We start from the raw sequence: 131,912 nt of genomic DNA on the forward strand, positions 1-131,912 counted from the left end.
GAAAACTCAATATTATAAAGATTAATTCTCCCCACATTGATCTATAGATTATACATAATCCTTATCAAAATCTCAACGTTTCTTAACAATTTTGACAAGCTGATTCTAAATTTATATGAAAATGTGAAGGGCTAGTAATAGCCAAGATACTGGCTTATATTGGAAGCTCTGGTCTATGAGATGATCTACTTCTTAGTCACTCAAGATGTAATTTTTAAAAAGTTAGAATGAAAGAAAAACTAGCAGAATGCTACACAGTTTTTAGTCAAGAAATGCCTGTTTGGCAATATAGCAGCTTTTAGTTCACTGCCAGAGCAAGGAAACTCACTCATTAGCTTTAAGGCGGATGGGATAATTGCCTAAAATATCAAGGATTTATTCAAGAAACATTTGTTAAGGACATATTATGTGTTACTCTACCTAAATGAAAACAATTTCTCTACTCACCACGCTTCTGACACTAAATGTGTGGGATTTCCACACCAAGCAATTCTTCAAGTCTTTGCAGACACCACTTACGTGTCCTGCAATTTAATTCAGTTCTGACACTAACTGCCTGGACTTAATGCTGACTCCACAGATTAAGGGCTCAGTCCCACAAGACTGACTTCCATTTCAGATACCATTTGCAAGTCTGGGCGTTCCATACTTGACTGGCTATAGATAACAGGTTCCCACAACCCCCTGCTCAGGTTAGATAATTTGCTAAAATGATCACGGAAATATAAACCAAAATTAATTTTAGACTGTAATAAAGAGTAAAAAAGCATTTATTTGAGCAAAAAGAGCTGTAGCCCAGGAGATACAGATGCAGCTAGAAACCTAAATTGTGCTCTGCCAAGACAATTTATAGAGGAAGTTCCTGCCTAGGTTCCCAATTAGGACTATTTTATGTAAATGAGGTATCCAAATTAGTTCTGGTTGGTCTGAATCATACAGTCCTGATTGATCAGCATTATGTGTCCTAACTGGTCATTCTGGACCAGTTCTGATTGGACTGGGCAGGTCTTAGTCCATTGGTCAGTCTGAGGTTCTTACCAGTATACAAAGTATGTGAAAAGCCTCTGTCAGTGAATGGCTGCTAGGCACTTATTATTTATAAAATTTGGGCCCTTGGTTGATCATGGGAAGTCCATCTCAGCAGATAAATTCCTTCTTGGAATTCACATCAAATGAATCTTTCTTCTTGGGGTCCACAGAACTCATGGAAGCACTTTATCTATAAAGGACATTACAAAGTATACAAAATAAACAGCCAGGTGAAATGTGAGGCCTGGAAGGATCCCAAGCTCTTGTCCCCATGTAGTTTGGGGTATGTCACCTTTCCGGCATGGAGATGTGTTCACTAATCTGAAAGCTCTCCAAATTCATTTGTTTAAGGTTTTATGGAGATTCTATTACATAGATATGATTGATTAAGCCCTTACCAATTGAGGATCAGTCAGTCCAGAGTTTGGGAAATGGGGCTAAAAGTTCCAACTCTCTGATGAGGTGGTTGGTTCCTTTGGCAACCAACTTCCAATCCAAAGCTATCTAGGTACTCAGTAACTTAAACTTGTGTGGTTGAAAACAGCTTATTATGCATAACAAAAGATGCTCTTCTTACTCTTATCCTCACGAAAAGACAAGTGTTTTAGGAGTTCTGTGCAAGGAGCCTAGAACAAAGTCTAAATATATATATTTCTTATTATAGCACAATATCACATTGGTGAGTGCAGCAATGATTTTCAGCATCTTGGTGTTCCAGCATCCCTGTGCTCTGCTATGTTTAAATATGATGAAAGATTTACAGAAAAATATTTGAAGTTATTTCCTCATATTCTCCAAACTAATTAAAGGTCAGTTTTTTTCAACATTTGGAAATATTTGCACAAAAATTATCTTAGAACTCCAGATCATCATTATATTTAAAAATTGCTTTTAAAAAATCAAATAATGTTATTTCATGACCAATGTTTCATGATTAAACTTCTGTCTAATAAATAGAGAACAAACTGATGATTGCCAGATGGAAGGAGGTTGGGGGGGCTGGGTGAAAAGGTGAAAGTATTAAGTACAAATTAGTAGTTACAAAACAGTCAAGAGAATAGGCAGTACTGTTGTGTTTCCAGTGACTACCCAGGGCCTGGCCCATGGTAGGCATTCAATAAATGTGTTGAATGAATGAATACAGCATACATGCATATTTTCTGTACAAGTGCCTATATACAATGTGTAAATCTCTGTGTGTAGTTATATTTTGTGCGTGTGTGGCAGGGGAAGATAAAAATATTTGGTTAGGGTCAAAACAGCTATCAGGGACTACTTTAATGACTTCTAACTACCAATATAGGATTCATTCAGAAAAACATGTGGAAAATTAACATTTGTACAGAAGGGAAGAGAGCACATGGATATTTTCTGTAGTGGGTTGAATGGCAGTTTCCCCCAAATATATGCTAACCTCCAGAACCTATAAATGTAAACTTATTTGGAAAAAAGGTCTTTGAAGATATGATTAAGTTAAGGATCTCGCTGTAAGATCATTCTGAATTATCTTGATGTTCCCAGGATCCTGCTAGAAATTCAATGACAGATTTCCTTACAAGAGAGAGAAGGAGGCAATGTGACCCCAGTGGCAGAAATTGGAGAATGCAGTCAAGGAAACCAAGAAATGCCAGAAGAAGCTGATAGAGGCAAGAAAGGATTCTCCCTTTCTCGAAACTGCAGAAGGAGCACAGCCCTGCTGATACTTTGATTTCCAATTTCTGACTTACAGAACAATAAGAGAATAAATTCCTGTTGGATTATGCTACCTGGTTTGTGGTAATTTGTTATGGCAGCCACAGGAAACTAATGTACTTGTCATCAGACGTTCAAGAACTCATGGCCAATTTGTTCAGGGCTGTATGTGTCCTGTGGGTATGCACCTTCTCCATTCCACCTTGACTGCCAGCCCAGGGTTGTTTCCAACAGCATAGCAAATATTTGCAAGGAGCAGAGCAAACAGGCAAACCTGGCTAGGAGAGCTCGGCCCAGTCCACTGTTTTAGAACCCTTCAGATTTGCTAGGCCTCTGGAAATATTCTGGAAATAATGCCTCTGGCGCACTCCCCTCCCCCTTGGATCATCCAGGGCCACCAGGAAATAAGGAGGTAAGAACAGCCTTGTTTCCTGACAACTGGTCCTTCTCCAAAGCATGATCCTGGAGAAGAGCCAGAACTACTGGGCAAGCCCTGTGTTGCCTGGTGGCACTGAAGGGACATGGGGTACCTACCATCCACAACTCAGTGAGCTACAGCTCGACTCCCTGCATAGCATTCAGATTGCCTTCTCTGTTCTCTGCACAGTTTTCTGTGCCAGTTGCTTTTCATTTTCTGCCCTACCTGGCTCTATGATCTCCAGCACCTCAGCCTCTAGGCACAGGACAGCTCTACTTTCCTTGAATGACTAGCAAGCACAGCAGTGCCACGCAGGAATCATTATCAGAAAGGGAATATGATATTTCCACAGTCTCTGAAATAATAAGTAATTTCAACAGATTACTTATAAGTTACAAAGGGAAAAATGGTCACTTCACAGTGAAGAAAACTGGTGAACACTGCCTTAAACAGATTATCAAAATTAACATCATCAATAATGGGACAAACTGATTTTGTGTGCCTCCTGCTGTGATATACTGAGAAAGGCACAATATCACTTCTGGGACATTACAGCCCCCAAATGTATTACCTTAGACAGAAGACAAATTCAAGATGAAGGCTATTTTACAAATAACTAGTGTGCCTCAAGAATAAAAGACAAAGATTGAGGAACTATTCCAGATTAAAATAGACTGAAGTGACATGATATAACAACTAAATGCAACATACAGATTCAAAGGAATAAATAGCTGTAAAAGACATAATTGGTACAACTGGGGAAATTTGAATATAGACTATATTACATAATAGTATATCAAGGTTAAATTTTCTTCATTGGATCATTGTATAAGAGAGTGTCCTTGCTTTTAGGTGATACCAATGAGGTATTTAGGGGTAAAAGAACACAAGACATGATGTCTGTAATATATTCTCAAATGGTTCAATAACAATAATGATAATTATATATCTATATCTATCTATCTATCTATCTATCTATCTATCTATCTATCTATCCAGCTATCATCTATCTACATATCTATTGAGAGGGAGAGATTAAGCAAATGTTAATAATTGGTGAATCAATAGTTGGACACTTGGTAAAAGGTTACAAAGGAAGTAGCTGGCTCCTTAAGTGGCTAGAATTAAAGGTTTATATTCTTAACTTAATAGGGAAAAGGGAAGAAGAGGTTTTAGGCTTCTATGAGCAGTAAAGTGTGGTAAGTTAAGTATATGTGGCAAACTAATGGAAGATAAGGGTTATTTAGTGGTGATAAGGTGATAAGAGTTATCCTCAAGTTGTTCTCCTCTTACTGATTAGAGGGGGCACTTTTGTGTTCCCTGGCGACCCTAAGAATGAGTGATGCCCACAATGTCCTGTCCTCAAAAACCCTGCCCACCTCCCCTAGATTCTTGCCTATGGTTTTTTTTATGGAGTCAGTTCATCTCATATTTGGTCTTCCTCTTTTTCTGCTGCCTTCTATTTTTCCCAACATCATTGTCTTTTCCAAAGAACCCTGATTTTTTGTGATGGGCTCAAAGTAGGATAACTTCAGTTTTGTCATTTTTGCCTCCAGTGATATTTTGGGCTTAATATGCTCTAGGATCCACTTGTTTATCTTTCTGGTGGCCCAAGGTATCCACAGAATCCTCTTACAACACCATATTTCAAATGAATCAATTTTTCTTCCTAACAGCCTTCTTTACTGTCCAACTTTCCCTTCAGTACATAGTAATTGGGAATACGAGGATATGGATGATCTTAGCTCTGGTCGCTAATGACACACATCTTTGCTCTTGGTGATCTTCTCTGATTCTTCCTTTGCTGCCCTTCCAAGTCTCTGCCTTCTCTTCTAGGCTGCCGTCTGCATTTGAATTGATTGAACCAAGGTAAACAAAATCTTTTAACAATTTTAATGTCTTCATTGTCTATTATAAAGTTGGGTATTTCTTCCGTAGTCATGATTTTTGTCTTTTTGATGTTCAAAGGCAGTCTTGCTTTGTCACTTTTTTCTTTCACTTTCATCAGAAATGATTTCAAATCATTGCTGCTTTCTGCCAGTAAGATGTTGTTATCGGCATCTCTTAAATTATTGATATTTCTTCCATCAATTTTCACTCCTCTTTCCTCTAAGTCTAGCCCTTTACAAATGGAAATTTATTTTACAAAAAGGAAATTAATGCTTTGCTTCAGGCAGAAAAGAGGACAAAGAATTCCTGTGTTTTCTGTTTCTTAATTGCCTTCAACTCAAAATAATCCTTATGCCACAGTGGCATATTTTGAGGCAGCATATTCTGATCCCTTTCATATGTAATTAAATATCAGGCTCTACATTAAAATATAAACCCATCTGTGCACCAGAGACTGACTTGTTCACTGCTTGTCTTCAGAGCCTACAACAGTGTTGGGCTCAGGACATTGTGCTGGAGTCCTCTAGATCCTGCTGGGAGTAGCAGATCATTCATAGAAGCTGCCTGCCCTGGGAAAGGGACCAGTAAGGGTGGCAAGAAGCTCATAGTCTTTGCAGTCTCTTTGCAGTCTTTCTCTCCCTTCCCAGGGAGGGAAACCAAGCCCCAGGAGAAAATGGCCCTTTTGACCAGGTCACAGGGGCCTAAGGAAGCCCTGTCCAAGAGGTGTAGTGCAGAATAAGTCACTAGGCTTGGCAGCTGTTCCTAGTCTGCACTGGTATCACTAGTCAGCATCTGTGGGCAGAGAAGAGCTGGCTGCTTCCAAGAATATCTCCCACCTCTGTCCTTCCACTTACCTGTAGGTCAGAAGAGAGGCAGACACCTCTATCAACTCCAGCCCATACTCAAAAGCACCCAGCATTACTAGTGTAACCCAAAGCTCTTAACCTGGATCTCTGACTCAGTGGTTCTCAAATCCAGCAGAGAAGTAGAATTTATCTGGGATCTTTTTTAAAAAAATGAAGTATAGCAAACATACAGAAAAGTACACGTGTGTGAATAGTGCGATGAATTTTCACAAAATGAACAAGTCAGGTAATTCCCAGGTCAGGAAACAGAATATCATGAAATAGCCTCTCTTAAGTCTCTTTTGTGCTACTTCCTAGTTAGTCACTACTCCCATCCCCGTTTCCCAGAGCTTCTACCTCATAAAACTAACAAGAAGCCTGGCATTTATTTTGCAAAGCTGTACAGGTGGTTTATAGGCATAGCTAGGTTTGGAAACCACTCCTGGAAGTCATTTGATCTCTTGTCACACATGGAACTAGGGGATGCTTTGCTCCTCGTCTTTGGCTCAGTACCAGTAGCTGTCTGGCTGGCTTTACCCATGGAGCAGTGGGCATTTCCTGTATCAGGGGGTCTGCAGAGCATGTGGGTGGCAGCTCCTGGGCTCAGGAAGCCCAGTTGGTTGTTTACAGTTTGGGCATGTGGCCCTCCCTCCCTGGCAGGAGTCGCATGAAGAGGTATTTTTGGAAGGTGCAGAAATTCTGTGTAACCATTTGGAAAATGCCTGCTCATAGGCTGGGCTGGATTCTCATTTTAAAATGATGATGTGGCTGAGGGGCCTGACCTAGCCAGTTTTCCTGGATCTAGGGGTGAGGAAAGTGAGGAGGTATGCTCATTTTTTTTTCTTTTTCTTTAAGTTGTATCACCATTTTCTTTTTGTCTCAAATTCCTCTATCCCACAAGTTTCAAGAGAATTGTGAAGTTGTCTCCTGCAGCTCATTGGCTCTTTGGTGCTTTTTGCAGGTAAGTGTTTTATATTATCCCAAGTCAGCCAGGGCTTTTGGGTCACTTTAAGTCAAGTGAAAGTTCACCCTCAATTCCCCATGAAGGAACTTTGGCTCTGGAATTCCCTCTTCTCTTCCCTGTGTCCCTCTCTGCTTTGCCCTATTGGCCATCACTGATAGCTGCAGCTTTTACTAATCCATTCATTCACCCATCCATTCATTCAATTAGCACCTGTGCTTGGAACAAGACAGAGGGGCAGCAAACAAACCATCTTCTGTCATCACCATTTCTGCCTTTACCCTTAAGAACTCCCTTTGTCCTCACTTCTTCCCACAGCCATGTTTGTGCTCTCTAAAAGGTCTCTGCTTCTGCACTTGCATTGCAAAGATATCCTGTCCTTTCTTTTTTCTGTGTCCAAAACCCTTATTCCTGACCCTCATTTCCAACTCTTTTGGGCTGGGGTAGAGACTAAAAAAGTGAGATCTTGCATTGCTCTCTTCTCCAATTTTCCATTTCTGAGGGCCCCAATCCCACCTCCCACCTCTGCACTATCCTCTCTATATGCCAGATTCAAGAATGGAAATGCCATGAAGGAAGATCTGCAACTTTTGTCCTTCCAAAAATCAAATCAAAGCCCACACCTGCCCCCACCCCCAAGAAATAAAAGTGCTGTGCTGTCTCTTCAGTTCTCCTCAAAGTCTGAATGTTCCTAGGTGTGTCGCACAAACATTTTCCTTCTAGGGGGTGAGATTACTGTAGTAAGGGGTCCTCATTTACCTTTGGGTGAGCCTTCTTCCTGGGAGATGAATCCCTGAGGCAGAAGCTGTACAAAGACTGGCTTGGAGGACAGCGACTTCTGGGCTCTCAATGGGGTGTCAGCACTTGTCCATTTCCCTTCTTTTCTTGGGCCTGCTGGCGTTGTCTAGGCTGTTTGGAAGAAACAATCTCTGAGCCTTTAGAATTTCCTATTGGTCAGGGGGCAAAGCTGTCTATACTCTCAGGTGAGGTTATCTGAGTCTGAGCTATCACCTGGAAAAGGTGAGGCTGAGAGGGAATAATAGATGTGAAGTGTTCAGAATATATGTAATCAATATGAAGCTTATTAAATTACACAGAGAAATAGGAATGTCATGTGAACTAGATGTCCATATAGGCTTAAACAGTGAGTTTTCCAGGAGAGAGTTCCTTTTTTAAAAAAAAGTTATGAATTTATTCACTTTTTTTCATTTTGAATAGGTAATCCAAGCACATGGCATAAAATTCCAAAGAGTATACAGTGAAAAATAAATCTCTTTTCTACTCCTGTGCCCAAGTCCCTCAGTTTCCCTCCCAGAAACAACCACTGTTGTCAGTTTACTGTGCATCTTTCTGGAGATCGTCTCTGAAAACACAAGCATGTGTGTGCATGCGTGCGTACTTAAAAACACAATGGACATATTATGCAGGCTGTTTTTAACTTTGTTTTCTTCACTTAAGAGTATATTTTTGAGTCTTTTTTCTTATTAGTTCTGTGAGGAAGGAAAAAATTTCTCTCCCCTCTTAGTTCTTTTGACTGGTGTAATAATCAAATTGACATGAGACAGATTAACAGGAGAAAATAACCAAATTTTACATATATATGTGCCAGGATTCTATAAGAACATGGGGCCTGAGGACAAATTGAGCAGTTGAGACTTATTTGCCATCTTGAGTTAAGGGGTGGGGCCTCAAAGGGGAGGAAGGATTCAAATGTTTGGTAAACAAATGTTTGCTGGACCACCTTTAACAATGGGACACAGAGAGGACCTTGATCAAAGGTCCTTCCCTGTTTATTACATACTAGTTCATATTAAAATACAATTATCTATGATGATAGCTCTTTTCCTGGAGCAGATCTTCTATCTAAATTCTTTTAGGCAGTTGGGAGAAAAGTTGAAGATTCTTTTTGAGTCTTTGGTTAAAAATAACCAACTTAAAATAATATCCAAAAAAAGGCATATTTGAGGCGGCAAAACTCTGCTCCCCCTCACACTCTATGAGTTGAGGGTAGATTTGGAAAGCAGAAAAGTTTTGTTCCCAAAAGACCCTGAGCTTTGCTTCAGATCGAGCTTCTGGCTGCTTGTTACGGTGTGGCCCCAGGGCCACCTGAAGCTATCATGCTAATGGAAACATCCTGCCATGTGACAGGTAGGGAGCCAATTTCCCTGCCAGATTTCACTGAAGGCATGTGTGTCTCCTGTTCTTACACTCATCTAGAATCTTTCTCAGAATTTAATATGTGAGATACAAATGCTGTCTCCATCCCCCCAACCCAGCAACTCATTTCTTTTGTGAAGTCTTTTGTGTAGGTAAGTAAAGTAGTTTTTGGGCGTGTGGAGGTCATCTCAGAGAGCTATTTTTTTTTCCGGTTTGTGAAGAGGATGGCAGGAGCTGTTTTTATGGGATTAATGTCCAATGGTGCTGACAGTGGCTTCAGCTTACTCAGGTCATGGTGAGCTCTTTTCTTAAAGGGGTCTGGAATGCAGAGGTGGAACGGGACGTAGCCTTTAACATTAAAAGCTGGTTAAATGACTTTGGAGCTATCTATAATCGTCTTGTAGAGTGCTATCTCCTTCCTTCCCTTTCTCTTTGTTCTCAACTTGCTGACCTCACTCAGTTTCTTTCGATCAGCTTTGTAATCCTACTGCCCCATTTCTACCACCCCAAAGCATGTTGGGTCAAATCATTTTCATTTGACTTAATGTTCCAAAGAAAAATATGGTGGATGTTTCTTTAAATTACCTCAGATCAAATTGCTTAAAAGAGTTTGCTAACTGAATAAAGAAAAAAATCAATTTAGATATACTGAACCCTTAGAGAAGCACTATAGCTAAGGGCTTTCAGAGGTTTGCTATCTCATTTGATCTTTTTTAAAAATAACAGCTTTATTGAGATATAATTCATATACCACAAAATTCACCTAAAATACACAATTCAATGATTTCTAGCATAGTCATACAATTGTGCAACCAGCACCACAATCGATTTTAGAACATTTTCATCAACCACCCCAAAAGAAATCCCATACCCAATAGCTATCACTTCCCATTTTCCCTCAATCTCCTCAGCCTAAGGCATCCACTAATCTACTCTTTGTCTATATGGATTTGCCTACTCTGGACATTTCACATAAATGAACTCATACAATATGTGGTCTTTTGTGACTAGCTTCTTTCACTTAGCATAATATTTTCAAGATTCATTCATGTTGTAACATGTGTCAAAACTTTATTCCTTTTTGTGAATGGATAGTATTTCATTGTATGGATATGCCTCATTTTGTTTAATCAGTTGATAAACATCTGGTTTGTTTCCATTCTATTGTCTCTTATGAATAACGCTGCTATGAACATTGGTGTACAAGGTTTTGTGTGGACCTCATTTGATTTTTACAGTAACTCCCTAAGGTACATATTCTATAGACCCCATTCTTTAGATAACAAAAATCTTTTCAGGACGGTTGACAGCGATTTTGAACATAGGTGTTGGATTCGTAAATGGATGCTTTCTCCAATCTGTGTTCAGAGTTGAAATAATTGCTTTGATAGAGACTGGTATGAATATGCCTGTAGGGAGTACCAACCTTAAAAATAAAATTGTTATTTTACCAGCAATACAGGCGTATTCAGGAATAATAGAAAGTCCACTGAAGGACAGCAAGAGTTCAGGGTGGTGATAGCTGCTCATTGGCTGCGTTGTTGCTGAGTAAGAAGAAAATCTTCCTCTTGTTGGGGTAGTAAAGTAGCATCTTCCTGATGGGAACCCCTTAGCTTCCTCTCGGAGTCTGCAAGGTGCAGTGATTTGTGTCTGAGCTCGTCTCCTTCGAGGCTTCCCAACTTCATTATAAATGAGGTTTCCTTTATTCGTTTTCACAGAAATAATTGTAAATGTGAAGTTGATTTTCAGTTGTGATATTTCAGCCCTCTCCCCATCGGCTCCCTTCCCTCTTTACCGTATTCTTTCCTAGTTTTCACTTCTCTTTCAGGTATCAGTTCTCCTCCCCTGTAGTAGGGGCAGTATTCACGCTTTTGTGTGCAATGGAATATTGTTTGACTTTGATTTTTGCATTTGTGAGTTATCTCCATTAAGACGAAAGTTCCTCCGCCAGTAGCGTGCACAGAGGTTGGTACTTGAGGTAGTGGACAAGCGCGCGAGGGCGGGGTGGGGGGGAGGGAGGAATGTTCCTGGAAAAGCTCTTTTTCTTGCCCTTTCCCAGGGTTTCATGGATGAAGGCAACCCACGTGAAGGGTTGGGGCTGCGCGGGAACTGCAACTTGCGCACGGCTCCTCGGCAGCCGGGCTAGGCACACGGTTGTTCGAGTAACAACCAACACAGGCGGGTGGCGCCCCGGGAGTCTCAAGGAGGAGCGCGCAAACACAGGGACGCGGGGGCACACGCTCGGCCCTGACGTATGACGGACCCCCGCCCCTCAGCGCCTTTGGGACAGGGCGCAATTCCGAACCCGCCTCCCTCGGTGTAGCCCGTGGAACCCACGAATCAGAGAGACCGACACATCGCCCGGCCGGGCGCCAGGCAGCCAATCGCCGTACGCGTGTGATTCCGCGCCCGCCTGGGAAGCTGGCAGCAGTCGCTGAGTCGGCGACAGCGGGAGTCGCTGCTGAGGCGGCTGCGGGCGTGGGTTGCGTCGGCGCTGCTCCGCGTGGCCAGGCTGGGCTGGCAGCTGCTGGCGCCTGGCGGTGAGGGCGGGCTCCTGGGACGAGCAGAATGGCCCCCACCTAGGGCGGTGGGAGAGGTGGCTGAGCCCAGGATGCTGGGGAGGCGGCGCGGCAGCTCCTCACTCATCCCAGGTAAGAGGGGAGCCGCGCTTGCCGCGGCTCGGCTTGGAACACCAGCTGGCTCCGCTGTCCGTCCGCCGCCGTCCACCTGGCTTCGAGCCCCAGCAGGCTCCATCCTGGCATCCCTTGGTCCCATGTCGCCTCCTGCTGGCATTTCTCCCGGTCCGCCCCGGGCCAGTAGTCCAGCCCCGCCCCCCAAGCGCGGACCTCCACGTTGTGGCATGGTCGGCTGCTGCATGCACCCCCACTTCCCCGAGCGTCAGCGTTTCCGGGTCTCTGGCTTCGCTAGGGTCTGCCTCCCGCCCCTTACCCGCCTCTTTTCTTCTTTTTCGCGGCGCTGACACCGCGTCCCAGCCCCTGCAGTCTTTTCGGGCGCCTTCCGGGGAGTAAACCCCAACCCTCCGGGATCGGATTTTTGTCCTCACCTCTACCTGGGCTTCGCTTCCGCAGGCTTACTACTATCGCTGCCCCTTATACCATGTACTCTACATTTCATCCTCCTACCCCCACGTTCCCTGAGTCTTGCCCATTTGCTCCCAGATGCCTTCCTTTTCCAACTCACCTCTTCTCCCTTCGCTTTAATCGACCACAGTCCCTAACACTTCTTCCTTTCTTGTACACCTAACCCTTCAGACACTTTCTCTCCTGTATGCCAGACCTATAGTTTTGACATCTTAATTCGTCTTTAACATGTAAAGTGCCTTGCCATGAGTGTGGCACACAGTAGGCCTGGCACATGGTGGATGTTCACACGTTAGTCTTTTAGACCTCCTTCCAGAGGAGGTCTGGTATCCAAAGTGGTGTGTAAAATGGCAGGACGAATTAGTAACTTCAAGTGTGATAAAGAGATTAGATTGTCAGTTATTTATTCACTGCATTTATACAGAGGACTGAATAAATCTTTGTGTTATGTATTTTATGTTTTACCATATTTTATATGTATTGTTTTATATTAATTGGCTTTGTAAAGGAGCCTTAGCTTTGCAATTTAATTACCCCCTTTTTCCCCTCTCCCCATCCACGTTTACTGAACCTTTTTTTTTAAGGGGAAGAGCCGGAACCTACTATGAGCATTGTATGTAAGAAGTGTTTAATGTGTTTATCTCTCAGCTGGATAGTCCAGTCCTGCAGTGAATTTTCATCCTTTAGGAGTCTGGTGGAATCAAGTTTGGATTTCTTAGAATCAACTGAAGGGAACAAAAAATGCTTAGGAGGGACAGTTCTGACATCCTCTAAGAGTAATCACCATCCCCCCTCCCTCCACTTCAACACCCACACTTTCTGGCTATCAGAGGAAATAGCTACAGTCCATTTTTCCAAAGAGTAATATAAATTTGGCTTTTAAAAATAATAAAAGCAATGTTATTGGCTTCAAGCTATTCTTGCCACATTCATTATGATGGTCTCCAAGCCGGGATGAATCAAACAGTTGGCTTTTTTCTGCTCCTGGGATCTCCAGAGCAGGCTGGAGAAAATCATGTAACTGAACTGTTGCTGTTCTAAACTTCTGGATGGCAAATTTACTCTCACATGCTTTGACTTACTCTGGTTCCTCTTACGCACTAAAACCTAAATGGTTGCTTATAGATATTTACCATTCTTCTCTAACTCTGTCCTACTCAACTTTTCTCCATTGCTTATTTTGCTTCCTACTTCACAGAAGAAATCGGGCATCAGCCCTGAACTCTTAAGGGTCTGTCATTTTTCTCTATTCCTGTTCCTATCTGATTTCTGGTCTTTTTTCAGAGGAACAGTGGTCCTCATTTCTGAGGTTAACATCTGATCTCCCTCTACATTCTAACTTTTTTCTCAGCTTTGCATACGCACTCAGGTTTCTACCATCCAAAACAAACAAAAAAACCTTCCCTGGTACTTCATTTTTTTCCCCTGGATTAATGTGGTGTTCCTTAGGGTTTTACTTTTGGTTCTTTTCTCTATTCACTCTAATTTCCTTTCTAATTACACTTCCTTTCATGGCTTCAAATAGCACCTTTATATTTATGGTTTTCAAAGATGTGTATCCAGTCCCCATTTTTCTTGAACTTTAGGTCTTAGGCGTTCCTTATTTTCATCTGCTAAGTGGATAAATATAGTTGGATACTTGGTACTTCAAGCTTAGTTATTTTTTCCTTTCCCTTCCCTCAGTCATAGCCCCCTCAAGCATATATACTAACACTCCTATTTTAAGGTCTTCACTCTGGAAACCTTAGAATCTTCTCTCCTGACATTAAGTCCATCATAGATCCTATTGTTTATACCTGAAATTCTTTTCTTTCTCTCCTCAGAAGATTGGCTGAGGCCTTGGCCATGTTTTGCCTGAACAGAGTCAGAGTCAGTCATTTTTAACCTAGGCATTACTTTAAAACCACCTTGGGAGAGTTTAAAGAGTAAGGATGAGGGGCTCAAGTCATCAGCAGAGATTCTGAATCAGTTGGTCTAGTGTCAGGCCAGACCCTATCATTTAAAAAATGCTTCCCATGTGACGGTAATATGCAGCTAGGGCTGAGAGCTTGGTTGAAAGCACAAAGAGGAAGTGGTAAAACTCTAAGGAATTATAATATTTAACTCATCCTTTAAAAATCAAAGTAAATGTCACTTTTGTTGGCATGGTTAGTTGCCTACTTTCCTGGTACTTTGTATGTGTACCTTATTAAAGTACATGTACCTATTAAAGTATTTATCACATTTTATTTATATTATTTCTCATGGGTCCATTTTTCTTAAGATTAAGAGTTAGAGGTCAGGGACCATGCCTAAAGGTAAACTACTGTTTCTTCGACACTACACACAACAGTTCTGACACCAGATGTGTGGATTTTCCCCTCACATTAAGCAGTTCTCCAACTCTTCAGACACCAACTGGGTTTCCTACAATTTAACTCAATTATGACATTAACTACCTAGAGTGAGTACAGACCTCACAGATCAAGGAACTCAGGCTCACAGAACTCAGAAAAGCTCTTTACTTATCATTACCCATTTATTATAAAGACTATAACTCAGTAACAGCCAAATGGAAGAGATGCAGAGGACAAGATATGTAGAAGGGGCCTGGAGCTTCCAGGCCTTCTCTGGGCGTGCCACCCTCCCAGCATCTAAATTTGTTCACCATCCTGGAAGCACTCCAAACCCTTAGGGTTTTTATAAAAGCTTTATTACACAGGCCTAATTGATTAAATCATTGACCACTGGTAATTGACTTAATCTACAGCCCCTTTGTCCTTCTCTGAGGTCAGGGGTTGGTTTCTTTGCCATCCAGCCCCCTTCCTCCAAGATACGGTTTAAAGGAGCTTATTTTTAACAAGACACTTCTCCCATCCCTATCAAGAAATCCCAAGGGTTATAGGAGCTCTGTACATCAGGAATGAAGACCTAATATATATTCTATAATTTTTATTATATCACAATATCACAATGCTTTATCTTTTTGTCACAGCCATGCACAGTACTTAGTATATTTTAGAAACTGAATAAAAATTGGTTGAATTAATCAGTTTGGTAAATAATGTAAAACATCTTGAATTCATGTTTTTGGAAGGTGACCAGCTGTTTCTTGGGTAGCTGCTTAATAGTTCACTCATATTTTCATGGTTGGTCTTGCCTCTTGAGTGTTTAACCCATTTACATTTAATATAATTACCAGTACATTAGGATTCGCATTTGCCATTTTGTTATTTGTTTTCTATATGTCTTTATGTTTTCTTAGTTTATTCCTCCATTATTGCCTTCTTTTGTAATAGACGTTTCCTAGTATATATTTTAATTAGCTTATTTCTTTTATCATGACTTTTCTTTATTTTCCTGGTGATTACAATTAATATCTTAAAATAATTTACTTCAGATTAATGCCAACTTAATTTCAATAGTATGCAGAAACTTTATTTTAATAGAATTCTGTTCATTTCCCCTTCTTTTTGTAAATCAAATTATGTATTTTATGTTAAAAATCCACTGACAGTTTTAAAATTATTGCTTAATGCAATTGTCTTTTAATTCAGATAGAAACAAAAGAGTTACAAAGAAAAATGTTTATACCATCTTTTGTTTTTATCTATGTAGTTATCTTTATTGGTGCTGTTTATTTCTTTATGTAGATTTTGTATACTGACCAGTGTCTTTTCATTTTCATGTCTTAAGGACCCCCTTTGTTCTTGTACAACATCTCTTCCAGTGATGAATTTTCTCAGTTTTGTTAACTAGGGATGTCTTAATTTGTCTTTCATTTAAAATATTATTTTTTAATTTTATTTTTTCAACCACAGTTGTCATTCAGTATTATTTTCTATTAGTTTCAAATGTACAGTACAGTGGTTGGACATTTGTATAATTTCAGAAGTGATCCCCGATTAGTCTAGTACCCACCTGGCACCATAGTAGTTATTACAGTATTGACTGTATTCCCTATGTTGCACTTTACATCCCTGTGACTATTTGTAACTATCAATTGTACTTCTTATTCCCTTAAATTTTTTCAACCAGCTTCCCAATTCCCCACTCCCATCTGGCAGCCATCAGTTTCTTCTCTGTATCTATGAGGCTGTTTTTGTTTTGTTTATTCATTTATTTTATTCTTTAGATTCCACATATAAGTGAAATCATATGGTATTTGTCTTTCTTTGTCAGACTTATTTCTCTTAGCGTAATACTCTCTAGGTCCATCCATGATGTTGCAAATGGTAAGATTTCATTCTTTTGTACAGCCAAGTAATATTCCACTGTATTTATGTACCACATCTTCCTTATCCATTTGTCCATGGATGGACAGTTAGGTTGCTTTCACATCTTGGCTACTACTCGTATTGCTGCAGCGAACATAGGGATGCATATATCTTCAAATTAGTGCTTTGGATTTCTTCAGATAAATTCCAAGAAGTGGAATTGCCGAGTCATATTTTTAATTTTTTAAGTAAACTACATACTGTTTTCCATAGCGACTGCACCAGTTTGTAGTCTCACCAACAATGCACCAGGGTTCTTTTTTCTCCACATCCTCGCCAACACGTGGTGTTTGTTGATTTATTGATGACAGCCATTCTGATGGGTGTGAGGTGATTTCTCATTGTGGTTTTAATTTGTATTTCTCTGATAATTCGTGACATTGAGCATCTTTTAATATGTCCATTGGCCACCTGTACATCCTCTTTGGAGAAATGTCTATCCATTTTTTAATTGGATTTTTTTGGGGGGTGTTGTATGAGTTCTTTATAAGTTTTGGATATTAACTCCTTATCAGATGTATCTGGCAGATTTCTTCTCCCATTCAGTAGGTCACCTTTTCGTTTTGTTGATGGTTTCCTTTGCTGTGCAAAAACGTTTTAGTTTGATGTAGTCCTATTCGTTTATTTTTTCTTTTGTTTCCCTTGCCTGAGAAGATATATCAAGGAAAATGTGACTAAGAGCGATGCTAAAGAGTTTCCTGCCCATGTTTTCTAGGAGTTTTATGGTTTGGGGTTCTGTATTTAAGTATTTAATCCATTTTGAGTCTATTCTTATATCTGGTGTAAGAAGGTGGTCCAGTTTTGTTTTTTTTTTTGTATGTATCTGTCCAGTTTTCCCAACACCACTTATTGAATAGACTGTCTTTACCCCATTGTATATTCTTGCCTCCTTTATCATAGGTTAATTGACTATATAAGTGTGGGTTTATTTCTGGGCTCTCTGTTCTATACCACTGATCTATGTGTCTGTTTTTATGCCAATACCATGCTGTTTTGATTACTCTAGCCTTGAAGTACAGTTTGATATCAGGTAACGCAATACCTCCAACTTTGTTCTTTCTCAGTATTGCTTTGGCTCTTTGGGAGTGTTTCGGAGTTACATATAAATTTTAGGATCATTTGCTCTAGTTCTGTGAAAAACGCCGTTAGTACTTTGATAGGAATTGCATTGAATCTATAGAATGCTTTGGGTGGTATGGACATTTTAACAATGTTAATTCTTCCTGTCCATGGGCAGGGTATATGCTTCCATTTATTTGTATTGTCTTCATTTTTTTGTTCAGTGCCTTATAATTTTCTGAGTACAGATCTTTTACGTTCTGGTTTAAATTTATTCCTTGATACAATTGTAAATGATGTTGTTTTCTTAATTTCTCATTCTGACAGTTCATTATTGGTATATAAAAATTCATCTGATTTCTGAATATTAATTTTATATCCTGTGACTTTATTGAATTCATTTACTAGTTCCAGCAGTTTTTTGGTGGAATCTTTAGTGTTCTCTGTATATAGTATTACGCCATCTGCAAATAATGACAGTTTTACGTCTTCCTTTCCAATTTGGATGCCTTTTATTTCTTTTTCTTGTCTGCTGTGACTGGGACTTGTGATACAATGTTGAATAAAAGAGGTGAAAGTGGACATCCTTGTTTTGTTTCTGATGTTAAAGAGAAGACTTTTAGCTTTTTACTGTTGAGTATGATGTTAGTTATGAGTTTGTCCTATACAGCCTTTGTTATGTTGAGGTATGTTCTCTCTGTTTCCACTTAGCTGAGAGTTTTTATCATATATGGGTGCTGGATTTTGTCAGATGCTTTTTTTGCACCTATGACCATATGATTTTTATCCTTCATTTTGTTTTTGTGGTGTGTCACATTAATTGATTTGTGGATATAGAACCAACCATGCATTCCAGGAGTAAATCCCATTTGATCATAGTACATGATCTTTTAAATGTGTTGCTGAAATCAGTTTGCTATTATATTACTGAGGAATTTTGCATCTGTGTTCATCATGGAAACTGGCTTACAATTTTCTTTTTTTGTAGTGTCTTTGTCAGGTTTTGGTATCAGAGTAATGCCAGCCTTGTAAAATGAGTTTCAGAGCCTTTTCTCTTCAATTTTTGGAATGGTTTGAGAAGGATAGGTGTTCATTCTTTTTGCAATGTTTGGTAAAGTTCATCTGTGAAGCCATCTGGTTCAGGCCTTTTGTTTGCTGGTAGTTTTTTGATTACTGATTTGATTTCGTTAGTAGTTATCAGTCTCTTCAGATATTCAGTTTTTTCCAGATTCAACCTCGGAAGATTATCTATTTCTAGGAATGTATTCGTTTCTTCCAGGATGTCCAATTTGTTGGCATTTAGTTGTAGTATTTCCTTATAATCCTTTCTATTTCTGTGGTGCGAGTTGTCACTTCTTTCTCATTTTTATTAATTTGTTTTGTATCACTTTTTTTCTCTCATGTAATAGTATTAATATGTTTCTTGGATTTTAGTGCATCAACATAGGCCCTTCCTGTGTAGTATATTCTTTTTCTGCATTTACACAGCTTTTAGTTTAATGAAATAGTGTCAAATTGGCATATCTTTTTACTTTCTCATTCAAAAGCCCTCTATTCCTCTGGTTCTGATAGAAATCTGAAATTCAGAACAGGTGTTCTTACTTTAGAATTGTATTAACAACCTTAATTTATAAAAGCAATGTTATTTCCATGACTTGAATTTATGAAACTGGCAAAACTTAACTCCTATCATTCTGTCAGGAACCGAATCTTATGAGAGTCTATAAAATATGAAGATAACTTTAGTTAATTATATAAAAAATTCTTCGTTCGGACTTCTTCAAAACAAAAGAAACAAAAACAAAAGAAAAATAGAAACAAAAATTATAATTAATATTATTATCTCTCAGAAGTACTACTTGATTTTCTTATTATGCATTATTGTTGTTGTTGTTGCTTTGGCATACATGGTTAAATGCTGTCTTAGCTTTGTGGGCCTGATTCCCTTATTCTGAAATCCAAGCCTCATATCAGCAAATATTTCTTCAGCTTCTCTGGGGAAGGAAAACTTATGTCATTTCTATTTCCCTCTCTCTTTTGAGGTAAATGTCTTAACTTATTTCTCTTTTCTTTTTTTTTTTGATAATTTTTTATTTTTCAATTACAGTTGGCATACAATATTATATTAGTTTCAGGTGTACTATATAGTGATTAGACATTTATATAACTTATGAAATGATCACCCTGATAAATCTAGTACCGATCCAACACCATACAATTATTACAATATTATCAACTATATTCCTTGTGTACTTTACATACCCATGACTATTTTATAGCTACCGATTTGTACTTATTAATCTCCTCCTCTTTTTAACCCACCTTCTCCACGTCCCTCCCATCTGTCAGCTCTCAAAATATTCCCTGTATCTATGAGTTTGTTTCTGTTTATTTTGATCTTTAGATTCCACATTTTAAGTGAAATCACATGGCATTTGTTTTTCTCTGCCTGACTTACTCCACTTAGCACAATACTTTCTAGGTCCATCTATGTCGTTACAGGTGGCAAGATTTTATTCTTTTTTATGGCTGAATAATATTTCATTGTATATATGTATCACCTCTTCTTTATCCATTCATCCATTGATGGACATCCAGGTTGCCTCCATATCTTGACTATTGTAAATAATGCTGCAATGATCATATGGACTCACATATCCCTTTAAAGTAGTGTTTTGGATTTGTTCAGATAAATACTGAGAGGTGGGATTATTGGGTCCCTCTTTGTCTCATGTTTTAAAGTCTGTTTTGACTTTTTGTTTGTCTCCATTTTCATGAAATATTGTTTTCCATCTCTTTGCTTTCAGTCTGTGTGTCTTTTGATACAAAGTGGCTCTCTTGTAGTCAGCATATTTAAGGGTTTTGTTTTCATAACCATTCACTACCCTGTCTTTTGATTGGAGCATTTAATCCATTTATATCTAAAGTAATTGTTGATAGATATGTACTTATTGCCATCTTATCATATGTATTTTTTATCTTTTATCTTTTTCCTTCTTAAAGAAGAAGTCTCTTTAACATTTCTTGTAACACTGGGCTGGTGGTGATGAACTCCTTTAGCTTTTTCTTGTCTGAGAAATTCTTTACTGTCCTTTGATTTTATTATTATTATTATTATTATTTTAGATTTTTTCCATCTTTTTAAAAATATAATAGACAGTTAATCTCTTGTATTTACATTGTATAATTCAATGAGTTTTTTTCAATTATAGTTGGCATACAATGATATACCAGTTTCAGTTGTATAGCATAGTGATCAGAAATCCACATAACTCCAAAAGTGATCACCCCACTAAATCTAGTACCCTTCTTCCCCCTTACATATTTATTACATTATTAACCATCTTCCCCATGCTACACTCTACATCTCCATGTCTATTGTGCATCTATCCATTTGTACTTCTTAATCCCTTTGCCTTTTTTGTCCCTCCAACCGCCCCCATCTAGTATCCCTTTAAATATTCTCTGTATCCATGAGTTTATTTCCACTTTTGTTGTTGTTGTTGATTTTGTTCTTTAGATTCCTCATATAAGTGAAATCATGCGATATTTGTCTTTCTCTATCTGACCCATTTCATTCAACTCTAGATCTCTCAAGGCAATATCTTTTTTCATCCCCTTCCTTTTAGTCTATGTGTCTCTTTTAATCTGAAATGAGTCTCTTCTAGGCAACATATGTAGGAGTCTTGTTTTCTTATTTTTTCAATCACCCTATCTTTTGATTGGAGCACTTAATTCTTTTCCATTTGAGGTACTCGTGGATAGGAATGTAATTATCACCATTCTTTATTCCTGTTTTTGATACATGTTTTTTTCTTAAAGAAGTTCCTCCAGCATTTCCTATAATACTGGCTTGTTGAAGACAAATTCCTTTAGCTCATTTTTTGTCTGGGAAGCTCTTTATCTGTCCTTCAACTCTAAATGATAGCTTTTCTGGATAAAGTATTCTTGGTTGTAGATCCTGGGTTTTCATCATGTCGAATATTTTGTGCCAAGGCCTTCTGTCCTGCATAGTTTCTTTTGAGAAATCAGCTGCAAGTCGTATGGATGCTCCCTTGTAGGTAACTAACTGCTTTTCTCTTGCTGCTTTTAAGATTTTCTCTTTGTATTTAAACTTTGGCATTTTAAGTATGATGTGTCTTGGTGTGGGCCTCTTTGGGTTCCTGATTTTTAGGACTCTCTGAGCTTCCTGGGATCTTGTATATTTCCTCCACCAGGTTAGGGAAGTTTTCCATCATTATTTCTTAAAATAGCTTTTCTACATCTTGTTTTTATTGTTTTTTTTTTTTTTTTTCTGGTACCCCTATGACACAAATGTTTTTACACTTAATTTTGTCCTAAAGACTCCTTGAAGTGTTATTATATTCTTGGCTTCTTTTTTTTGTTGTTGTTCTGATTGGGTGACCTTGGCTTCCCCATCCTCTATATTGATGGTTCAATCTTCTTCTTTATTCACTCTATTGGTTCCCTCTAATATATTCTTCATCTCAGATAATGTGTTCTTCATCTCTGACTGGTTTCCTTTTATAATTTCCATTTCCATTTTTATGTTTTTAATTTCTTTGTTAAAGTTCTCACCGAGTTCATCTACATTTCCCCTAAGTTCATTGAGCATCTTTATAACCAGTGTTTTGAACTCTGCATCTGTTGGATTGCTTGATTCATTATTCCTGGATCTCTGCTCTGTTCTCATATGGTTTCTGCTTCTTTGTCTTCCCATTTTTGGTGCCTTTTGTGTCTGTTTCTATGTACTAAGCAAAGCTCCTAAGTCTCCTGGTCTTATTAGCATGGCTTTGTGTAGTAGGTGTTCAGTGGCAGAATCCTGAAAGGGGTTCATCTGCAGGCCAAGTCTCTGCTAAGCAAGGAGCACTGGCCTCACCAAGGAAACAACTGGATGTGGCTTGGGTGGGGCTGTGAGTCGGGGGAGGCGGAGTTTCAGGGAATCTTCTGGGTAGAGCAGCCTCTAATAGCCAGTTTGGTGACGTCTCAGCTATGGCAGCTCTGTGTCTGCACACTGGGAAGGGGAAGGGTCCGTCAGGTACCATGGATACTGCCGGCACTTCTGCCCGGGAGAGATCCTTGCCCCTGGCCCTTGCTCCGAAAACTCAGTGTCTCTTTTTAAGTCACTGGTTCCCCACCAATAGAGCTGACCTGGCACTGATGCTCAGAGTGAGCAGGTATGTCCCCACAAAAGTCTGCTCGCAGACACAGCCCCTTTAAGACATGTCTGTAGTTGCTGGCTACCGCTGCTGCAGCCTGTGTCCCACTCAGCGGCTCTGGACCAGGCAACGTCATGTCTTCCGCCCCATCCTATCTTCTGCTGTTGCAGGTTGGTAATTATTTCTCTCCCTAGTTGTAGTGCTTATGTTCGTCTAGATCCCAGGCTTTGCTTGCTGTTTGCTCCATGTTTCTGTCACAACTTTGATTTGGTCGCAAGAGGAATGAACAAAGCCTCTATCACCTACACAATTTTTTTCCCAGCTGATTAATCTCTTGCAGCTTTAAAGAGTTTCTCTTTGTAACCTTTGGCATTTAATTATGATGTGTCTTGGTGTGGGCCTCTTTGGGTTCATCTTGTGTGGGATTCTGCGCATCCTGGACTTGTATGTCTATTTTTGCCAGAGTAGGGAAGTTTTCTATTATTCTTCAAATGGGTTTCAGTTTCTTACTCTCTACTTCTCCTAGTATTTCTGTGATGTGAATGTTGTTACGCTTATGTTTCAGAGGCCCCTTAAGCTCTCTTTATTTTTTTGGATTCTTTTTTCTTTTTGCTGTTCTGATTGGGTGTTTTCTGCTACCTTGTCTCACAAATTGCTGATTCAGTCCTCTGCTTTATTTAATCTATTGTTGATTCCCTGTAATATATTCTTCATTTCAGTCATTGCATTCTTCTTTTTTTTTCTATTTCCATTTTTATGTTTTCTGATTCTTTGTTAAAGTTCTCACTGAATTCCCTTACACTGCTCCTAAGTTCATTGAACATCCTTATAACCAGTGTTTTGAACTCTAGGCTTTGGTGCCTGCCCAGTCTTCCATTTGGGTGTGTTGTCCTAGGATGTGGCCCTGGGTTGTCCTCTGGCTTGGTCTGAAGTCAGCCCTAGGATTCCCAGCACAGGGCGTTCTCGAGGGGCCCTGCCATAGGTCAAGTTCAGCCACAGCCTGTGCCCTGCCCAGGGCCACCTGGCATGAGCCACCAATTAATTCGTACATGGCTACCACTCATGCTGAGCTTGGAGGTGCCTTGAGAGGCTGAGTTGCAAACCAAGGCCAGCTGTTGTTAATTCCAGGCTTGGGGCTGCTCAGCAAGAGGTACAGGGCATGCTGAGGCCAGATGCTGCTTGTTTTTTTTTTTTTAACCTTTTTCAAACTCTCTGCAGTATGATCATGACAGGCCATTTGTATGGAAATGCCAGGGGAAGGTCGGCTTGGGTGGGCCTGAGAGTTGGGTGGGCCATGGTCTTAGGGAATCACCAGGGTGGGGTGACCAGTGTTAGCCAGATTGATGGAGACTCAGATTAGCAGCCGCCTGTGTCTGCATACTTGGTTGGGAAGATCCCAACAAAGGAACAGTGGCCTCCACCAGCACTTCTCTCTGGGGGAAAGTGGCCCCTCCAGTCCTCGCCCTAAGTCATATAATTCAGTTCCTCCCCATATATCCCTGGCACTCTTTGAGCCTCTGCCCCAGCACCACAGCCCAGAGCGAGTGAGTCTGTCAACGAGTAAGTCCATGCATGGGTTCTTGAAGAGGAATGTCAAGGATAGTGCCTGGGACCTCTGCAGCCCTCTGCCCCACCCAGTTACAGTCTGCCGATTTTCACATCCATATTTTGTGGAGACTTCTTTTCCCTGCCCTGGAACCCCAGCGTTGTATTGGGACCCCTTGCTCCTCTGGGAGGGACCTCCACAGCCGAAATATCGCTCCCAATTTTCAACCACCACATGCAAGTGTGGGATCATGTCTCTGTTCCTCCTACCAGTCTCAAAGTGGCCCCTTCTGTGTGTCCTTAGTTGTAGGACTTCTGTTCACCTAGACTTCAGGTGATTTTCAATGAAGATTGTTCTGTAGTTTAGTTGTAATTTCGATATGGTCATGAGAGGAAGCAAACACAATGTCTACCTACTCAGCCATCTTACCTATTCCGTTCACCTGTATGCTTGTTTTTATCCCAGAACTACATTGTCTTCACTATTGTAGCTTTGTAATAAGTTTTGAAATTGGGAATTAAGTCCTCCAACACTTCTTTTTCAAGATGGTTTTGGCCAGAGTGAGATATAGAATTAAATGACTCCTTAGAATAGGGATAGGGTTTGTTTGTTAAAATCTTTAAATAAGCCACATCCGATTGCATCGTCCATAAATTTCATATCCCTAACCCAGCCCACAAGACTTATGATCTTATCCCTGACCATCTTTCTAGTTTCATTGCTCACCCACTTTCCCTCTTGCTCACCGCCTTGCTGTGATCCTTAACCCTTTTCCCACTTAGAAAAAAAAAAAAAAACAGCTTGCTGCCAGTGTTAATTTAACATCACGCATAGGAATGCTATGTTTTCTAGAAGTTGACATTTTCAGCGATCGAGAATTACTATATTTTGTAAATGGAAATACCACTACTAAAAACAGAATGCTATAAATAGAATGATGCCATTTGTTTCTAAAGACTATCAATATACTAGAGCAATGCGAAAATAATAAAAGTGAAATATTTTGTGACAAGCTTTGGGAGTAAGGTTAGGGCTATAATCCGAGAGTTATCTTGAGGTAAATGCTGCAGCTGCAAGCGCTGCTGGTGAGTATTCTCGAGATAAAGAGGAAGTGGTTTAAAAGTTTTAAAATGCCTTCCTGTTGCAGGGCTTTTGCTTTTGCATTTGCGTAGAATGCTCCTCTCTTTACTCTTTACCTATTTCCTACTCAGTCTTCTCATCTTTACCTAGATGTCACTTTTAAAGAAAAGCTATTCCTATTATTTTTAAAATAATGGGTTTTTCCCCCCCGCTTAAAAAAGTAACACATGTTCACTATAACAAATTTGAAAGATAAGGAAGGGAGCTACGAGGAAACCGGAGGATAAGCATTTAATGTTATAGAGGCGTCTAATGCCAGGTTGTTATTTGTTCCTTTGGTCCTTATTTTATTTTTTTTCTGTTTGGAAGCCTGCAGAACTAGTTTCCTCACATTTGAAATCAAAGGATATTTGAAATATGAAATTACTAGGATGTGTCCAGATTGAGATTGCTGTCATTTGTTTTGCTTGAGAAGTTATATTAGACTGTAGAGTAGTGTCTTTTTTTCCAGTTCAAGAATGTTTCTTCTTTTGTAAAATAGTTGTCGTTTTTTCGAACAAAACATTGCCATTCTAAGGTTGAATCTCGAGTCTCCATTGTCAATATTACTCTTTTTCTCATCATTGTTTTCTTCCCTTTTTTAAGATGAATATTGATATAACATCTTAAGTGTGTCTTCTATATCATGGATACAGCTTTCTGCATAGATATTTCAATGCTATATTGTTACCAATGTTCTTAATGCTTTTTTTTTGTAGTCTATTAAGTTGATCTTTTAATCTTAACCTATTCTCACTTTGTGGTTCTTTGTTGCAGCTTTATATAATACAGTGCCGGGCACAATAATATGTGTTCAAATATGTGACTAAAGGAGTGATTATGTTAGAAAACAGAATCCAGATCTTGGTTGGTGTAGACTATCAAAATGTTTTTCTAGGAATGTATTCTTTAAAAAACTAACAGCTGTACTGAGGTGTAACTTATATATCATAAAACTTACCCACCGTAAGGGTACAATTCACTGCTTTTTTAATAGATGTTACAGTTTTGTAACTATCACAGAAGTCCAGGTTTAGAAAATTTTCATTACCGCAAAAAATCCCCTCATGCCTGTTTGCCATTAAATTCTTGCTTCCACCTTCTGCTTTCTGTCTCCTCAAATTTGCCTTGTGTGGACATTTCATATAAATGTATGTTGATGTAGCTGCTCAGATAAACACACACACACACACACACACACACACACACACACACACACACACACACACAATTTTTTTTAGTTTTAAGCATGGCTTTCTACTGGTTTCCCCGCATCTGTGTAGTTGAGGTCAGTGGTTATACTTAAACATCTTGAGCCAGTATATTTATTACTCCAAATTGAGTGAACTCCCTTTGGTCAAAAGCCACCAGTCCTCATAGTTTGTCTTGCCTTGCCCTGCCCTGCAGAACCTTTCTCTCTGCTGAGTGGGTAGATGGTGAATTAGAATGCCAGAGACTCTCACTGTTCTTACTCAGCATTTAGCAATTTTTCAAACATAAATGCTTCTCAGGTTGTATTCCTTTGGTGGAGTTCCAGAGGGCTGAAAGGGTTTGTTTATTAATTTCATCCCACTTTACAATTGGTTTTTGGGGAGAACTGCTTACCTTCTCACTAGCCCATAGCTAGACATCCTGCCTCTCAGAATGTATTCCTTTGGTCAATTCCTTAGGTGTACTTAGTATTAGTCAGTGTGTGTGTGTGTGTGTGTGTGTGTGTGTGTCTCATCTTCCATTTTTTTTTTAATATAAGAAAGAGAGTTTTTAAGAAATTGGTTCATGTGATTCTGGTGCTGGCAATTCTAAAATTCATAGAACAGTCTGGCAGGTAAGAGTTGATGTTAGCCTTGATTCTGAATTCTGCAGGGCAGCAGGCTGGATACTCAGGCAGGGTTTCTGTGCTGCAGTCATTAGGAGAATTCCTGTTCTTCAGGAAAACTGTCTTACTTTTATGGATTTCAGTAGTTGGATGAGGCCCACCTGTATTATGGATGGTAATCTGTTTTATTCAAAGTCTGTTGATTTGTTAATCATATCTAAAAAATACCTCCACAGCAATATATGGACTGGTGTTTGACCAAACTATCACACTTGCCCCCTGAGGATTCAGGGTAAATTTTTTGAGTCTAGGTGTAATCTGATTGCTGTCTGCTTCGTGAGATGTATCCTTGTTCTGGCTAAACTAGCAGTTCCGAAGTATGAATATTTTACATATATATATATATAGTATGTATGTTTTACATGTCTACATCTGTGGTCATAGTGTATCTTCAGCTCAGAATGCTCTGTGTATTCAGATCTTATCTGTCCTTCTTAAGGCAAGATCACAGACACACATGTACAATTTTCTTTGCATCCTGTATACCAACTCTCCTGAACTACTTCTAGTTACCTAATTATGCTGTGCTTTGTTATGCCATTATGCTTTTGCACACAAGTTCCTATTGCTTAGATTACCCATTTCTCTTATTTTTTTCATAAGGCTTTTTATAGCTTCCTCAGCTAGACCTATTTGTTTCTTTTCATTATACTTTTATTGTCATTGCATATCTGTCTGTCCATGAGACTTTGTTTCCTGAGAGCATCACTGCTGTCCTTTTCAAAGTTTATCCTCAGCAAATCCCAAGTACCAGGCCTGTAGTACCTAAATAAATAATTTGTGGGATGAAATAACTGAATATGTGTTAAAGATTTAGAAGTTTTATATTTATTCTCTAATTTCTTTTTATAGTAGAATGTGGAGAGAATGACTTCTTGGGGATAAAGCACATCTGAATACCAGAGATGAGCCATGGGTTAGACTCCAAATGTACTTGGACACACTAAATATTTGCTTGACTCACTAATAGAAATCGTTTTATTTAATTTTCCATTTTTTGCGTAACTTCAGAATTGTTATATTAAAAGCTGTTTCTGATTGAAAATGATTTATTTTTGTTTGTATTTGTGCATATTTGTTTTCTAAGAGTGCTTCATATTTTTTCTAGCTAAAATGTTCGTGGTAACTGATGACTAATTTGTAAAGAATCTTAATGTGATGATAAAATAACTTTTTCTTTTTCCTATTAGATGTTGATCATCTTTCTGAAGTAAAATCTCCATGGCCTGAACATTTTCTGGAAATTATTTTGAGCAAAATATCTGTTTAATAAAAAGGTAACCACATCAAGATGGTTGGAAAACTGAAGCAGAACTTACTATTGGCATGTCTGGTGATTAGTTCTGTGACTGTATTTTACTTGGGCCAACATGCCATGGAATGCCATCACCGAATTGAGGAACGTAGCCAGCCCTTCAAATTGGAGAGCACAAAGACCACTGTGCGAACTGGCCTGGACGTCAAAGCCAACAAAACCTTTGCCTATCACAAGGATATGCCTTTAATTTTTATTGGAGGTGTGCCTCGGAGTGGGACCACACTCATGAGGGCCATGTTAGATGCACATCCAGATATTCGCTGTGGAGAGGAAACCAGGGTCATTCCCCGAATCCTGGCCCTGAAGCAGATGTGGTCACGGTCTAGTAAAGAGAAAATACGCTTGGATGAGGCTGGTGTCACTGATGAAGTGCTGGATTCTGCCATGCAAGCTTTCTTACTAGAAATCATTGTTAAGCATGGGGAACTAGCCCCTTATTTATGTAATAAAGACCCTTTTGCCCTGAAATCCTTAACTTACCTTGCTAGGTTATTTCCCAATGCCAAATTTCTCTTGATGGTCCGAGATGGCCGAGCATCAGTACATTCAATGATTTCTCGAAAAGTTACTATAGCTGGGTTTGACCTGAACAGCTATAGGGACTGTTTGACCAAGTGGAATCGTGCCATAGAGACCATGTATAACCAGTGTATGGAGGTTGGCTATAAAAAATGCATGTTAGTTCACTATGAGCAACTTGTCTTACATCCTGAACGGTGGATGAGAACACTTTTAAAGTTCCTCCATATTCCGTGGAACCACTCAGTATTACACCATGAAGAGTTGATTGGGAAAGCTGGGGGCGTATCTCTGTCAAAGTGAGTAGATGTTATGTTTTTTATATTGACCCTATATTTAGCTAATAATGATGTGTGTGTGTGTGTATATATGTATATGTATATGTTTATGTGTATATATGTGTGTATATGTATATACATACACACATATATATACACATATATAAACTATAGACCTTTTCTGGAAAATATATAGCTTCTTCAGTGAGTTTTTAAAAAATTCTCTAGCCAGTTCATTATGAATTCTTTTATTTATTTAATTCATTTGTTTATTTATGAATTGTGGTTATTTTAATTTATTTAATAGAGGCAAACCCAATTTATAGCAGTGAAAGACCTTTTTCACAGACCTTGGGCTTTAATACCTATCATTGACTTTTAGTGGCTCTGATTTCTAATTTCTAGATATTTTTGTTAGTAAGGATAGTTGGCTTTTGTGTAGATTAAGGCTAACATGAGGAAAAGCATCTACCATGTTGGTGAGAAGCAATGAATTCCAAACATTTAGGAATTTTTAGTGATAGAGAAGAATAAAGATAAAATTACCTAACCCAGTCTCTTCATTTTAGAGGTAAGAAGACTGAGTCAGAAAGGTCAAAATGATTTACTCAAATTTAGATGCAAGGCCAAAACTAGAATCCATGCCTTGGTCTCAGTGGGTTTGTCCTTTTTTTCCATAGCATTTTATTACATATAGTGCTGCTTTTGTCATCTGCTGGATACATCTTTTGATTTTTACAACGGGCTAGGGAATCTCAGAAATTTAGAAACAATCCATCATCCATACAAGAAGTTCCGTAAGTTCAAATACTTCTAAAACCTTTCCATTTCCCGCCCCCTTTCTCATGAAATGATGACTAGAGTGCTCTGACTCAATCTGACAACCTGACTTGATGACTTAGATATATCTAGAATGAGAATGTAAAAATGGAGACTACTGTTAAAATTCAGGTAGCATCTCCTCATGAAGAGAAGTTGGTTATAATAATTTTTTTTAATTTTTTCCAGGAGCATGGAAGAGGGAATGCAGTTAGCATTAATATGATGTCTAAGTGGAGGCCCAGGGGAGGGAGGGAGCAATTGGGGGGATCGTTTTATGAACGTTACAGATGTCTAACCAATGTACTGTATACTTGAAACTAATTTAAATAAATAAATTTTAAAAAAAGTAATTTATACCCCTGATTTAAAACAAAAGAAAGAAAAAAGAAAAGAAAAAGTAATGTATTTCCCTTGTATATCCTGCTTGCTCCTTCTAAGGAATGTCTTCTTGATTTTTTTTCCCAGTGTATAGAACTTGTACAGTAAATATTGATTCATCATGTAGATAATTTGAACAGAACAGCTATCTTTTTGTACCTAGCTTTTGGTTATTGATTACAAATTATTAGGTATCCTCGTTCCAGTGACTCTAGGTTATTTTTATTGATTCAAAGAATTACAGCTTAGCTACTGTCATTACAGTTTTTTTTTTCCAGATAATAGACCATAACTAATTTCTAATCACCTGTATTCTTAGGTAAGCATTTCACTTTGTGTGCTTGTATGTTGACCCAGAGATTCTGAAGCTAGTTTCTTCTGTTAATATAAAATAATCCCGTTAGACCTTCCGGTCTTTCCACATAGGGATTAAAGAGATTTGTTCAAGTTAAGTTTTAGTGGAAACCAGGAGTTCATTTTGCATATATACTTACTATGTTTAAGGCAAACGTGAAGACTGAGGAAACACATAGAAATTTCGAATTAATGGATTTTAGAAGAGAAAGAGACTTTAGCATTTAGTATATGGAATAGACACCCAGTGATGTTCTATGCTTTGTCAAGAATCGCACATGGAAGAACCATGACTCGAACTTCTAATACTTATTCCAAGACTCTTGCCACTATGAGTTTTTAAAAATTAAGATATAACATATGTAGTAAATGCGCGTATATTCAATGTACAATTTGATGAATGTTTACATCTGTATACATTTTTGTAATCACCATCCATATCAAAATATAGAAAATTACCAGCACTCTTTTATGTTCCTTCATAGTCAATATTTTCCTCAACCCAGAAGTAAGCATAATCTAACCTCTATCACTGCTGCGATAGAGGTTAGATATAAAGTTCACAAACAATCAGTCTTGCTTGTTTTTTTTCACATAAATGCAATTATTTCTATTTATTATTTTGTGTCTGGCTGTTTTCATTTAACATGAAATTCACCTATAATATTGTAAATAGTAGTAGCTCATTCTTTTTCACTACTGTATTTTTTAAAACAATATAATTTATTCATTGATGGACATTTGATGTTTCCAGTTTGGAGATATTATGGGTAAAGTTGTTAAGAATAATTTTGTACATTGCTTTTGGTGTACATAAGTATTAATTTCATAAGTATCATAAGATGTTATGTATATCTGTATCTATTTATATATTTAACAGGTACTTTTTGTTTTCCAGATTGTCTGTATCATTCACGTATGGCTGTATCATTCATGTATGGCTGTACCATTCATGTATGGTGATACTTTACATGAATGTGTTCTAGTTGCTTCGTAATCTTTGTCAACACTTGGTATTGTCAGTCTTTTTAATTTTACTGGGGTATGAGTATTTTTTTTAACTTAAAAACAAAATAAAACAATAGCATCTGAACTCCTTTTTGAAACAAAGTTTTATCCAGAATTCCAGTATAAAATTGATAAGAGCAGAGCTATTTTGACTGAGGCAGGTCTAATCTAGACTGTGTTGCCTCTTTTAAGACTGAGTCCTTGTTCTCAAGAAGAGCTAATTGGGGGAAAAGGCAGAAACATATAAAATTATTCCATAAGTAAGTACCAAGTTATAAATATTCCATGTTAGTTCAGAGTCATGACCATGAGGAATTCATAGCCCAGAGTTGATCATCTTGTGTGCTTTTGCTTTCCTATAAACATTTTCATTCTAGGAAAATTTTTTAAAGTAAGTAATTTAATACTATTTTAGTATTATTTAGTACTAAAATACTGATAATATTTAGGCAGCCTTGAAGGTTTGAAAATGTTACCAGGTGGTTCAGGAATATATGCAGTTGTTTCAGATAGCGATAAGGAAGGCAAGGAAGGCCTTCACAGTTCCTGCCTTGTTAACTATGAGAGTTAAGCTTTCCTTTGCTTTGCTTAGGAATTTCCAGTTGTTTTCAGTCAGGTTGGCATCTCTTGCCTTTGTGGTCAGTTCTAGTTACAGAAAAATAATAGGTGTAGAGTAAAGACCTGTGAGCATACAGGTGATTCTTCTGTGAAAGAATTTCATAGAAGTAAACATACTTTCATTCTGGTGTGGTCTAGGGAGTTTTCCTTTAGAGATTAGTGTATATAAACCAAGCTTTTTAAAACTGAAAATGAAAACAAAATATTTAATGAGTGGGAAAAGGGATGAAAACAGTTTGCTTTGGCTGACTGATAATTTAGCTTTAGTTCTACAGGTAGGTACAACTATAGAATTTTAATTAATTAATTAATTAATTAATTGTTTTAGGCAAGGCAACCTTTGGTTGACCTCACAGATTGCAAGGACCTTGTTGGCTCACAATCCCTTATTTATTTTATTTTATTTTATTTTATTTATTTTATTTTTTATGCCTACAGTACCTGGTCTTCCTAGGTGGTCTCCCATCCAAATACTAACCAGGCCCAACCCTGCTTAGCTTCCGAGATCAGACGGGATCGGGCTCGTTCACGGTAGCATGGCCGTAGACTTAGAATTTTAGATATACTATTTATCCTTGATGTTTTTAGGTAGTCGTTTCAAGTCTAATAGTAGTGCTAGTTTTCCCAATGACTGGCCTTATAACTTTGATGTTTTGAATACCATGTTCTGTTTTTATAAATTATTCAGCCATTCTGTTCAACTTCATATTAAACCAAGCCATAGTCTTGACTAATGGCTCCAAAAAAATAATATAGAACTCACTGATCTAATTCTTCCAAACTAATAGAGAGTAGGAAAAAATTGAGGCATTTAAAAATCTGTTTTTGCTTTTATCTTTCAAGAAATGTTTGAATAGAAATGGGGGGAGTACATTTTAAGGAAAATACTTATGTAAATAGATGTGTTCCAACAGAATCCTCCAAGTGACTGAATATGGAAGAGGATCTTCTTGATCAGTGAATCATAAGTACTGCTAAGGCCTGCTCCTCAAATATTTTGAGTAGGAGATAGAAGTAAAGTTTTAAGTTATTTACATTGATCTTTTCTCACGAACTTTGGAATTTTTGTGGAATTTCGGTCATCTCTATCTGGGAATATTCAGGAAGTTACTAGAGTGTACAGAGTTGTTTCTGATGTTAAACTCATTAAGACACTATAAAATTACCTGAAACAAATAAAAATCATCAATAACAATAACAAAAAATCCCATCTAAGTATACTCAAGGATGAGTGAAATAAAAAAGTAACCTAGGATCAGTCAACAAGTTTACTAGGTCAACAGAGCAAAGCCAGAGGAACAGTGTAATATTAACACTTAAACAGAACAAGTACAAGAATTACAATAAAATTCGGAGAAGTTATCTAGTCTTAGAGCAGAAAAAGTATATACAACTATTAAGCAGAAATAGGTTAGAATGAAAAATATAATAGTACTAAGTGCAAGAGAATAAGAACATAACTGACTCTAAAGCTTCTAGTAAACAGAAAAAAAAACTAGAAATCAACTCTGTAGTAAAGAAAGATTAAATAGGTGAAAATAATGCAAAAAAATTTTTAGAAATTGAGATACTTTTGAGGAGGTACAAAGAATAGTTAATTTATTAAATTTAGAATATTAATTTTTTTTAGTTTTCAAAATGAAGTTTATTTTGGAAATTACATTTTTTATAATATCTTACAGGCTTAACAGAAAGAACAAAATATCCACTTGAAAATTTTCTGATATTTAAGAATAACAAGAATATTATGAGCAAGTTTAGACAAAGACAGGCTATGTTTGTGCAAATTATGATCACTTCTACAGTATGTAAAGTTAATAGTATGCAAATTAGGATTACCTGTGCTCTATTAGCTCGGATTAAAATATCCCAGAAGAATTTTATAAATATTACTTTTTTTTCCATAAAATTATCAAAGAACAAGCCTGCTTACTTTAGATTACTTATCCTTTGTGAAGGCAATAAACCAATCTTTATAAATCTAGATGTTAATCAAATTCTACCTAAGAAGAATGCTTTTGGAGTTGTGGAAATCACTGTGCTACTTTTGTAGGTCAAATCGAAGAGATTAGTTGACATCTCTTAGCTGGAGAAGGGTAATTGAATAAATAAGTAATAGACAGCAAAACAGGTTGCAAAAGGAAAATAGAGGAAAAATTATATTTCAAAATATGCCAGTGAAGAATGAGAAGCAGAACAAGAATGTAAGTTAATAAAGCACAATTTGTACTGTTCTTGAAGAATATGGCAATTGAGAGAGAAAAAAAATGGCATAGATGACAGAGGCTCTATTCATCTCTCTGGCGACTAAATCCAAGTTGTGATGGAAACAAGGAGCAGCAGCAAGGAAAAATCACCTGGAATCTAGATGAACAAGCCATACAACTACAGAGAAATCTAAGAAAGCATCCTGCAATGGCAGATGGTAGGATGGGGCAAGGATCTGGGGCTGCCCAGTTTCGAGCGGCTGAGTGAGATGGAGGCTGTGGCAGTGGCAGTGGCAGATGCCTCTTAAAGGAGCCACGACCGTGAGTGGATTTCGCGGTGGTGGACTTGCTTGCTCTGAGCACCGGTGCCGATTCAGCTGTGTGCAGGGAGCACCAGGGACTTACAGGGAGACATTGTTGGTGTGAGGGCCAAGGAGAGACTGGCTCTGTACAGAAGTGTTGGCGGTATCCATTGTTCCCTGTTGAGCCCTCCCCCTCACAGTGTGCAGACAGAGTGCCCCTATAGCCGTGACATCATCAAACTGGATAACAGAGGTCGCTACGCCCAGAGAATTCCCTGAAACCCTGTCTACCCCAACTCGGTCTCCATCCAAGCCACATCAGGTGTATCCTCAGCGAGTTAGGTGCTCCTTGCTCACACTGGTGGAGGCAGCTGGCCTCAGTTTCTGATGTGGCCTTTTGAGGCAACTATAAGCATAGCATCTGTGGATTGCTTGCTGAATCAACAGGTGGCCCTGGAGGGGCAGAGGCTTGGGCTAAATTTGGCCTGCAGCTGAACCCCTCTCAGGACTGTGACACTGGACACCTACTTCACAAATCCACACTAATAAGACCAGGAGACTTAGGAGCTTTGCTTAGTACATAGAAACAGACACAGAAAGGCAGCCAAAATAGGAAGACAAAGAAGCAGAAACCATAGAACAGAACAGAACAGAGATCCAGATATAATGGAGTCAAGAATTCTAACAGATGCAGAGTTCAAAACGCTAGTTATAAAGATGCTTAATGAACTTTTGGGAAATGTAGAGAATGCCAATAAAGAGATAAAAATGGAAATGTGAATTATAAAAGGGAACCAGTCAGAAATGAACACATTATCTGAGATGAGAAGTATATTAAATGGAATAAACAAAGGAATAAACAAAGTGAATAAAGAAGAGGCTCACATACTCTATCTACAGGGCAGGAAAGCCAATCAGGACACTCAAACAGAATGGGAAGAAAAAAGATGCCAAGACTATAAAAATAATTTAAGGAGATATGGGACACTATTAAGGCTCCAAATATTTGTCTGATCGGTGTAAGTGAAGAAAATCAAGATATTGAACAGCTATTTGAATAAATAATGATGGAAAACTTTCCTAACCTGGTGAAGGAAATGTACATAAAACCCCAGGATGCCCACAGAATTCCAAAAAATCAGGGATCCAAAGAGGCCCACACCAGGACACATCATAATTAAAATGTCAAAAGTTAAATACAAAAAAAAATATTAAAAGCAGCAAGAGAAAAACAGATAGTTACCTATAAGGGAACACCCATAAGACTGACAGCTGACTTCTCAAAAGAAATTTTGCAGGACAGAAGGGCTTGAGCAAAAAATATTCAACAGGATGAAGACCCAGGATATACAACCAAGAATAATTTATACAGCAAAGCTATCAGTTAGGGTTGAAGGACAGATAAAGAGCTTCCCAGACAAAAATAAACTAAAGGAATTTATCACCACCAAGCCAGAATTACGGGAAATGTTGGAAGGACTTCTTTAAGAAGAAAAAACATTTATCAATAACTGGAAATAAAGAATGGCAACAACTACATTCCTGTCAATAAATACCTTAAATGGAAAAGAATTAAGTGCTCTAACCAAAAGATAGAGTGACTGAAAGGATAAGAAAACAAGACCCCTACGTATGAAAAGGAAGGAAATGGAAAAAGATACTGCTTTGAACCTAGAAGGTATTAAGTTGGACAGAGAAAGATAAACACTATATGATTTCACTTATATGTGGAATTTAAGGAATAAAAAGAATGAACTAATCAAAAACAGACTCAAATATAGAGGATAATTTGGTGATGGACAGAGGGGAAGGGAGTTTGTGGGGCTGGGAGAATGTGGTGAAAGCTTAAAGAAGTACTAATTAGTAGCTGATGGATGGTCCCAGGGATGGGGAGCATGGCATAGGGAATGCAATTAGCGTTAATATAGGCTAGGTGGAGGGTCAGGGGAGGGAGGGAGCAATTGCGGGGATCATTTACTATATAGATATCTAATCAATGTACTATATACTTGAAACTAATTAAAATTTTTTAAAAAGTTAAGAATATGGCAATTGATGGCAAAAAGTAGAAGTTGGATATTAGATCATTTATTAATTTAGATTAGATGTCTTTGCAAAAAATAAAGATCCAAAATAACAATGGCTTTAGACAAAATAGTGGCTGTTATATGTAAGAAGGTAGACCAAGGCAGGTTTGGAAGCTCTGCGGTCATCTAGCATTTAGGCTCCTTCAGCTTTTGGCTTCATCACCTCAATGGTCCAAGTTGGAGTTCCAGTCATATCGTCTGTGTCCTAAGTGGCAGGGTGAGGATAGGGTGAGCACATAAGGAGCATTTTGACTTTCTTAGGACATTTCCAAGTAGGCCTTCTTGCATTCCACTGGCCGTAACTTAGTTTTATGGCTGTATATAAAAAGGTGAGGAACATAGTCTTTATCCCAAGTGACCATGTGCCCAGCTGAGAAATGGTGTTCTTTTAACTAAGAAGACTAGGTTGGATATTAGGATAGGCAGATAGCAGTCTGTGCTACTTTACTAAGTACCTACTGTGTGCCAGGAACAGTGTTAAGGTCTTTGCCTGAAAGGTACACATGATTTAATGGAAGATGCAGATTTGTGTATAGTTATATACTGCATAATGACGTTTTGGTCAGCGATAGACCGTTTATATATATGACCATGGTCTCATAAAGTTATAATTGACCTGAAAAATTCCTATTGCCTCATGATGTTGTAGCTGTCATAACGTCATTACAGTGTGTTTGTGTTTTAAGATAAGCATTATTACGAAAGAGATGAAAGTTGAAAAAATTAAAAAGTTTGTAAAATAAAAATGTTACAGTAAACTAAGTTTATTATTAAAGAAAGAAAAATATTTTTTTATAAATTTAGTATAACCTAAGTGTACAATGTTTATAAAGTCTACTGGAATGTAATGCTCTAGGCTTTCACATTTACTCATCACTCAGATTCACCTAGAGCAACTTCTAGTCCTGCAAGCTCTATTCATGGTAAGTGCCCTGTACAGTTGTACTATTTTTAATCTTTTATGCCATAGTTTACTGTACCTTTTTTATGATTAGACACATTTAGATGCACAAATACTTACCATTATAATTGCCTACAGTATTCAGCGCAGTAACATGCAATATGGTAAAGGTTTGTAGTCTAGGAGCAATAGGCTATGCCACATAGTTTAGGAGTGTAGTAGTCTCTAGCATCTAGGTTTGTGAAAGTGTACTCTATGATGTTCTCACAATGACAAAATCGTCTAACTTATCCCTATCATTAAGTGATGCATGACTGTATAATACAATGCTAAGTACTATTGGAAACCAAGAAGAGGTACCGAATCTAGTTTGGGGTCTTCAGGAAAACCTTCCTGGATGATGTGGTACCAAAATAAGAAATAAAGCAATGTTTGTCAACTTTGGCACTGTTTCCATTTGGGGCCAGATAATTCTTTGTTGTGGGGCTGTCTTGGACATTGTGGGATGTTTAGCACATCCCTGACCTAACTCATAGATGCTAGCAACAACCCCCACTCCAAGCTGTGACAACCAAAAATGTTTCTTGACATTGCCAAATGCCCCCTGGTGGGGAAAATCTCCTCCCCACTCTGTTGAGAACCATTACTCTAAAGGATGAATACTACAACAGATAAAGGGAAGAGCATTCAGTTTTGACTTACAGGATATTGTACTCCTTGGTTGACCCATATTGGAGTGCTGTAGTTCTTCCTTGACTTCCAGAATGTTGTTCTCTTCTTCAGCCAAATGAGTCATCAAGAGATACTACCCTCCTGGGAGCAGCCTGTCCTACAAGTGTCCAAACAGAAGAGTCCCCCTCCTGGAGGACTTCTTATGGCATGACTCCTGGCCCAACCTAAAGGCACAAAAGGACCTAGGGAACAACTGTTTTGCCTGACCTGTGGACCCTACCTTCCCACTATGTAATGGAGTCACCCAAGCTCAGTCCCACGTGGGCCCAGAATGTGGCATTTGTTTCTCATAGCTTCATATATTTTTTAAAACATAAAGTGAAATGAAACAAAACTAGGCGGTAATCATTTGGAAGTTACAATGTGGACAGATTTACAAAGATGAGAAACGTGGTATTTATGAGGAATTGTAGGCACTTTGGGGTTGCTAGAGAGTGGCAAATAAGATGAGAAGGTTGATAGGGCCAGGCTTTAGAAGGCCTTATATTTTATGCTAAAGACTTTGAATTTTATCATGTAGACCAGTTGCTTCAAAGTCCTCTTATTAGTGGGATGCTCCTTTCAAATGAAATCTCATAAGGAACCTTGATATCTGAAGTATGTAGAAGTGGGGTGGCTCTGGTTGAGGAAACATTTAATTTTGCTTGGATTTAACAAAACTGAAATCAAACTCATGGAATTGTAAAACTGCTATTTTATTTTCAAAGGAGAAAAATTGATGATAACATCCTCTAGATATACTAGTCAAGATGGCGTAGAAGGTAGAGGCTGTGCACGTGTCCTCTAGTGACCACACCAGAAATATAACAAAACTACAGAGCAACCAGCACATGGAGTTGCTTGAGGTCTAGCTGATTAAAAGCCCTGCAATTAGGGACAAATATAACAGGTCACCTCAAACCAATAGAAGAGGCGGAGAGGCAAAATGGCCTGGTCCCACAACCTCATGTGACCATCAAGAATCAGGAGGGCTGTCTTGGCTGCAGAGCCCCCTCCCGCTCCTGAGGAGCTAGGATTCCTGACTGCACACTGGGCTCCCCAGACCACGGTTCCAGCGGCAGAAAGAGAAGTCCCCACAACCTCGGGCTGTGAAAACCAGCGGAGGCTGTGGCTGAATGAGACAGAGGGCTGTGGGAGTCGCACACACTCCTCTTAAAGGGCCGGAGCCCAGACAGACTCGCTTGCTCTGGGCTCCAGTGCTGGGGCAGCTGCCTGAGGGGTGCAAGGGACATATGGGGCACGGGGGTGGGGGCGTGTGCTGAGTTGTTGAGTTGTCAGGCTTCAGGGCAAGGACTGGAGGGGTAGCTTTCTCCCAGACATAAGTATAGGCAGAAGCCATTATTCCTTTGTTGAGCCCTCTGCCCTCCAGTCTGCAGATGCAGGCACCACCATATCTGAGTTGCCATCAATCTAGATAACACAGGTCATTCTACCCAGGGGATTCACTTGTGGATCCACTCAAGCTACTTCCAGTGGTTTATTCCATACAAATGGACTGTCGTGGATCCTGCTGTAAACTTTCATAAAATCTCTCAAAGGCTCACAAAACTTAAAGAAGCAGCACCTGGCCTCATTGTGCCCTGTACCTCTTGCTGAGCAGTCCCAAGCCCCACATTACTGGAACTGGCCTTGATTTCTGACTTGACCCCTTGAGACACCTATAAGCCCAGCATGGGTGGCAGCCATATGTGGATTGCTTGGTGACACCAAGTGGCTCTGAAGGTGCACAAGCTGTGGCTGAACTTGGCCTGTGCTGGACCCCTCCCAGAACTGTGCCACAGGGCCCCACAGCACACCTACTATACAAAGCCACTCTACTAAGACAGTGAGATGTAGGAGCCCTAACTAATACATAGAAATAGACACAGGGAAGCAGCCAAAATGAGACAAAGATGCATGTCTCACACGAAAGAACAGAACAAAGCTCCAGAAAAAGAATTCAACAAAATGGACAGAAGCATGATTGCCTAGTTCAAAACACTGGTTATAAGGATGCTCAAGGAACTTAGGGAAAAAGTAGATGAACTCAGAACTTTAACAAAGAGATAAAAAACATAAAAAATGGAGATGGAAAACAAATAGAGAACCAGTTATAAATTAAGAATACAGTATCTGAGATGAAGGGTAAATTAGAAGGAATCAACAGAGTGGATAAAACAGAATTGAATCATCAACATAGGGGATGGGGTAGCGGAGAACACCCAATCAGAACAGCAACAAGAAAAAAGAATCTAAAAAAATGAAGATAGTTTAAGGGACAACATCAAGCATAACAACATTCACATCATAGGAGTACCAGAAGGAGAAGTTGAGAGAGCAGGAACTGAAAACTTATTTGAAGAAATAATGACTGAAAACATTCCCCAAACTGGAGAAGGAAATAGACATACAAGTCCAGGAAGCGTGGAGAGTCCCAAACAAGATGAACCCAAAGAGACCCACACCAAGACATGTCATAATTAAAATGCCAAAGGTTAAATTCAAAGAGAGAATCTTAAAAGCAGCAAGAGAAAAGCAATTAATTACCTCAAGGGAGTTCCCATAAGACAGAAACTTTGCAGGCCAGAAGGGACTGGCATGAATATTCAAAGTGATGAAAAGCAAGGACCTATAACCAAGATTACTCTACCCAGCAAAACTATCAATCATTTAGAATTGAAGGACAAAGAACTTCCAAGACAAGAAAAAGCTACAGGAGCTAATTACCAAGCCATTGTTACAGGAAAGTTGGAGAGACTTCTTTAAGAAGAAGAAAAAATATGTATAAAAAATATGAATAAAGAATAGAAATAACTGCATATCTATCAGTAAGTACTTCCAATGGAAAAGAATTAAGTTCACCAGTCAAAATGATGCCTGAATGGATAAGAAAACAAGATCCTTACATATGCTGCCTACAAGAGACTCACTTCAGATTAAAAGACACACACAGATGGAAAGTAAAGGGATGAGAAAAGATATTTCATGATGGAAATAGAAGGTATTGTGCTGAGTAGAATAAGTCAGAGAAAGACAAATGCTGTATGATTTCATGTACCTGGGGCATCTAAAGAACAAAATAAACAAAACACAGAAACAAACTCAGATGCAGAGAATGTTTTGAGAGTTACCAGAAGTGAAGGGGTTTAGGGGAAGGGATTAAGAAGTACAAATTGGTAGTTACAAAATAGTCATGGAGATATAAAGTACAGCATAAGGAACATAGCCGATAATATTCTAATATCTCTGTACAGAGGGGTATTAGATTTATTGGGGATGATCACTTTGTGAGTTATATAGATGTCTAATCACTATGTTGTATAACAAACTGATAGAATATTGTATGCCAACTATAACTGAAAAATGAAAAATATTTTTAAAAATCCTCTAAAATTTATAGAAATTATTTTAAAATTTAAAGAGTTGAGATTAAAATAATTTTTTAAAACATTTAAGTTTATAGGCATAGGTTTGACCTTTTGGGGGTATACAGTGTTACCTAAAAAGCCAAAAGTGAAAGGCAACAAGTATTTATTTGAGATCAAAGGATTGCAATCCAGGAGAACAGATTGAGGCAGAAACCCAAATTGTGTCCTGATTTCAGTGTTAAAGCAAAGAGTTTTATGAGAAAAAGGAAGGGAAATACATGAATAGTAGAAAGAAATTTCCATTGGTGCCAGCAAGCTAAGTTACTCTTTAACTATACAGAGCTGGTTACTGATTCTAAAGACTGTCCATAGTCATCAGTAGTTGTAGTCACGGTGTCTGCTTTCCTCTTAATTTCACAAACAGTTATTTGGAAGACAGTATTACTTTTGCCCAGTCCACAGGTTATTTTGCCCAGTTTAGACATTCCAGGATTTAAGGAGTAAGAGGTACAAGGCAGTGCCTCTGCAATGACCAGTCTGGCTCCTTTTTAAAATATCTCCACATTTTTTCCTCAGAAACTTAGAAGATCCTTCTGACAAAAAAAAAAGAAAAAAGTTTTTAAAAAGGTTTAAAGTGCGAAACTATTTAGAAATGTTTTTCTAAGATAAAGCATAGAGCAAATTTGATCTGTAAGTAAAATAACCTATAAAATTGATTAATTGCTGTCAAAGAAAAACCAAGCACATCATAGCTAGTGCCTCTCTAGATACTATGGTCCTCTTCCTCTTCTGAATTCGGAGTATCATGGTTCTTTCCTTCTTCTAAATTACATGACTAATGAAGGATGATTTCATTATTTTTGAAAACACTATTATATTTCATGATTGCTCAAAATCATCTCTCAAATATCAGCCATACATCAGAATCACCTGAAGGACATTTTAAAAGACCCAGCCTTTTTGATTCAGATCTGGGTAAGGTAGGCCCAAGAATTTGCATTTGTAACAGGTTCCTGTGTGATGCTGATGTTCCTGGTCTAGAATTTCACTTTGAGTACCACCACTCAAAATCATGCCTTGTCTTAAGTTTGTTTCATATGCAGACTGTGACTTTTTTGCCCCTTACTCTCTGGACTCTAACCACACTGAAGTAATTGTATGTACTAAAATATTCCACACTGTTCATTGTGTCAGCTCTTTTACATATATTGCTCTCTTTGCCTGCAGTACCTTTCTCTCACTTCTTCATCTGTCCAACTCAAGTTGTATTTCAGTATCCAGCTCAGGTCTTCCTTCCCTAAGGAAAATTTCCCTGAGACCTCCTGTGGTCTGGGATGCACTTCCTATGCTTTCAGGAAATGACTTGACAAATGGAGAAGCATTCAGACTTTGAATCCTGTTAGACCTGTGTTCAAAACCTTTCATTGACACTAACTGGCTTTGTAACATTGGATAAACTGCTGTCTCTCTCTGTCTCCATGTTTTTATCTATAAAATGGAGAAGATGGTAATGATGATGATGTCATCCAACATTTATTGAACATTTGTGTGCCAGGCACTGTGTTAAGCTCTTTACATGCATAATTTTATTTAGTTTTCATATTTACCCTTTTACACTTATACATAAGTACTTTAAAAACCTCTATTTAGCTATAATCAACAGGACAGGTAATAACAAATGTTGGAGAGGATGCGGAGAAAAAGGAACCCTCATACTCTGCTGGTGAGACTGCAAATTGGTACTGCCACTATGGAAAACAGTATGGAGACTCCTCAAAAAACTAAGAATTGATCTACCATATGATCCAGCAATCCCTCTACTGCGTATTTACCCCAAAGACTTGAAAACCCATATCCAAAAAGGTATTCGTACACCGATGATCATAGTAGCATTATTCACAGTGGCCAGGTCGTGGAAGCAACCAAAGTGTCCTATGATAGATGATTGGCTAAAGAAGCTGTGGTACATATATACAATGGAATATTAGCCATAAGAAGAGATGAAATACTGCTGTTTGCAACAACATGGATGGACCTCGAGATAATCATGCTAAGTGAAATAAGCCAGACAGAAAAAGTTGTAAATCACGTGATGTCACTTATATGTGGGGTATAAACCTAAAAGCAACAAATAAACAGGACAAACAGAGACTCATAGACATGGACTATAGACCAGTAATTACCAAAGGGTAGGGAGTGGGAGAGGACGGGGTAAGAGGACGGTTAATGCGGGTCAAATATAGGGGAGTAGAGGGAGGGTGAAGTGGATAAAGGGGATCAAATATATGGTTGAAGGAAACTGGACTTTGGATGGTAAACACACAATAGAATATACAGATGTCAAATTATAATATACACCTGAAAATTATATAATTGTATTAACCAATGTTACCCCAATAAACTTAATTAAAAATTTTTTTTTTAAAAAAACCCTCTATTTTATAGATGAAGGACTGTACCTCTCAGATCAAGGAGCTTGTCCTCAGTCCCACAGTTGGAATGTGGTAGAGCTAGGATATTGGCTCACATATTTCTCTCTGTTCTTAACCCCTATGTTATATTTACTTTTCAGGGCTTACAAATATTAAATAATATAATGAATGTGAAAGTGCCTAAACACAGCCTTTAGAGTTGAATATAAGACATAGGTTCAAATTTTACCTCTATCCTTTATTTTATATGATTTTGGGTGAGTTACTCGATTTTGTCTATTCTTATTTACCTCATTCTCCCTCTTAGTTTTCTTATCCTGGAAATCAGGATGGTATTTATATCCATTAAGAATGATAATAGTACCTACTTCATGGAGTTATTGTGAAGATTAAATTAGATTGACTAAAGATTTAGCCCAGTGCCTGGCATTAGTAAGTGGTCAAAAATGTTGTCTATTATCTTTATTATTATTAGGATGATAATAATAGCATTCATTGGGAATGGTGATGAGTATTTATGGAATTGTTGTGAGGGTTAAATTAAAATTATTATAAAGCCCTTAGCATAGCATCTATCAAAATGATACTTGTTATTAGTATATTAATAAATGTTTACGTTCTGTCAAAAAAAATGCGTGTGAAACAACTACCATAGTAAGTGCTTCATAGGCTTTTGTTAATGTTATCACATACTTTCCTATAAGCTTGTTTAGGGTAGAGGTAGTCTTAACCCATGAAATGTTTGTGAACTAATGAAGCAAAATGGGCACCCGATTTTAATAACTTTAGTAGAGAAACTGACATGGCAGTTTGGGAATTTTAGAATTACAGTAGCACTATATGTGATACTACTCTATGGTCATCCTTGATCTTTTATTGTCATATTTTTCCTGTTTTTATTTGTTTAGTTCTCCTGTTTATGAACTTTACATAAATGGGATCATAGTCTGAGTTTTCTTCCATCAGTTGTATTTTTTTTTCTTTTGCTTAACATTATTTTGAGATTTATCTGTTTTGAGGTGTATAGCTATCATCAATTTGTTTTTATTGCCACAATACTGTTCTGTGGTATAATATAGCTTATTTATGCATTTATACTGTTGATGAACATTTGGGTAGTTTTTGGTTTGGGACTATGTACATTTTTTAAGTTGTCCCCTTCAAGAATTTCTCTAAGATACACACTTAGGAATAGAATGCTGGATCATGGGCGATAAGTGTATTCAAGCTTCACTAGATAATGCCAAATTGGTTTCCAAAGAGTTTACAGTAGTTTACACTGCCACTATCAGTATAAAACTTTCCCAGGATCCATATCCTCACCAGCCTGGCTTTTTTATTTTCACTGTTATTATTTTATGTTTATTTTCCAGTACATATATGTATGTATTTTTAAATGTATATGTACATCCACATCAAATCTTTAGATAGTGAAATTGGAATTACTTAGTGTATAGAACTACAGTGCATTTTACAAACTTCTTATTTAATAATCCAGCCTGGCTTTTTAATTTTTCCAATCGAGTAAGAGTAAATGGTAACTTGTGATTTTAATTTGCAGTTCTCTGATTAATGAGTTTAAGCACCTTGTATTTTCATTGGCCATTTGTGGTTCTCATATGTGAAATGTCTGTTTATGACTTTTGCCCATTTTTTCTGATTGGTATGGTTTTCTTTTTGATAGCCTTTATCTGATATATATGTTAGAAATTGCTCATTAGCTTGTCTTTTAACTTTCTTTATAGTCTCTTTTGATAAATGTAAAATTTAAACTTGTTGCATTTAACAATCTTTATGGTTTGAACTTTTTGTGTTTTGTAAAGAATTTCTTCCTTATAAAAATAGTCTCCTATATTTTTTTTCCAAAACTTAAACATTTTTCCTTTCACATTAATCAATCTGGGATTTATCAATCAGTGTGAAAAAAATTTTTAATGTGAAGTACAGATCCATTTCCAGTTTTTTTTTTTCCCATATAGATGACCAGTTTCCCAGAACCCTTTATGGAATAGTTGCTTTTTCCCTAGTAATGTGCAGTACCAGCAAGGTTAAATATTGTTTCCATATGTGCATTATTTTGCTAATAAGATCTTTCTCTTTAGTTCCACTCTATTTTAATTACTATAGTTTTACAAAATGTCTTAATATCTAATAGGGCATGCCCTCTGCTTAGTTCTTCTGTAGGAATGTCTTGGCTATTTTTAGCCTTTTATTCCTCCATATAAGTCATACTTAAATTTATATTGATTCTATAGATCATTTCGAGAAGGATAGCCATTATTATGATATTAAGCCTTCCTATCTATAACGCAATATGCTTCTCCATTTATTTAGATATTCAGTGTATTTTTATATTTTATAATGTTCTTCATAAAAGACTTGTATTTCTTTTGAATAATTTATTATTAAGTACTTTTTTGTTGTTAAAGTAAATAATGTATGTTGTTTTTAAATTTTGTTATTTGCTGTCATTTAGAAATACAAATGACTTGTATATTTGTATCCTGCAGTTTTCCTAATGTATTGTGGTTTTGCCTGGGTTAGGACTTCTAATAACAAGCAACCTTGTTTTAAAGCAGTGGTTCTCAGTGAGGATGGGTTTGCTCCCTGGGGGACATTTGGCAATGTCTGGAAATATTTTTGGTTGTCAAAACAGGGGGATGGTGGCACTACTGGCATCTAATGGGTAGAGAACAGGGATGCTGCTAAACATTCTGCAATGCACTGGACAACCCCCACAACAAAGAAGCTATCCAGCCTAAACTGTTAGTAGTGCCAAGGTTGAGAAGCCATTAAATGTTTTTTTTTTTTATTGGAGAAATTTCAAATACAAAAAATATAATGGTATACAGAACCGCCATGTATGACCACATACAATTACCAATGTAGGCCAACATTTTTTCATTTAGCTCTCTCTCTCCTCCCACTTCTGAATTATTTTAAAACAAATCCAAAATATATCATTTATTTTTATAAAATATAAATAATTTATTTTATTAAAGTAGACAACAGTCAAATCAGGCATTTACTTAAAAAAAGAAAAAACATTTTGATTGTAATCTGCCTAAAGCTTCTTTTCCCTAATAAAGTACTTTTTAAAAATGTTATTAGTTCCTGTGAAGACATATTCAATGAATAAAATGGTTAAGATTTTGGTTTCCTAGTCAGATAGATCTGGTTTGAATCCCAGCTCTGCTATTCATAAGTAATATGAGTCTAGACAAGTCATTTCGTTGCTTTGAGTCTTGGTTTATTTTTTATTAAAAGGTTGTATTTAAGAAAGAAAATCTGGAGCCATTCTTATGAAGGGTACAGATGAACAGCCAGATGAAGAAGTACCTAGGGTGGGATCCAGAAGGGCCCCAAGGGCAGGAGCTTATGGCCTTGTGAAACTGGGCTGCTCCACCTTTCTGGTATGTGGATATGTTTACCAACCCAGAAGCTCCTCAAAATGTAGTGACCTAAAACAGCAAACATTTATCATATCATAGTTTCTGTGGGTTAGGATGGGCATGGCTTAGCTGAGTCTTCTGGCTCAGACTCTCACAAGGCTGCAATCAAGGTTTAACTGGTAAGGGACAGTTTCCCAGCTCATGTGGTTTTTGTTAGGATTCAGTCCCTCATGGGTGTTGGGTGAAGGACCTCACTTTCTTGCCACAAAGCTTTCTATATATGGCTATTCACAATATGGCAGCTGACTTCATCAGAGCAAGCAAACTCTTCTCTGGGAAGAGCCAGATAAAGTTAGCAAGATGGAAGTCACATCTTTTGTAACTTAATCTTGGAAGTGATATCCTATCACTTTTGTCATATTCATTAGAAGCAAGTTCCTAGGTCTAGCCACAATCAAGGAGTGGGGGTTACACAAAGGAATACCAGGAGTTGGGAATCATCGGATGCCATTTTAGAAGCAGTCTGTCTTCTGGCTGCCAATGACTCATTTTCCTTGTATATACAAAATACATTTCTCCCATGCCCAGGTCCCCTCTCATCCCATTGCAAGATTAAAGTCTAGCATCTCACCATCTAAATCAGGTCTAGTTGTGGAGGAGGCTTCTCTGGGTGTAGTTCCATTTATATATAGGTCCTTGAATATAATTGCTCTCATTCTGAATATCTGTGACACTTAAAGGTACAAGTTGTGTTTCTACAGCCCCCCACCCCAGTTTATAATGTGGAACAGGCATAGGGTAATAGATATTCCTGTTTAAAATGGGGGAAAATAGGAAGCGCAAAGGTTTCACTGGTCCATATCAATTCTGAAATAACTCTGGGAAGATGTTAGACATTTGATTAGATTTCAATCAAATAGAATTGATTCTAGAAATTAATCTCCTTGAATCTCAGCTCTATCCTCTGGGCTCTTAGGTTCTTCTTCCTTTTTTTTCATGAAAGATAGCACCTATTTCATAGATATTTGGTTTTATCAGTCTACTGCCAAATGAATTTTTGGAATCCAGTGCGTCTTTTTATTTCGTGCTATTTCTATCACTTTCAGTCCAAATTGGCAGTGTTGCTGCTAATAAACTTTTCTCAAAAACTTTGTTGGTCCTCTAAAATTTCATTGGGATTCATCCCATTGGATAATAGTTATACCCACAAATCTCTTTGAGATAAATCCTTTGCTTTGGGGTTCCTGCCGAAATGGCTAAAGAACAATTTACTTAAGCTTCCTAGAGGCCTGTAACTCAGGAGTCCCAGGCCTGGAACTTAGACCTGGGTTTGGATATTCTGGAAGAACCACCAGGAGGACCAGACGGGTGAGAAATCCCTTTTATTACTCACAAAGCAGGGAAGCTTTAGCAGGGGCTGGTTGAAACTGCAGGAATAAAGCTGCTGACCGAAAGCAAGCAGTCTTTTATGTACATAAGGAGAGGGATGGGTAATCTCATTGGGGAAGCAGCTGCCTCCTCAGATGGATGAGATCAAGATGTGCTGCTTAGTTACAGGAGCAGATAACGTCCATGCGAGCAGCAGAAAACATACTTGGCAGCAGGCACTGCTGAAAGCTCTTTGTGTTCTGCCTTGCTTGGCTGCTGGTCAGGCAGCCGTCAGTCTTCTGAGTATGTGAAGGGGCTGTGTTCTGAGTTAACCCTACAAGGCCTTATTGTACAATCAAGAGGACCTGTGAGGCACACTCTTAATTTTTTTAAAGGACTCTTTGTATGACAGAATCATTGGGAGCTATTATAGAAGCAGCGTACCATAGCGATTAAATTGTATCTAATTGAAATAATCATATGATGTTTTTTCTCCCTTAAGCTACTATAGTAAGTTACATTAATAGATTTTTGAATGTCGATTTAACCTTGAATTTCTGGAAAAAAACTTCAGCTGATAATTAGTGTGAGATTTGATATGCTAACTTTTGGTTTAAGACTTTTATATCTATTTCAAATAAAAATAAAAGTTGTAACTTTTATTTTTCTTACAATCTATGTCTGGTTTTGTTGTATAGTTATGCTAGCCTTACAAATTACTTGGAGAATGTTTCCTCCTATTCTGCACATCATTTGATTGTCTTTTCCTCAATATTGGGTCACATTTTCTTGGTTTTCTATATTTGAGTAATTTAGGGAATTATGTTTTGAGTCTCTGAGTCCTGTTACAATCCTAATGATTTTTTTGTTTTGGTAGGCGGTTAAGCTGATTAGGTTTTAAACCACAAGTTTGTCTCACCCTCTGTGAAGCGTTTCCAGTATAAGTTCAGTTTTCAGACTTTGCTATGCTGCTTTGGGTTTTTCTCATCCACACACCGTTTATGAGTTTGGAGTTTTGGTGGCAGTTTATTTTATAGCTTAATTCTCAAAGCTTTTGCTGTGCTTCCTTCAGTCTCTCCCAGGTGTGAGCTAGAAGTTGTGCTAATGCATGTGCAAAATTGTGGGATATTTTCTCTGGCTTTCTCTTTCTTTGAATTCCATCAACACTCTCTGGCTCCCAGAGGCTACTTTTCTTGTTTTTTTGACCAGAGGATGGGTTACCCTCAGAGTTTTAGGTGCCTGTACTGTCATTATGCATTTCGGCATGACTGGTACCCCATCAACACAAAGAGGTGAGAAAAAACTGTAAAAAATAAATGAGGATGTTTCCTGTAGTCTTTAGACCCTAGTGGTCCCTTGTCCCAGTTCTTTTTTGCCTGAAAGATGGAGGTTTAATTTTTGCTGCTCACATTTGTGTATATTACGTACTTAAGGATTCTTTTATTCCAAGGATTTTCACGTTTCTAAGTTTTATTTGAAAATGTCTTTAAATTTTGGAAGATAATTTTTGTTCTATTCAATTTGGGTTGGTAGTAATTTTCTCTTAGTGTTTTGAAGATAATCCACTGTTCCCTAGTTGCAGTTGTTGCTCTTGAAAAATCTATCAGTCTAATTGTGAGTAGTTTTTTTTTTAAAGCCATTTTCCATTTTAAGATCTCATCATCTTTTGTGTTCTGTTTTTACTACCATATTTTGTGAATAGATATGGATTTCTGTTTTGATTTATCTAGCTTGGTAAATTGCCGCGGTCCAGCCACGACAGGATCCAGGGGGCCCCAAAGGTGGGCAAGGCGTTGGCGCGGGAGACAGTCGACTACACAACTCAGAGGCGGTGTGACACTGTTCCGTTTTATTGTGATTTGAGTACAACTTTTATACTTTTTATTTTGGCATTTGATTATACTTTGTAGTTAAGGTAACAGGGAGTTAAATTTCTGTGGTTAGGCGAAGCAGAAAAATCTTATAGAGTATGTTATTATTAATGTTCATGATTAACTAGTACATTTTTCTCTCAATCATTAGAACAGAACTACCTGAAGGAACAATCTAAACTTTAATTCTTATATCTATTACGTAAGATACAGTTTGATTTAAGTAAAGGTGATAGATAGATGTATTCATAACAGCAAACATTGGCTTGTGGGCAGACATTGTTCTTCTTTCTGCCTGAAGAAATCTTTTAAATGCTATTTGATTTATGCTATATCTAAAGTTCAAGCTGAACCTTTCTCATAGCTGTTCAAAAGTTTCCTTGGTGCAGTAATGAGGAAAATATTTATAAAAATCAGTTTTACAAAGCTGCTTTCATAAGCTAAGTTTCTGTTCCTTTGTTTTTTAAGCACCAAGGAGATCCTGACCTAGCCAGCCTTTCTATGAAACTTAAACTAGTATAAGGCACATGAATTCTATCTTTATTCACTATATGTATACTATCTTTATTATAAGCTCCTGTATAAGGCAAAGGAAGATCAGGTAATCTTTTCCTACTATTAGCCCCCCTAGGTGGATACCAGAGTTTTCTATTTATCCACTAGGCCACAAAAGGAGGCCCTTCCATTGTAGGCACAGGCTTATGAGTAAATTTCTTATCCTTTACTAATTTTTCTACTAACTGCGTGGGAACAGGAGTATAAACTGGTTCCAGTAATTCAGCTTGTTATAATTTATTCATAATATCTTTAAGAGGTGCATCAAAAGGAATTTCCCTTAATAATTGTTCAAATAAAGGGTTTACACATTCTGGACACGTCAGGGTGACTAGAGCTGATTCCATACGCGGGGAATTTACTATGTTTTCCTCAGAGCCAATTTTGAGGAAATCCATTTGTATAGCGTTTACACTTACTAGAATTTGTGCTACCCAAATTCCCCCTATTAAGAGGATCGTTTCTAAGAAACCAATTATCCCTAAACACATGCCACGTCCTCGTTCTTGACGATGCATTCCTTGAAGCCTCTGTCCCCAAATCCGGACCTTGTCACGCGTAGGGTAGAAAGAGGACGCGGCAATAAATGTTCTTTTTGCAAATATGGGACTTTTAAACAATTTCAATTTCTTTAAAAGATAAAAGGCTATTTAAGTTATTTCTTCTTGAGTGAGCTTTGTGTCTTTCAAGGAACTTGTTCATTTCTTCTAAATTGTTGAATCTATAAAATTGTTCATAATATTTCCTTACCAACATTTTCATACCTGTAGAATCTGTAGTATTCTGTAGGACCACCTCTTATTCCTGAAATTGGTAATTTCTCCTTGGATTTTGTTGAACTTTTTGGATCTGTGGGTTTTACAGTTTCTATAAAATGTGGAAAAACTTGTACAAATATGTTTTATCTTCTTCTCTTTCTCCTCTTCTTTGGAAACTCCAATTACAAATCATGAGACCAAAGTTGTTCCAGAGCTCACTGACACTCTTTTTATTTTTAGTAATAGACTTTGTTTTTGCTAGCAGTTTTATGTTCACAGTAAAGTACAGGGAGTTTCCAATCTAAGCCCACACTAGCACAGCCTCTTCTACTATCAAAACCCCAAACCAGATTGGTACATTTGTTAGAGTTGATGAACCATCACTGATACATCATTATCATTCAAAGTCCATAGTTTACATTAGGGTTCCCTCTTGGTCATGTTCATTCTACAAGTTTTGACAAATGTGTACTGTGCCATTATGTAAATGTTACTCCTTTTGTAGTTGTCCCACATTTCTTGGATATTCTATTCCATTTTTCAGTCTTTTTTTCTTGCTTTTCAATTTTAGAAGTTTCTATTGACATATCCTCAAGCTCAGAGATTCTTTCCTCAGCTGTGTTCAGTATACTAAAGAACCCATCAAAAGTATTCTTCATTTCTAGCATTCTTGATTTCTTCATTTCTAGCATTCTTCATTCTTGATTTCTAGCATTTCTTTCTCATTCTTTCCTAGAATTTTCATCTCTCTGCTTACAGTATCCATCTGTTCTAACATATGTTTTTCCATTAGAACTCTTAACATATTAATCATAATATGTTATGAATTCCTGGTCTGATAATTCCAACATCCCTACCATATCCGAGTCTGGTTCTAATGCTTGCTCTATCTCTTCAAGCTGTTTTTTGCCTTTTAGTATGCCTTGTAATTTTTTTGTTGAAAGCTGTGCGTAATGTATTAGGTAAAAGGAATTCTGGTAAATAGGCCTTTAGTAATAAGATGTGAGAGGAGGGAAAGCATTCTATAGTCTTAGAAGTAGGTCTCAGTCTTTTCATGAGCCCGTGACCCTCAGCTATGAACTTCACAGGTACCTCAGTTTCTTGCCCCCATCTTACATTGGAGAGGACGGCTGGAGGGGACTCAAGTTGAGTATTTCTCTTCTCCTCAGGTCAGCTAGGCTGTGATAAAACCCCAATATGTTCAGTTGATTTTTCAGTAAATTAGTTTCTTTTGAGGGTAGGCCTTGCTAACAAGAACAAAGTTGCACATTTCAAAAAGGTTAGTTTTCCCCTATCTGTGATGGAAGAAGGAGAGAATTTTTCTCCACTTATCACAGTAAGAACCTGGTAGTGCTCCAGATGGTAAAACTCACAGAAGTTTTTAGCTCATAGACTTGTCCACTCTGAGCCTTCAGCAACTTGTCAATTATGGGTCAGGTTTTCCTATCCTAGCACTGCTTTCCCTGGTTTCTGCTGGTGGGTTTCTGCTCAGGTTAAGCTATGATTTCTCGCTATCTGCCTGTCTCTCCAATTTGGGAGATAGTTTGCTTTGTGACCTCGCTTGATGAATCTAAGAAGAGTTGTTGATTTTTCAGTTTTTTCGGGATGGAGTGGTGACTTCTAAGCTCCTTTTATGTTGGACTAGAAATGGACATCCTCTTTTTATTAAAAAATTTCTTTCTTTGTTTCATTCTGGATGGTTTTATTGGCTTTGTCTTTAAGTTCACCTTATCTTTCGAAATATATCTAATCTACCATTAATCCTTTGTGCTGTATTTTTCAACTCAGAATTTTTATCTTTCAAAGTTTGATTGGGTCTTTTATATCTTCCATGTTCTACTAAGTGTGTTTTTTTCACACTACCAAGCATTTCTCAAATTCTTAGAGGACACTGACCAGGTGTCCCACAAATGTAACTCAATTCTGATACTATCTACCTGAAGAATGTCAGCTCCCACAAGGTTAAGGACTCAGTCCCACTGGAACCACATGACTGCCCCTGCTTCAGATGCCAATCGCAAGTCTAAGTTGTTACCTGTGCTTCTGACTGACTATAAATTGGAGGTTCCCACAACCCGCTTCTTGGTTCCATTAATTTGTTAAGAGCCACTCATAAAACTCAAGAAACAAGTTTACTTATCCTTTGTTTACTAAAGGATACAAATGAGCACTCAGGTGAAGAGATACATAGGGTACGGTCTAGAAGGATCTTGAAAACAGTAGCTTCTGTCCTGTGGAGTTTGGGGTGTGCCATTCTCCAGACATGTGCAGGGATTCACCAACTTGGATGTTCTCTAAACCCTGTCCTTTTGGGTTTTTATGAAGGCTTCATTATGTAGGTGTGATTAATTAAACCATTGGCCATTGGTGATCGAATTCAATCTCCAGCTCCTCTCCCCTTCTAGGAAGAGATTGAAAGTTCTAAACCTCAGATCACATGATTGGTTTCCCTGGCAACCAGCCCCTATCCTTAGGTTACCTAGGGTCTTTCAAAAGTCACCTTATTAGCATAAGGAAAGATACCATTATTCTTCTCAGTACTTAAGAAATTTCAAGTGTTTTAGGAACTCTGTTCCAGAAATGGGGGACAAAGACCAAATATATGTTTATTATAAATCACAACATTACACATATCTATACTTGTATGACTGTGTTCCATAAACATATTGAATAAGTGTTTTAATGTGTTTATCTGTTATTACTCTAACAGAAATGATGTTCCACTGGTCTCATAGGTTATGTACGCTTTTTCCCCCCTATTCTTCAGATTAGATAATGAATAGACATTTCTACTCTTTGAATGGAGAGATGTTGGTCAAAGGGCAGAAAATTTCACTTATGTAGGATGAATAAGTTCTTGAGATCTAATGATCTAATGTACATGGTGACTATAGTTAATAATATTATATTGTATACTTCGAATTTGCTGAGAGTAGATCTTAAGTGTTCTCACTTCACACAAAAAAGGTGGTGTATATGTTTATTAGCTTTATTGTAGTTATCATTTCAGTGTTCTGTATATGTAAATATCATGTTATATACCTTAAAAACACACGTTTAAAAAATAAAAATAAAACAAAGTATGAGAATAATATCTCACCAAATGGAAAATATCAATAAAGAGATAAAACAATAATAACTAGATAGAAATTCTGGAGTTGAAAAGTACAGTAACCGAAATGAAAAATTCACTCGTTGGGTTCAAGAGGAGATTTGAACTGAAAGAAGAAAGAAAGGAAATAAACTTGTAGATAGGTTAGTTGCTGAGAAACAGAAAAAAAAAAAAGCATACAAAACCTCTGAGACCTGCGGGACATCATCAGGTATACCAAAGTACACATAATGGGAATTCTACTAGTAGAGGAGGTACTGAATAGAGCAGAAAGAGTATTTGAAGAAGTTATGGTTGAAAACACCAATTTTAATGAAAAACATATCTACATACCTCAGAAGTTCAGTGAACTTGAAGTATGACAAAACCATACAGATCCACATCTAGACACATCATAATCAAACTGTAGAAAAACAAAGAGAATCTTAAAAGCAGCAAGAGCGAAGGACATACGACATACAAGGGACCCTTACTAAGAGTAACAACTGTCTTTTTCACTGGAAACCATGGATTTCCGAAGGCAGCACAGGATGGCATATTCATGCTGCTAAAAGGAAAAAAAACTCAACTAAGACTTCTATCTCTGCCAAAACTGTCCTTTGAATAAGAAGGAGAAATGAGGTGATCTTTATAAACAAAATTGAGAGAATTTGTCAGCAGCCTCCAACCTGCCTCCAAAAGATGCTAAAGGGAGTCCTTCAGGCTGAAATGAAAGAACACTAGATTCTAATCTGTATAAGATTTTTTTTTTTAATGGGTAAAGCCAACTATATAAGTTGACTCAACACTAGCCTGCCTGGTCCCTAGAAAAAGGAAGGCTTCCAAAGATCACTTGCTTCAAGAAGGCAAGGATAGAGCCACACTTCTCTCCACTTTTTAGGAGTCCTGCTCCTTTTCTTCATTCAGTTTGTGATTTTTGATTACATTAATGGGGTAATCTTTTCACCATTCTAATTCTAAGTAAATTAATAAGTAGGCTTAATATTATTAGTCAACAGGAAATGCAAATTAATACCATAATGAGATACCCCTACATATCCACCAGAATGGTTAATATTAAGTGGCTAGACAATATGTAGTATTGGCAGGGATATAAGCAAGTGGAACTCTTAATGTTGGTGGGAGTATAAACTAATGTAACCACTTGGGAAAACTACTTATAGCTACTTAGCAAAACATATGTATACCTTATGACTCATCAAATACACACCTGAGTATATATGCAACAGAAAGAAGTTATACACTTAAAGAAATTATACCAAAGACTTACAAAAATATTTATAGCAGCACTATTCGTAATAATTGCCCAAAGCTGGAAACGAATCCAAATGCCCATCAACAGGGAATAGATAATGTGGCATATTCATACAATGGAGATACTATTCAGCAATAAAAATGGAACAAACTGCTGATACATACAATATGGTTGTATCTTACAAATACTATTCTTTGCATAAAAAGCCAGACACAAATGAGTGTATAACTAAGTTTCCATTCATATGAAGCTCAAAAATAGGTAAAACTGATCTATGTAGTAGTTAGAATAGCGGTTATCTTTAGACTACTGACTGAGATGCAACACAAAGGAGCCATTTTGGAAGCTAGGGGTTTTCTCTGTCTTGTTCTGGGTGGTGGTTACATGGGTGTATATATAAAATTTTGAGTTAACCACTTTAAAATTGCTGTTCTCGAGGTTCTGTTTGTATTCCATATTATGACGGTTAAGATCCTGAAGAAATATTAAAGATTAAAATTATTTGTCTTTGAGAGAAAATCATAAACCTAGGTCTAATGATGAATTTGCTGGTTGGCCTATTTAGTTTTAGGTAATATTTGAATACTTGGTCACATATGTTATTTTTGAAGTTAAAAATGGGATAAGGGCAAGTATCACCAACATATAACTTTTGAGAAATGAATTGCCAGTGTTTTTACAGCTACTTGGAGGCCATAAAAAAGAAATGAAATCTGTTCTTGCAAAGAATGCAACACTGGCCAAACACCAAGATGTTACACAGAGAAAATAAAACAAGCAGAGACAAAACCACAACAGAGCTGCTTTAACCCAGAATGTTCAAGGAACTAAAGAATAAGGACTGAGATATGACCAGGGCACAGGGGAGAGGAAGATTAATCAGGGAAGGAGAGATATTTTTCTTGACCTTGTGTAACAATCTAAGGCTTGAAAAGCTTATTTTTATCTGAAGAATCAGAAACAGATTTCTCCAGTTTATTCATTTAGTCAATAAATATTTATTGAGCTCCTGTTATGTGCCTAGCACCATTGTAGGCACTTGGGATACAGTAGTGAACAAAACAGACAAAAATTTCTGCTTTTATGGAATACATATTGAGGATAGGAGTGGGGCAGGAATGTATATGCACGTTATATATGTTGCAATGAGTTTACATTAGCTGCTTTTCTTGTTTAGCCATAGTTTAGCCTTCAACTACACATACTTTCTGGAACCTCCAGTTTAATGCTGCTAGTGAAGCCCCAGTACTCTTTCTAATGAGACATTCCTCAGTACTTTAATAATAAAATCTCCTTGCAAATGAATCAGGATTGATCTGTCTTGATAAGTGGTAAGAAGAGAATAAGAAATAGATCCAAATCATCTAGGAATTTAGAACAGTGGTGTGGTATCTTACACAAAAGAATAATAGGATTCTAAAGTCAATGCAGACAAAAGCTGAAATTAATTAAAATAGAGAAAATAGTAGAAAGGATAAATAAAAACCCAAACTGGTGATTTAAGATGATCAATAAAAAGGTAAACCCTATGCAATATATATGAAGGCAAAAGAGCAAATGTGTATCACATAAAGGATGAGAAAGGAGAAATAATCACAGATATAAAAGAAAAGAATTATATGATAATACTACATGAAAGTACGTTTGTACTAATTGAAAGCCTAGAGACGATAACTGATTTTTCAAGTTAGGTGGAAAGCTTAAATAGGTTGATTAGCATCAAAGAGATTGAAAAGGCAACCATTTGAAAAAGCATAGGTGATTAACAATTGAATTGTTCCTAACCTTAGAGAACAGATGAGTTCGATGCTGTTTAAACTATTTGAGGTCATAGAAAAAGATGGAAAAATCCCCAGTTCATCTTATGAAACCAAGATTTAATGACAGAACCCAATAGGAATTACAGAAAAGAAAACCTCGGATCAATTTTCTTATGTCTATAGATGCTAAAATCATAAATAAAATATTAGTAAACAGAATTCAGCAGTATATCTATGACTGATGAGCTATTATGACCAAATAGTTTCATTTCAAAAATGAAAATGGTTCATACCAGAAAGATCTATTAGTATAATTCACTATATCAGTAAATTAAAAAGAATCATATAATCATGTCATTTCAGTGCTGAAAAGGCTCTTGGTAAAATGACAAGGCTCTTGTCATTTATAATAAAAAGAAATAGAAAAAACTACTTAAATATGATAAAGACTATTTTTGCACTTAACATGTTTTTACTGCACACCCATTATATACCAGGTAATCTTCTACATACTAGGGTTAGAGCAGTTAACAAAACAGACAAAATGAAACAAACCTTTTTTTTCAATGAACTTACATTAGCATTTGGGAGCCATCCATAAAAAATAAATAAGTTAAATATCTCGTTTGTCAGATGGTAATAAGTACTGTAGAGAGAAATGAAGCAGAGAATAGTTATTTGCCAAGAGCTGGGGTATAGGAATAGTAGAGTAGTCCTCATTGATAAGGTAATATTTCTAGCAGGGACCTATGGAAAGAGCAAGAGCAGATGAACAAAACAGTGATTCCTGCCCTCATGGAGCCTACAATCTAGTGGAAAGAGACAAACAAACAAACAAACAAAAAAACCCCATACAAAACAAAAGCATATAGTAGGAGGTTATAAATGCCATGAGAAAAAAAATCAGGAAAATAAAGGGGACCAAAACCAAGGGGATTTTGAGGGATAGGTTGTAATATTAAATAGAGTGGTCAGGATATGCCTCATTGAAAAGGTGAGATCTGAGGAAAGTCTTGAAGGAAGTGAGGGTTTTACCCAAGTGGACATTGAGGAAAGAATGTTTCAGGCAGAGGAAAGAGCCTCCTATGTAATGACGCTGATGAAGAGCAGCATGCCCGGCTCAGGCAAGCAATTGCAAAGAGGTCAGTGGACTGAAACCAAGTAGATGTGGGAGTATGTGGAGGTCAGATTGTTATGTAAGGACTTGCAGTCCACTGTAGGGACTATTTAAAAATAGTTTAATGATTTTTAATAAGTCAAACACCCTTATAATTATCACCCATGTTAAGAAATTAAACTGCCAGTCAATCCAAAAGTCTTCCCATGTACCCTCTTCTCAAATTCTCTTTTCCCCGGAGACTATCCACTATCCTATCACTTTTAGAAATCACTTCCTTACATTTTGTTATAGTTCTATCACCCAATTATGCATCCCTATATACTACAGTCTTACCCATTAAAAGTAATTTGACATGTCTTTTAAGTTTCTTTTAATCTACAGGTTTCCAAACACTCCATTCCTTTCTTTAGTATATACTTTAGTTTTGAAAAGCCTGTGTATTTTAATCTGTAAAGTTATTTGTAATCTGAGTTTTGCAGTCGAACTGCTGACTGTCCTACATATTCCTCTGAATTTTGTACTTCATGCAAATTGGCAGCTGAATTCAGAGGCGTAATAAGACTCAAGATCTGATTTGGCAAGGCTGTACATTATGTCTTTCTTTTTGTGATTTTAGCAGTCATGATCCTCAGTGCCTAGATTCATTAATTTGTTCAATCATACAAAATTTTGATATTCTAATCTAATTTCTCTATATTAGTTGGAAAAATTTTATAAAGTGATACATCCCTGCATCTACTATTTGGTTACTCAGAGTTATGGTTAACATAGGAAAATGGAATAAGCATTTGATTCTTATTCGTTATTTGCTAATTTTCAAGATGAATTGGTTCCTTATATCTTCCCAGGAGACCAATTTGATGATTTCAATCTATAGCAATTATTATTTTTGAAGTTCAAATTGTCTCTTTTCTGGCTACTAGAAGATATTTCAGATTAGCTACTGTGTACTTTTGCCATGACTATAGTAGTATTGTATAACTTCCTTCCTATCTGGTATGACAAGATATACGCTCAGCCCAGATCAGGAATCAGTCATTTCTTCAATATGCCTTAGTTTCTCTTAGTGAAATATGGTAGATCACTATCTGGTCAGACTATCTCAGTCCTTTTTCAGTGCCCCTAATTATTTTGGTTGTCTCTAGTTTATTTTCTAGTATAGGGGTTGGCAAACTATGCCTTCTCACTTGTTTTTGTATGGTCTGCAAGAATGATTTTTACAAATTTTTTAAGGGTCATAAAATTAAAGGAAGATGTGCAACAGACTGTGGCTTGAAAGCCTAATATATTTGCTCTTTAGTCTTTCACATAAAGTTGGTTGACTTGCATGCTAGTAAATTCTTCAGAAGGTGTCTGTGAAAACAATATTCCCTGATTTCTTAATATTGATAATAGATGCTCTGTGCCCTCTATAGCTGAAAGTTAGTTTTACTGGATATAAATTTCTTGGCTCAATTTTCTTCCATATGTACGTTAAATAGATCACTCCATTTTCTTCTGGCAAAAGTATTCATGTTGAAAAGTCTAATTTCAATTCTTATTTTTTTATTTGCTCTTCAACTTGTCTCTTATTGTTAAGTCACTTGCTCATTTTGCCTAGACACTCAAAGAATTTTTTTCCCTTTAAAGTGCCATAATTTTCCTGGAATATGTCTTGATGTTGATCATTAAAAGCAGATATTCTCAGGCAGACCATGTACTCTGTCAATATATATCTAAAAAAAAAAACCATTTTAAAGAACATTTTCTTTGAATTTTGGTTTTTAGTATTTTCTCTGTTCCCCAACTTTGATTTTTCTCCTTCTTCAAAGACTTCTATTCATATGTTGGGTTTGAGACAATTATTAGACTTCTGAGTGACTGTAAGAAAATAAAAATCACATTTAGTCATATCACTCTCATTGTTAGCATTATGGTATGATTCTATGCATATATATAACATGCATATATAACATATTTTTACAAAACTGAATTTCTGTTGTGTGCACATTTTAAAATCCTCTTTCACAGGATATAACCTGAGCATTTTCTAAGAGTGAAATAGTCTTTGAAAATAGTATTTTTAATGGTATTTCATCTTTTGTTTTACTGTGATAAGTCTAACCATATAGATTATGTACTCTTTTACCCATTTCTTTTTGCATGTCTCTTCCAACCTTGATGCTTTAGTCCAGAGGATTTGGTTTCCTGTAGTAGTTGCTGTGTATCATAATTCACATCTGTGGTTTGGCAGCCTGCCTGGCTGTAGTGTTTAATTAAGACTCATGGAAGATCCATGCTTTTAAAATGAGTGTCCTGGTGGATTACATTCATCCCAGTCATTCAGAACTTTGGTACTGTTTCTATGCTCTGAGGAAGAGATCCTTTTACTATGAATGCTACAGTGGGAAGGGAGCCTGTACACTACATAATGGAGAGAACCTGCAGATTCATAGATACCTTGCCTTGCAGTGCTGTGCCTGGGCTGTGGGTGTTGAAATATACCAGTCTGTCATGCTTTAATGTCCCCGTGAGACTAGAGGGTATACAGTAGTACACTTCAGGCCTAACTGTTGGTTCATTTCTAGAAGGACAGAAGGAGTAAGAGAGATTTAGTGAGCTCCATCCAGGCTGCAGGGTGTTGTCAAGAAAAGAAAATCAGGCTCTCTGGACCAGGCTCATTTCTCTCTAAAAACTACGCTTTTGAACAAAGAATGACAAACTTTTTCTGTAAAAGGCTAGATATTTTGGGCTTTATATAGGCCACATGATTTCTGCTGTAACTATTCAGCTTTGTCGTAGAACTAAAGCAACCACAGTGCAGAAAGAAGTGGACATGTCTATGTTCCAGTGAAACTTTATTTACAAATTAGGCAGCAGGCCAGTTTTGACCATAGTTTGCCAGTCTCTGCTTTTGAACAATCTTTTTGAATCTGTGTCTCTATCTGTTAGTGGTCAAAATCCCCAGTCTCTGAGGATCAGTTTTTTTAGATCACAAAGCTTGATCTCAGGTCCAACTTTCAGGTCTGCATTCTCTCCACTACACTGATCTGCCTTTTAGAAAAAGGCCAACTAAATATCTAGAACCCATGGGAAGAGAGGGAAGGTGAGCCGGATAAGCTGATTTGGAACTAGGAAGCAACTCTTGAAGAGTTTAAGAGTGGAAAGTTTGTGTGACTCACTGACAGTGACCTCCTGAAGGATTGGGATCACATTTTCTGTTTTTTTTTTTCTATTTTATTTTATTTTACTTATCTATCCTTATAGATCAACAAATGTCTTTCTTGAACTGATAAGTGCAAAGTAAACACTATTGTTTCTTTTCCTCCTCTCATGCTCCCCATTCAATCAACTTCAGTACATCCTTAACTCTCCTCATGTGCCATTCTCTAAATTCACCAGCTTCTAAAACTCACTCATCAACTGTGTGAAAGCTGAGACCCTTTCCCCCTCCTCCAGACCCTACATGCCCTTAAGATACAGTCTTATATTGAGATTGACACATTGTTTCTGTAAATGGCTAAATAGTAAATCTTTTTGTTTGGAGAACCATGTGGTCTTTACCTCAACTACTCAACTCTGCCATTGTAGCACATGAGTAGCCATAAACAAATAAAAATGGCTGTATTCCAATAAAGCTATGACACTGAAATTTGATTTCATATGATTTTCATATGTTATGGAATATTATTCTTTTGATTGTTAGAAAACCATTTTAAATGTAAAAGCCGTTCTTAGCTTTAAGACCAGACAAAAACAGACAGTAGGACTAGATTTGACCTGTGACTCATAGATTGCTCACCCATGCTTTAGTTTGGTAATTTTCCCTGACTCACGTCCCACCCCAGGAGAAGAATTAGCCTAGTTCTGTCACATGCATTCCCATACTATAGTTTCTAACCTCTGTTATTACAATTATCATGCTATGTATTAATCATGTGTGTATGTTATCTTTCTTACTGGACTCTGAGCTTCTTGAGAGGAAGACTGGCTTAGTCATTCATCTTTACATTTTTAGTATTTAACACTTCATCTGACACATTGTGGGTATTTAAAAAATATTTATTTTGAGTTTTATGCTCAATAAATATAAAATGCAATCACTGCTGTGTTAAAGAGAAATACCTGATTGGTATGCAGTAGGCTTTCCAAATTCTTCCCTTAAGGCGTCCATGGTACCTGCATTTGCTGCTAGTGGTTCTTGTCACTCAGTGGTTATATAACAAAAGCCTTTCCAAATTCTTTCATTTTATAGTTTTATCTCTTTCCAGTAAGAGGTGATTGAACTTTATCTTTAAATCATTTTTTTCAATTATAATGATAAATAGTAGCTTTCAATTTTCTTATGAACCAGTGCTATAATATTATTAGATGAAAAAATAATAATAGCTATTGTTTATTGAGCACACACTGCATTCTAGTCTCAGTCAACTCTAATTTTCCTTTAGAACTTTGGTAACTTTCTGACTGCTATCAATTTACCTTTTTCTTTGTTCTCTACACCTGAAACAAAACAAAGCAACAACATCATATGTTTTTCCTCCATGCTATCTATTGTAGTAAATGATATTATCATCTATTCAGTCCTTCAAGTCAAATCTGAATTCATCTAGACTCCTTTCCCTCCTTCCCCCAAATCTAATTGGCCACTAAGTCTTATAATTTTTTTCAATCTATGGAATTTTTCTTCTTTCTATCTCAATTTCATTTGCTCTAGTTGAAACTTTAATCTTTTCTCAACTCTTCCAGTATATAGTTGAACTTCTTTACTGGTTTTTCTGACCCTGTTTGTCTCATCCTTCAATGGACTCTTCCTGTAATTATCAGTATTGAATGCTTATATCAGCATTGAATGCTGATAATCTGACCATGTCACTCCTGTGATTAAAACCCTTCTATCATTCCCCAACACTTTCAAGATAAAGCCAACTTCCCAATGCAAGACCTTATGTATGACTCCAGTGCTTTACACAGATGTGTTTCAGGATTCAGAAAATTTTGGATTTTAGAAATATCACATGATGTACATAACACATTATAAAACATCTGCTGGCTCTGGATCAAACACATTAATATTTCTGCATCAAAGAGGACTATTGTTTATGCCAAGTAGAATAAAGACTATACATAGATTCCTATCAGTTCAGGTCATGTTTTTCTGCTAAATAAGTTACAGAAAAATGTTGAGTTTTTGGAGCTTTTTGGGTTTCAGAATTTGGGATAAGAGATTGTGACCCTGTAGATGTCCAGTGGTCTGCTGAAGCTGGTTTGCCCCAACTGCAGAGGGACCATTTTGCATATCTCTTCCCAACTCTGCAGTTGGTGATTTCATGTTGGTAGCTTGATATCAGCCATAGTGGGAATATTTACACATGAGCATCAGTAAATGCAACAAATTCTGGCCTTTTCTTCCCTGGAGAGCAGGTTGTTAAACATTACCAGCACAGCACTATTTGTATGTATTATATGTATAGTACATCTGCATGTTTTTAGCATTGTGGCAAACTAACTTGCTCACTCTACATAGAGCAAAAGGCCAAGATTTTCAGAAAGGTATAAATTTAAAAAGATAATACGACAGCAGTAGAGAAACTAGAAAAAATCTTGGGAACTTTGGACTCAGACAGACATGCGTTCAACTTCTAACTCCATTATTTCCAGACTGTGACTCTGGATAAATCACTTACCTTCTCTGGGTATCAGTTTACACATCTGAAAAAATGGGGACTGATATTATCTTTCTCTTAAGTTTGTTTAAAGGACTGAATGATATATTATATGCAAAGTATCTGACATAGAATGAACAGAAAATGTTATTCCTTGTTTACTATAAACTTTTTATTTTCCTGGAGATATTTATCTGAAGACATGGCTCGCATTCTTTAACATTCCTAATGTATCCATAATAAATATCATGTAGTTTGCACTGGAAATTCTCTTGTTATTTCATCTCGTGTCAATTGATCTATTTATAAAGTTATGATCCTTGACTTCTCTAGAGCATGTTTGTATAATCTAAACTTGTAGGGTTTTTTTTTTCCCATGAAAAGCTTTTAGTTATTCATTTCATAATCATTTTTTGAGTATCTGTTTTATGTTAATGTGCTAGGTGCTGGGGATGGTAAGATTAAGAAGATATAAACCCTCTTTATATTTTGGTGGAATGATAGTTGGGCATTGAACCAACTATTTAGTGCAGGAAAATTGGAGGCTTCTGTAGTAATCTGGGTGAGAAATGATGGTGACATGAATGAAAGTAGTGGCAATAAGAATGGAGGAGAGATTGTTCTACTCAAAAATAAAGTCTATTGAACTAGACTTAATTTCTTTCTGTTCTATCCCAGAACCTGGCTTTGCTTGTGGATAGGGGATGTGCTATTTATAAAGATAAGAAGATGTACATGGAGAAAAGTAGATTTTGAGCAGAAAGTGATGAGTCCAGTTTTGGACCATCTTAATTTTGAGGTGTGTATAGGGTGTATGGGCATGACCATGTAATTTATCATACAAACTTGAACATTTAGAAGAGTGAGTGGGATGTGTTATTAATAATTAAACTAGACTAATAGGTATAAACTGGACCTGTCCTGGACAAACCAGAATGTTCTTTACACAGGTAAAGAAAGTCAAGCAAAGATCATTACAGATGAAGACATCCAGGGAACATGTGTAGAGTGAAGAGAGTAGTGGGTTAAGTGGAGTCCTGGAGATTTTTGTTTTTACTATCTCTATGCTGTACATTACATCCCCATGATTTATTTATTTTATAACTAGAAATTTGAACCTCTTATTTCCCTTCACGTTTTACCCTCCTTTTAAAAACATTTTCAATTACACTTGACATTCAGTATTATTTTATATTAGTTTCTGGTGTACAGCAAAGTGATCAGACATTTATATAATTTATGAAGTGATCCCCCCAATAAGGCTAGTACCCACCTGGCACCATACAAAGTTATTATGATATTATTGACTATATTCCCTATACTGTACTTTACAACCCTATGACTCTACCAATTTGTACTTCTTAATACCTTCTCCTTTTTTACCCAGGCTCCCAACCCCTCTCTCATCTGGCAACCATCAGTTTGTACTCTGTGTTTATTTATTTATTTTGTTCTTTAGATTCCACATATAAGTGAAATCATATGGTATTAGTCTTTCTCTGTCTGACTTATTTCATTCAGCATAATACCCTCTAGGTCGATCCATGTTGTCACAAATGGCAAGATTTCATTATTTTTTTATGGCTGAGTAATATTCCATTGAGTATGTGGACCTTAACTTCTTTATCCAATCATCTATTGATGGGCACATGGGTTGCTTCCATATCTTGGCTATTGTAAATAATACTGCAATGAACATAGGGGTGCATGTATCTTTTCTAATTAGTGTTTTGGATTTTTTTTCTTTATAAATACCCAGAGATGTAATTGCCGAGTCATAACGTACTTCTATTTTAATTTTTTGAGACACCTCCATACTGTTTTCCATAGTGGCAGCACCATTTTGCAATATCACCAGCAGTGCATGAGGGTTCAACCCTTTTTGCCATATCCTTGCCAATACTTGTTGTTTGCTGATTTATTGATGATAGCCATTCTGATAGGTGTGACATGATGTCTCATTGTGGTTTTAATATGCATTCCTCTGATGATTTGTGACATTGAGCATCTTTTCATATGCCTTTTTGCCATCTGTATGTCTTCTCTGGAGAAATGCCTATTCAGGTCTTCTGCCCATTTTTTAATTGGATTCTGCCCCCCAGCTTTATTGAAATATAATAGACAATTAGTTGCTCATATTTACATTGTACAATTCAATGAGTTTTTTTTGATATTATAATTGGCATACAATAATATATTAGTACAGCATAGTAATTAGAGTTCAAGTGATCACTCCAATAAATCAGTACTCCTCTTCCTCACATATTTATTATAACATTGTTAACTATTTTTCTTACTCTGCACTTTATATCTCCATGACTATTTCATAACTATCCACTTGTATTTCTTAATCCCTTTGCCCTTTTTCATTGTTCTCCCAACCCCCTCCTGTCTAGTAGCCCTCAAAATATTCTCTGTATCTATGAGTTTGTTTCCATTTTTGTTGTTATTATTGTTTATTTTGTTCTTTAGATTCTGTATGTATGTGAAATCATGTGGTATTTGTCTTTCTCTGACTTACTTCATTTAGCACAATACCTTCTAAGTCTGTCAAGGCAATATCTTTTACCATCCCCTTCCTTTTAGTCTGTGTGTGTCTTTAATCTGAAATGAGTCTCTCGTAGGCAGCATATATAGGGGTCTTGTTTTCTTATCCATTCAGCTACTCTATCCTTTGGTTGGAGCACTTAATTCTTTTCCATTTGAGGTAGTCGTTGATAGATATGTAGTTATTACCATTCTTTATTCATGTCTTTGATATATTTTTTCTTTTTAAAGAAGTCCTCTGACATTTTCTGTAATAGTGGCTTGGTGTTGTTGAATTCCCTTAGCTTATTTTTGTTTGCGAAGTTCTTTATCTATCCTTTGACTCTAAATGATAGCTTTGTTGGATTAAATATTATTGGTTGTAGATCCTGGGTTTTCAACACTTTGAATATTTTTACAAAGCCTTTCTGTCCTGCAAAGTTTCTTTTGAGAAATTAGCCGCCAGTCTTATGGGTGCTCCCTTGTAGGTAACTGACTGCTTTTCACTTGCTGCTTTTAAGATTCTTTGTATTTAACCTTTGGCATTTTAATTATGATGTGTCTTGGTGTGGGCTTCTTTGGGTTCCTCTTTCTTGGAACTCTTTGAGCTTCCTGAGCCTGTATGTCTATTTCCTTCACCAGGTTAGGAAAGTTTTCCATCATTATTTCTTTGAATAGCTTTTGTTCTCCCTCTCCTCCTCCAGGTACCCCTATTACATGGATGTTTTCACTCTTGATTTTGTCCTAAAGACTCCTCGAAGTATTACTAAATTCTTAGCTTCTTTTTTCTTGCTGTTTTGATTGGGTGACCTTGGCTTCTCTATCCTTTACATCGGTGGTTCGATCATCTTCTTTATTGGCTCTATTGGTTACCTCTGATATACTCTTCATCTCAGATAATGTGTTCTTCATTTCTGACTGGTTTACTTTTATAATTTCCATTTCCATTTTTTTGTTTTTTATCTCTTTATTAAAGTTCTCACTGAGTTCATCTACATTTCCCCTAAGTTCATTGAGCATCTTTATAATCAGTGTTTTGAACTCTGTATCTGTTAGTTTGCTTGTCTCCATTATTCCTGGATCTCTGTTCTGTTCTCATATGGTTTCTGCTTCTTTGTCTTCCCATTTTGTCTTCCTTTCTGTGTCTGTTTCTATGTGCTAAACAAAGTTTCTAAGTCTCCCATTCTTATTATTATGGCTTTGTGTAGTAAGTGTCCAGTGGCACAGTCCTGAGAGGGGTTCAGCAGCAAGTCTGTTTTAGTCCAAGACTGTACCCTGCTCTGGGGCCACAATCCACAGTTGGCAAACAATCCACAGATGCTGTGCTTATAGTTGCCTCAAGAAACTATGCCAGAAACCAAAGTCAGCTGCCACCAGTGTGGGTCTTAGAGTTGGCTTAGCAAGTTGCACAGGACTCACCAAAGATACAACTGGATGTGGCTTGTGTGGGGCCGTGAGCTGGGGGAGGCATATTTTCAGGGAATCCTCTGGGTGGAGCAACCACTGTTACCCAGTTTGATGGCACTTGCTTTCGTACATTGGGTGGGAGGAGGGCTCAACAGAGGAACAGTGGATTCTGCTAGCACTTCTGCCTAGGAGAAAGCCTTGCTTCTGGCCCTCACTCCAACAACTCAGCATCCCCCTGTAAGTCCCTGGTGCCACCCGAGCAGCCAACCCTGTGCTGGTGTTCAGTGTGAGCAAGTTCATCACTGTGAAAGTCTGGTCGCAGACACAACCCCTTTAAGAGACGTCTGCAGCTGCTGTAGCCGCTGTCCCACTCAGCCACTCATGACGGGGCAGCCTCGCATCCTTGCCCCATCCTACCTCCTCCTGTTGTAGGGTGATATCTTGTTTTTCTCCCTAGTTGTAGGGCTTCTGTTCATCTAGATCCCAGGCAACCCTGCTTGCTGTTTGCTCTGTGTTTCTGTCACAACTTTGATGTGGTTGTAAGAGCAAATGAATACAGCCTCTATCATCTATGCCATTTTTCTTGGTCTCTCCTATTTTTTTTTTTTTTTTGATGTTGAGTTGTATGAAACTTTACAAATTTTGGACTTATCATATTCATCATAGGCAAATATCTTCTCCCATCGGTAGGTTGTCTTTTTGTTTTGTTGATGGTTTTCTTTGTTGTGCAAAAACTTTTTAGTTTGATGTAGTCCCATTTGTTTATTTTTCTTCTTGTTTCCCTTGCCTGAGAAGATATATCAGAAAAAATATTACTAATAGTGTGTCAGAGAGTTTCCTTCCTATGTTTTCTTCTAGGAGTGTTTTAGTTTTGGGTCTTACATTTAAGTCTTTAATCCATTTTGAATTTATTCTTGTATATGGTTTAAGAAGGGGATCCAGTTTCATTTTTTTGCATGTATTTGTTCAGTTTTCCCAACACCATTTATTGAAGGGACTGTCTTTACCCTATTGTATATTCTTACCTCCTTTGTCATACCTTAATGACCATAAAGGCATGGATTTATTTCTGGGCTCTCTATTCTCTTCCATTTATCTATGTGTCTGTTTTTATACCAGTACCATGCTGTTTTGATTACTATTCCCTTGTAGTATAGTGTGATATTATATAGCATGATACCTCCAAGTTTGTTCTCCTTTCTCAAGATTACCGTAGCTATTTGGGGTCTTTCGTGGCTCCATATAAATTTTACGATTATTTGTAGTTCTGTGAAAAATGCCATTGGTGTTTTGATAGAGATTACATTGAATCTATAGATTGCTTTGGATAATATGCACATTTTAATGATGTTAATTCTTCCTGTCCATGAGCAAGGTATATGCTTCCATTTATTTGTATCTTCATTTTCTTTCTTTAGTGTCATAATTTTCTGAGTACAAGTCTTTTGCTTAAATTTATTTCTAGGTGTTTTATTATTTTTTTTTGATGCAGTTGTGAATGGGATTGTTTTCTTAATTTCTTTCTGATCATCTGTAATTGGTGTGTAGAAATGTAACTGATTTCTGAATATTAATTTTGTATCCTGATATACTTTACTGAATTTATTTACCAGTTCAACTAGTTTTTTTGGTGGGATCTTTAGGGTTCCCTCTATATAATATCATGTCATCTGCAAATAATGACAGTTTTACTTTTTCCTTTCCAATGTGGATGCCTTTTATTTATTTATTTTTTTTGTCTGATTGCTGTGGCTAGGTCTTACAATACTATGTTGAATAGAAGCGGTGAAAGTGGACATCTTTGTTTTGTTCCTGATCTTAAGGAAAACACTTTTAGCTTTTCACCTGGAGAAATTTTTAAGAGAGGAAAAAGGAATGTGGCTATTGAGCAGAAAGGACCCTGGAACTAGTGGCCTCACAGAACCCCAGGGAAGAATCATTTCATTTTCTTTGGTCTGTGATTTTAGGCAGGGAGCCTCTTTGAAGGATTCCTCATCAAAAAGTGATTATCTGCAGTAAGAGGTCATATACTTAGGGAAAGAGGGTTTTTACCTTTTATTAGAATACTATATTTGAATGACATGTGTTATAATATAAAAATCTCTTAGGCATTTTTATATAAGAAATCACTTGGCCAAAACCTGCTAATTCAGAACCAATTTGTATCTAGATGTCATTTATGTTGTATTTTAATATAAGATTATGAGTTATTTAGTCCAATAGTGAATATAATCACTACAAGCTTAAATTTAGTACATTTCTAGATTAAAAGGTAGAACACGTTTAATCTGTAATATTAAAAGTCATAAATAGCACTTTTTTCTTTCATAGAAAATAGGATTCTTTAGGAAGTCAACAGAAAAATAGAACAAATGGATATTTTGCATACTTAGTGGATTATGGTTGGCCGTTTTCTCTCCAGTAATTTATTTTGAAAAATTTCAAATGTACAAAGAATTGAAAGGGTTATATCCAGTAGCTACAATTAAGATTTTGCTGTACTTGCTGTATTACATATCTGTCTGTCTTGTCATTCATCAGACCATCTTGTTGATTTATTTATTTTTGATGGGTTTCAAGTAGGTTGACTGGCTGTTTTTCTAAGCAGTCATTGTTAAATTTTTTTCTGAATGTTGTGGTTTAAATGTCAACACATTTTGTATAGATGTTTTCAACTAACCCTTTTTCCTATTTCTAGAGATCTGAGATTCCCAATAATCACCGTCAAGTTTAGAACATTAAAAAAAGTCTGGTAATAGTGTTAAGCCTGATTAGTGCCCTCTTTCTCAATAGCTTTGTAATCGAGACACTCATGATTTTTAAAGTTATCAAAAATAATATCCAGTGTTCTTTTAACACTATTTTTTGGTATTCTAAATAAATATTTATGCATAGTATATTGTTTTCAGGGTGGAGAGATCAACGGACCAAGTCATCAAGCCAGTCAATGTGGGAGCTCTATCAAAATGGGTTGGGAAAATACCTCCAGATGTTTTACAAGACATGGCAGTGATTGCACCCATGCTTGCCAAACTTGGATATGATCCACATGCCAATCCACCTAACTACGGAAAACCTGATCCCAAAATCCTTGAAAACACTAGAAGGGTAAGTGAGATTTTTTAAAGTGACTCGAGAAAGCTGGATATGCAATTTGGGTTCTGAAACCTTTTTTTTGTTGTTGTTCCTTGCTTTTTTATGATCAGAAAATTATTTTTAATTTGTAGAACACTTTATCATCATATGTCTTCCACTGAATTTTAAGGAAAACTGTGGCTCCTCCCAGGTGCTATAGGAGCAGTTCTTTAATATATTTTGACCAATTTCTAGGAATGGTGCTTGCCATTGAGGAAATTTATTCTTATAGCTGATTACCACAAATTTGCATAAATATTAGAATTACTAGTAACCTCACTTCTAGTTTCTTTTTTTTTCTTTGAATCTAATGACTACTTTTAAGCCTTTGTTTATATGAGGCACGATTTCTCGATACTTGAAAACTAAACATTGACTACATTAGAAAAATAAACAGATGCAATAAATACCCTCTGATTGAGAGAAACTTCCTATTAAAATATAATTATAGCTTTTCCTTTTAATAAGTTATGCCTACGTCTTCATATAATATTGTTCCAGAAAAAAATGAAAACTCAAAGAGCTATTCTGAATATATACCTTACCAGTTGAATCTACTTCAAATCAGACCTTAATTTATTATTTTTTTAAAATTCTGATAAAATATACAAAATGAAAGGATTCCCGGATCCAATTCCAATTTGCATGTGTAGGCTTCCCCATACCAATAAGCAATTCTCTGATGCCTGAAGGGTGTCTGAGAATGCAACTCAATTCTAGTACCATCACCCAGAGATTGAATCAGATCCCACAGGTAAAGAGCACATTCTCACAGATCACCCTCCACATCAGATACCAGTCACAAACTCAGATTGTTGCCTGTGCTTGTGACTGATTGGCTACAAACCAGAGGTTCCTATGACCCCTTTGTCAGGTTCGACTAAGTTGCTAGAACGGCTCATAGAACTCAAGAAAACTCATTCACCCACTTGGATTAAAGATTTATTACAAAGGACATTAAAGGATAGGAGTCAAACAGCCAGGTGAAGAGATACATAAGGCATGGTCCTGAACAAAGGAGTTTCTGTCCTCATGTTGCCGAGGCCCAGTGCATGGTAGCATTCTGGTTCCCCAAGGTGGAAGCTCTCCAAAAGGGGCCAAAGAGCTGTTCTTTTGTTTTTTTATGGAGGCTTCATTACATAGTCATAATTGATTAATTAAGTCTTTGGCCATTGGTGATTGATTCAACCTTAAAACCTTCTCCTCTCCCCGGAAATCAGGAAGTGGGTCTGAAAGTTCCAGTTCTCAAAACATAAGGTTGATTCCTACTGGCAACCAGCCCCTTCCTTGGGGTTGGGTCCAAAAGTCACCTCATAACATAATAAGAGATACTGTTGTTGCTCTCATCACTTAGGAAATTTGGGAGCTGTGAGCCAGGAACTGTGGATAAATACCAAACGTATCCAAGAAATATATTTCAATTTTCTGAATGACCAAATATATATATATATAAATATATATATATATATATATATATATATATATATTTATTTATTTATTTATTATAAATCACAATATTGCACACAATGTAGAATTTACCATTTAGTAATTTATAAGTGTACAGTTCAGTGGCATTAAGTACATTTGCATTGTTGTGCAGCTGTCACCACCATCCATCTCCAGAACTTTTTTCATCTTTCCAAACAGAAAGTACTTACTCATTACCCATTCTAACTCCCTCCAGCCCCTCACAACCACAATTCTACTTTCTGTCTCTAGATGTATTCTTTTTTGAAACTATAATTTAAAGAAGACTACCATGTTAGCATAAGTTCACTGTTAGATTATTTGATTTCAAGATTAAAATTCCATGCCGATCTCTGGTATTCTCTTGTTTATGTTAATGATCTCTCCACCTCACAACCGTATAATATATTATCTCTTTATTCTTTCTTTTGATACCTTTAATTGACAAATTTATATTTTATGAGGTTAATTTCCATTGGATTTTTTATTGTAGCTTTTACTTTCATTTTCCTTTTTCAATTCACTAGTGACTATATAGGAATAGTTATTTTCTTATAAATGATCATATATAAAGGCAATTTTTTTATTTTTTAAATAATCTTTGTCCTTTTTATATTTTTTATGTGTAAACATTTTACTATAAAAATATAAGCGCAGTGCATAAAACTTATAAAATTTAAAAGATAAGAGAATAATTCACCTATATTCCACCCAAATGCATATCATTCTTAACATTGTGATGGATTCCCTTCCATCTGTGCATGTTGTTAAACAAAGGTAAGATTACATATCTTACAATCTTACCTTTGCATACACATGATTTTGTATCCATCCCTTTCTTCTTAATATTCATGAGCATTTTCCTATAGTGCTCATATTTTTCATGGTTATGTAATATGTCATTACTTGAGCCACCTTAAGTCCTTTCTGAAACAGTAGTAAGCGAATGAATGAATGAACAAATTAAATACATTTCCCTGGTATGTGTTCTGTAATTCATTTAGCCATTTTTCTTTTGTTGTTTATAATTTTCTCTTTAATACATTGTGCTACAATGAACATCTTTGCACATATTACATTTTAGTTTTAGTTTTAGTTTTTTTTAGGTTAGACTAATTAAAGTGAAATTAAACAGGTCAGAGTATTTGATATTTTTAAAGGTTTTTGATATATGTTGATAAAAAAATTTTTTTGAACTACCAGCATAATATAGATAATTTTATTTTAGATTTTTGCTAATTATAATAGATTTCATTGATAATGTAATTAAACATTTTCCAGTTATTACCTATATGTATACATTCTTTTATGAATGATCTCTTAAGTTTTAAATGTATTACAGTTTTGTGAACTACATTCTGCTAAAGATGAGGTACACATCAGCATCCATTATCATAGTGCCTGATAATCTCTTACTAATTGGTAATTCATAGCTTTTTCCTTTGTAGAACACTGAAATAGTTTTTATAAACCAAGGTACGTGTACAAATGATATTTAGAGGTTTCTCAGCAGTAGACATTATAGTTTTCCTACACACAAGTTGGCTGACTAGATTATTCTTGGCTTGCTTAAGTGGTAGGTTGGGAAGAATGCTGTGGTTTGAATCCATGTGACTAGAGAATTTGTTTCATACACATTTGTAGCTTTCAAAAGGGTTTCAAAACGCACAGTAGAAAGAAACCCTCCACAATCCTATCTATTTCTAAAGTAATAAATAATATTGAGGAAAAAAAGATAAAGTGTGAACTATAATTGTATTTTCCAGTACTTTGTGGTAATGCTTACAAGCTGACATTGTTGTTTTGTGGGGTTGGGTTTCCTAGCTCTTCTTGGTATCCAAATCCTATGTATTTTCAAACTTTTCTTGCCTGTAAAAATTCAGATGCTGATATATAGAGCATTGATGATCATGAAGTTTCATAAAGCAGTGCTGAAAAAAATAACCTTCTATTGTTATCTGTGACATGATATGGGCTCCAAAGAAGGAAGGTGACTGGGGAGACTGTTCTCTTTATGGGGTAGGAATGGGAATACATTCACTTTTTGTCCAAGAATATAACTCCAGTTTTAAGCCCTAGGCCTAAAACTGTTGGTTTTCATACAATTCTGAGTAGTCTAAAAGTATTGGTATCTGAGTCAGCATATTCTGGGGGGCATATTGCCTAGTTTTAAGTAGAAAATCATGTGCTTCATGGTTGCTGTGACTCAGATGGTAAATTGGAAATGAAATGCTAACACATTCCATACCCTTTCCCACATAGTCTCAAATTCGAAAATTGTGGCACATTTCAGTAAATAATGCCCTTTAGGTTGCATCTTTAGCCTCCTCCCTCCCCCAAAGGTTTTTAACCATTTTAGATTTACAGACCTATTTGATTAGATTTACAGACTGATTTGAGAATCTGATGAAACCTGTGATCCCTACCTCAGAAATACATACATACACAAAATTTTACAATTTCAGTGATTTCATAGATGCTCCTGAACCCCATCAGATTAAGGACTTCTGTTTTAGTCTCCTTGATCAAGCTGATCCACTCATGTGGCTTTGATTACAACTTATTTGCTGACGGTCATAAATCTATATCTCTCAGTAAATCTCTTTCCTGAACCCTAGGCTCATAATTCCCAATTGTCTTCTGTATTTCTCCACCTGGGTGGAGAAGACCTGAAGCAATGTCCAAAATTGAACTTCTTGTTGAAACGTGTTCCTTGATAGGCAGAAGCCAGATAGTAGGAAATTGGAGTAGGGGGTGAAATAAGGTTGTGCTCACCTAAATTTGCAGTGTCTCTGATACAGTAAGCAGATACAAGGAGCAGAGTCCTCAGGGCACATGGATCAAGCCAAAAAAAAAATTATTCAAAGACCTGTTTACTAAATCTGAAGAGTGAGCTAAAAGCAGATTCAAGTACAAATGCACTATCCCATTGAAAACCTGAGTAGACAGTACCAAGGAAGAGCAAGTGGTCACATGGAAAAGGTAGATATCAGGGTGCAGAACCCATGGTAGGAATTTGAAGGATTAATTAAGTGAGCTGTGAGAGGAGTTAGGTTAAATCCCTGAACCAAACAGTAGAGAAGCTATGGCAGTTGGAACTGATATTCTTGCATTAAAGGTAGAGCCAGTAATGCAAACTTGTGTTTTCTAGTTTGTGTACACAGTAAAAAAATGTTTCTTCTTGTTTTTCCTATCTCCATGCATAGAATTTCTATTTAGGTCATGTGTAATTAATTGGTCACCAAGTCTTCTTGAAAATACATTGATTCAATCCTATTTTCTTTCAGCTGCATGAGATCAGTTTCTCCTTATTTCTCACATGAATTATGACTTATTCCTCTTTTTGTATGTGGGTTTGTTAAGTCGTTGTTTTACTACATTTTTTATATTCAATGAAAGCCATTTTTTAAAAGCTCAAATCTTAATATATCATTCCCTTGCATAAAATTCCTGACTAGATCCATTGGTACTCCAGGATAAAGCCAAGACTTCTTAGAATCCCGTTTACTTTTTAAATATTTGGAGATTTTCTAGTTATAATTCCATATGGTCAGAGAACACACTCGGTATAGTTTTAGTCCTTTGAAATGTATTGAAAACTGCTTTATGGCCAACATATGACCTCACATCTTTACTCAAGAGAATGTATATTTTGTAGTTGTTGCAGAATTCTATAAATATCAATTAGGTGAAGTTGTTTCCACAGTGTTGCTCAGATCTTGTTGTTATTAATTTTTTGTCTAATTTTAATAATTTTTGGAAAAATGTGATTTTTTTATTTTTCCTTTTATTTCTATCAAATTTACTTCATGTGTTCTCTATTATTAGGAGCATACTCTTTTATAATTTTCTGAGAAATTAACTCTTTTATTATTATGAAATATATATCATTATTTCCAATATTACTCTCTGAAGGTCTACTTTAATATAAAGATAGTGATGACATTATTTTTATTCACATTGTGAATAAAATTATACATGGTATAATTTTTCCATCCACTCTTAATCTATGTATTTAATAAAGTATATTGATTATAAAGAGTTGTAACTGATTCTATTAATCCCATGTTATAATCTTAAATGGAGAATTTAGAAGATTGGGCAAAATGGCATAGATGATAGAAGCTTTGTTCATCCGTTCTTGTGACCACATCAAAATTATGATGGAAACACGGAGCAAACAGCAAGCAGAATTGCCTGGGGTCTCGATGAACAGAAGCCCTACAACTAGGGAGAGAATAAGAAATCACCTTGAAATGGTTGGAGGTAGGAGGAGATGAAGATGCAAGGCTGCCAGGCTCTGAGTGGGTGAGTGAGACAGAGGCTAAGGCAGCGGCAGCTACAGACGTTTCTCTTAAAGGGGCCAGTTGGCAACCGGACTTTAGTGATAAAGGACTTGCTTGCTCTGAGCACCAGCACCAGGTCGGCTGCTCGGGAGGCACCAGGGACTTACACAGGGACACTGAGTTGCTGGAGCAAGGGACAGAGGCAGGCTCTTTCCCAGGCAGAAGTGCTGGCAGTATCCATTGTCCCTCTATTGAGCCCTCCTCCATCCCGGTGCGTGGACAAAGGTGCAGACATAGCTGAGATGTCATCAAACTGGATAACAGAGGTCGCTGTACCCAGAGGATTCCTTGAAACTTCGTGTTTCTCAACTTATGGCCCCACCCAAGCCACATCCAGTTGTGTCATCGGCGAGTCTTGTGCCACTTGCTGAGCATTGCCAAGACTCACATTGGTGGAAGCTAACCTCGGTTTCTGGCATGGTTTCTTGAGGCAGCTATAAGCACAGCATCTGTGGATTGCTTGCTGAATCTTAACAAGTGACCCTGGTGGTACACAGGCTGGGGCTAAACTTGGCTGGCAGCCAGAACCCCTCTCAGGACTGTGCCATAGGACACCTACTACACAAAGCCACACTAATAAGACCAGGAGACTTAGGAGCTTTGATTAGTACATAGATGCAGACACAGAAAGGCAGTCAAATGGGAAGACAAAGAAGCAGAAACCATATGAAAGACTAGAACAGCAATTGAGGAAAAATGGAGTCAAGCAATCTAACAGATGCAGAGGTCAAAATGCCGGTTATAGAGATGCTCAGTGAAATTAAGAGAAGTGTAGATGAACTCAGTGAGAACTTTAACAAGGAGATAAAAAACATAAAAATGGAAATGGAAATTATAAAAGTGAACCAGTCAGAAATGAAGAATGCCTTATCTGAGATGAAGAATATATTAAAAGGAATGAATGGAGTGGATGAAGAAGAGGATCAAATCACCTATATAGAGGATGGGGAAGCCAAGGTCACCCAATCAGAACAGCAAGAAAAAAGTAACCAAGAATATAATAATAATTTAAGGAGCCTATGGGACAAAATTAAGGATAACAATATCCATGACATAGGGGTACCTGAAGAGGGAGAACAAGAACTTGAATATATATTTGAAGAAATAATGATGGAAAACTTTCCTAACCTGGTAAAGGAAATAGACATAGAGCTCCAGGAAGGTCAGTGAGCCCACCAAAAACCATCAACTGAAAGAGGCCCACACCAAGACACATCATAATTAAAATGCCAAAGTTTAAATATAAAGAGAGAATCTTAAAAGCAGCAAGAGAAAAGCAATTAGTTACCTACAAGGGAGCACCCATAAGACTGGCACCTGATTTCTCAAAAGCAGCTTTGCAGAACAAAGGGGCTTGGCACAAAATCTTCAACGTGATGAACACCCAAGATCTACAACCAAGAATATTTTATCCAGCGAAGTTACCATTTAGAGTTGAAGGACAGATAAAGAGCTTCCCAGACAAAAATAAGCTAAAGGAATTTATCAACACCAAGCCAGTAAATATTACAGGAATTGTTGAAGGGACTTCCTTAAGAAGAAAAAATGTTTCAAAAACATGAATAAAGAATGGTAATAACTACATATCTATCAATGACTACCTCAAATGGAAAAGAATTAAGTACTCCAACCAAGAGATAGAGTGGCTGAATGGATACAGAAAACAAGCCCCTACATATTCTACCTATAAGAAACTCACTTCAGAGTTAAAGATACACACAGACTAAAAGGAAGGGGATAGAAAAACATATTGCCTTGATGGACTTAGAGGATATTATGCTGAATGAAGTAAGTCAGATAGAGAAAGACAAATACCACATGATTTCATGTACATGTGGAATCTAAAGGACAAAATAAACAACAACAACAAAATTGTGTACAAACATAGATACAGAGAATATTTTGAGGGCTACTAAATGGAAAGGAGGGTTGGCGGGGACAGTGAAAAATGCAAAAGGATTAAGAAGTACAAATGGGTAGATCCAAAAAATCATGGATATATAAATTGTAGCATAAGGAAAATAGTCAACAATATTGTAAAAAATATGTAAGGGGGAAGAGGGATATTTGATTCAGTGGGGTGACCACTTCATGAGTTATATAGATCTCTAATCAGTATGCTGTACAATTGAAACTAATATATATATTATTGTATGCCAACTACAATTGAAAAAAAATTCATTGACTTGTACAATGTAAATATGAGCAATTAATTGTCTATTATACTTCAATAGAGCTGGAAAAAAATCCTAATTCAATAAATCAGTAAGTAAGTAAATAAATAAATAAATGGAGTATTTAACTCACTTACATGTAATGTAATTACTCACCTGGTTGTATTTTTTTGGTTTAATTTTTATAATTAATATGTTTTATTGATATAAACAGAAAAAAGCGATAAACCATTGAAGACACTGAAAAAAATTTAACACTCCCTCTGGCTATTTTATTTGTAATTGAACTTAATTTGATGATTTTCAATTTCCAAATTAGTACCCTCATCCCTTGTTACACAAGCATAATTGGTTCTCATTTTTTTGTTCAAAAGAAATAAAAATATATAAAGAATTAATTTCCACTACATTTAATGTTAAAATGTTTTTTTAAAAAATAAAGTTTATGTTTCAATTACAGGTCACTTACAACACTATACTAATTTCAGGTATACAACATAATGACCAGACATCCACACAACCCATAAAGTGATCACCTCAATAAATCCAGTACCCATCTGATACCATACATAGCCATTACTGACTTTATTCCTTTGCTATACTTCATATACCCATGACTATTTTGTAACTGCTAATTTGTACTTCATAATTCCTTCTCCTTTTTCATCTAACCCCCAACCATCTGGCAACCATCAAAATGTTCTATGTATCTCTGAGTTTGTTTCTGGTTTGTTTGTTTTGTTTTTTAGATTCCACATATAAGTAAAATTATATGGTATTTGTCTTTCTCTGACTTATTCCACTTAGCACAATACCCTTCAGGTCTATCCATATTGTTGCAGATGGTAAGATTTCATTTTTTTTTTTTTATGGCCGAGTAACACCACACTACTTATAATGTACCATTTCTCTATCCATTCATTTATTGATGGACACTTAGTTTGCTTCCATATCTTAGTTACTGTAAACAATACTGCAATGATCATATGGATGAATATGTGTTTTTGGATTAGTGTTTGGGTTTCTTCTGATAAATACCCAGAAGTAGAATTACTAGGTCTTTCTTTGTCCTTGTTTTAGCCTTCATTTTACTCTGTTTTGTCTGCTATAAGTATTGCTACCCTAGCTTTTTGTTTGTTTGTTTTTGTTTTCATGAAATACATTTTCTATTTTCTTTTTAAATAATATTTTTAATTTTTCAATTATATTTGGCATATAATATTACATTAGTTTCACATGTGCAATATAGTGATTAGACATCTCTATAACTCACAGCGATCACCCCCAAATCTCTAGTGCCCCTCTGACATTGTACATAGTTATTATAATATTATTAACTATATTCCTTATGCCATATTTTATATCTCCACGACTATTTTGTGACTTCTCCCTTTTTCACCGACCCCTCCAACACTCCTCCCATTTGGTAACCCTCAAAATGTTCTCTGTATCTATGACTTTCTGTTTTTTGTTTGTTTTGTTTTGTTCTTTAGATTCCACATGTACATGAAATCATATAGCATTTGACTTTCTCTGACTTATTCCACTCAGCACAATATTCTATGTCCATCATGAAATATCTTTTTCCATCCCTTTACTCTCCATCTGTGTGTCCTTTAATCTGAAGGAATTCTCTTGTAGGCTGTATATGTAAGAGTCTTGTTATCCATTCAGCCACACTATCTTTTGATTGGAGCACCTAATTCTTTTTCATTTGAAGTACTTGTTGATAGATATGTAGTTATTGCCATTCTTTATCCATATTTTTGATACATATTTTTTTCTTCTTCTTAAAGAGGTTCTTCCAACATTTCCTGTAACACTGGCTGGTGGTAATTAACTCCTTTAGCTTTTTCTTGTCTCGGAAGCTCATTCTTTGTCCTTCAGTTCCAAATGATAGTTTTTCTAGGTAGTGTAATCTTGGTTATAGGTTCTTGCTTTTCTTCACTTTGAATATTTTGTGCCAAGTCCTTCTGGCTCATAAAGTTTCCATTGGGAAATTACCTGACAGTCTTATGGGAGCTCCCTCGAGATAACTAATTTCTTTTCTTTTGCTGCTTTTAAGATTCTCTCTTTGTCTTTAACCTTTGGAATTTTAATTAATGTTGTGTTTTGGTGTGGACCTCTTCGAGTTCATCTTATTTGGCACTCTCTGCTCTTTCTCGGCTTGTATATATATTTCCTTGGTCAGGTTAGGGGAGTTTTCAGTTATTTTCCAATAGGTTTTAATTCTTTGCTCTTCTCTTTCTGGTACCCCTATGATACAAATATCGGTACACTTGATGTCACAGAGGCCCCTTAAACTATTCTCTTTATTATTATTATTATTTTTTGTTTGTTTCTTGCTGTGCTGATTGGATATTTTCTGCTTCCTTATCTTCCAAATCACTGATTCAATCCTCTGCTTCATCCGATTTATCATTGATTCCCTGTAATGTATTCTTCATTTTATGTATTATATTCTTCATTTCTGATTAGTTTTTTTAATATATTTTTAAATCTCAGTTTTCGTTTCCCATTTCTTTGTCAAAGTTCTCACTGAGATCATTGAGCATCTTTATAATCAGTGTTTTGAACTCTGCATCTGGTAGATTGCTTGTGTCCATTTTGTTGAATTATTTTTCTGGAGCTTTGTTCTGTTCTTTCAAGTGGAACATGTTTCTTTGTCTTTGCATATTGGTTGCCTCCCTGTGTTTGTTTCTATGTATTAGGGCTCCTAAGTCTCCCTGTCTTAGTAGAGTGGCCTTGTATAGTAGGTGTTCTGTGAGGCCCTGTGGCACACCTAATGGTGGGGTCTAGCTGCAAGCCAAGTTCAGCTGCAGCCTGTTCACCTCTGGGACCACCTGGTAAGAGTTACCAAGCAATCCACATATGGTTGCCACCAGTGCTGGACTTATAGGTGCTTTGAGGGGCCAAGCCAGAAACCAAGGCCAGCTGCTGCTAGTATGTGGCTTGTGGCTGCTCAGTAAGAGGTACAGGGCATGCCAAGACCAGATGCTGCTTCTTTGGGTTTGGTGAACCTTTGAGAGATTTTAGGAAAGTCCATAGCAGGAACAAAGACAGACCATTTGTATGGAATAAACCACTGGAATCGGCTTGAGTGGGCCCACAAGTTGGTAGAGTGGAGTCTCACAGAATCCCCTGAGTGGAGAAACCTGTGTTTTCCAGTTTGATGGTGACTCACCTATGGTGGCACCTCTGTCCTCACACTGGGAGTGGAGAGGGCTCAACCAAGGAACAATGGATATTGCCAGCACTTATGTCCGGGAGAAAGCTGCCCCTCCAGCCCTTGCCCTGAAGCCCGAGAACTCAGTATCTCCCCATATATCCCTGACGCTCCTCAAGCAGCTGCCCTAATGCTAGCGCTCAGAGTTGGTAAGTCCATCAGTGAGAAAGTCCAGGAGTGGACCCTTTAAGAGGAATGTCTACAACTCCTGCAGCCCTCCATTTCATTCAGCCCTCCATTTCATTCAGCCACAACTGCCTCTGGTTTTCACAGCCAGAGCTTGTGGGGACTTACTTTCCCGGTGCTGAAACCCAGGGCTAGGGAGTGTGTGGCTGGGACTCCTCACTCCTCAGGCGGGGGCTCTGCAGCCAATATAACCCTCCCAAATCTCAATCCCCACACGTGGTTGTGGGACTGATCTGTTTCGCATCTAGTCCCCTCCTACCGGTTTAAGGTGACCTCTCATTTTTGTTCCTAGTTGTAGGGCTTCTGCTCAGCCAGACCTCAGGTGATTCTGCGTGCTGGTTGCCTCCATCTCTTTACTTTCAGCCTGTGTGTCTGAAGCAAGTCTCTTGTAGGCAGCATATGTAAGGGTTTTGTTTTCTTATCCATTCAACCATCCTGTATTTTTTGATTGGAGCATTTAGTCTATTTACTTTTAAAGTAATTATTGATAAGTATGTAGTTATTACCATTTTATAAATTGTTTTCTGATTGTTTTTGTAGTGAATTGTGACGGCTGTGAGAGGCAGCTTCTTTATTTCTCCCAGTCCACCACCCAACACCTAGGGTTCTGACCTGTAGTAGCTCTTATGTGCAGATCCCATGCTCAGACATGCTAGTGTGCAGTTTGGGTGTTTTTGTTGAGTTTTAGGTGTTCAGCTTATTGTTGTTTCAAGGGGAGAGTTTCTCACTCTGCCATGTTTCTCCAAAACCTTGATGGACAATTTTTATGCAGACCAATTTATCTTTGCTCCCCCTTTTGTTGTTTGTGTTTTTGTTACATCCAAAATTAGGAAGATTTATCCATGTTTTCTTTTAATACTTTTTGTTCTTATATTTAGGTCTTTGTTCCATTTTGAGCTAATTTTTATATATGGAATGAAGGAGGGTTACAACTTTATTTTTTGCATATCCAGTTGGCCCAGTTTCATTTGTTGAAGAGATTATTCTTTACATTATTGAATGGTTTTGACATCCTTGTGTAAAATCAATTGGCCGTAGATGTTTGGGTTAACTTTTGTGATCACAATTCCATTCCAGTGGTCTATATGTCAGTATAGATCATACTTATGCTAGTACCAGTGTTTTGATTATTGTGGCTTTAGAGTGAATTTCGAAATCAACACGATCTCTTGAACTTTGGCTATTCAGGGCCTCTTGCAGTTCCATGTGAATTTGATGATTAGCTTTCTAATTTCTTTAAAAAGAAAAGCCATTGGAATTTTGATAGTGATTGTATTAAATCTATAGATCACTTTTGAGAGTATTACCATCTTAACAATGTTAAAATGTTGTAATCTGAGAACATGGAATGTTTTCTCATATAATTATGTCTTCCTTAATTTTTTCCATCAGTGTCGAGTTGCTTTTACTGTATAAGTCTTTTACTCTCTTTAAATTTATTCCTAGGTATTTTATTCTTTTAGATGTTGTTATAAATGGAATTGGTTTCTTAATTTCCTTTTTTATTATTTTTTTGCTGGTGCATATAAGCACAAGTCATTTTGTATGTTGCTCTTATCTTGCGTCTCTGCTGAATTCATGTTTTAATTCTTGTTGCTCTTTTAAAATTTTTCTTATTTTTCAATTACAGTTAACATTCAATATTATTTGATATTAGTTCCAAGTGTATAGCATAGTGGTTAGAAGTTTATATAATTTACAAAGTGATTCCCTCAATAAGTCTAGTAGCCACTTGGCAACATAAATAGTTATTTCTTTCTTTATTGTTTTCTTGTTCTTTCCTTTTTTTTTTTTTACACCTATAGCACCTGGTCTTCCTAGGTGGTTTCCCATCCAAGTACGAACCAGGCCCAATCCTACTTAGCTTCCAAGATCAGACAGGATTGGGTTTGTTCAGAGTAGCATGGCCATACACGTAAATAGTTATTTCAATATTAGTGACTATATTCCCTACACTGTATCCTTATATCCCCATGACTTTTGTAACTATCAATTTGTACTTCTTAATCCTTTCACCTTTTTTCATCCAGCCTCCCAATCCCCTCTCCCCATCTGGCAACCATAAATTTGTTCTTTGTATCTATGAGTCTATTTCTGCTTTGTTTGTTTAATCTGTTCTTTAGATTCCACAGATAAGTGAAATAATATGATATTTATCTTTCTCTGACTTATCTAGTTCTTTTATGTATGTGTATTAGATTTGTTGGGATTTTCTACATATAGAATCATGTCATCTACAAATAGAGATAGTTTTATTTCTTCCTTTTTAAATTGGATGCTTTTTTTTTTTCTTGCAAAGCTGTTCTCATTAAGCTTCCAGTACATGATGGAAAAGCAGTGCAAAAGTAGGCTTCCTTGTCTTATTACTGATTTTAGTGGGAAGTTTTTAGTTTTTCACCATTAGGTGTGATGTTAGATGTTGATTCTTCATGAATGCCCTCTATTAAGTTAATGGAGTTACTGTGTACTTCTAGTTTTCTGAATGTTTTTGTTATGAAAGCTGTTAAATTTTGTCAGATGCTTTTTCTAAGTCTTTTGAGATGATTGATTATGTGGCTTTTCTGCAATATTTCATTATTATATATTACATTACATTAATTTTCTTTTGTTGGACCACCCTAGCATTCCTGGGATATATTCATTTTAGTCATAGTGTATAATCTTTTAATGTGCTATTAGATTCGATTCACTAGTATATTATTGAGGATTTTTGCATCTGTATTCATAAGTGATATTGGTCTTTAATTTTACTTCTGGTACTTTTGTCCGGCTCTGGTATCAAGTGATACTGGCTTCATAAAATGTATTAGGAAATACTTCTTTCTCTTCTATTTTTTAGAATAATTGGAGTAGGATTGATGTTAGTTTTTCTCTAAATGTTTTATAGATTTCACCAGTGAAGCCATCTGGCCCTAGGCTTTTGTTGTTGTTGTTGTTGGAATATTTTTATTACTGACTCAGTCTCTTTACTTGTTACAAGTCTGTTGAAATTTTCTGTTTCTTTATGAGTCAGATTTGGTAATTTATGTTTTTCCTAGGAATTTTTTCATTTCATCTAGATTATTTTGGGACAGACAGTTATTGATACTTTTTATAATCTTTCTGATTTCTATAAATTCAATAGTAATGTTTCCACTTTCATTTCTGGTTTTAGTTATTTGTGTCTTCTCCTCTGCCCTCTCCCTCTCCCCTCTTCCTCCTCCTTCTCTCTGCTTCCCCTCCTCCTCCTCCCCACCCTCAGATTGGTATAAATTTACAAAAACTGTAATCCCTATTATAACCACTAAGAAAATAAGTAAAAGACATAGAGGGAAGGAAATGAAGAGAATCACAATGGTGCACGTGAAAAATAAATCAAAAACAAAAGAAAGGCAGTATTAGAGGATTTGAAGAATGAAAAAAATAGAACACATAGAAAACAAATAGCAAAATGGCAGAAGTCCTGTATTGTCAATAGTAACTTTAAACATAAATGGGTTAAACTCATAAATTAAAAGACAGTGTGACAGTGGATTGAAAAACATAATTCAATTATTTACTGCTTATAAGAGACTCACTTTAGATCCAAAGACAAAATAGATTGTGAGTGAAAAGAAGGAAAATATGTTTTATGCAAATAATAATCAAAAAAAAGAGGTGAAGTGGCACTAATATCAGACAATATAGATTTTAAGTAAAAAATTGTCATGAGTGACAAAGGAGAACATTATATATTGATTAAATGGTCAGTTCATCAAAAGATGTAACAGTTATAATCATTTGTACACCAAACAACAGATCCCCAAAATACATGGAACAATCATTGACAGAATTTCAATTTCAGATAGAACATGTAGACAGATCAATAAGGAAATAGAGGACTTGGATAACACTATAAACCACCTAGACCCAACAGAACAGTCCACCCAATAAAAGCATATTCTTCTCAGTTGCACATGGAACATTTTTTAGCGTAGACCATATGTTATGCCATTAAATAACTTTCAGTGCATTTTAAATGATTTAAATCATATAAAAGTATCTTCTCCAACCACAATAGGATGAGACTAAAAATTAATAACAAGAAAAACTGAATAATTTTCAAATATGTGAAAATTAAACATACTCAACCAAAGAAGAAATCACTAGGGAAATTTGAAAATACTTGGAGATGAATGAAAACAAGAATACAACAGACCAAAACTTACAAAATTCTGTGAAAGCATTACTAAGGGAAATTTATCTGTATATTCCTATATTAAAGATGAAGGAAGATCTCAAACCAACAGCCTAAATTTATGCCTTGAAGAACTGGAAAAAGAACAGAAAACTATACAAAGATGGAAGAAAATAATAAATATTAGAGCGGAAATTAATGAAATAGAGAATAGATAAAAATAGAGAATCAGCAAAACTAGGAGTTGGTTATTTAAGATGAACAAAATTGGCAAACCATCTGCTAGATTATCTTTTAAATGTCTGGGATGATGATTTCTGTTTCATTTATATTATTGGTTATCTTTATGGGTTTTTTTTAAAACTAGTTTTGCCTGAGGTTTGTAAAATCATCTTTTGGCTTGTATCTATTATCTGTTTTATCAATTTCCGCTTGATCTTTGTTATTTCTCCTTTTTTGTTTTTGGATTTAATATGCTATTCTTAATCTAACTTCCAAAGATGGATGCTTAGATCATTGGTTTCAACCTTTATTCTGTTCTTAAATATTCATTTAAGGGTATAAACTTCATTTTCAGCAAAGCTGTATCATCAGCATCCTAGATGTTTTTATATGTAGTATTTTATTGTCATTTATTTCAACGTGTTGGATAATTTTCATTTTGATTTCTTTTTGTTGTTGTTGTTCCATGGGCTTTTTAGAAGTTTACTCCTTAATTTACAAGCATTTAGAGATTTTATAGTTATCTTCCTACAATTAATTTCTACCTTAACACCATAATAACAAGATAATCTATTGTTACATTTTTCACATTTTTGAAATTTCTTAACACTTGCTTTTAGCCAAGCAAATTTTTAATTTCAGCAAATCTTTTTCATCTCCTTGAAAGGAATATTTATTCTGCAGTTTTTGCTTACAATTGCCATATAATAACATTGTCAAGGTGGTTAACTGTGTTATAAAATCTTCTGTAACCTTATCAATGTTGTCAATTTGTTCTATCACCTAAACAAGTGTGTTAAATCTCTCACTGCAGTGTTGTTTATTTCTTTTTTAGATCTCTCAAGTTTTGCGTTAGCTATTTAGAAGCTAGGATATTAAAAAATATTCAGATTTAGAGTTATGTCTTTCTAGTGAACTTAACACATTACTATTTTCAAATGTCTCTCTTTATTTGTAAATACTCTTGTTACCTTAATGTCTACTCTGTGATATAAACAAAGATACATGAGCATTGTTTTTTATGCTATATCATGCTTGATTCTTTTTAGTTTTTATTTTTATGGTGACATTGGTTAACAAAATCCAGTAAGTTTCAGGTGTACAATTAAACGTAAGGCATATATATATTGCATTGTGTGTTCACCTCCCATAGTTAGATTTCTTTCTGTCACCACATATTTGACCCCCTTTAGTCTGTCTACCACCCCCTCCTTCCTCAATCCCCTATCCTCAGGTAACCACTAGTCTATTGTCCATATCTATGAATCTATGTTTGTTTGTCCTGTTCATTTGTTGCTTTTAGGTTTATATCTCACATATAAGTGATATCATGTGGTTTTCAACTTTTTCTGTCTGGCTTGTTTCACTTAGCATGATTATCTCGAGGTCCACTCAAGCTGTCGCAAATGGCAGTATTTCATCTCTTCTTATAGCTGAGTAATATTCCATTGATTATATATAGCACAGCTTCTTTATCCAATCATCTATTGTAGGACACTTCGGTTGCTTCCATGTCCTGGCCACCGTGAATAATTCTGTTATGAACATCGGTTTGCAAATATCTTTACGGATATGAGTTTTCAAGTCTTTGGGGTTTATACCCAATAGAGAGATTGTGGATTGTATGGGTAGATCAATTTTTAGTTTTTTGAGAAACCTCCATACTGTTTTTCATAGTGGTTGTACCAATTTGCAGTCCCACCAGCAGTGTATGAGGGTTCCTTTTTCTTCGCATCCTCTCCAACATTTGTTATTACTTGTCCTGTTCATAACAGCTATTCTAACAGGTGTGAGATGGTATCGCATTGTGGTTTTGATCTGCATTTCCCTAATAGCTAGCAATGTAAAGCATCTTTTCAAATGTTTGTCAGCCATTTGTATGTCTTCAAGGAGAAGTGTCTGTTCGGGTCCCCTGCCCATTTTTTTGATTGGGTCATTTGTTTTTTTTGTTGTTATTGAGTCGTATGAGTTCTTTGTATATTTTGGATATTAGGCCCTCATCAGAGGTGCTGCTTGCAAATATATTTTCCTATTCAGATGATTGTCTTTTTACCTTGTTGACGGTTTCTTTTGCTGAGCAGAAGCCTTTTAGTTTGATGTAGTCCCATTTATATATTTTTGCTTTTAATTCCCTTGTCTTAGAGGTCAAATTCATAAAACCTCTTTAAGTCCAAGGTTCTTGAGTTTAGTTTCTATGTTTTCTTTTATGCATTTTATTGTTTCAGGTCTTATATTCAGGTCCTTCATCCATTTTGAATTAATTTTGGTGTGTGGCGATAGACAACAGTCTAGTTTCATTCTTTTGCGGGTGACTTTCCAGTTTTTCCAGCACCATTTATTTAAAAGGCTTTCCTTTCTCCACTGTATGTTTTTGACTTTTTTGTCAAAAATTATTTGCCCATATAAATATAAGTTTACTTCTTGACTCTTGATTCTGTCTATTGGTCCATGTGTCTGCTTTTCTGCCAATACCATGCTGTTTAATTACTGTTGCTTTGTAGTATAATTTGAAGTTGGGCAGAGTGATGCTTCCAGCCTCATTCTTTTTTCTCAGGATGACTTTGGCAATTCAGGATCTTTTGTGCTTCCATACAAATCTGATGATTTTTTGTTCTATTTCTTTAAAACGTGCCAATGGGATTTCGATGAGGATTGCATTAAATCTGTATAATGCTTTAGCTAATAAGGTCATTTTAACTATGTTGACTCTTCCATTAACATGGAATATCTTTCCATTTCTTTGTATCTTCTTCAATTTCTTTTAATAGAGTCTTGTAGTTTTTATTATATAGGTCCTTCACATGTTTCATTAGATTTATTCCTAGGTGTTTTATTCTTTTGTTGTAGTTGCAAAAGGAATTCCTTTTTCCACTTCTTTTTCTGACACTTCATTGTTAGAGTGTAGGAACACTATGGATTTTTGAACGTTGATTTTGTATCCAGAAACTTTATTGTATTTGCTTATTGTTTCTAATAGTGTTCTTGTGAAGTCTTTAGGATTTTCTCTATAGAGAATCATGTCATCCACAAATTGTGACAGTTTGACTTCTTCGTTTACTGTTTGGATGCCTTTTATACGTTTCTCTTGTCTGATTGCACTTTCTAAGACCTCCAATTTATATTGAAGAACAGTGGCGACAGTGGACAGCCTTGCCTTGTTCCAGATCTTAGAGAGGGTTTTAGTTTTTCACCATTAGGTATAATGTTGGCTGATGGTTTTTCATATATGGCCTTTATTATGTTAAGGAACTTTCCTATCCACCTTGTTCATATATATATGCCTTACTGTTAAAATTAACACACTAAAACATTTTTCTTAAACATTGTTGGAGTAGAATATCATGATTAATATATTTTTCTTCTTAACATGGGAAATAAAATGTTTATCCAGTTTTTTCTAGGCAGCACAAGACTATTGAACTCTCCAGGAACCCAGTCTGAGATTTGTAAAGCTTCCAAAATATTTTAAGACAAATGAGAATATGTAACCATACATGTTATCAGCTGTTTCATATTTGTGCTTTAGAGATAATGAGTCTCTAGTGAGCCACAAGAGCCCAATGAGATTAAAGATATAAATTTTAAAATTTAGATTTTTTCTTGTATTATCACATCTGGGTGGAGTTGTGTTTTCTCTGCATGTGAAACTATCAATGATTAATACGTTGTTAAAAATAATGAATTACATTACAAAATAAATAACAGCAAGCCAAGCATCCAATGATCTTCATCCAGTGATCTTCATCCAATGATGAAAGTTTGTCATGAACCAAGGATTATGATTAATCTATTTCTGTACACTTGAGTACAATTAGAAAGAAGACAGAAGGGAGGAAAGGAAAGGGAGATAGAAGGGGGAGGGGTGGGGAGGGGGAAGGGAAGATGGGAGAAGGGAAGGGTTATGTCATAGAGTTTACAGTCAATTTACAGAAAAAAGGAGGAGGAATAAGTTAGACTTGAGTTTATAGTGAAATTTGAATTCACAACCAAGGCTTGTGAGGATAATCTTTTAACTTTTGGAATATGTGTGTTGTGTGTGTGTGTGTGTTTTCCTAATACAGTGTATAACACGTGGTATGATCATCAGTACATGTTTCTGGAGATTAAGATTCTCTTATTTTGAAAGAATGTTTTGAGTTAAAGCAAAGATTGCCACAGTGTGCAGGCCAAATATAGCAAAAGAAATGGGACATTGCTACACGGCCAGCATTGAAGATGGCAAGGCTATCTTCAGATTCAATTTGAAAACCATCAACTCCTGGCTCTTTTTTTTTTTTTTTTTTAGCCTTCTATTTTATTATGAGTTTCAAGTATATAGTACCTTGGTTAGACATTTGTATAGTTTATGAAACAATCCCCCCGATTACTCTATCGCCCCTCTGGCTCTACACATAGCCATTACATTACTGCTAACTACATTCCCATGATAGTCTATCAACTACTAATTTGTACTTTTTTAACCCTTTATCCCTTTCTCCCAGCCCCCAACTCCCCTCCTCTCTGGCTATCACCAGATTGTCCTCTATATTTGTGAGTCTACTTTTTATTAGTTTGTTCTCTTTGTTCCTTAGATTCCACATATAAATGAAATCATATGGTATTTATCTTTTTCTAACTTATTTCACTCAGCATAATAACCTCTAGGTTCCATCTGTGTCATTGCAAATGGTAGGATTTCATTTTTTTCTGGCTTAGTAATATTCCTTTGTACATATGAACCATAACTTCTTCATCCAATGATCTGTTGATGGATGTTTAGGTTGCTTCCATATCTTGGATTTTGTGAATAGCACTGCCATGAACATAGGGATACATAGATCTTTACAAATTATTGTTTTGGTTTTCTTTGGATAAATACCCAGAAATACAATTGCTGGATCAAAAAGTAGATTCATTTTAAATTTTTTGAGGAACCTCCAGACTGTTTTCCATAGTGGCCGTACCAGTTTGCAATCCCACCAACAGTGCACGAGGGTTCCCTTTTCTCTCGATCCATGCCAGTGTTTGTTGATTTATTGATGATAGCCATTCTGACAGGTGTGAGGTGATATCTCATTATTGTTTTAATTTGCATTTCTCTGTAGATTAGTGACCTTGAGCATCTTTTCATATGTCTTTTGGCCATCTGTATTTCCTCTTTGGAGAAATATCTGTTCAGGTCTTCTACCCATTTTTTAATGGGATTGTTTGTTTTTGTTGTTGAGTTGTATGAGTTCTTTATATATTTTTGGATATTAACTCATTATCGGATGTGAATATCATAAGTGAATATCTTCTCCCATTCAGTAGGTTATCTTTTCTTTTTTTTTTTTTTTTTTGGTGGTTTCCTTTGCTGTACAAAAACTTTTTAGTTTGATGTAGTCCCTTTTGTCTATTTTTTCTTTTATTTCTCTTGCCTGAAGAGATACATCCAAAAAGAAATTACTAGTGGTGATATCAGAGAATTTACTGCCTATTTTTTCTTTTAGAAGCTTTATGGTTTCAGGTCTTACATTTAAGTCTTTAATCCATTTTGAGTCTATTCCTGTATATGTTGTAAGAAGATTGTTCAGTTCATTTTTTTTTAATGTATCTGTCCAATTTTCCCAGCACCATTTATTGAAGAGACTGTCTTTACCCTATTGTATATTCTTGCCTCCTTTGTTATATAGTAAATGAGTGTATAGACATGGATTTATTTCTGGGCTCTCTATTCTGTTCCATTGATCAATATATCTGTTTTTATGCCAGTACCTTGCTGTTTTGATTGCTGTAGCCTTGTAGCATAGTTTGATATCAGGTATTGTGATGCCTCCAAATTTGTTTGTCTTTCTCAAAATTGCTGTGGCTATTTGGGGTCTTTTATGTTTCCATATAAATTTTAGGATTATTTCTTTTAGTTCTCTAAAAAATGCTATTGGTATTTTGATAGGGATTGTATTGAATCTATAGATTGCTTTGGGTAGTATGGCCATTTTAATGACGTCAAGTCTTCCTACCCATGAGCACAGTATATGCTTCCATTTATTTGTATCTTCTTCAATTTCTTTTTTCAATAACTTATAATCTTCTGAGAACAGGTCTTTTACCTCCTTGGTTAATTTGATTCCTAAGTATTTTATTGTTTTTGATGCAGTTGTAAGAGGGATTGTTTTCTTAATTTCTCTTTCTGAAAGTTCATCATTGGTGTATAAAAATGCAGCTGACTTCAGTCAAGTATCTGTATCCTTTTACTTGATTGAATTCATTGATCTGTTCTAATAGTTCTTTGGTGGAATCTTTAGGGTTGTCTATATATAATATCATTTCATATGCAAATAGTGACAGTTTTACTTCTCCTTTCCAATTTGGATACCTTTTATTTCTTTCTTGTCTGATTGCTATAGCTGGGACTTCCAATACAGTGTTGAACAGAAGTGGTGAAAGTAGACATTCTTGTCTTTTGCCTGATCTTAAGGAAAACGCTTTTAGCCTTCCCCGTTGAGTATTATGCTAGCTGTAGGTTTGTCATGTATGGCCTTTATTATGTCGAGGTTTGTTCTCTCTATTCCCACTTTGCTGAGATTTTTTTATCATAAATGGATGCTGGATTTTGTCAAACACTGTTTTTGCATCCGATATGATCTATGATTTTTATCTTTCAATTTGTTAATGTGGTGTATCACATTAGTTGATTTACAGCTATTGTACCAATCTTGCATCCCAGGTATAAATCTAACTTGATCATGGTGTATTGCTGAATTTGGTTTGCTACTATTTTATTGAGGATTTTCACATCAATGTTCATAAGGGATATCAGCTTATAGTTTTGATTTTTGTAATGTCTTTGTCTTAGGGAGCCTTCCCTCTTCTTGAATTTTTTGGAGTAGTTTGAGGATTGGTGTTAGTTCTTTTTTGAATATTTGGTAAAATTCACCTGTGAAGCCATCTGGTCCAGGACTTTTGTTTGTTGAGAGTGTTTTGATTACTGATTCAATTTTGTTAGTAGTAATCAGACAGTTCAGATTTTCTGTTTCTTCAGTCCCTCTGTCTTGGGAGATTATATGTTTCTCGGAATGTATCCATTTCTTCCAGATTGTCCAATTTGTTGGCATATAATTACTCATAGTATTTTCTTATGATCTTTTGTATTTCTGTGGAGTCCATTGTTACTTCTCCTCTTTCATTTCTGATTTCATTTATTTGGGTCCTCTCTTTTTTCTTGATGGTTAAGGGTTTAGCAGTTTTGTTTATTCTTTCAAAAAAAACAGCTCTTGGTTTCGTTAATCTTTTGTGTTGCTTTTCTAGACTCTATTTTGTTTATTCCTTTTTAAAAAAATAACAGTCCTTTCCTCAATTTCTCTCTCCTTTTACATTTCAGTATAATCATCAAGAAGAAACCAAGTGACACTTTCAACACTTTGCTTGGAAATCTCCTTAGTTGGACCATCTAGTTCATTTTCTACTCTCTATATATAACTGCAAGTAACAGGGTTGCTAAATTTTCTGACTCATTTTTAATTAGATGTTTCAAGGTTCCTTGAAACTCCCACAGGCAGCCTTCTTAAAGTCTAGAATCTACTAACTGTTAATTCATGGCAATTTAGGCATTACCAGTGCTCTCCTTAAATTCTTTCCAGCTACTTTCTACTACCTGGTTCCAAAACATCCACCACGTTGTAAGTATTTGTTACAATAGAGCTCCACTTATGACACCAAAATCTGTATTATCTACTGAGCCATAACAAATTACCCTAAAATTTAGAGTAGTTGGCAGGTTAAAACAACAAATATATTATCTCACAGTTTCTGTGGATAGGAATCCAAGAGCAGTTTACCTAGAAATCTCTGGTCAAGGTCTTTCATGAGGTTACAGTCAAACTGTCAGCCAGGGCTGCAGTTATCTGAAGGCTCAATTGGGAGAGAATCCCTTTCCAAATTCACTCTTCTGACTGTTGGCAGGCCTCAGGTCCTTGCTGGCCATTGGCTGGAGATAATTCTTTGCCGTGTGGGCCTTTCTACAAGGTAGTTCACGATATACAGCTAGCTTCCCTCAGAGTGACTAAGCAAAGAGAGAGTCCCTAAGACAGAATATACAGACTTTTTGAGACCTAATCTCAGAAGTAATACCCTGTCATTTTTGCCACATTCTTGTTGTTAGAAGCGAGTCACTAGATCCAGCTCACAGTTAAAGGAAGGGGATTACACAAGGTTGTGAATACCAGAGGCAGGGATCATGAGGGCCCAATCTCAGAAGCTGCCTACCACAAATAGCAAGGCACATGTGTCTCAGAAAGTGACCAAAAACATTTTTAACATGAAAACCATTTGGAAAAAGTTTAGTATTCTCCATAAGATCAAGCTAAGTTCAGATTTTGGCCTCATAACATTTCTGACAATTTCTTTTATAACTTATAAAAGCTTGACTATCTGAAACCCTTGGGAAAGCAGTCATCCTAGAGTCAAGTTTCTGGATGGATTTGTCCCAGTAAGGAACAAATCTTAATTTAGTGTAGAATTCCTTCTGCATTTGATCACATACTTCCATACCTTCTTAAATAAATTACTGATCATAATTTACAATTTTATTTCATGAGAAGAAAATTAACTATTATATGTGTTATAAAGAGAAAATACCTGTTTCTTTCTTTATACAGGATATAAAACTGTTGATTCCTTTCTTAAAAAACTCGTCTTCCTGTCCGCCTTTTATATTTTCTAGGTCTTCCATTGTTTCATTTATCACTTCTCAGTTATTAGTACTTGCCCTTTGTCTTCCTGTGTGATATATCTAATTGCTATAGGTTGATGTTGATTAAAATGTTGTGTAAAGGAAAAGGGACTATGGAGGAACCTACAGAGACTCTATGGAGGACCTATCGAGTCTGCAAGTCATGTTAATGACATCCATTTTAGCTACTTCAAGACTTTTGTTTACATCTTGATTGTAAAATTGTTACTGTAGGACCATAGGTGAGGCTGTAGTAAGAGGCGAAGTGATATTGGGCTTAGTGGGTCAGTTTCTAATTAATTGGTTCTATTTTATACATGATTCCTTTTTTTCTTTTTAAATTTTTTTTTGGTTTTTGTTTTCTTTTTTTCTTTTTCTTTGTAATCCTTTCTCCTCCCCCTAGCTTTATTGAACTATAATAGACAATTAGTTGCTCATGTTTACATTCTACAAGTGAATGAGTATTTTTTCAATTATGGTTGGTATACAATAATATATTAGTTTCAGTTGAACAGCATAGTGATTAGAGCTTGAGTGGTCACCCCACTAAATATAGTACCCCTCTTCCCCCTTATATATTTATTACAACATTGTTGACTGTTTTCCTTATGCTATAATTTATATCTCCATGACTATTTTGTAACTATCTATTTGTATTTCTTAATCCCTTTGCCTGATTTCACCATCCTCTCAACCCTCCTCCTGACTAGTAGTCCTCAAAATATTCTCTATCTATGAGTTTGTTTCCATTTTTGTTGTTATTGTTGTTTATTTTGTTCTTTAGAATCCGCATGTACATGAAACCATGTGGTATTTCTTTCTCTGTCTGACTTACTTCATTTAGCACAATACCCTCTAGGTCTATCAAGGCAATATCTTTTACCATCCTTTTCCTTTCAGTCTGTGTGTGTCTTTAATCTGAAGTGAGTTTCTCATAGGCAGCATATATAGGGGTCTTGTTTTCTTAGCCATTCTGCTACTCTATCCTTTGGTTGGAGCACTTAATTCTTTTCCATTTGAGGTACTTGTTGATAGATATGTAGTTATTACCATTTTTATTCATGATTTTGATACATGTGTTTTTCTTTTTAAAGAAGTCCCTCCAACATTTTCTGTAATAATGGCTTGGTGTTGATGAACTCCTTTAGCTTATTTTATTTTTGTCTGGGAAGCTCTTTATCTGTCCTTCAATTCTAGATGATAGTTTTGCTGGGTAAAGTATTCATGGTTGTAGATCGTCAGATTTCATCACATTGAATATTTTGTGCCAAGCCCTCTGTCCTGCAAAGTTTCTTTTGAGAAATCAGCTGCCAGTCTTATGGGTGCTCCCTTGTAGGTAACTAACTGCTTTCTCTTGCTGCTTTTGAGATTCTCTCTTTGTATTTAACCTTTGGCATTTTAATTATGATGTGTCTTGGTGTGGACCTCTTTGGGTTCCTCTTTCTTGGGACTCTCTGAGCTTCCTGGAGTTGTATGTCTATTTCCTTCACAAGGGTAAGGAAGTTTTCCATCATTATTTCTTCAAATAGCTCTTCAACTTCTTGTTCTCCCTCTCTTCCTCCCAGTACCCCTATATCACAGATGTTTTTACACTTAATTTTGTCCCAAAACTCCTTAAATTACTATTAGAGTCTTTGCTTCTTTTTCCTTGCTGTTCTGATTAAGTGTCCTTGGCTTCCTTATCCTCTTTATCAGTGGTTCGATCCTCTTTTTTAACCACTCTATTGATTTTCTCTAATATACTCTTTATCTCAGATAATGTGTTCTTCATTTCTGACTGGTTCCCTTTTATAATTTCCATTTCCATTTTTATGTTTTTTATCTCTTTGTTCTCACTGAGTTCATCTACATTTCCCCTAAGTTCATTAAGCATATTTATAACCAGTGTTTTGAACTCTGCATCTGTTAGATTGCTTGACTCCACTATTTCTGGATCTCTGTTCTGTTCTCTCACCCCATCCTACCTCTTTCCATTGCAGGTTGATTTCTTATTTCTCTCTCTAGTTTTCGAGATTGTTCATCTAGACCCCAGGCAACTTTGCTTGTTGTTTGCTCTGTGTTTCTGTCATGACTTTGATGTGGTTGTAAGAGCAGATGAACAAAGCCTCTATCATCTATGCTGTTTTGACTTCTCTCTGTGATCCCTTTTTTAAAATAATTTTTTAAATTTTCAATTGCAGTTGACATACAATATTATATTAGTTTCAGGTGTACAACATAGTGATTTGATGTTTATATAACTTATGGGTGATCTAGCACCCATCTGACACTATACATAGTTATTACAATATTATTGACTATGTTCTCTATGTTACAGGACTATTGTATAACTACAAATTTGTACTTCTTAATCCCTTCACCTTTTCCACCCAGCCTCACTCCCATCTGGCAACCAAAATCTCTGTATCTATGAGCTGGTTTCTGTTATGTTTGTTTCTTTATTTTGTTTTTTAGATTCCACATATAAGTAAAAACATATGGTATTTATCTTTCTCGTCTGACTTATTTCACTTAGCATAATAACCTCTAGATTTATCCATGTTATTACAAATGGCAAGATTTATGGCTGAGTAATATTCCGCTCTATATATGTACCACTTCTTTATCCGTTCATCTATTGATAGGTACTTAGGTTGCTTCCATATCTTGGCTATTGCAAATAATGCTGCAATAAACATATGGATGCATATGTTTTTTGAATTAGTCTTTTGGATTTCTTCAGATAAGTACTCAGAAGTGGAATTACAAAGTCCTTCTTTGTCTCTTATTGTAGTGTTTATTTTAAAGTCTACCCCAACTCGCTTGCTTCCTTGCTTTTCTATTTTCATGAAATATCTTTTTTTATCCCTTTACTTTCAGTCTCTGTGTGTCTTTGATCTGAAATGGGTCTCTTGTAGGTAGCATATGTATGGTTGTTATCTTTTTATCCATTCAGCCACCCTATGTTTTTTTATTTAATTCATTTACATTTCAAGTAATTATTGATAGGTATATAGTTTTCGCCGCTAAATTATTCATATTTTCAATCTTTTTTTTCTTCTTCTCCTCCTTAAAGAAGTTCCTCTAATATTTCTTGCAATACTGCTTTGGTGATGGTGAACCTCTTTAGCTTTTTCTTGTCTGGGAAGCTCTTTATTTTGCCTTCAATTCTAAATGATTGCTTTTCTGGGTAGAGTATTCTTGGTTGTAAGTCCTTGCTTTTCATCACTTTGAATATTTCATGCCAGTCCCTTCTGGCTTGCAAAGTTTCTGTTGAGGTCAGCTGACAGTCTTATAGGAACTCCCTTGTAGATAACTAACTGCTTTTCTCTTGCTGCTTTTAAGATTCTCTCTTTGTATTTAACCTTTGGCATTTTAATTATGATGTATCTTGGTGTGAGCCCCTTTGGGTTCATCTTGTTTGGGATTCTCTGCGCTTCCTGGAGTTGTATGTCTATTTCCTTCTCTAGGTTGGGGAAAGTTTTCCATCATTATTTCTTCAAATAGGTTTTCAATTCCTTGCTCTCTCTCTCTTCTTTTTCTGGTTCCCTTATAATGCAAATGTTTGTACACTTGATGCTTACTCAGAGGCCCCTTAAACTATTCTCATTTTTTTGGATTCTTTTTTCTTGTTGGTGTTCTGCTTGGGTATTTTCTGCTACCTTAATCTTCCAAATTGCTGATTTGATTCTCTGCTTCATCTAATCTACTGTTGATTCTCTCTAATGTATTCTTCATTGTAGTTATGGTATTCTTCATGTCTGACTGGTCTTTTTTTATATTTTTTATCTCCATTTTTATATTTTCTATATCTTTGTTGAAGTTCTCACTGAGATCATTGAGCATTCTTATAACCAGTGTTTTGAACTCTGTATCTGGTAGACTGCTGGTCTCTATTGTATTGAATTCTTTTTCTGGAGCCTTGTTCTGTTCTTTCATTTGGGACATGTTTCTTTGTCTCCCCATTTTGGCTGCCTCCCTGTTGGTTTCTACATATTAGGTAGAGCTGCTGTGGCTCCTGGTTTTGGTAGCGTAGCCTTATATAGTAGATTTCTGTGGGGACCAGTGGAGCAATCTTCCTGGTCACCTGAGCTAGATATGTCCAAGTGTGTCCCTTGCATGAGTTGTGTGTGCCCTCCTGTTGTATATTGAGCCTTTATTGTTGTTGGCGTATCAGTGGGAAAGACTGACCCTCAGGCTGATTGGTTGTGAGGATTGGCTGTGACTACAGTGGAGGTGCTGTTGTGCAGGGGCTCACCAAATGGAGTAGGATTCTCTTTAGCAGGTCTCTGGTGCCTGCTGAGTCTGTCCTTTGGGTTTGTCATTTGTGGAAGTGCTTGGATGGTGCTCTGGTGTGGTCTGAAGCTTGCCACCAGGTGTGCTGGTTCTAGGGGCTCTTGGAAGGTGCCTCAGTGCAGGCCAAGGTCAGTTGCTATCTGTGCAAGGCCCAGAGCCACTTTTTATGAGCTACAAAGTGATCTGCAGATGGATGCCACTTGTGCTGGGCTTGGAGGTGCATGATAGAGGCTGAGCTGTGAACTGAGGCTGACTGTCACTACTGCTGGGCTTGGGACTGCTCAGCAAGAGATAAAGGGCATGTCAAGGCCAGATAATGCTTGTTTGGAGTTTGTGAACCTTTGAGAGATTTTAGGAAATTTCACAGCATGAGCCAACACACCCACCTCAGCTTCTGTGTGATGCATCTCTGAAGAAATGCCTTATCCATAAGTCTGATATCTCTGCTTTAAGCTTCCTTAGGACTGCAGCAGAGACCCCAAGAATATACCAGGTTTTAGAAATTGCACAGAAAGAGAAGGGAAAAGAATGCATTCATTCTCTGAATCTCAGAGGGAATGCTGCTACTTTTAGAAGTGGATCAGTTGTCTTATAACCAAGTAAAAATCCTTTAGATTTGTAGGCTTTAGGACTCACCTTTAGAAGACTTCTTTGTGTTCCGAGGGCCTATAAGTGACTCTCTTCCCCCAAAAAATCCATAGTTTCTTACATAGTTTCTTAAGTCCAGCAGTTATCAGATTTTACTAATGGAAATCTTCGCTTTTGATTGACATGATTAGTTTCTAATATTTTTGCTGTTACAAACAGTGTTGAAACAAACATCTGTACTATACAAAGTGTGTGTGTGTGTGCGCGCGCATAGTAAATATTTAGCATTTAGGTACCAGCTTAATTCGTTTATTCAATTTTGTTATTGAAGTATATAACATACATACAGCAAATTACACAAATCACAGCTCAATAAATGATCACAAAATGAACACACCTTCATAATCTTTACCCATGTCAAAATAGTAAATTACTAGCACCCTGGAAATCTTCTTTATCCCCCCTCCCCATCACTACCATCTTTCTGTTCCCCAGAGTAAACAGTAACCTGATTTCTAACATCATAAAGTTGTTTTGCCTATTTATGAGCTTTAAAGTTTTAAGTGGATATGTGTACTATATTATTTTGTGGGGCCTGGCTTTTTCTCCCCCTCATGATTATGTACTGGGATTTATCTATGTTTTTTGATAGAGTAGTAATTTTTTTTATTACCATGTACTATATCATATATACATAAGCCACATTTATTTGTTCAGCCTGATTGCACTCCCCTACAGTACCACCTTTGTCTTAAACCAAGCTTCTGTATACTAAAGTCTGCACTCTTCATTCTGTTTCATTAATATATTTGTCTATCCTTGTGACAGAACCTTACTGTCTTAATTATAGCTGTATTTTTTACATATGTAGCTATATAATATAGCTTAATTATAACTATAATAATGTCTTTTTTAATTTAAAATTTATTGTTTTTATTGTTCATTACAAAAAAACACAATAGTCTACAGCAGTATAGTAACTCACTTTTATTTCTTAAATTTTTTGTCTTTATTTTATTTAATTTTTTTAATTAAGTTTATTGGGGTAACATTGGTTAATACAATTATATAATTTCAGGTGTACATTATAATTTGACATCTGTTTATTCTATTGTATGTTTACCACCCAAAGTCCAGTTTCCTCCAGCTACCATATATTTGATCCCTTTTACCAACTTCCTCCTTTCCCTAGCCCCCTCTATTTGACCCCCTTTACTCCGTCTACCTCCGCCCTCCTCCCCCACCACCTACGTTCTGGTAACCACTAGTCTATAGCTCATGTCCTTGAGTCTGTTTGTCCTGTTCATTTGTTGTTTTTAGGTTTATATCCCACATATAAGTGATATCATGTGATTTTCAACTTTTTCTGTCTGGCTTATTTCGCTTAGCATGATTATCTCAAGGTCCATCCATGTTGTTGCGAATGGAAGCACTTCATGAAACTCTTCTTATGGCTGAAAAATATTCCATTGTATATATGTACGACAGCTTCTTCTTCCAATCATCTATCGTAGGACAGTTCAGTTGCATCCATGTCCTGGCCACTGTGAATAATGCTATTGAACATCAGTGTATATTTATACTTTTGGATATGGGTTTTCAATATCCAAAATACCCAGTAGAGGGATTGCTGGATCATATGGTAGATCAATTCTTAGTTTTTTGAGGAAACTCCATGCTGTTTTCCATAGTGGCTGCACCAATTTGCAGTCCCATCAGCAGTGTATGAGGGTTCCTTTGTCTCCACATTCTCACCAACACTGGTTATTACTTGTCCTGTGGATTATAGCCATTCTAACAGCTATGAGGTGGTATCTCATTGTGGCTTTGATTTGCAATTCCCTAATAGCTAGCAATGTAAAGCATCTTTTCAAATATTTGTTGACCATTTGTATATCCTTTAGGGAGAAGTGTCTGTTCAGGTTCTCTGCTCATCTTTTGATTGGATCATTTGGTTTTTTTGTTGTTATTGAGTCGTATGAGTTCTTTGTATATTTTGGATATTAGGCTCTTATCAGAGATGTTGCTTGCAAATATATTTTCCCATTCAAATGGTTCTCTCTTTACCTTGTTGATGATTTCTTTTGCTGAGCAGAAGCTTTTTAATTTGATGTAGTCTCAGTCATTTATTTTTCTTTTATTCTCCTTGCCTTTCAGACCAAATTCATAAAATCCTCTTTAAGTCCAAGGTTCTCGAGTTTAGTTCCTATGTTTTCTTCTGTGCATTTTATTGTTTCAGGTCTTATATTCAGGTCCTTCATCCATTTTGAGTTAATTTTGGTGTGTGCTGATAGACAACAGTCTAGTTTTATTCTTTTGCAGATAGCTTTCCAGTTTTCCCAGCAGCATTTATTGAAGAGGCTTTCCTTTCTCCAATGTATGGTTTTGGCTTTTTTTTGTAGAAAATTATTTGCCCATATAAATATGGGTTTACTTCTGGTCTCTTGATTCTGTTCCACTGGTCTGTGTGTCTGTTTTTCTGCCAATACCATGCCATTTTGATTATAATTTGTAGTATAATTTGAAGTTGGGCAGAGTGACACCTCCAGCCTTGTTCTTTTTTCTTAGAATGGCTTTGGAAATTTGAGGTCTTTTGCGCTTCCATACAAATCTGATGATTTTTTGTTCTATTTCTTTAAAAAATGCCGATAGGATTTTGGAAGGGATTGCATTAAATCTGTATAATGCTTTAGGTAATATGGTCATTTTAACTATGTTGATTCTTCCAGTCTAAGAACACAGAATGTCTTTCCATTTCTTTGTATCTTCTTCGATTTCTTTGAATAGGGCCTTATAGTTTTCATTATATAGGTCCTTCACATGTTTTGTTAGATTTATTCCTAGGTATTCTTTTGTTGCAATTGCAAAAGGAATTATTTTTTCTACTTCTTTTTCTGACACTTCATTATTAGAGTATAGGAATGCTATGGATTTTTGAACATTGATTTTGTATCCAGAAACTTTACTGTATTTGCTTATTGTTTCAAGTAGTGTTCTTGTGGAGTCTTTAGGGTTTTCTATATAGAGAATCATGTCATCCGCAAATAGTGACATTTTGACTTATTCGTTTCCTATTTGGATGCTCTTTATATATTTCTCTTGTCTGATTGCACTCGCTAAGACCTCCAATGTTATATTGAATAACGGTGGCAATAGTGGACAGCTTTGCCTTGTTCCTAATCTTAGAGGGAAGATTTTTAGTTTTTCACCATTAGGTATAATGTTGGCTGATGGTTTGTCATATATGGCCTTTATTATGTTAAGGTACTTTCCTTCTATACCGATTTTGTTAAGTGTTTTGATCATAAATGGGTGCTGTATTTTGTAGAAGGCGTCTTATATGATTCTTATTTTTTACTTTGTTTATGTGGTATATCACATTAATCGATTTGCATATGTTGAACCATCCCTGTGCCTCTGAGATGAAGTCCACTTGATTGTGTTGTATAATATTTTTAATATGTTGCTGTATTCAGTTTGCTAATATCTTATTTAAGATTTTTGAGAGATATTGGTCTGTAGTTTTCTTTTTTTGTATTATCTTTACGAGGTTTTGGTATCAAGGTAATATTGGCCTCATAAAATGAATTGGGAAGTATTGCCTTCTCTTCAATTTTTTGGAAGAGTTTGAGGAGAATAGGTATTAAATCTTTGAATATTTGGTAGAATTGACTGGTGAAGCCATCTAGTGTTGGACTTTTACTTTTTGGTAGGTTTTTTGATGATTGTATCAATTTCCATACTGCTGATCGGTCTATTTACATTTTCCAGTTCTTCTTGATTCAGTCTAAGAAGATTGTATTTTTCAAAGTACTAGTCCATTTCTTCTAGGTTATTAAATTTGGTGTTATATACTTTTTTATAGCATTCTTACACAATCCTTTGTATTACTATGATGTCAGTCATTTTTCCTTTTTTCATTTCTGATTTTGTTTATTTGTGTCTTTTCTCTTTTTTCTTTAGTGAGTCTAGACAGAGGTTTGTCAATTTTATTAACCTCCTCAAAGAACCAGCTCTTTGTTGCATTTATTTTTTCCATTTTTCTTTTGTTTTCAATTTCATTTATTTCTGCTCTACTTTTGATTATTTCTTTCCTTCTGCCTACTTTAGGCTTCATTCATTCTTCCTTTTCTTGTTTTTTAAGATGAAGCATTAGGTTGTTTATTTGGGCTTGTTCCTGTTTTTGGAGATAGGCCTGTAATGATATGAACTTTCCTCTTATGACCACTTTTGCCATGTCTCAAAAGCTTTGATATGTTGTACTATCATTATCATTCGTTTCTATGTATTTCTTGATGTCTCTTTTTATTTCTTCTATGACCCAGTCATTCTTCAGTAGCATGTTGGTTAATTTCCATGTATTTGTGGTTATTCCTGATTTCTTTCTGCAGTTGATGTCTAGTTTCAAAGTGTGATCAGAGAATATGGTGTCCCAGTATGTGGTCAATCCTTGAGAATGTTCTGAGTGTACTAGAGAAGAATGTATAAGCAGCTGTTTTGGGATGGAAGGCTCTGTAAATGTTAATTATGTCCAGTTGGTCTGATGTGTCATCTAAGGATGTTATTTCCTTACTGATTTTCTGTTTGGATCATCTGTCCATATGTGACAATGGGATATTTAGGTCCCCTGCTACGATATTGTTTCAGTCTGTTTCTCCCTTTAGTTCTGTTAGTAATTGCTTTATATATTTTGGGGCTCCCTGATTGGGAGCAGAGATATTAATAATTGTTATGTCTTCTTTGTGTATGATTCCCTTTATCATTATGAAGTGTCTCTCAGTATCTTTCTTTACCTTTTTTATTTTGAAGTCTATTTTGTCTGATATTAGCACCACTACTCTCGCTTTTCTCTGAATGCTATTTGCTTGAAATCTCATTTTCCACTCTTTCACTTTGAGTCTATATTTGTCTTTAAGATATGTCTCCTAGAGGCAGCATATGGTTGAGTTTTGTTTTTTGATCCAATCTGCAACTCTGCACCTTTTTATTTGTGAGTTCAATCCATTTACATTTAGGGTGATTATTGAATATGAGGTCTTCTTATAGCCTTTTTATCTTTTGCTTTCTGGTTGCTCGGTGTTTCCATTGCTTCCTTGTCTATGTGTTTCTGTTTTCTTTATTGTGGTTGGCTTTTGTGGGTTTTACCTCTGGTTTTTCTTGTTTTATGTTATATACTTCAGTTCTGAATCTTTGGTGTGTGGTTACCATTACGAATATGTAAAGGATAGTTATATATATACAGTTGTCCATTTTCTTCTGTGCGTGCCTCATTTCCATTCCCTTTGCAAATTTGGATCTTTGAATCCTTCCCTTTTCTGTCATTGTTGTCTCAATTTGTCCCTATGTATGCTGAACGTTTATTACTATCTTGCTATAGCAATTCTCTTCTTTTTGTTTAAGCTTATAATGCCCTGTTCTTCATAAAGGTTGCACTCCTCTGCTTCTATTTGCCTGATGGTCACCTTACTCCTAATTATGTTTTTTTTGTTTTTGTTTTTCTTGTCATTTTGTTTTAGGTGAGCTGACCCCTTTCAGGATTTCCTGTAGTGCAGGCCTCGTAGTGGAGAATTCTCTCAATTTTTGTATGTCTGGAAAGGTCTTAATTTCTCCTTCATATCTAAAGGAAAGTTTAGCTAGATACATTATTCTAGGCTGGTAGTTCCTTTCACTTAATAATTTAAATATTTGATTCCGTTTCTTTCTGAATTGTAAGGTTTGCCCTGAGAAGTCCGAGGATGATCCAATTGTTTTTCCTATATAAGTTACCATTTTCTTCTCTCTGGCTGCCCTGAGAATTCTGTCTTTTTCATTGACCTTTGATCATTTTAATACAATGTGTCTTGGTGAAGGCCTTTTTGGGTTGAGATAATTGGCTGTTCTGTGGATTTCCTGAATTCCAAGCTCTAGCTCATTCCCTGGATTTAGGAAATTCTTGTCAACTATTTGTGCGGAAATGCTTTCTAGTCCCTGCTCCTTTTCCTCGCTTTCGACAATGCCCGTTATTCTTGTTTCCTCTCTGATGATATCAACTAGTTCTTGTATTTATCTTTCATTATTTTTCATTCTTCAGTTTCTCTCTTCTTCCTTCTGATTTATTTCTAAATTTCTGTCTTTCAGTATCACTGATCTTTTCCTCAATTTGGTTGACTCTATTTCCCAAGCTTGCTATTTCATTTTTCAACTCTTGCATGTGTTTTTTATCTCCAGAAGATTTATTCTGTTCTTTTTGAGAGTTCAGGGTTCTTTCTCTGCTCATCTAGATGTTTTTTTCGATTCCTGAAATTGTTGATATGACTCATTTCGGAATTCAGTGAGTTTTTTCAGAAGTACCATCCTGAATTCTCTGTCATTTAAGTTGTATATTTCTATGTCTGTAAGCTTATTTTCTGGAGATTTTTCTCTTTATTTCTGAGATGCCTTGTCACTTTGGTTGTTAATGGTGTTTAATGGATTATTTCTTTGCCTGGGCATTAATGGAAATGTATTCTGCTTTTTCCCCCAATAGATTTGTTATATAAAGTTCTCTCTTTTGCTTGCTGCAAAGAAGGCACTTTTCTTTTGGCTTCCAGTAGGTGGCGTCTAATCCTCTTGGAACCCTGCTTTATATAAAGCCTTATAAATACCTTTCTATTTTCCGATAGATATTTAATTATGCTTGCTACCCTCAGTTTCAGTCCCTGTCAGTGTCAGCAACAGTTTAAGTAGCATTTCCTCAGATTTCCCTGGGGCTCCATAGTGTTCAGTTTCGGAGGGTATGGGGGTGAGTCCTCTCTGAGTTGGGAGTTGGAGATGGCAGCTCATCCTTGGTTTAACAATCATGGCCAGTAAAAAATAACTGTTGTTTCTCTGTGATCCTGCTTCTTTGCTTTCTGCCCTGAAGATTGGGCCCTGCCACCACCGGTGTGGCACTCACAGCACTCCCAGGCAGGACTGTTCATGGAACGCACCTTCTTACTTCCTCCTCCTCTTACAGGGAGTTCCGTCTGGGACTTTGTTTCTCCTAGTCCACCTCCCAACACCAGGGGTTCTGACCTGTGGTAGCTCTTATGCGCAGATCCCACACTCAGACGTGCTGGTGTACAGTTTGGGTTTTTTGTTGAGTTTTAGATCTTCAGCTTATTTTTGCTTCAAATGGAGAGGTCTAGGGACATCTCTCACTCCACCATATTTCCGAAATCCTCTAGTTATTTATTTCCACAGACTTCTACTTATTCTATATTCTCCAGCAAATCCAATTGCAATTTAGACTGCTGTTTTTCAAAATGGGGTCCCTTAGGAGCCGCAGCTTGGTAACTCATTTTTAAATTCAAACAACTTTGTTATATTTTATTTTATATGAAAAGGTACTTATGCAGTAGTTACCAGGAAAGTTGAATACAACACAAGGTATGTAGGCAGCAGATACCAAAGAAATCCTATATGATTTAGAGTTGTTCAAGCAAGCACAAGAAAACTCTGGTTCAGTTTCTATGAACTATCAAAAGGATAAAGACAAAAGGACCTTTTAGCTCCAATTAATCAGGTTTTGAATACCAGCTTTTCAGCATAATAAAATAAAGACATCATAAGACAAAATATATCTCTTTCTAAAACATTTTTTAGTCCATATGTACTTGGAATAATCTTGTATTAAGTTTTGAGGCAACTTCCAGTGTTCAAAGTAAATTTAGCCTGGAGCAGTGTTCTAAGAAGTCAATAGTAGCAGCAGTAGGAGCATAATATAGTCACTTCACTGCAATTTCCAGATTCCATAAAATCCCAGTGCTGTTGCCACTCAAGTAAACATTGAGGCTGCAAGATAACAAATTGTCTCAAGCTTGTTATATTCCATTAGTGTTTTTAAAGAAGCAATTTCAGTGTCAATTTTTTTATTGGTCTCTGAAATAATAATTTCGGTTTTAGTATCCTTTTTGGTAAATTCTGTGGTTGCTGCCATAAGTTTCTTTTCTTTATCATATCTGTTACTCTGCTCCTTTCTAGGTTGATGTCCAGTTTATCTGCTCCAATTCGACTGGTTTCACTTATCACTTGTTGCTTAACTTGTTCTAATTCAGTTTTCATTTTTTCATTCTCTGCTCTCAGATTTACAAATTCACTTTTCTCTGGGATGAGCATTTCTTTCCTGATGGAGTCGAGATGAACAATTAGCTGTTATACTGTTATTTCCTGTTGAGCTTGAGTGACCATCTATCTCCTTATAGGTAGTATCCAAGCTGACATTTGATAAAGTGGTTAATGCTGATACAGTTATTTCTGCTTGTGCTTTGTCAAATCCATGGGCTTCCAAGTCCTAAACCAGTACATGGGTATCAAAAGTTAATTTCCTTTGTTCTAAAGGAGTTATGTCCACTTGCCTCACATCATATCCTTACTTGTTTGTGTTGGTTAAGAAGTCTCTCCACAGGGTTGGCAAGAAAAGCCTAAAGGGGGTTAAAATCCAGTGGCCCCCACTGCTTTCAGATCGTAGGGGGCACCAAACCCCACTAATAAGTCTTAATATCCGGTAGAATAATCCCCCTCCCACTTAGTTCTTCTTTTGAAGGTTACCTTGATTATTTTTGGCCTTATGCATTTCCATATAACTTTTACAATCAGCTTGAAATTACTACTTCCCCTCCCCGCCAAAAGCATGCTAGAATTTTAATGGGAAATCCTTTGAAGAGAAAGGACATCTTTACTGTATTGGATCTTACAATCCCTGAAAGTAGTATGTCTCTCTATCTATTTGGTCTTTAATTTCTCTCAATAACGTTTTCTAGTTTTCTGTCTTACACATCTTTTATTAGATTTATTCTTAAATATTTGGTGACTTTATGTTATTATAAATGGTATTATCCTTTAAAATTCCTAATTGCTATGCATAGAAAAGAGTAAAATTTTAAGATTTTATGAAATTAAAATATCATTTTAAGAATCATCTAATATTCAAATTGTTATGGGAATATTGGGTACATTAAGAAAAGTTGGGTTAAATCCAGGGTTCTAAGGTTTGAGATTTCAAAAGGGAATCAGGAGGAACCTGTTCCTAAATTGTGGGAGTTCTGTGTTGGTTGCTTGAGGGAGATGGCCTAGGGCTTGCGTTCTCTCACAGCTAAAATGATTGGAACTTGGAATGTTGGAATGCTGATTTTTCTTCTTCATGTGTTCTGAGCCCTCTGCCAGCCAGCCCATGTTCAGAAGCACCCGGGCAAGTGTGGAGCAGGTGGGATTAGAGCGAATGGGGATTTTATTTAGTCCTTCAGCTCTGGCTGCTCTTGAACTGATAGGCTTCCCATTCTAAAACTTGCCAAGAATGAATCGGTGAACCCATCCACTATCAGCTATTGCAAGCATTCTGAAGTGACGATGACAGTACCTGTTTCCTTAAACTTATACTTGGCTTTGTTTTTCCAGGTGTATAAGGGAGAATTTCAGCTACCTGACTTTCTTAAAGAAAAACTTCAGGTACTGTATTTGTTTCCTCCTCTTGATGTATAATAGATGGGCTCTTTTGTTTGCATGCTCTTTTTAGAGATAATGTGTACTGGTCATAGAAAGATTGGCCTCTGATAATCATTGGTTTTAACAGTAATTTAACACAGTCTTAATTTCAGAGAGCTCATTGTCTCTAAAACTAGGGAAATAGCTTATTAGTAACTAAAATCCAATTGCTTGAGGTCTTCCAAGACACACGGTACACCACATGAGAGAGCCTACCTTGTATATCTGCTCCAGGTTTCCGATATCTAACTTGAGATAAAAATGTGCAGCCACCTTTTGTTCTTATTACATATACATCCATGGCCTTTTAACTTTTCTCATTTGGAGCCTGGAAGACTTGTGAATACATGGCCATTTGCCCTCAACTGCTAAAGTTGAGTAAGGATGGTAAGAATTTGAAGCTTATAACTTTCAATTTTTAAATAATTAATTAAAACAAATTCAGAGTTATCCTTATAATGTCACACTCTCATTTACTCAGATTCCAATTATGTTTATTGAGTTGAAGAGAAACAGGTAGTGTTATGGCTGATGTGCCTAGAGTAGCCCAGAGTGTCCTGCATTTGAACCTCATCTGCTATTCTTATATAGTAGTGGGGAAAAATGGGTAACTACTGCTTGAGCCCTGCAGAAGATTTCCCATTATAGTGATATAAAAACTAGTGATATTATATGTTGCCTCTAGGCTGCTGCTATCAGTGATTAGCCTGTTAGTAGGAAACGAAGACTCAGCACTGAACTCAGTTTCCAAAAATGTTTCAGATAAGCGTTGGTGAGGGGAAAATGCCACCTCACAGATTCTGTGTGAAGTTGTGTTACCTAAAGCAAGCCTGCAGGTAAATGGGTAGGCTCTCTAAGAGAAGTTGTGTCTCACACCAGAGTTGAAGACTCTGGCTTCTTAGATCTTTGTCTGATAACAATCAGCCATCGGTACATATTACTTGAGAATTTCAAACTACTTTCAAGGCATATTCTTATTAGCACATATTTAATTTTAATCTATCCATTCATTCATTTCAATTTTTTGACAAACATTTACTGAATTTCTGCTATGGGAAATTGGAATAAGTCCTCAGGAGTCAGAGTGAAAAAAGATCTTCTCAGGGAAGATATTTGCCAATGATACATCTCAGAAGGAGTTACTATCCAAAATATATAAGGAACTCATACAACATAACACCAAAGAAATAAATAATCTGATTAAAAATTAGGCAGAGAACCTGAATAGATATTCCTCCAAAGAGGACATATAGATGACCAATAGTTATATGAAAAGATGCTCAACATCTCTAAGCATCAGGGAAATGCAAATTAAAACCACAATGAGATATTACCTCACACCTGTCAGAATAGCTATCATCAATAAATCAACAAATACATGTTTGCGAGGATGTGGTGAAAAGGGAACCCTTGTGCACTGTTGGTGGGATTGTAAATTGGTACCATCACTATAGAAAACAGTCTGAAGGTTTCTCAAAACATTAAAAATGGATATACCTTTTGACCCAGCAGTTGCACTTATGGGTATTTATCCGGAGAAATCGCAAACACTAATTCAAAAAGACATAAGCTCCCCTGCGTTTATTGCAGCATTATTTACAGTAGCCAATTTATGGTAGCAACCTAAGTGTCCATCAATACACGAATAGAGGGAGAAGAGTTGGTACATATATACAATGGAATATTACTCAGCCGTAAAAAATAAGAATGAAATCTTGCCATTTGCTACAACATGGATGGACCTAAAGGTATAATGCTAAGTGAAATAAGTCAGACAAGGACAAATACCACATAATTTTACTTATATGTGAAATCTAAAAAACAAAACAGAAACAAACTCACAGATACAGAGAACAAATTGATGGTTGCCTGACAGGAGGTTGAGTGAAAAAAGGGAATAGATTAAGATGTACAAAATGCCTGTTGTAAAACCAGTCACGGAGATGTAAAATATAGCATAGAGAATATAGTCAATAACCATGTGTGGTGTCAGATGGGTACTTAGACTTACCAGAGTAATCACTTAATAAGTCATATAAATATGTAATCACTGTGTTGTATACCTAAAACTAATATAATATTGTCTGTCAACTGTAATTGAAAAATTTTTTAAATTAACAACAACAAGAAAGATCTTCTCAAGTAACTCATGATCCATCCAAAAGACTATAATCAACTTTTACAGACAAGGGAGTGCAGAACACTGACCCTGAGCTAGGCATGATGTTTCAGAAACCTGGATGAATTCAGGAACAGGCTGACACTCACGTACAGGCTGTGGCAACTGGAGCCAGAGAGTAATGTAAGAGGCAGAGCCTTGAAGGAATGTCAAGTTCAATGGCTGTTTTGCATAAATCTGAGTCAAGAAAAAGAGTATGTAAGACTAAAACTAAAGGGACACCCCCACTTCACAGCATTCTCAAAAATCATTTCCAGGTGAATTATAGACCTAAATGTGAAAGGCAAAATAATAAGGTTTTTAGGAGACAGGAGAGTATCTTCATGACCTTAAGAGGGAAGGATTTCTTAAATGAGTCATTAAAAACACCGATCATTAATTTTCAAATGGATAGATGAACTACGTTAAAACTGTCCATGAGTCTCTGTTTACTTGTCATGTTTTGTTTGTGCTTTTAAATTTATATCCCACATATAAGTGATTTCATGTGGTTTTCAACTTTTTCTGCCTGACTTATTTAACTTAGCATGATACTCTCAAGATCCATCCAGGAACATGGACAGTAGACTAGTGGTTACTGGAGGGTGGGGGGGTAGGAGAGAGGTAGATGGGATAAAAGGGTCAAATATGTAATGACAGAAAGAAATCTAACTATGGCGGTGAACACGCGATGCAATATATATATATATGACTTGCTGTTGAATTGTACACTTGAAACTTAGTGGATTTTGTTAATCAATGTCACCATAATAAAAAAAAAAAAAGAAAGGGAGGGAATGAAAGTTTTTCAGACTTTAACAAGTACTATGATGAGAACTAAACATCGTGGAATTTTGGCCTTGGGAACTTAGACATTAGTGCACTTTGTAAAACAAGTGAATAAATCTAATAAATAAACATTACTACTGAGGGGTTGCAATTTTGGAGGGATACTGATGGAGTGGGGTGAAGTATCAAGAGAATAAAATAATTTTTCCACTTAAAAAACCCCTGAGAATGTTTACTTCTTAGAAAGCATCATAAAGAGTAAAAAATTATGCCTTAAATGAGAGAAAATATTTGAAACAAATGACTTATCTGTAGAATATAGATAATTTCTAGAAATGAATAAGGGCAAAAGATATAACAGGCACTTCAAGCCCCTTATTCTGGTAGTTTCATTTAATGCATCACACACATACTTAGAAAAGAGATTATAAAAGACTGATTTAATTTCTAATAAATGAAAAAATTAAAGGCCATAGAACTCTCAGGATTTTTTATTTAGCTAGAATGGCTCACAGAACTCAGGGAAGCACTGTACTTATGATTACAGTTTTGTATTTATAAAGAATATAAATCAGGACCAGCTCAATGAAGAAACACATAGGATAAGGTCTAGGAGGGTCTCAAACACAGAGTTTCTGTGACCATTCCTCATGGAGTCAGGGTACTTCTCTCTATGCACATCACTGTGTTCACCAACCAGGAAGCTCCATTGAATTTTGGCATCCAGAGTTTTTATTTGTGTCTAATTACATAGGCATGATAGATTGAATGATTGGCTATGTGATTGAACTCAGTCCCCAGTCAGTGTCCCCTATCCAGAGGTTGGGCTGGCTGAAAGCCCAACCTTCTGATTATAGAGTGGGTCTTTCTGATGAAGAGCCCCCTATCCTGAGTCATCTCATCTCCTCTTAGTATAAACTCAGGTATGATCCAAGGGGCTTGTGAATAACAAAGATACTCCTATTGCCAGGGAAATTCCAAGGACTTAGTCTCCCTACCAGGAACCAGGGACAGGGAGGCCAAATTTTTTATTATATAACAGTTGCAGACCGAGTTCATTAGAAAAGTCTGTAATCAGAGCCTGCAAGCTACACTTGATATTTTAACAAGAGCAGTCACTTCTCATGTTGACCATCTTCAAGAACTTTAAAACATCTTTTGCTTCCTTTGACAGACTGAGCAAGTGGAGTAGCAGAGCCAGGAACCTCTTATATACATGAGGTGAGGATTGGGGGATATTGCTGGGTTTTTGGGTTTCTCTGCTTAGGCTCTTATAGGAGGGTAATGTGGCCAGGGTGGAGAGCTCTGGAGTCAGTCTGCCTGGATTGGAATCAGCTCTGTGTGGCATTGAGCAAACTACTTAACTTCTGTTTCTTAGTTCCTTATCTATAAAATGAGGACAATATTAATGAGAATGACAATAAGAATTAACCATAATAATGTCTGCAAAAATCCCAGTACACAGTAAGCACTCTAACAGTGTTAGTTGTTATTTTCAATATGATAAATGATAAACCATTTGGCTGAAGAAAACCTGGAGAACAACCCCAACCATCTGTTTGCTGATAAGGAAACTGACCCTAGAGAGTAGGTTATTTGTCAAGGTCACATTACAGGTAGGAGAACCCAGGTCGAAAGAACACCAGTGCTTCTTCCACCACCATGCAGCTTTCTCTGTGTGCTGACATGCAAATAATTTTGTACAAATATTTTTGGGGGTTAGTTGGTTTATCAAGTCTGTCCTTGCTGATTTTAATGTATTATGATTTCTCATGTGTGTAACCTACTTTGTCTCAGTGTAGCTAAGGGCTACAGTATGGCTTAGGCCAGCTGTGCTTATAAGCCCCCTTTATATCTGAATAATCATCAGGTACATGTCCAGGGATATCAGCCAATTAGTGGCAAAGCTAGTTTCTGAACCCAGACCTCCTTACATGGCTGCCCAGAGCTAATACTCCTCTCCCACACTTTAAGATTCTGTTTTGCTCTAAATGATTTGATGATGCCTTAAATCATTTAGAACTTGAAAAGCTTTTTAAAAATTTGATTCTTCTTTATACATTATCTTGCTGTTTTATTTTTAGTATATAATAACCATGTATTCAGTGCATATTCCATACCAAACAAAATATCAGCATTTTATATCTATAATATATAAATAATATATGATATATAACAACATCTTGATAAATATATATATTATTTATATAAACAAATGAATGAGTTCATTAAAATTTCAAACCACTCTGGCAAGTAAGTGGTATTATTCCTGTTGTACTCATGAGAAAACAGATTGAATAATTTGAGTAGATTTTTAATGTATGATGCTGTGTGTTGATGAATTATAGATAGAAAAAGCACATGAACACCGCTATGCCATGTCAAAATCATGGATGGCAGTAAGCTAATAATATTAATAGGTTTCAGGATTTATCATTACCTTTTTACTAAGGAGCAAGTGCTAAATGTAGACTTATACTTCATGGGCATGCATATATGACAACAGTTATCAGGTCTGGGATAATTTTGTTTATCTAAAATACTTTCAAAATTTATAAATTCCCTCCCCGAAACACACACAGATACATTTATTGACCAGCTATTTTACAAGACACATTCAAGGAAACTTTTCTAGTAACGAACTATAGAAATGATCCCTGAAAGTATAGTCTTTGTTTTACAAGACAAAATACAGTGTCAGATTGACTCCAGCCTTCAAGTTGGCTCCACAGCAGCATTTCATTCTTGTTTGCTTACCCAGGCCTGTAGCTGCCCACATGCCTTGAGGGAAAAACTCAGGACAAACTGGGAAGACAACAAATCATCTCAGGACAGATTCTAGTCTGTCTTCCTGTCTTTTGGATTCCTGTGGCATTTGAATAACAGTCACTGTGTTATCTAAAACTTCCTTTTAAGAACCTTAGTGTCCACCTTTTCAAAGGAAGAGTCAGCATGTTGGATTCCTGGACATTTGAGAGCCCTATCACTGCCCCTGCAGTAGCCTCAATTGCAGATGACAGTTGCAGTCATTTAGAAATGGGCAGGAGCAGCCCTTCTTTTGGCTGCTGTCTGCTTGTTTTGGGCATTGAAGCTACTGGCAGACATCTCAAAGCAATCCAGAGTGAGGGAATGTGTGCCTCTCTCTTAGTCCTTCTGACGCAACTGTTCTCATAACTGTCAATACCACTGCCCATCTACTTGGCTTATGTCAGGCCCCAAACTGGAAAGGAAATGGTGTGGTGCAGGGGGAGATGGAACTGTGACTCCACACCTGTAACTGTATTCCTTTTGTTTGCCCTAGGGAAGACTGTTGCCTTTTCAACAGAAGAGAAGTTTCTAGGACAGGTTGTCCTCTGCTGAGATCCATGGAATGTATGTACCATGGCCCGCATCTCTTGTTCATTTGCCAGTCTCCTTCCACCAGGAGGGCAGAATGTCAGTATACGTTTGAGCCTTCCTGAGTGAACTGTTTCCTGAGTACAGTGCTCTAATTGCATGCACAGGACAGTGGTAAAGTGCTCAGAAGGGACATGTGCTTTCTGTTAAAACTGCTCTGGTCCTTATCTATTCTTACCAGATTCCAAATTTTGTTTTCAAGGGGAGGGTTTAAAAATGGGGTTCTGTAAGCAAACTTTGGCAGTTTCCTCTTGGAATAGAATGTCTGTACATGTTCTAATGTTTTGTAGAACACTTGTACCTGTTTAAATGTATTGATATGGATATACTAAATATCTTAATTATTTAAATAATTCATTACATTGTTTTCTGAGAAGTTAGGATTTACATATACATTTACAACTTAATGAGTTTTGTATTTTATTTTTCAAAATAAAAGCTTTAAATGTGAAGCATTCTGGTAGTTTACATGTTTTTATTACTGTGATTTCAGAAAAGCAGTAATACCTTATCAGATGGTGACCTGATAAACCAAAGTTTCTTCAGTTGGCTGTTTTCTCCTCTATGCATCATAATTTCTTAGTGAAGTTTTTGTTATAATTTATTTCAGAGAGACCTGCTACCATCCATTTGTCTTAGAATCCTTTTCTTCTAGTTCATGCTTATATATATTGTATTTAAGGACAGAGAAGTTACTGATTCCAACTGTTTCTAGAAGGTATTGTTATAGAATATAGAATGACCAGCTAATAATAATAATTCTCATTTATCACATATATTCTATGTGCCAGGCATTGATCAAGGTTTTTTATATGTTATCTCATCCCTGGCCTGAAAACTGTACCTCCAGTCTCATTCATCTCAGTAATTATATTTTCTACTCAGCCATGAAAACCAGAAACCTGAGTCATGCTTGATTTCACCCTTTTTCTCCCTCTTCTAACCCACATATAAGATCTTTGATTCTACTTTCAAAATATTTCTTGAATCCATCCACTTTCCTTTATCTCCACTGCCCCCACCCTAATCTAAGACATTACCATCTGTCACTGAAACTGTTGCAATATTAGCATCCTAAGCAACATCCCCATTCCTACTCTTGCCTCTTTAAATTCTGTTCAGCACACAGCATAGTAATAATTTTAAATTACACATCTGGACATGACCTCCCTACTTACCATTTCATTTAGAATAGAATCCAGAGTCCTGCCATGATCCAGCTGCTGCCTTCTAGTCCATCTCCCTGCAGGCTATTCTCTTCCACCTCACCCCTTGTACTCTAGGGTTCTTTGCTTTTCCTGGAACACACCAAGCTTTTCATGCCTCTGCACATATTATTCCTCTCCCTGGAATGTTCTTCCCTTTGCTTTGTCTGATAGCGTCCTTCTAATTCCACTTCAAAGAGACTTCCCTGATCCCTTGAACTAAAAACGAGATGCCCATCCTGCCTACTTTCTTCATAGTATCACCTTATCACACTCTGCAGGGTTTTTTTCCTTCCAGTTGGTTTAAATGAATAGCAGTACCACATCACAGGCTACATCAGTTCAGAGTGAGAGTTTTCTGATAAACCTTTCTGATACTAAAACTGCTTCCTTTTGTATCACCAAAACGTCCGTCCCAAGTAGAGGGAAGAAAGGCTGAATGAGCCCTAAGTTTTGTGGGAGAAATCCAAGTTGATGTGTTCCCTCTTTGCAAGGAGATGGGGCATGGAGAGCGAGTTCTAGCCCAGAAAGAATGGACAAACAAGCAATAAATATAGTGCTCCATCCTCCCTGTGAGACCTGCCTGCCCTTAAAAAGGAACTATATCCCCAACCCACAGATATTTTTCAATGCAGCAGTGGCTCACATTGTTTCCTGCAGCAGAGAGTTCTGGGCTCCTCCTGGAGCCTCTACCCTCCATCTACCACCAGTGGTAATGGGCCAGGGCACGGTTGGCCTCAGCCTTCTTGTGTATGTCATGCTTCTTTTTGATCGCAGGGCCTTGGTTTTAAAAAGCTTGCAGCAGCTCATGGGACAACTTCTCTAGAATCAGCCTCCACTGGTGCTGCTTCTCCCTGCACTCCGTGATCATCCACTTCAAGTCCAGGAAGTGGCGACGCCAGTCAGCTAGCAGCACAGGGACCGAGTAGAAATGGCCACCTTTGGGGATGGGTACCAGCCCAATCATAGGCTCACAGTTTTTCAATGCTTGGTGGAAGATGGTGTAAGGATTACGTTCCTCTGCAGAAGAAGCATGGTATTTCTCAAACTGCTTCCTTTTCACAGCTTCTAGAGTCTGTGTCCTGAGGGATCTGGCCAGTACTTTGTTTCCTCCTTTCATCATCATGTTGGTGAATTTACTGATCAATGGGTCTTCAAACATCGAATTTGTTTTCATTGCCGGGGCAGCTTTAATAAGCTGAGTCTTCCTGAGCTCCTGGTCAAACTTCTCAGTCAACTTGGCCAAGGGCTTGTGGTAAAATTCCTTGTCAATCTGGGGATCTGGTATTCAGGACCATAGTGGCTGTTATAGGTTAACCCACCTCACCTGGGATAACCCTGGACACTGCAGGACAGCATTCTGCAGGCCCAGCACTAGTTCCGGCCACCCTCGCACAGCTTTCACCACGGGGGCAGCCATCTTGGCTTGCCACACACTGCAGTTTTTAATCTCTTTGTTGACTTTTTTTATTGTCTGCTATACTAGATGGTAAGTTCTTGGAAGACAGAGGCTATGTCTTTTTTGTCCATTTTTGTGTCCCTGACATCCAGCAAAGTGTCCGACACATTCTAGGAACCCAGTAAAATATTTGGTGAATAGTAATCCTCCCCAACACCTCTGGCATCATTTTACGGATGAGGAAACAGAGGCTCAGCCAGGTCACGTCACTTACCCAAAGCCCCTCAGCAAGTACCTCAGTGGTGGCCTGGTATCCAGTTCCAAGCCTAACCCAAATACCATTCTTCCCACTTCACTTTCTTAGCCCTGTCCCCTTTGGTTTAAAATGAATACTGCTGCAGATCAATTTTTTGTTTAGCACTATGTCTTAAGTCACTCCTTTGCTCAAAGCCTTCTTTGATTCTCTAGTGCCTAACACATTACATCTAAACTATTCTGCCTCCACAATATAGCCTCACTACTCCCTGTGTATAGTATACTTCCTCTCTGTCTCCTCGCACTCCCTCATTTCCTGCTTCTTCCAGATGCTTGTGCACCCCATCCCTTTCCCCTCTACTTGGGAAATCCCAGGCCCAATAAGGACTCAGCAGTCTTAAGTCCCATTTCTTGTTACTGAACTGTTCCAACCTCCAAATAACAATAAAATCAGCTTCAGCTTAACTTTCTTTTGCTTATTTCCTGTGTTAGTCTTATGTCACCAGCATGTAGAGAGGAGGTCCCATACCCCTCTATCAGAATGGGAGGGAAGGACATTTTAAAACTATAACCTAGCCTTACTCCAATACTTGCCCATAAGGGAACATATGATTTTTATTACCCAGACCTGTCCACTTCCGTTGAATCCACTATTAATGGGTGGGAGTATATTGGAACAGGAAAAGGACAGAGGACCACTGCACTGATTGACTCGGGAAAGAGGAAACCACTGCACAACTAGCCTGAAAAAGCAGATACTGTGGTATCTCCATCTTTACTGACATTCTTTCTTTCACAAAGCCTTGTTTCTTTTGCTCTGAGCACATTCCTTTTGAGCCCTGTGAAGAAAAGCATTCCTGTTCCATGTGACATTTTAGTTCACTTTTCTGAAGATGGCTTTATTTGTGAAATGTGATTTGATGGAGTCAAATTGAACTCCTGTTGAACAAATAAAAAATAGCTGGAGTAAAATTTAAAAAAGAGATAACTGGGTAAGGGACCAGTGTAGACATGTGGCCTATGACTGTCAGAGAACTTTCTGGAGCAAGCATAACCATGGCCACAGCCAGGAGGTGAACCTATGAAGCCAAGGAGAATTGGTATCTTCAGTGGCTACCGGAAGAGCTTGGAGAGACCGTCAGCCTGGAATAATCACAGAATTTTTAAATGACGAGAAAAAATCTTAGTAATCACTTAGTCAAGTAATCATTCTGGCAATATTTATCAAGAGCTTCTCATGGTCCAGGCCCTGTGTTAACCTCCTTACATGTTTAAACTCATTTAATTCTCATACTTACCATCTGAATGAGGTAGGTACTATTACCTACATTTTACAAACATTGGCTAAGGGGAGGTAAAGCACCTAGGTCAGTTAGTAAGTGACAGAATCAGGATACAAATACAAACAACCTGGTTCCAGAGCCTACATACACCCTTAACCACTACTCTACTTCTTAATAATCATCTATATTTATACTAGAATAGAAACTTGTCATTGGCATCGAGTGACAACTGTTTAAGTACCTGGCTGGTAGGTTACAGATAAGTAATGGTCTAGGCAAGACTCTATTCAATTTTGCCCCTAAATCTGTATTTCTAAGGAGCTATAGATTCTAGGCTTTTCCCTGGCAAGGTCTATGTTTTCAGCCTTGAGTACCCTTTCCTGCTTATCTGTCACTATCCGACACAGTCTTCTGGAGGGACTTTAGGTCTTCGCATAAAGCAGAGCGCTCCCTTAGTTATTCTGAATTGGGCAAAAGAGATCATTTTTATGCATTTTGGTTTTAAGTCCTAACAAAGCAGTTCTTTATTTGAGTATTGTGTGTGTATGTGCATACACACACATTTAGTCTTGTTAGATATAAAAATAAGTGACTTTGAGTATCCTTTTTGGGTTTATTATTACTGAAAACCAAAAATTGAATTATTTTTGCAATAAAACCACTATTTTTGTTTTTATACACTGTAGAAATGGCTTCATGGCCTTGCTCTGAGAAGGAAAGCCTAACATGCCCTCCATTGGCCAAATATGGAATGACCATTGACTGTATGAAAAAGTTTAAAGTTGAAAGCAGTAAGAAAGTATATCACAAATATGTGCAAAGCTTTCTCTACAGAGATGTCTGTTAAAATGTAGTTTATTGAAATGAAAGATTAGAAACAACCTAACAAAAGGAGGGATTGATTAAATGAATTATGGTACATCCACTTAATAGAATACTATTCAGCTAATAAATATTATGGTAAAAAGTACTTAATAACAGACAAATATTTATGTTGTAGTAAATGAAAATCAGAGCTCACAAAGCTGTTTTTTATGATTCCATTTTTATTATTTAAAGGATAGAAGAGTAAATAGAATGGTTAAATTGATAGACAACTGAAAGGACATCTGTCAAAGTGTTAATTGACAATGTTATCTCTCCATGGTGGTGTTGTGGGGATCCTTGTTTTCTTCTTTCTGCTTAACTCTGTTTTCTAGATGAGCTACAATAAACATGAATTACTTCTGTAAAAAAGTAAAAAACAGTGAGAGTTTTTTTAAATTTTATTTTATTAGTTTCAAGTATACAGTACAGCGGTTAGACATTTATGTAGTTTATAAAACAATCCCCCTAATTGTTCTTTCTCTCCTCTGGCTCTCCACCTAGCCAATATATTAATGCTAATTGCATTCCCTATGTTGTGCTCCCCATCAAGTGAACTATCAACTACTAATTTGTACTTCTTTAACCCTTTACCACATTCTCCCAGTCTCCCAACACCCCTCCCCTCTGGCGATCACAAGATTGTCCTCTATTGGAAGAATCGACATAGTTAAAATGACCTTATTACCTAAAGCATTATATAGATTTAATGCAAACCCCATCAAAATCTCATTGGCATTTTTTTAAAGAAATAGAACAAAAATTCATCAGATTCATATGGAAGCACAAAAGACCCCGAAATTGCCAAAGCCATCATGAGAAAAAAGAACAAGGCTGGAGGCATCACTCTGCCTAACTTCAAATTATACTACAAAGCAACAGTAATCAAAACGGCAATGTATTGGTAGCAAAACAGACACATGGAACAGTGGAACAGAATCGAGAGTCCAGAAGTAAACCCATATTTATATGGGCAAATAATTTTCGACAAAGAACCCAAAAACATACATTGGAGAAAGGAAAGCCTCTTCAATAAATGGTGCTGGGAAAACTGGAAAGCCACCTGCAAAAGAATGAAACTAGACTGCTGTCTGTCACCACACACCCAAATTAACTCAAAATGGATGAAGGACCTAAATATAAGACATGAAACAATAAAATGCGTATAAGAAAACATAGAAACTAAACTCAAGGACTTTGGACTTAAAGAAGATTTTATGAATTTGACCTCAAAGGCAAGGGAAGTAAAAGCAAAAGTAAATGAATGGGACTACATCAAATTAAAAAGCTTCTGCTCAGCAAACAAAATCGGTAAAAAGGTAAAGAGAGAACCAGCTGAATGGGAAAATGTATTTGCAAGCAACGCCTCCGATAAGGGGCTAATATCCAAAATATACAAAGAACTCATACAACTCAATAACAACAAAAAAACAAATGAGCCAATCAAAAAATGGGCAGAGGACCTGAACAGACACTTCTCCCTAGAGGACATACAACTGGCCAACAAATATTTGAAAAGATGTTTTACATCGCTAGCTATTCGGGAATTGCAAATCAAAGCCACAATGAGGTACCACCTCACACCTGTTAGAATGGCTATCATCAATAGGACAAACAATAACAAATGTTACAGAGGATGCGGAGAAATAGGAACCCTCATACACTGCTGGTGGGACTGCAAATTGGTACAGCCACTATGGAAACAGTATGGAGGTTCCTCAAAAAAACTAAGAATTGATCTGCCATATGATCCAGCAATCCCTCTACTTGGTATTTATCCCAAAGACCTGAAAACCCATATCTGAAAATATGTTTGCACACCGATGTTCATAGCAGCATTATTCACAGTGGCCAGGACATGGAAGTAACCAAAATGTCCTATGCTGGATGATTGGATGAAGAAGCTGTGATACATATATTCAATGGAATATTACTCAGCCGTAAGCAGAGATGAAATACTGCCATTTGCAACAACATGGACCTCAAGATAATCATGCTAAGCGAAATAAGCCAGACAGAAAAGTTGAAAATCACATGATATCACTTATATGTGGGATATAAACCTAAAAGCAACAAATGAGCAGGACAAACAAACAGAGACTCATGGACATGGACTATAGACTAGTGGTTACTAGTGGGGTGGCGGAGGAGGGGGGAGGTAGACAGTATAAAGGGAGTCAAATATAGGGTTTAGGGTGGGGGTGAAGTGAGTAAAAGGGGATCAAATATACGGTAACTGAAGGAAAGTAGACTTTGGGTGGTAAACACAATAGAATATACAGATGTCAAATTATAATGTACACTTGAAAATTATATAATTGTATTAACCAATGTTACCCCAATAAACTTAATTAAAAATTAAAAAGAAAAAAGATTGTCCTCTATATTTGTGAGTCTGTTTTTGATTAGTTTGTTCTTTTTGTTCCTTAGGTTCCTTATATAAGTGAAATCATATGATATTTATCCTTCTCTGTCTGACTTATGTCACTCAGCATAATAACCTAGGTCCATCTGTGTCATTGCAAATGGTAGGATTTCATTTTTTTTAATGGCTGAGCAATATTCTATTGTATATATGAACCATAACTTCTTTATCCAATCGTCTATTGATAGGCGTTTAGGTTTCTTCCATATCTTGGCTATTGTAAATTGTGCTGCCATGAACACAGGGGAGCATAAATCTTTAAGGATTATTGTGGTTTTTTGTTTTGTTTTGTTTTGTTTTTTTGGATAAATACCCAGAAGTGCAATTGCTGGGTCAAAAGGTATATCTATTTTTAATTTTTTGAGAAACCTCCAGACTGTTTTCCATAGTGGCTGTATCAATTTCCAATCCCACCAACAGTGTAAGAGAGTTCTCTTTTCTCCACATCCTCACCAACACTTGTCATTCTTTGATTTATTAATGATAGCCATTTTGACAGGTGTCAGGTGATATCTCATTGTGGTTTTAATTTGCATTTCTCTAATGATTAGTGACCTTAGGTATCTTTTCATATGCCTATTGGCCATCTATATTGCCTCTTTTGAGAAATATCTGTTTAGGTCTCCTGCCTATTTTTTAATTGGATTGTTTGGGGGTTTTTTGTCATTGAGTTATATGAGTTCTTTATATATTTTGGATATTAACCTCTTATCAGATGTATCACAAGTGAATAACTTCTCTCATTCAGTCAGTTGTCTTTTTGTTTTGTTGATGGTTTCCTTTGCTATACAAGAGAGTTATTTTAAAGAAAGGAATGAAGAGATTGAAACTCCTAATCTTACAGATAAAAAACAAACAAACTGGGGTCGAGAGTAGTGCTGTGACTTACCCAAGGCTACACATCTAGTTGGACTTGACATGCAGTTCAAGGCTACACATCTAGATGGACTTGACATTCAGTTCATTTATTTTCTGATAAATCTCATTATTTTAGCCAATTCTTTCAATGAAAATTTGCAATATTAATAATCCAAAGACTTGGCTATTGATTGTTCTTCACAAGTGAATAACTGAGATTTGAATAAAAAATGAAGCACGATATCAGCTATTTAGATGAAGCACACTTAAAAAGATCACAATGAAGGTAGGATTGATTTATTTCTCTTATACAGAGTTTGGCGAACTATACCCAGTGAGCCAGATCTGGCCACACCTATCATTCATGTCTTGCCTATGGCTACTTTCCCTCCACAGCAGCAGAGTTGACTAGGGACAACAGTATGGCCTGCTAAGCTGAAAATATTTACTATCTAACCCTTTACAGAAAAAGTTTGCAGACCCTGCTCTTACAGATTATATTAATCTTATACAGCCTCAGCATCTTTAAATGTTTTGGTACACCTAAATGTTTCTAGCCAACCAAAAGGACTCTCAGCTGGCAATTCTAAACAAATGTCAGAGCTAGGAAGCCCTCAAAAGATAAGCTGTTTTTCCTTGATACCCTTTTACTGCCTCAGAGAAGCAGGCCCCTCCCAGCCTCAAAAATCAAGGCAGTTTCTAAGTGGTGGGGATACCTAAGGGGAAACAGGCTGTGGAATGGTGAAGAGGCCCCCAGAGATGAGGGCATTAGGAGACAGGGTACAAGGAATTATATTTCTAGCTAACTTCTTTTCCCATTTGATGGAATCATATTGAAGTAATAGACATTTAAGTTGTAAAGTGCTTAACCCTGAACTGATAGACCAGTGGAAACGCCACACAAAGTGAGCATGAAATATGAGGGAGAATAGGGGATGTGGCTTCAGTTTACACATCCATCCACCAGTGGGATTTGACCATAATGCTTCCAGAAGTGACTGCAACAAGAGCTCACCTGGAGACATAAAGGATGAGAAAGTAATATGCAATAAGTAAGACAACTATGGACCTTCAAATTCATAAAACACTATTTTATGGAATTCTGGGCGTGAGTTATTTTTGCATTTATATTTTATATTATTTTTATTATAATCAAACAAGAAATAAAAATATAAAACAACATTCATCAAAGCCTACATGTAAAAAACTTGGGATGAGAGCACTCCAAGGCCGATATCACAGTAAAGATACCCATGGTTACCAGTGTGCACCCAAAACCAAAGAGCCCTCCATTAATGATCTGTTCTGGATAAGACCCCTAGGACTTCTCACAACTTGAGGGGAGCCCCTTCCCACCAGCCCAAGCATGAGGGCATAATATTTTCCTACCTATATAAAGCCCAAGCATGAGGGCATAATATTTTCCTACCTATATAAATTCTCTACCTCTATAATTTCCAACTTAGCTCTTTCTCCTGAACTTGAGATCCTTATCTTACATAAAACTGACAACCTAACATCTCTAACTGGATGTCCCCAAGGGCACTTTAAACTCAGCATGTCCAAAACCTAACTCAGCATTTTCCCACCAAATGATTTCATCCTCCTTTATTTCCCCAAATTCTCTCAATTTCTTTTTCCCCATCTGTAAGATACAAAGGAAGAAATATCAGGGTGGAGTTGGAGGGTTGGCCTTTCCTTGTTTTTGCAGGCTTGAGGAGGAAGTTGTTTGCCAGTAGCTTCCTAAGGCACAAAAGTTTGGCTAAAGGTCTACTTGCTCTCAACCCAGCTCAGCTCTCCCCAGCCTCTGATGCACCCCATTAATTAATCGCTGCTATTCCTTAGCCTGGAATTCTCTCCCCATTGTCTGTGTGGTAAATGTGGCTTATGCTCAGATTGGCTCTCTCATCTATCTCTGACCCCCCTTAAGTGTGCCTTGGTGAATATTAGAAGCTTGTCATCTAAAAGCTACTTTTCCCAGAGTATCCTGGGTTCCACAGATGACCTAACTTTCTCTAAGCAGATCAATACACTTGAAATTTGAAGAGGAAAAGTGCACACTGAATTGGAGGCCATGTTTCTTTTTTGGTGGGCAAGCTTGGATGTGGGAGTGTTAAAATTTTTCCTTTTTGCTGTGACTGTAGCAGAGGTTCCAGTGGTGGTCTCTGCCTTTCTGGATGTCAGAATGCAAGGAAGGGACATTTATTTTGCTGTTTTATGAATCTCTATATCTCTGAGGTCCAGTACAATGCCTGGCACATAATAGGAACTCAATAGATGAATATATGAAAGAAATTTATGCTATGATCACATTCAAATAATTATCTCTCTCCATAGATTTTTCCTCATGTATTTTATTGGTAGTATTAGTATACAGGGGCACGAATCTCTACCTATATAAATTCCCTACCTATATAATTTGGGAATCTTTAATGTGGGTGAAACCATGAGAGTAGACGGATTCGCCTTGAGAGCATATATAGAATAGGAAAGAAGCCGGCCAAAGACTAATTCCAGGACTCAACATTACTGAAGAGATGAGAGGATGAATGGGGCCTGCAAAGGAGATGGAGAAGAGATGGGGAGAAGAGGACAGCCAGAAGAGGATCATGGAACTCAAAGAAGGAATTGGTTTTAAGAGAGAGAAGCTGGTGAACAGTGACATGCTTCAGAGAGTTCAAAAAGGACAAAAAATTGGGCTTGGCAACTAGTGGCCACTCTGATTTTAGGGAAAGCAAGCAGTTTCAGTGAAGTGATGGGTCAAGAGTCTATCTTGCATTGGGGATAAGGAAGTAGAGGGAGCAAGTGTGGACTATTCTTGTGAGAATATTGACTACAAAGGGACAGAGAAAGGCTACCTGAGAAGAATACAGGATTGAGGAAGAATTTCTGTTTGTTCTGGTGGGAGAAACTGTCACATCAAATAGGCTGCAGCAAAGAAAACAATATAAAGGGAGAGACTGAAAATTCAGGGAGAAGATTAACTGAAGAAGTGAATACAGACCTTGAAAAGCAAGAGCCTCACCAGAAGAACTAGCCTCAAACCCAGAGAAGAGGAATTTCTTCCTCTCAAGCTGGAGGTAAAGAGAGATTTGGCAGATACACTTAACTTGTAAATGAGATAGTAGGAAGTTAAGGGAGTTCTTCATGCCTTACAGCATCCCTTTATGCAATAAAAGCCAATCTGCCATTTGCCAGGAGGGGGAATTTCCTGGAGTGTGTGTAAGGGTGGGGTGGGGGGGTGGGTCTTAAAAAGAATGGTAAGATTGGAAATAAAAAAGAGAGCTGACTTGAGTGTTGACTAGATTTATTGTAATCTTTTTGGACTATAGATATATATTGAATCATTATGTTGTACACCTGAAACTAATGTACTATATTGTATGTTAATTGTATCTCAGATTTAAAAAGAAAGGAGATCTGACTAAAAGAAACACATGGATGGATGACTCGATGGCACTGTGAGCTAATCATGCATTTATAGTAGCATCATTTCACATAGTGGTGGCACTCACCCAGAGATAGAGCACAGAAGGGTAATGTGTTAGTCTAAGGTTCTTGGTTTTGTAGGGTGATCAGGTAGATCTTTTCTAGAGAGATATTTAAATGGATACATAGAGTCTTGGTAGGACGAGGCAGAAACTATAACCTAGTGTTTGGATACCTGAGAGAAAGGGGACATGGGCAAGGGACTATCAGATGTCTTAAGGAAGTAGAAAAGCAAGTAAACCAGGTTTATGGAAAGAGAGGGAAGGATGTAGCCTAGTGACCAAAGATTGATATATTGGAACTAAAACTTGAGAAAGAAGATTTCTGGGTACTAGCAAAACTCCTGCAGAGAGTATTTGCACTTGGCTGTTTTCTCTTTCTTGCTGAACATTCTACTCTCACCTCACTCAGAACCAAGATTTTTTCCTCACCCCTTTCTGAAACAAGGATACCCTTGGTGAGTCTTAGATGGGGTAGTGACATGATATGATAGAAAATATTTAGAACAGCATGAGACACAAAAATAAAGGTCATAGCAGCACTGTTTGTCATTGAACAACCTGGGAAATAATTAGTCAACAGTGACATGGTTAATATTACATTCATTTAAAGTCCAAATACAGTTAAAATAAAACTGCATTGTTTAGAGGTGTGTGTTTACATGTAGTTAAACTTAGAAAACCAGGAAATGATTGTTAGAAAAATTTGGACAGTGGTGACCTCTGGGAGAATGGAAATGCTTTCATCAGGGAGGAGCCCTTGGAGAGCATGGGAGTTGGCAATGTTCTTTTTTTTGAGTGGTTGTTATGAGGGTATCTCCTTTATGATTATTCTTCAAACTGTACATGTATGCTTTTGCAATTTTCTGTGTTATCTCGGCTCAAAAGGAAACATGCATGGAATGATAAATACCATATTTAGGAGGGAGCAGAGATTAGAAAGATATGTGCAGATACAATTGTTTGTAATATTGTGTTTCAGGAACTTGGAGGTGAATGCATGGGTTTTTAAAAAGTTTTTTTATCTTTTAATTACTGTTAACATACAATATTATATTAGTTTCAGGTGTACAACATAGTGATTACATAGTGATCACTTCGATAAGTCTAGTACCCATCTGATACCTTATGTACTATTACAATATTACTGAATATATTCTCTGCGCTGTACTTTATATCCCCATGACTGTTTCTATAACTGGAAATTTTCACATCTTAATCCCTTCCCTTTTTTTGCCCTCCTCCCATATGGCAATCATCAAAATGTTCTCTATGAGTTTATTTGTTTTTTTGTTGTTGTTTGTTTGTTTATTTATTGTTTCTACATATAAGTGAAATCAAACATTTTTCTTTCTCTGACTTATTTCACTTAGCAAATACCCTCTAGGTCCATTTATGATGTCACAAATGGTAAGATTTAGCTCTTCTTATGGCTGAGTGATATTCCATTGGATATATGTACCACATCTTCTTTATCCATTTGTGTACTGATGGATAGACACTTCAGTTGCTTCCATATCTTGGCTACTGTAAATAATGCTTCAATGAACATAGGGGTGCATATGGCTTTACAAATTAAGTGTTTTGGGTTTCTTTGAGTAAATATCCAAAGCTTTGCTGGGTCTTTCTTGTCTCTTGTTATAGCCTGTGTTTTAAAGTCTATTTTGTCTGATATAAATGTTGCTACCCCACCCAGCTTTATTTTTTTTTTTCAATTTGCATGAAATCTTTTTCCATCCTTTACTTTCAGTCTGTGTGTATCTTTTGATCTGAAATGGGTCTCTTATAGGAAGCATATGTATAGGTCCGGTTTTATTATCCATTCAGCACCTTATGTCTTTTGATTGGAGCATTTAATTCATTTACATTTGAAGTAATTATTGATAGGTTATTGTCATTTTATTATCCATATTTTTGGTCTTTTTCTACTCTCTTCTTAAAGTCTCTAACATTTCTTGTAACACTGGTTTGGTGATGATGAACTTTAGCATTTCTTGTCTGGGAAATACTTTATCTGTCCTGTTCTAAATGATAGCCTTGCTGGATATAGTAATCTTGTTTTTTATCACTTTGAATATTTCATGCCAATCTCTTCTGGCCTGTAAAGTGTCTGTTGAGAAATCAGCTGACAGTCTTATGGGAGCTCCCTTGTAGGTAACTAACTGCTTTTCTCTTGCTGCTTTTAAGATTCTCTCTTTGCTTTCAAAATTTGGCATTTTAGTTACGATATGTCTTGGTGTGGATCTCTTTGGGTTCATTTTATTTGGGACTCTCCATGCCTCCTGGACTTGTATGCCTATTTCCTTCACCAGATTAAGGAAGTTTTCTGTCATTATTTCTTCATCAAATAGATTTTTAATCCCTTGCTCTCTCTCTTCTGGTACTCCTATAATGCAAATGTTGGTATGTTTGATGTTGTCCCAGAGGCCCCTTACTATCCACATTTTTTAAAATTCTTTTTTCTTTTTCGCTGTTCTGATTGGGTGTTTTCTGCTACCTTGTCTCACAAATCACTGATTCAGTCCTCTGCTTCATCTAATCTACTGTTGATTCCTTCTAATATACTTATTTCAGTTATTGTATTCCTCATTTCTGACTGGTTCTTTTTGTTTTCTATCTCTTTATTAAAGTTCTCATGAGTTCATCTACTCTGCCCCTAAGTTCATTG

The 131,912-nt window shown here is 36.7% G+C and overlaps 1 protein-coding gene and 5 pseudogenes across 2 annotated transcripts; 1 reads left to right on the forward strand and 5 right to left on the reverse strand.

Moving 5' to 3' along the window:
- Positions 1–11,440: 11,440 nt before the first annotated feature.
- TPST1 (tyrosylprotein sulfotransferase 1) lies at positions 11,441–117,919 on the forward strand. Of its 2 annotated transcripts, XM_039848983.1 has the most exons (6): positions 11,441–11,643; positions 28,299–29,244; positions 72,090–72,288; positions 111,038–111,088; positions 115,246–115,292; positions 117,373–117,919. In XM_039848983.1, the coding sequence occupies exons 2-5, from the start codon at positions 28,400–28,402 to the stop codon at positions 115,261–115,263; spliced, it is 1,113 nt and encodes a 370-aa protein (XP_039704917.1). In that variant the 5' UTR covers positions 11,441–11,643; positions 28,299–28,399; the 3' UTR covers positions 115,264–115,292; positions 117,373–117,919. The 2 variants fall into 2 exon arrangements, with proteins under 2 accessions (XP_039704917.1, XP_039704918.1); XM_039848984.1 differs by lacking the exon at positions 111,038–111,088 and having other exon boundaries at positions 11,504–11,643.
- On the reverse strand, positions 32,833–32,951 carry LOC120591991 (uncharacterized; annotated as a pseudogene).
- On the reverse strand, positions 85,511–85,629 carry LOC120592008 (uncharacterized; annotated as a pseudogene).
- Positions 109,246–110,815, reverse strand: LOC120591429 (coiled-coil domain-containing protein 90B, mitochondrial-like; annotated as a pseudogene).
- LOC120592061 (uncharacterized) lies at positions 116,666–116,744 on the reverse strand (annotated as a pseudogene).
- Positions 117,920–119,372: 1,453 nt separating the features above from the next.
- On the reverse strand, positions 119,373–120,304 carry LOC120591511 (28S ribosomal protein S7, mitochondrial-like; annotated as a pseudogene).
- Between the last annotated feature and the right edge of the window lie 11,608 nt (positions 120,305–131,912).

The sequence above is a fragment of the Pteropus medius genome, unplaced genomic scaffold, assembly GCF_902729225.1.
Source record: "Pteropus medius unplaced genomic scaffold, Ma_sr-lr_union100, whole genome shotgun sequence".
In the NCBI taxonomy this organism is placed as follows: Eukaryota; Metazoa; Chordata; class Mammalia; order Chiroptera; family Pteropodidae; genus Pteropus; species Pteropus medius.

Bases quoted from the DNA above. Each gene is read 5' to 3' on its own strand.
- TPST1 (XM_039848983.1), top strand. From the start codon at position 28,400: ATGGTTGGAAAACTGAAGCAGAACTTACTATTGGCATGTCTGGTGATT. The intron at 29,245-72,089 runs GTGAGTAGATGT...TATTGTTTTCAG, and splicing joins GGGGGCGTATCTCTGTCAAA to GGTGGAGAGATCAACGGACC. The intron at 72,289-111,037 runs GTAAGTGAGATT...TTGTTTTTCCAG, and splicing joins TCCTTGAAAACACTAGAAGG to GTGTATAAGGGAGAATTTCA.